At 45.6% G+C, this 121,896-nt stretch overlaps 2 protein-coding genes and 1 long non-coding RNA gene across 3 annotated transcripts; all 3 read right to left on the reverse strand.

Annotated features, from left to right (window-relative positions):
- Positions 1 to 15,360: 15,360 nt before the first annotated feature.
- On the reverse strand, positions 15,361 to 19,881 carry LOC130119387 (uncharacterized). Its single transcript, XR_008810838.1, has 2 exons — positions 19,624 to 19,881; positions 15,361 to 18,012 (listed from the first exon to the last, which is right to left on the reverse strand). It is a non-coding gene; the product is annotated as an uncharacterized LOC130119387 (long non-coding RNA).
- A 30,370-nt stretch (positions 19,882 to 50,251) lies between these two features.
- LOC130119767 (uncharacterized) lies at positions 50,252 to 113,652 on the reverse strand. The gene is made up of 5 exons (XM_056288369.1): positions 113,539 to 113,652; positions 87,086 to 87,932; positions 81,269 to 81,330; positions 58,969 to 59,643; positions 50,252 to 51,175 (listed from the first exon to the last, which is right to left on the reverse strand). The coding sequence occupies exons 1-5, from the start codon at positions 113,561 to 113,563 to the stop codon at positions 50,325 to 50,327; spliced, it is 2,460 nt and encodes an 819-aa protein (XP_056144344.1). The 5' UTR covers positions 113,564 to 113,652; the 3' UTR covers positions 50,252 to 50,324.
- LOC130119385 (E3 SUMO-protein ligase ZBED1-like) lies at positions 91,571 to 93,712 on the reverse strand. Its single transcript, XM_056287861.1, has 2 exons — positions 93,501 to 93,712; positions 91,571 to 92,227 (listed from the first exon to the last, which is right to left on the reverse strand). Exons 1-2 carry the CDS (start codon positions 93,680 to 93,682, stop codon positions 91,714 to 91,716), a joined length of 696 nt encoding a protein of 231 aa, XP_056143836.1. The 5' UTR covers positions 93,683 to 93,712; the 3' UTR covers positions 91,571 to 91,713.
- Positions 113,653 to 121,896: the final 8,244 nt, after the last annotated feature.

Here is a 121,896-nt window from a genome sequence, read left to right on the forward strand (position 1 = left end):
TCCTTTCCTTTGAGTCTTTGAGACAGTGCTTTCTATATTAATATATTATAAGGAAACCTTTTGTTAAAATTAACTTAGGAAACATTTCAAAATGATTGCATTTCCAAACTGAACATCAACAAGTCATTAAACAAGAATTAGTCCTACTCTAAGATGATCTGGGTAGACTGCCAGTCACCAGCACAGTTGCAGTGGATTATTCTGCCACTCAATATATACTGTGTACTATTCTGGAACAAAGTCTTTAACTCTTTCTGGGGGTCTAACAACTCGGCCACGAGATGTCATTTTCTCTTGGGCTTGTGGTACCTCTGCTGCAGCAGGCAGATCCTCGTGGGAAGCAGGTAGGTCTGACACGTTGTCATTGGCAGCAGGTGGGTGTGGTACATCGCTTTCAGGTTGTCCTTCAGATGGAACCGCGGCAGTGCTAGTGATTGGTTTCAGGTGACGTCGGTTTCGGTGAAGGACCCCTCTCTCCGTCTGTACAAGGTAAGACCTAGGTGTGTCACCTTGTCGTATGACTGTTGCATTTCTCACCCATCCCTGCTCATTGTCCAGCTTTACAGCTACTCTGGCACCCGGATGAAGTATTGGTAAGTTTCTGACATTGTTTCTCCTATTGTAGTTACGTCTGTAGCTTTGTTTTGCCCTTTCATCAGCTTGTCTCACCTGCTCGAAGTCTGGCCATGCCGGCTGTAGGTTTGACTTGAGTGTGGGGACCATTGTCTTGATTTGCCTGCCCAGCATGAGTTGTGCTGGGCTCACTCCAGTGACTTGAAGTGGTGTTGCTCTGTAGCTCATCAGAGCTGTGAAGGGGTCAGGCTGTTTCAGGATCTTTTTCGCTGTCTGCACCACCCTTTCTGCTTCTCCATTGGATTGAGCATAGTGGGGACTCGAGGTGATGTGCTGGAAATCAAAGTCAGTAGCAAACTGGTCAAAGGCTTTTCCAGTGAACTGTGGGCCGTTATCTGTTACAAGAACATCAGGCCATCCCCAGCGTGAAAACATGTTCTTTAAGCGTGCTCTGGTAGTCTCTCTTGACAGGTTCTGTAGGTAGGCTATTTTTATATATCTGGAAAAGTAATCTACAACTACCAAGTAATGTTTCTTGTCTACCTCACAAATGTCTGCAGCTACCCTCTCCCAGGGGCGGTTTGGTAATGGAGGGCAAGCACTACTGAGCTCCTCTACTCTTTTCACTAAGCCCATGGCGACTGCTACGTTCCTGCCTAGCAGATTGTTAACATTTGACCCTGTTATCACATATACTGTAAACATAAACTGACGGCCTTTTACTCTGGTTGTGACTGTGAACTGCCCTATGCACATCAGTTTGCCTCCTGGGCTCACTAGGTGGGTTGTAGCATTCTGCAGTTGGGGTTTGTGTTTTAGGCTTTGAAAGGTGCTTTCAGATATGACAGTCGCGTCAGCTCCCGTGTCTATTTTAAAGTTTACATTAGTCCCTTTTATTGGCAGCTTCACAGTCCATGCTTTGTCTGAGTCAGTTGTTTGGTTTATCTCTCCTAGAAAATGTCTCACTTCTACTTCCTCTTGCGGTGTAGTTACTTCATTGACCACACAGGTGAGACATACTGCAGCATAATGGCCTATCTTTCTACAGTTTCTACATTCTACATTTGTGGCAGGACAAAAGTCTGCTTTTCCATGAGGTCTGCCACATATGTTACACTTGTATCCATTTGTGTTACCTCTTGTTCCTTGTGCATTTGTGGCTCTTCTTTGTCCAGTCCTGTCGTAGCCTGCCGTTCTCCCTCTCTCACCACCACGGGGTGTGTATCTGCTGCTAGCCACTTCGTCTAGCTGTGTGCTACAGTTAGCTGCTGCTCCTTGCTCGCTAACATGACTCTTCACTTGCTCTGACTGCCTCACTAGCTCGACTGCTTTGTTTAGAGTCAAATCCGGCATCAACTGTAATTTCTCTGACAGCTCTCCGTCTAACATCCCTACGACCAGTCTGTCTCGGATATTCTCCTCCTTTAAAGGCGCGAATGAACATGTGGATGCCAGCTCATGCAAACTCCTAATATACTCTTCTGCAGACTCACCCTGCCTTTGCATCCGCTGGTGAAACATGGCGCGTTGGTGAATAACATTGACTTTGGGCACAAAATAATTTTCTAGTTTCTGTAACACCGTTTCATAATCATCCTCCTTTTCATCCGCTCCGAACGTGAACGTCTTGTAGACTTGTTCAGCCTCTTTGCCCAACGAATATAGCAATGTACTGACTTGTACTTCTCCGTCTTTCTTATGGAGCTCCGTTGCAGTCCTGTAACGTTGGAAGCGTTGGCGCCACTCCGCCCATTGTTCTGGGTGAGTGAAATCAAAGTTTTCTGGCGGTGAGAATTTCGCCATTTCGTGCGATTGTCTTCTGTGGCTGTGGGTACGTAGACTTCTGACACCATGTGTAGTAGGTTGCAGTATCACGAGGAGGCAAAATATAAGTTTACTGGTTTAATAGAGAATGACTGGTACATGGGTACACTACAATCAGATGCGCTGTCACTACACTGAATGCCCTCTAGCGGCAACGTAGCATTTATAGGCTACTGTATTAATGCGAACAATAAAGTAGTCCCACAACACAGTTTCCTCCAGACGTGACGTTTGGCATTCAGGCCAAAGAGTTCAATCTTGGTTTCATCAGACCAGAGAATCTTGTTTCTCATGGTCTGAGAGTCCGTTAGGTTCTTTCTGGCAAACTCCAAGTGGGCTGTCATGTGCCTCTTACTGAGCAGAGGCTTCCGCCTGGCCACTCTACCATAAAGGCCTGATTGGTGGAGTGCTGCAGAGATGGTTGTCCTTCTGGAAGGTTCTCCCATCTCCACAGAGGAACGCTGGAGCTCTGTCAGTGTGACCATCGGGTTCTTGGTCACCTCCCTGACCAAGGCCCTTCCCCGCCGATTGCTCAGTTTGGCTGGGCGGCCAGCGTCCTGGTGGATCCAAACTTCTTCCATTTACGAATGAAGGCGACCACTGTGCTCTTCGGGACCTTCGAAGCTGTAGAAATGTTTTTGTACCCTTCCCCAGTTCTGTGCCTCGGTGCAATCCTGTCTCGGAGGTCCACAGACAATTCTTTTGACTTCATGGCTTGGTTTCTGCTCTGACATGCACTGTCAACAGTGGGACCTTATATAGACAGGTGTGTGCCTTTCCAAATCATGCCCAATCAATTGAATTTACTACTGGTGGACTCCAATCAAGATGTATAAACATCTCAAGGATGATCAGTGGAAACGGGATGAGCCTGAGCTCAATTTTGAGTGTCATAGCAAAGGGTGTGAATACTTATGTACATGTATTATTTCAGTTTTTTATTTTTAATAAATTTGCAAAAATCTCTACAAAACCTTTCTCACTCTGTCATTATGGGGTACTGTGTGTAGATTGATGAGAAAAAAAGGAATTTAATCCATTTTGGAATAAGGCTGTAACATAACAAATGTGGGGAAAGTGAAGGGGTGTGAATACTTTCCGGATGCATTGTATATTTACAGGAACCCCATTTAAATGATAAGAAGCATGAAAAACTAAAGATAATGGGTTTTACCAATTTTTTATTTTCTTCATATAAATCAGCACATTCGAGAGGAGTTGCTTTTCTCATTTCAAGCCAGCTAAATTTGAAAAAAAAAAGTATTTGAAAAGAGAAATAAGGAGGGCAGATGTATTCTAGTAAGAGGGAATATAGATGGGAATCCAGTTACTCTATTGAATATATATGCACCCCCAGGAAGTGATATTAGTTTCTTCCAGAAAATCCCTAATATTAAAATAACGTAAACAGGAGGTCTTCTGATTTGTGGGGCAGATTTAAATTTACAATTACAACCAACGTTAGACTCATCCAGTAGAAAAAAATCCATGAAACAAAGTCCTTACATAAGAAAGTTAACACACGTTTTGATGACATGGGTTTAATTGATATAAAGAGAGACTTTTTCCCTAACAGAAGGGATTACACCTACTACTCTGCCCCCCACTCTGTATATACAAGAATAGACTATTTCATAACATCTGGAAAAGTTAAAAGACAAAATAAACACCTGTGGAATTGAGACAATATATTTAAGTGACCATGCAGCTGTATATTTATCTGTTAATTTTGACCTGCAACCAAAGAGTACTACATGGAAACTAAATGTGAGTATACTCATTAATCTCAATTTCAAGGAACAAATTAAAAAAGAAATTAGTTTCTATTTAGAATTCAATGATAATGGAGAGGTTTCACCTCCCATTCTATGGGATACTCTAAAGGCTGTCTTAAGAGGGAACATCATAATTTCTTCTTCTAAGAAATACGATAAGGAATAAAACATTAGAGGAATTACAAAACAAGATGAAGGAATTAGGAAAAAAACATAAATTGAGTTTGGCGCAGGATACATTGGAGGAAATTAGAAAAAATTATGAACGAAATTAATAGTTTGACTACACAAGAAATTAGGAAAAATCTAATGTTTTTGAAACAGACATTATGAAACTGGATCTAAATCTATGAAAATACTGGCATGGAAATTAAAAAAGAAGATAACAGAACAGAAAACACAATTCCTAGAATTAGGGCTCCAAGAACAAAAGTGATAAACAATAAATGAAGTGAGAGTCGGGAAGCTTTTGAAGTGTTTTACAAAACTGTGAACTAAAAACTGCAATTAGTAGGCTTAAATTAAACAAGTCACCATGATCACATGGCTATACGGCAGAGTGGTATAAATAATTTGAAAATGAGTTAACTGCTGTTATACTCCCCATGATGAACTGGGGTTAAAAAAAAAAGGCGCAAACGCCACCTAGCTGGAAGGAGGCGATAATCTCAGCTATACCAAAAGAAGGCAAGGATAAAATAGAATGTGGGTCTTTTAGACCAACATCTGTTCTTAATGTAGATGATAGAGTATTTACCTCCATCATGGCCAAACAATTAGAAGAGTTCCTACCCACACTGATTCATAATGATCAGACAGGTTTTATACAACAACGCCAAACACAAGACAATATACAAAGGACACTCCACATTATCGATAATATACAAAAATAAATAAAATTAAAGCAATAGTGATAAGTGTGGATGCTGAAAAGGCATTTGTCTCGGTTCACTTGAATTTTCTTTACAGAGTGCTACACAGATTTGGTTTCTATGACTCAATTATTAAAACTATACAGGCGCTATATGACAATCCCACTGCTAGGATTAAAATTAATGGATATTTATCAAACAATTTTACCCTAGAAGGGGGTTCCAGGCAGGGCTGCGCATGGTCACTGCTACTATTAGTATTATATTTGGAACCACTAGCTCAATACAGCAGATGAAATGAAGATATCAGGGGAATTATTATTCAAGGCGCAGAGCATAAATTGGCCTGTTACGCAGACAACATTTTGATCTATCTAGGGCAACCAATGTACTCTTTACCTACATTGATGCAATCATTTGAACAATATGGTCAATTGTCAGGATACAAGATCAACATAGATATAAAACCCAATTACTTTAATATAACTATAGCCCACCCAGAGAAATTGAAAGTAGATACCCTTTGACACGGCAGAGTCTTTCAAATATTTTGGCATCAACATGCCAAAAGATGTGACAAAACTATCAGAATACAATTATTGGCTGATAACTAAAAATAAATAAATACATAAATAAGGAAGACAACAAGATGGAACCCAGTTCCTATCTTTAGTCTCAGCTCAAGGATCGAATCCATTAAAATGAATATATTGTTCAGACTATTATATTTCTTTCAGACCCTACCAATAGAGATTGAACAAAACCAATGCAATGCATGAGACTAAATGTTATTAAGGTACATATGTAAAGGTAAAAGACCTAGGCTTCGTCTCAAAACTTTGCAGTGGGCCAAAGAAAATGTGGTGCCTACCTTCTATTAAATATTATTATTTTGCAGCAGAGATAAGAGCTATGATATGCTGGTGCAACCCATCATGTGATGCTCAATGGAAAAAAATTGGAGAGAGGATACCTTCCATCCCCATACAGGCAATCTTAGCTGATAACAATCTACAAAGCTATATAAATACTACGGATAACCCATGGGTGAAATGCACTCTCAAAACATGTAAAACTGTTATAAAAGAATATAAACTAGAGAGAGATATTGTAATTCTTATGTGGTGTACATTTAACTCACATTTTACACCAAATTAGCTAGATACTAGATTTAAGGACTGGACAGCTAAAGGAATAACGGCTCTATGTAATATAATGAAAGAATGATCATTGCTCAGTTTTGAAATGCTTAAAAAGAAACATTTGAAAAACAAGACTTTTATAGGTATCTGCAGATGCGACATTATGTTAATATGAAGATGAAAAATGTAACTGAGGCAAGTACTTGTCTGATAGAACTGTTTAGAAAAGCATATAATTCAGATGCTGATAGAATCATTTCATGCATATGTAAGGGTCTGTTAAATCTTAAAAATACATTCAACTTTAAACATTAAAACAAGATGGGAGAAGGGAGGAGGGACAATTATATCTGAGGAAGAATGGACAACAACATGGAGGCATCAATGGAGGTGCACTAGTTCGCAAAATTGAGGGAGTTTGGTTGGAAAAACCTGATAAGGTATTTTCTTACACCCTCTCAGAAATCACATTATGATAGTAACCTTCCTGCTTGCTTTAGAAACTGTGGAAACCAAAATGCAAACCACTACCATATTTTCTGGGATTGCCCTGTTATCAAAGACTATTGGAGAGCGATACACAATACCCTACAAGACATTTTAAAATGGGAAATACTCCTAAATAGCAGTAACGGACCGTGCATTTCAGACCTAGGCCTTCAGTGAGACGTCACCTCCTCATAATTACCCAAAGACAGCCGTCATATCGCCATGCTACAACGTTTAAGTCGCAAAAGTGGTAATCATCACAATCATCACCATCATGGAGTTATTTGATACTTTTTACTTTCACAACAGCGACATCGTGTGGCGAAATGGTGTAACATACATTCTTACTGGAGGTAATCCATCTGGGCATATTATGTTATCAAGAAACTCAGCAAACACGTCCCAGCCAGGCCGGGGGGCATAAAAACAATCAAACATTAACCTAGTAGCTAGCTAACTAAGCTAGTTAGAGCAACTAACGTTCGCCTACAGTACAGGGCTACTACATGAAGTCAAGATAAAAAATGCAAATATAAAGATGAACAATAAAGTTGAACAATAAAGATCGGAACAGATTCATTATTATATATATAGTATATGTAGAGCCGAAGGAACGGAGAAGACCGTAGGTTCACACTTTAGCCGTGTAGGCAACTTTCTTTAATCCACGGTAAATCAGAGAGACAACCAAACCACAGCTCGACTGAGCGGAGGTGGCAAGAATAACCAGAAAACTGGCTGGACAACCATAACTTAACCCTGCGTTAACCTGCCAGGGCAACCATGACTTAACCCTTAGTTCCTGGGTTGAATTCTGTCCCCAATACGTGTCCACCACATGAGCCCCCCCAGAATTCGCCCTAGTAATCGAAGTCAGGCAGGCGCGGGGGGACGACAGGCCGTCCGCGGCGGCTCCGGATAACAGGGGCCGGAGTGTCTCTGGGAGGCATTGACGCGGGCCTGTGGAGGTCGGCCTGAGGAGCAGAAGAGGCAGCTCGGGCCTCCACGGGGGGAGGAGGCGGAGCCGGGGGACGACCGCGACGAGGAGGTTGGGCTAACTCCAACGGCTGCGTCAAGTCCAGGTGTGCGGGTTTAACTCGGTCCACTGAAACATGCTCGGCCGTGCCCCCAAAATCCACCACCAGGTGCTTAGTTCCCCATTCCAGGACGCGGAAGGGGCAGTCATAAGGGGGTTGCAGAGGGGGGCGGTGTGCGTCGTGACGGATGAACACGTAGTCCGCTGACTGCAGACCTGGGGGCACCTGGGACACCGGAGCGCCGTGTTGGGCGGTAGGGACGGGTGTGAAAGCTCTGACCCCGTCCAGCAAGGAGGCTCGTCGGTCCACAGCTGACCAGGGACGCGTTGCATTGGGCATGAAATCGCCTGGGACTCGCAGCGGCGTGCCGTACACCAGCTCCGCAGAGGAGGCTTGTAGGTCTTCCTTCGGGGCGGTCCGCAGGCCCAGCATGACCCATGGGAGCTTGTCGACCCAGTTGCAGTCCTTGAGAGTAGCCCGAAGCGCAGCCTTCATGGACCGGTGGAAGCGCTCACATAGGCCGTTCGCCTGAGGGTGGTAGGCGGTAGTGCGATGAAGCTTGACGCCCAGAGCCTCACCCACAGCATTCCATAGCTCTGAGGTAAACTGTGGCCCGCGGTCAGATGAAAGGTCGGAAGGCGTACCGAAACGTGAGACCCACGACCCAATAAAAGCCCGGGCCACATCAGCAGACGTCGTGGATGCCAGGGGAACAGCTTCAGGCAAGCGCGTAGTCCTGTCCACCACAGTGAAGAGATAGGTGAACCCATGGGAGGGGGGTAGGGGACCAACCAGGTCGACGTGGACATGGTCAAATCGTCTCTCCGGCACTGCGAAGCGTTCCAGGGGCGCCTTAATGTGGCGGTGTATCTTAGCCCGCTGTCAGGCAACACACGAGTCGGCCCACGCTTTCACGTCTCTCTTAAGTCCCTCCCACACAAACTTAGCAGAGGTCAGGCGCACGGATGGCTTACCGCCTGGATGAGAGAGGCCGTGCACAGCTTCAAATACGGGGCGTCTCCAGCTGTGCGGGACGATGGGCCTGGGCTGTCCTGTGGAGACGTCACACAGGAGGGTGACACCTGTGTCGCTGAAAGGAACGTCCTGCAGGCGGAGCCCCGTGTCGGAGGCCCGGAGACGGAGGATGCTCGGGTCCGTGGCCTGGTAAGCAGCCATCTGTGCATAGTCAAGGCCTAGGTGGACCGCTCCAATCACTGCCCTAGAGAGGCAGTCAGCTACCTGGTTAGACTTACCAGCGACGTGCTGGATGTCGGTAGTGAATTCCGAAATGTAGGAGAGTTGTCGCTGCTGGCGAGCGGACCATGGCTCGGCCGTCTTGGACATGGCAAACGTGAGGGGCTTGTGGTCCACGTACGCAGTAAACTCGCGGCCCTCTAGCAGGAAACGGAAATGCCGGACGGCGAGCCAGAGACCGAGGAGTTCCCTGTCAAAAGTACTATACTTGCACTCTCGGGGTGTAAGCTGGCGACTGAAAAAGGCCAAAGGCTGCCAAGCCCCCCCCACCCACTGTTCGTGAACCGCACCAACAGCATAGTCCGATGCATCCGTGGTTATGGAAATAGGCGCTGTAGGTGAAGGATGCGCTAGCAGGGTAGCCTGGGAGAGCGCAGCTTTAGTCTCGGTGAACGCACGGTCCCGCTCTGCTGTCCAGTCGACCGCCTGGTTGGGGGACATGCCTTTCAGCGCCTCGTACAGTGGCCGGATGATAAAGGCGGCTCGGGGAATGAAGCGGTGGTAGAATGTCACCATCCCGATGAACTCCCTGAGCGCACGAGCTGTTTGGGGGCGCGGAAAGGCCGCCACCGCTTCCACCTTTGAGGGCAGGGGGACTGCCCCGTCCCCAGTGATGCGGTGCCCGAGGAAATCAATGGCTGTCAGCCCGAACCGGCACTTCGCCGGGTTGACGATCAGCCCATGCTGGCTGAGGCGTGTGAAGAGGGCATGAAGATGGGACAGGTGTTCTTCCTCGGAGGCGCTGGCGATGAGTATGTCGTCCAAATAGACGAAGATGAAAGGAAGGCCACGGAGCACTGAATCCATCAGCCGCTGAAAGGACTGGGCCGCGTTTTTGAGTCCAAATGGCATTCGTAGGAATTCAAATAGGCCGAATGGGGTAGTCACCGCTGTCTTGGGGATGTCTGAGGGGTGCACGGGAACTTGATGATAACCACGGACCAGGTCGACTTTTGAGAAGACGCATTTGCCAGACAGGTTTGCAGAAAAGTCCTGGATATGCGGGACAGGATAGCGGTCGGGCGTGGTGGCGTCATTTAGTCGGCGGTAGTCCCCGCATGGGCGCCAACCTCCATCAGGCTTAGCGACGATGTGGAGTGGGGACGCCCACGGGCTGTCAGAGCGGCGGATGATCCCCATGCGTTCCAGGTGCTCGAACTCAGACTTGGCAATGGCGAGTTTGGCGGGGTCGAGACGCCTGGCTCTGGCGTAGACCGGGGGCCCCTTCGTAGCAATGTGATGCTCCACCCCATGCTTAGCGGTGGGTGCAGAGAAGGTAGGCTGGGTGAGGTCAGGGAACTCAGCGAGGAGGCGGTTGAACTTGTCTGCCTCTGAGAGAGAGTTGGCTAGACCTGCATAGGCCGCTTCCCTCCGCGTACATGCGAAGGAGGAGAAGGTTAAGGCATCGACCAGACGGCTGTTCTGAATGTCCACTAGCAAACCGTAAGCGCACAAAAAATCAGCTCCGAGGAGGGGAAGCGTTACATTGGCCATGACGAACTCCCACGTGAAACGTTGTCCACCAAAACACAGTTCTACAGACCGCACGCCCTAGGTGTGGATAGGGCTGCCGTCAGCCGTCGCCAACTGGGGGCCCCGCTCCCCGCCCATGATGTCGACGTCAGTAGCAGGGAGCACGCTTCTCTGTGCGCCCGTGTCACAAAGAAATCGCCGACCGGAGATGGTGTCGAGGATGAAGAGTAGCCTGCTCGTATCGCCAACACTCATGGCCACTACTGAGTGTTGGCCCTCTCGTTTCCCGTCAGCCTGTAGTTGCAGGGGGAACGGCACCGTTTAGCTTTCGCACCAAATCGAGCGTGGTACATACAGAGTCCAGAGGGCTTGTAGCGGTCTGATGCTGTGGCGCCACCGTCGGGCCACGCCCGCGATGTCGGCGGGGGGCCAGTGAAGGTAGGAGCCAGCACCCCGGCATGGGAGGAACGTTGTGTAGCGACGAAGAATCGGTCAGCCTCCTTTGCCAGCTCACGGGGATCAGTGATGGTGGAGTTAGCGAGCGCAGTCTGGACGTGGGGCGGCATGTTGCGCAGAAACAGCTCCATAAACAGGAAACATGGCTTTTCTTGACCCAGTAGGTTTAACATCCTGCTCATTAGCTCCGATGGTTTGCCATCTCCCAAGCCCTGAATTGCGAAGAGGCGACGTGCTCTCTCCGTTGTTGACAGTTCAAAAGTTTCAAGGAGGAGATGTTTAAGTGCGGCGTATTTACCATCGGCCGGTGGGTTGGTTATGAAACCGCTTATCCTGGAAGCCGTAGCGCCCCCCAGCGCTGCCACTACGTAGTAGTACCTGGTCTCGTCTGCTGTTATGTCTCTGAGCGCGAACTGTGCCTCAGCCTGCGCGAACCATGTAGCCGCGGAAGACTCCCAAAACTCCGGCAGTTTAATTGCAACGGCGTTCGTAGCCATAATGTGTGTGGTTTCAGAAAACTTATCCGAAAACCGACGTCGGGGTCACCAGTGTAGAGCCGAAGGAACGGAGAAGACCGTAGGTTCACACTTTAGCCGTGTAGGCAACTTTCTTTAATCCACGGTAAATCAGAGAGACAATCAAACCACAGCTCGACTGAGCGGAGGTGGCAAGAATAACCAGAAAACTGGCTGGACAACCATAACTTAACCCTGCGTTAACCTGCCAGGGCAACCATGACTTAACCCTTAGTTCCTGGGTTGAATTCTGTCCCCAATACGTGTCCACCACATATATATATATATGGAAGAAGGACAGCTACAAACCAGAACCATCTTAAAAAGCGCCTTAAGCTTTGGTTAAAATCAGCACAAACGTGTAATCACAAATAAATATCCTCGCTTTGATACTTTGCACATACTTTACATTTCACTCAAGGTTTTTATTTTACTTTTTGTTCGGAGTAGTTACTATATTTTTCTTAGTCAGAAGCAGCCTAGGTTTCTGACTGGAACCAGCCCGGGTGTAGCATGACTGTAGACTGTTTGTCATTTATTTTATTTATTTTTTGCTATTGAATAGGCCAGATTGATTTTTATAGCTGTTGTCATAGTTTAGGTCAGATTGTTATTTATTGATGTTTCAGGTCATATTACTATTTATATTTATTGTTGCTGAATAGATGAAATCCACATGTATTATGTTGTTGTCATATAGGCCAGATTGCTATTTATAGCCACTGTTTTAAATACTAGATCAGATTGTATTTATAACTTTTGAGATTGGTTTTCTGATGTATTGTCATCTTTTTTATTTTGTCTTGATTGTTCTTTGTCTGCCTGTCCAATAGTTTTCTTATGTATTGTTATTTTTTTACTTCTGTATTAATTGTTTGTTTGCCTGCCCAGTGACTGCAGATGCAAATTAGCTGCCGGCTAACTCTGGTGCAGTTGTAAAATTGTGCGTTGTCCCTGTCAAATAAACAATAAACTAAACTAAACTAAACCAAGGAAGACAATTTTAGCCCCTGTAGTAACAAGTGGCCTATACGAGGTATGTTTGAGTGAAGCTAATTTCTCCGGTTACTATGCAATGCTATGTAGGTGCTATCTAGCTAACATGCTACCTGTTGTATAGCTATAGGAAATTAAGAATTGTGAAAACAAGACACATACATGGATTTCGTTTGTGGTGTTTTTATTTTTTTCTTCCAACCCAGTTCTCATGGGTTGATCTGTCCAAGAGTAAAGCCTCGTTTTTTAACCAAGACCTCGTGCCTTGTGTCTGTTACCGAGGGAGCCACACCTATAGTGGCCAACTTGTATATAGGAGGTATTGGAAAAGAGGGCTCTGGTGTCCTATCCAGAGACGCCATCTAGCCATTGGTTCAGATTTGTGGACGACACCTGGGTTAAAATTAAATCTCAGGACGTACCACATTTCAACAACCGCATTAACTCTGTGGACAAACACACCAAGTTCACCAGGGAGGATGTGAAAAATAACCATCCTCCATTTATATTTTAGTCTCCCTAATGCCTGCTCTGACACCACCCGCCCACGGCTTATTATTGAATTATACAGCTGGTGCTGCATGGTAAGAGCACCATTGTCGCTCTTTGGAGTAGCGATAAAAGGGTAGACTTGGCCAATGTAGGCATTATACCCGAGCGGTATGAACCTTCCCATTTTGTCTTTCCAGTTTTCAAAGAACTTTGATTTCCTCTGAATCTTTGCATCATGGATCTTACTCTGTGCTCTGACAACGATGTCATGGAACTCCCCCTCTCATCCACAATCCCCTGAAGGACTATGGAGTAAAAATATTTCTATTTAAGTAGTCCCCTCCTCTGATGTGTGGTCTCTGTATCTTGAAGTGGCATCCATCGATGGTACCAATAACTACTTCTCTGCCACACATTATTCTGAAGTCAGCAGAAGTAGCTGTCTTCTCACAAATGGTAAACCGAAAAGATGGCACCATGGTGCAAAAGGTTGTAAGCACTTCCACAATACACCTGTGTGCTGATGATTGTGACCCATTGAACTTGTCAGACATTTCTTGGAAGCTATTTTGATTGGCCATATACCAAAGGAAGAGTGCAACCTTTTGCCTGGTGGTTCTGATTTAGGCCCTGCTGTTTCAGTACATCTGTGAGATAATCAAACTGGGAACGGATCCGATGATATACCTGAAGAATATTAGGTATACCTTCGGATATACCTGACATTGAGTGCCAGTCTTGAGGATTGGAATTTGTGGCATTACAAATTGGGTAAGTACTGCATTTCATTACATTTGGAAATGGATGATCCGCTGTGGCGACCTCTAACGTTGAGCAGCCGCAAATAGTAGTAGTAGTAGTAGTAGTATTGCATTTCTGAAAGTAGAATGAGACCCACGTTTCAAACGGTGACTTAAATTAACAAAATGCTCATGATGAAATGAATACTGTTTAACTTAGAAAATATCCGAAACGTGACAGTACACTATTGTTTAATATACTAAAGTGATGTTTTATTTCTGTTACGTTAAGCCTTAGATTTATGTCTGTCTAAAGTTAATAATTGTCCTAAATTTATTTTATTTTACCTTTGTTTTCAACATCATGTAATTTCTTTCCTCTCTTGTACATTTCAAAGAATGGGGGGGGGTAGGGATGTATTTGTATACTACTTTATTTGTATTAGGCTAGTGAATGGTATTTTTAGATACATTTCTATGTATAAAACTGCTGTAAAATAAAATTTATCATGGCACCTGTTACCTCATGCGTCGTTTTCCCTCCTCTGTTTCGTTTATATATGCACGGAGGCTGTAGTACTGACAGTTCAATTGTCTATACCGGGGTGGCCAACCATGTGCCATGGAGAGCCATGTGTACGCAGGTTTTCCTTCCAGCCAGACTCCACACCAGGTGATTTCGCTTTAGAATGTATCAGTGAAATCACCTGGCGTGGAGTCGGTTTGGAATGAAAACCTGCATACACATGGCTCTCCATGGCACATGATTAGCCACCGCTGGTCTATGCACTTGCAAAAAAAAAAAAAAAAAAACTAAAACAAAAAAAACGTCTGTTTGTCACGGTCAGCTATATTTTTGTTTACGTTTGGCGCCATGCAACTGGAACGCTTCGAGGTCGGAAATTGGATATTTCAACTGGGAAATTCCCACCTCCAACTTTGAATGGAATGCAGCATACGTCTTATGTCTATGCATGGTCTACGGCATAGGTCAAGTGTACGGTGTGGGGTGGAGTCAAAATAAAGTAGAGCAGCATGCACTTTATTTCACAAGTTATGACAGGCGCGTTAGCGCCAATGATTCAGAGTGGGCCATACATTTGATTCTCGCGGGCCAGATTTGGCCCGCGGACCGCTTATTGGGGTCAGCAGAGCCTTATAAATAAACAGCATATAACGCTGCTCCCTTCTGTTTGTTAAGGAAGACCATTTATAAGTGTTTCGATCTGTATTTTTAGAGGTCCACTATTTAATTCAGTCATTTTTTTCAGCGGATTTAAAAGTCGGTATCCTAAAGTGAAGGGTGTTTGGGTTAAATGTATACATTTTCTGTTTTTTTTTTAGGTTTGCGTTGGTATACAGTGTTTTATTTGGAAAAGTCTTCGGATTTAGTGGTTTGGGATGGTGGTGTTAATGGTTGATGTGTTATTGGGTATAGTTACAATTGATTTTTTAAAATTTAATTTCTGCTTGCTCAGTGTCCCCAGAGGGTGTTGGTGGTGAGGCTCTGGTCACATATTTTTGTATTTCATGTGACTGTTATCCAACATTAAAGTTTGGGCTATGATCATTCAGCTTTTATTTATAACATATTTTTATAAAAACAAAACCTCAAAATTAACACATGAAGACGTCAAGTACTTAAAAACTGATGAAACCTGCAAACTATCATGAATACTGAACATGACTTCCAGCACATCTCTTGAATAACGAAGTTTCACGTTGCAAGTTTGTAGTTTTATTCATGGATGACACACATTATATATAAAAACTATCAATGGCAATGGATCTACATCTAAAAAAGGACTTCCTTTGTATGGAACCAATTGAATCCTGCCCATTTCTGGTTTCTATCAAAAATAAATAAAAATGAATTTATCTCAACAAATACAAATACAGTGGTTCCACTGCACACCCATAAAGGGGAGTGTTTTCCATTGCTGTAATACCTTAAGACTATCTGTATGCCTAAACATGCCAGCCTACATAGACGTGCTAAACGTCCATGTGGCCGGGGACTGAGGCTGCAAGTACAGATTTATTTTCAATGTTCACATGACACACGTGAACAATGAAAATAGTAAACTCTTCCGGGATCAATCAGTCCAAATGCAGTGGTGTGATGGACAATGTAAGTTTCATCAAATACCAGTGGTTTTTTTGAGTAATTACACACAACCAGATCCGAGTGTATGACGTGACAGAAAGCAACCCGCATCCTTACCGCCATCGACCCAATTTCATTATTATTAACATATGAGCAAAGGGAGCATCGACATAAATTCTTAAACCATTAAATAAGCAAACATGAATTAAACATTTGATAAACGCTAACAACTGTAGTAAACTTCACATATACACACTGCGTCATCTTGTGAAAAAAAGTGGATCACTGTTTGAATTTATTTCTGTTGCCTTTTATTCAAACACTTGGTTTACCTTGAACACCAGAACTGATAGGTCTGCATATGTGGGCTTAGTGGTTAGCAAGGTTACTTCATGGCAACAGGTTCCTGTGATGGAGCCAACTCCTTCTGAGAGTTTGAAAGTTTCTGTTGGTAGTTCTCTCTGGTGACTCGCAGTTTTCTCCCACAGTCCACTGATGTGCATGTAGGTTGAAGTGAATACTCTAAATTGCCCATTGGTGCAAATGGTGTGTAAGTGACTGTGTGTTGACCCTACAATGGATGAGCAGATGCCCAGAGTGTCTCTGCCCTCTGTTTAGCGCATACTGGGACAGGCTACAGCCTGCTGCAACCCACAACTTGATTCAACTAGTAAAGAGCACTTTTAACAAATGTGATGCACTTAAATAGAATCAAATTGTCAATCAATGTTTGCAAACATATATGCATTTCAATTGTTGAACCTTCCCCAAAGAATCTAGTTTAGTGGTGTCAAACTTGAATGATTGGGCAAAACATGCTTCCTATAGGACCGTCAGCGAAAGTATGGTTCCCTGATGGCTAGGTTTAAGGTACTAATTCATTCCTGTGCTTTTTAAACCAAAGTGTCTTGCCATAAATTCTACCTATCTATCTTCTCTTGAAATAAATGGAATCATTTTTGTCTTTTACAAATATTGTTGTCGTGTCTGCTAGAAGCAGTTAACTTTTCTTTCCATCAAAGAGTCCTCCAGCTACTCTTAGCCTGTTTAGCCTAGTGGTGTCTAAAGCAATGGCTGGTCCACACATCCATACTGTGCAGAACACCACGGGGCTGTCTATATCGCTTGGACCAGTTGTTTCCAGACGTCTTTGATCTGGGAGGATTCCCTAGATACCGTGGCTGTTCTGTCTCTTATCAACACTATTTTATTCACGAAATCTTTCACCTGCTGGACATTACACAAGCCATTGTTGTTAAAACACGAGATGGCAATACAAGTAACAGTATAATGTGCTCAGAATGCAGAAATGAATTATCTGTATTCCACCCACGTCACGTTTTGAAACATCAGTATTCTAATTGGTTACATTATACATTTTAGAATACTTTTAGAATACTGCCCCCCTATTTAGCATCGAAGTGTTCAGATTACACTGGCAGGCGAGCTCATGTGTAAATTAAAAACCAAATTTTGAGGATTATACATTGGAAGGAGATATTTCATCAGATATTAATGGTCTGATATTGAAGGCTGCCGTTTTGAGCCTGAGTACACCGCCTGAATACACCACATCTTCCACTGCTCCAAGGTCCAGTTCCGACGCTCGCGTGCCCATTGTAGGCGCTTCTGACGGTGAACAGGGGTCATCATGGGGACGCTAACCGGTCTGTGGCTACGCAGCCCCATACGCAGCAGGGTGCGATGCACTGTGTGTTGTGACACGTTCCTCCCATAACCATCATTAAAATTTTCTGTGACTTGTGCCACAGTAGACCTTCTGTCGGGTCGGACCATACGGGATAGCCTTCGTTGCCCTCGCTCATCGATGAGCCTTGGGCGTCCAACGCCCTGTCGCCGGTTTGTGATTTGTCCCTCCTCGGACCACTGTCGGTAGGTACTCACCACGGCGGACCGGGAGCACCCCACAAGCCTTGCTGTTTCAGAGATGCTCTGGCCCAGTCGTCTGGCCATAACAATTTGGCCCTTGTCAAAGTCACTCAGGTCTTTACTCCTGCCCATTTCTCCTGCATCCAACACGTTGACTACAAGAACTGTTTGTTCGTTTTACCATCTAATCTACCCAGACCTTGAGATGTGCTCACATATGGAGAGGATCAACATTATTCGGTTCACCTGGGAATGGTCATGTTTGGCTCATCAGTGTATATAGTAAACACAAATCACTGACAGTCGCAGATATTCTTGCACTGGATCACTTCACCATACTCTCCATAGTTGATTACTGTCCCATTGCAGGCACACCTCTGTTGGACAAAGAAAAGAAAAAAAACAAAGTCAAAAAGTGTAATTAAAAAATCACATGTCATTTCCTCCCTTCAAAAACTGGTTAAGTAGCTGGCAGATAAACAATCAGGCAATATGGTAGCATCACATCTTCAAATAGGTGTACTTAGGATGGTAACTACTCTTCAGCTGAGACTGACCAGCAGTGAGCAATAGCCGAAAAGACTTTGGGGAAAAGCAGAAACAGCAACACCCCCCCCCCACACACACACAAGAAAAACAGGACCAAAATTGCAATTTCAAAATAAACGCCACTAGTGGGCATTTTAGAAGAACATTTTATCTGATTAAAATGGACATTCCAAAAGACTAAGGCAACATTATTCCGTTTGAATAACTTCTGAAAAAGGAAAGGCATATTCATCTCTTCTTTCTAGAGGTCTATTTGTCCATACAGTTTGCTGGTCTGCCTTTACGAGGGGGGCGGGGCACACCAAGAAATTTGCATAAAGGACACCGTTCATATTTACTGGCGAAAGGCGGTCATACCAGTTAATGATACGAGTTGGACAACTATATCAACAAACGACTGTAACATCCATTTTGAGTTATCCAAATTCAGGCACGAAAGAGTGGGTCACAAAATATTCTGGTAGCACACCTCTAAATGGGGCCGGTACCATCAATAAACCACACATATTTTAAGCTAAACCACGAAAGCTAAACACAGGCCCACTAAGGATGTTCCTGCATTATGATAATGCCAGAGAGTTGTACATGCGGTCATCCTATGCTGCACACTGGCCATTACATTAAGATATGGATGGTCATATTTCCAGCTCTGGAGACCCCCAATTTCTTACTCATAGGCCTAGCGCTAACTGCGATGCTATGCAGACGCTTAGCTTGATAAAATGACCATGGTACGGTAAAATACATGCGTTTTAACTTTAACATTTTAGTACAAGGCCATTTGAAGAGGCTCAAGGCTGTAAAGCACGGAGATTAAAGTACATTTAATGCCAACTACCACCCTGGATAGCTCAAACTAGTGGTTAGCTTTGCTTGGTACTGAATAGCTGTGCTGTAGTTACCTGACGGCTGCCAAATCACTAAAATCACGTTTCAAATGAACGATTAGGCAGATGAGCTGCTGGCTAAAAACACAATTTATGTTCTCGCCCAATGTCCTCAGTAGGAAAAAAAACGGAACATCGGCCACCTCTTGTTTAGGGTCGAGTGGACAAATGACCACAAAAAAAAACAAGTTATTGAAGGGACACAGAACTCAGTCGGCTGTTATGAACGTCAGCGCCAACATACTTTCTACCGCCAGCTGATCCAGCATTTGGGACGCCGTTTCCATCAGAACATGCCAGCAGGATCACCGCGACAACGGGGCCTCGGTGTTCGCAAAGGCCCAACACAACATGATCATATCCGCTTATTTCCCAGAATCATTATTTTTCTATTGTGTTTGCACCTATGAGCTTCGGGAAAGCAAAATGTATCATCGCTACCACGTAGTCTAATTATTGTCATAATCTGTTTTTTTTAATCCAGCTACGATAAAAAAAGACTAATTGCCCTTTCCCCCACCTTGTTTGTCACCATAGGTGAAGACGGCTTACCAAGTTTTGAGGTTCCGGTTAGCGGACATACGATACGATTTAATTTGCTTTTGGATAATAACTCGGCAAGCAAGCGATTCGTTGGCTAGTCGTTCTCTGGAGCCCCTTTTTCACAGGACGCTGCTTGGTTTGGCTGAAACGCTGTCACAAAATGGAGAGTATGGAAGTTGCGAGCCTCGAAAACAACGATAAATAGCCCCTCCCCGAAACAAACGTCAGGACGTATATGACGTTCGAAACGTTGCGTCCCAGTACGTGGTTGCCCAGGTTCATCTATTCTTCCAGTGAACATATACACGAATGTTCTGGGATTGATGTAGCCAACTTTCTAAAAAAAAAAAAAAAGAGAGAGACTTAACATGAATATTTAAATAGATATGTGTGATGTAATGCTATATTTTTAGTAAAGACAAGCTTGGAAATAACATGCTGTATATCATACAACTGGTTATTATTTCTGGAAAATTCCATATTCATAAGAAAAAATGGTCAGGAACTAAGCAAAATTTCCCGCACTTTATTAATGAATTTAAACAATATAGCACCATTTTATTTAATCTTGAAAAACAAAAAAGCTATTAAGACCTTTAAATTACTAGGCGAATTTAATATACTGCATATGACATTGTAGAATGTCATCTTTTTTGTTTATTTTTGTCTCCTTTTTATTTTTGCTTTATATTGTCTGTGTCTTTGTTTGTACCGTTGTATATGAAAATGTGTTCAATAAATAATGGGGGGGGGGTCTGCGTAGGACCCCCCCGTTTTTTCCCCTCAAATTAAATGTGGATGACATTTCTTTCTGGGGATGAAAAATACAGCATCGTATTATTGGAAATTGGGGGATATATAATACAGTCACAAAGAGTTAAAACTCGGAGAGAAGAGGAATGAAAGTCAGTAGGAGCAAGAAGGAATACCTATGCGTGAATGAGAGGGAGGACAGTGGAATGGTGAGGATGCAAGGAGTAGAGGTGACGAAGGCATATAAGTTTAAATACTTGGGGCCACCTGTCCAAAGTAACGGGGAGCGCAGAAGAGAGGTGAAGAAGAGAGTGCAGGCAGGGTGGAGTGGGCGGAGAAGAGTGTCAGGTGTGATTTGCGACAGAAGGGTACCATCAAGAGTTAAAGGGAAGGTTTACGTGGTGTCCAACCCTGCTCCTGGAGAGCTTCCCTCCTTCCGGTTTTCACTCCAACCCTGATTTAACACATCTGATTCAATTAATGAAGGTCTTGGTCAGTAGGTAATCAGTAGAATCAGGTGTGTTAAATTAGGGTTGGAGTGAAAAATGGCAGGATGATAGCTCTCCAGGAGCAGGGTTGGGCACCACTGGAAGATGGTTGTGAGACCAGCCATGTTATGGTTTGGAGACAGTGGTACTGACGAAAAGACAGGAGGCGGAGCTGGAAGTGGCAGAGCTGAAGATGCTAAGATTTTCATTGGGAGGGAGGAAGAAGGACAGGATTAGGAACGAGTATATTAGAGGGACAGCTCAGGTTGGACGGTTTGAAGACAAAGCAAGAGAGGCAAGATTGAGATGGCTTGGACCCGTGTGGAGGAGAGATGCTGGGTATATTGGGAGAAGGATACTGAATATGGAGCTGCCAGTGAAGAGGAAAAGAGTAAGGCCAAAGAGGACAGGAAGAAATGGAAACGGATGATCCGCTCGGGCGACCCCTAATGGGAGCAGCCGAAAATAATAGTAACAGTAGTCATCTCATTGGGATCGGGATCTCTTTTTCAAGAGAGACGTGTACAAAAATAAGCATAGACGCACAGATATATTTTTTTTAGGTTTGCATTAGATTTAACATAAGAAATAGCAACAACTGTAGATCACTTCAAATATACACACCACATTATCTTGTGAAAATAGTCATCAAAAAAGTGGACCACAGTAATGGAGAGATACAAGCTTATACAGGTTCATCTGTAACCTTTGTACTGACACAAACAGAGCCACTTGTTTCTAGTTAGATGTCATGTACTAATGTTTCTGCATATGACTTATGTTTTGCCTACAACTGACCCTTCCGCTGCTGTCGGCACATCCCTGGTGCTGAGACAGTGGCTGCTTTCTCCCTGTTTACCTTAGTCTATAGAAGTGATCTTCTCCACAACAAAGACGGCTGGTACGTGGCCTTCTTATGACCGAAGGGGAAGTAGCTTGCACCTGACCTGCAGATGGAGGGGCTGCTCCCTTTGTCTGGTGTCAGCAGAACACCACAATCTACCCTGATATGCAAGTTGTTTGTCCGACCTTATGTAAAAAAAAAGTCATGTATCTAATGCTCTGGGCTCATTCTTGCCTTGCCGAAACTGAGACCACATACGTGCAATTTCCTGTGAATTAAACTTACTCAGAGACAAGACTGGCTATTTTCTTTTTATCACAAAGTTTGCCACCACAACCACACTGTTTTTGAGTTTATTTCTATTGCCTTTTATTCAACAGTTTTACCTTGAACACTAGAACTGATGGGTCTGCATATGTGGGCTTAGTGATTAGCAAGGTTACTTCTTGGCAACAATTTCCTGTGATGGAGCCAACTCCTTCTGAGAGTTGGAAAGTTTCTGTTGTTAGTTTTCTCTGGTGAATCCAGTTTTCTCCCACAGTCTACAGATGTGCACGTAGGTTGAAGTGAATACTTGAAAGTGTCCATTGCTGCAAATGTTGTGCAAGTGACTGCGTGTTGATCCTACAATGGATGAGCAGACTGCCCAGTTTCTCTGCCCTCTGTTTAATGCATACTGGGACAGGTTACAGCCTGCTGCAAACCACAACTGGATTCAGCTGGTAAAGGCCACCTTTAACAAATGTGATATACTTAACTAGAATCAACTTGTCAATCAATGCTTGCTAACATCTATGCATTTCAACTGTTGAACCTTCCCCAAAGATTATATAGTTTAGTGGGGTCAAACTTGAATGATTGGGCAAAACATGCTTACTATAGGACTGTCAGCCAAAGTACGGCTCCCTGGTCAATCATAAACATTTTATTTGACATTTCATTTCATATAAAATGCCATTTCCCCCCAGCCCACAGCAGTGCAGCACAAGGACAAAAACATATCCAAAAACTACAAGAACGCCACATATCCAAACTAACACATATATCCAAACTGAACAAAACAAATCACTGTCCAAGGAAACGAATGCCAGCCAGGACGACTTTCGGAACTGCTGGTCTGCATGGGCTAGCAGGTAGCTTAGCCTGCCCCACTTTCGGGTCCTGTTAGCCGTGATCCCTGGGCCCACCAGAGGAAGCAGACCAAGCGCTCCCAGCCAGACACCCTCGACACACCTCCCCGCACTCCACACGACGACATCAAAAGCACCACAGTCAACGCCAAGTGAGGCCGCCTCTAGACCGCCCTCGGTGTTATCGGAACTGCCGGTCTGCATGGGCTAGCAGTTAGCTTAGCCTGCCCCGCTTCCACGTCCTGTCAGGGCAAGGCTGTGGTCCCTGGGCCGACAGGATGCAGCAGACCAAGCTCTCCCAGCCATCAAACAAAACGTAGACACAGACGTGGACAAAGACACTGCATGGATGGTACTGGGTGAGGCTGCCGCAAACGTGAATTCGCGCTGCCGTCTTCCCACACCGAAAGCAGAACCGGATGGTGATGACTAGGTATTCATTCATTCCTGTGCTTTTTAAACCAAATTGTCTGTAATGAAATTCCATCTTTTCTTCTAGTAAATGGAATCAAACACTTTTGTAGTGTCTGCTAGAAGCAGTTAATTTTTCCTTCCATCAAAGATCCCTCCAGCTCCTCTTACGCAGCCCCATACGCAGCAGGGTGCGATGCACTGTGTGTTGTGACACATTCTTCCCGTAACCATCATTAAAATTTTCCGTGACTTGTGCCACAGTAGACCTTCTGTCGGGTTGGACCAGATGAGAAAGTCTACGTTGCCCTCGCGCATCGATGAGCCTTGGGCGCCCAACACCCTGTCGCCGGTTTGTGGTTTGTCCCTCCTTGGACCATTGTCGGTAGGTGCTCACCACTGCTGACCGGGAGCACCCCACAAGCCTTGCTGTTTCAGAGATGCTCTGACCCAGTCGTCTGGCCATAACAATTTGACCTTTGTCAAAGTCACTCAGGTCTTTACTCCTGCCCATTTCTCCTGCATCCAACACATTGACTATGAGAACTGTTTGTTCGTTTACCATCTAATCTACCCAGACCTTGGCATGTGCCCCTGTTTGGAGATGATCAACAGTATTCGGTTCCCCTTTGGGCAGTCAATGTTTTGGCTCTTCAGTGTATATAGTAAACACACATCGATAAAGTGGAAAGTGGCAGATATTCTTACGCTGGTCTCCCTGCAGCTGGATCACTTCACCATACTCTCTGTAGTCAATTACTGTTCCACTGCAGGCAAACCTCTGTTGGACAAAGAGAGAGAGAGAGAGAGAGAATTCAAAAAGTGTAATTAAAAATCACATGCAATTTTATTCCTTCAAAAACTAGTAGCTGGCAGAAAAAAAATTACAAACTAACAATATGGTAGCGTCACATCTTCAAATAGTTCTACCTAGGATGGTACCTATTCTCCAACTGAGACTAGCCAGGAGAGAGCAATAGCTGAAACAAAAAAGGGAACTTTAGGGAAAAGCAGAAAAGCAATCCTTCCATCAGGTTTCTTTATGCAATCTGAAGCCCAGTTTTCAAAACAAAAGAAAAAATGGGAACAAAAAGGTCCTTTCCAAATAAACACCACTATTGCGCATTTTTTTTTAGAAAAATATGTAATCTGATTATAATGGACATCCCAAAAGACTGCGGCAACAACGTTCTGTATGGATAACTTCTGAAAAAAGGAAACGCATAGTCATCTTACCTTCTTTCTGGAGGTTTATTTATATAAAGTATTCTGATTATTTCTCCATACATTTTGCTGGTCTGCCTTCAAGTGTGTGTGTGTGGGGGGGCGCGGGGCGCACAAGGGGACAGGGAATTTGCATAAAGGACGCCGTTCATATTTACTGGGAAAAGGCAGTCGTACGACATGATACGACTTGCAAAGCAATATCAACAAACGACTGAAACGTCCAGGTCGAGTTACTCCAATTCAGGCACGAAAGAGTGGGTCACAAAATATTCGGGTGGAAAACTTGTAAGTGGGACCATCTAAACAACAAACGTTTTAAGCTAAACCCCTAAAGCTAAACACAGGCCCGCGAAGGACGTTCCTGTGTTACGATAATGCCAGAGAGTTTGACATGCGGTCATCCTATCCTGCACACTGGCCATTACATTAAACAAAGGATGCTCATATTCCAGCTCTGGAGACGCCAGTTGCTTACTCATAGGGCCAAGTGCTAACTGCGATGCTATGCAGACACTTAGCTTGATAAAATGACCATGGTACGGTAAAATACACGCGTTTTACACAAACGATTTTAGTGCAAACGGCTTATCAGCGGCGTATGAAAAGATGTTCAAGGCTGTAAGGCACGGGGATAAAACATGATTTAACGCCAAATATCACCCTGGATAGCTCAAACCAGCAGTTAGCTTAACTTGGTACTGAATAGCTGTGCAGCAGTTACCTGACGGCTGCCAAAGCTTTCCCCCTCATCACGAAGATCACGTTTCAAATTAAGGATTACGCGGATGGGCTGTGGGCTCAAAATGCCACTTGTGTTCTCGCCAAATGTCCTCAGCGGGGGGGGGGGGGGGGACTTAACGCCGGCCACCTATTGTTTAGGGGCGTGTGAAGAATAACGACCAAAAAAAAAACATGGAAAAAGGAGAGAGCGAGAGGTTAGACTTGTGCTTTGTAATCAATAGGTCATAACCAAAAAAAAATGCCAAAGCACATTACTTTGCAACAAATTAAAAAGTAATAAGGGGGCTTAACGCCTTCCAACGCAGACTCGGTGCTCTCCAGGGCGTATAACCACAAGTGACCGCTCACAGATGAGCCACACGGCGCAGAATAGCGCCGAAGAAATGAAACAGGTGCAGTCAAGAAAGTGGGCGTGTACATAATTGGGTAAATTCTAACGAGGCAACGTCACAATAAATAATGACGATAATAATAACATCGATATATTTCATTTGTATAGCACTTTAAGGTACACGGTTTACATAAAGATGAAATTAACATAAAAGCAACACACCAAAAAACATGCGACACACAACAATGGTCATACATTAAAAGCGATTCTGAAAAGGGGAGTTTTGATTAATGGTTTGAACGTGGACAGATGAGTGGTATCGCTGATGTGTTTGGGGAGGGAGTTCCAGAGAGAGGGGGCAGCGGTGCATGGTCCTGTGTGGTGGAGACAGGATGTGGGCATCGGAGGAGAAAAGGCTGCGAGAACGAGGATGGTAGTGGAGTAGGGCTTTTCGAGTGAGAAGGGTATCTTTTAAAGGTTAGCAAACCCATCTTAAATAACCAGTAGCATCGACTATTCACAACCAGACATGTAGAAAATACCCCCCCCCCCACACACACACACACACACACACACACTCTCTCTACTACTACTACTTCCAGCTGCTCCCGCTAGGGGTCGCCACAGCGGATCACCCGTTTCCATCGCTTCCTGTCCTCTGCATCTTCCTTCGTCACGCCAGTCCCCTGCATGTCCTCCCTCCCCACATCCATAAACCTCCTCTCTTTGGCCTTCCTCTTTTCCTCTTCCCTGGCAGCTCCATATTCAGCATCCTTCTCCCAATATACCCAGCATCTCTCCTCCACACATGTCCAAACCATCTCAATCTTGCCTCGTCTCCAAACAATCCAACCTGAGCTGTCCATCTAATATACTCGTTTCTAATCATGTCCGTCACTCCGTCACTCCAAAGAAACATCTCAGCATCTTCCAAATCTGCCACCTCCAGTTCCACCTCCTGTCTTCAATCAGTGCCATTGTCTCCAAACCATAGCTGGTCTCACAAGCCATCCATCCACCCACACATTTCCCGAACCGTTTATCCTGCTCACAGGGTCGCGGAAGCCTATCCCAGCAGTCATTGGGCGCCAGGCCATCACACACACACACACACACACACACACACACACACACACACACACACACACACACACACACACACACACACACACCTAGGGACAATTTAGTACGGCCGATTCACCTGACCTACATGTCTTTGGATTGTGGAAGGAAACCGGAGTCCCGGGAGGAAACCCATGCAGACACGGGGACAACATGCAAACTCCACACAGGACGACCCGGGACAACCCCCAAGGTTGGACTACCCTGGGGCTCGAACCCAGGACATTCTTGACGTGAGGCGACCGCGCTAACGACTGCGCCACCATGCCGCCAGTCTCACAACCCTACTGTCGCAAATCACTCCTGACACTCTGCTCCACCCACTCCTGACGCAACCCTTCCCCATTTATCCGGGCTTAGGACCGGCACTAATGCAGTCGATTGTGCAGCCTTATTGGCTGGGTTACCGGTACAGTAGCCGATGCCAGTCGCCACATTCAGCAGACTATTGATATATTGACAGCCATGGCGGCGAGTGGAGGTAAATCCACATCGAAAGTCGGACAGCGCACGTCCCTGATATTGAACTCATTGAGGGCAGGGGCAAGATTAACCGGAATCCGTTTTATCAATCTCTGATTGACAGTCTCAAAGCGAATGCCAGAATCAGACCTTGTTCAGATGCTGGGACCTCTAGATGAACATTTTTGGCTACAGGACCGCAATGCATTGATCCTGTATGGAGAGAACTAGGTACGAGCACTTGCTAAAACACTTGGCGAACCAGCCAGAGAGGCGGTTGAAGAGCTCCACGACTGGAAGTTACAAGATAATGCACGAGGTAAAACGCTTGAGAAGCAAGCAGGACAGACCTCCCCACCTCATCTGAGTGTGAGAGGGAGTTTTCTGCACTTAATTAGTCATCTTATGCAGATCTCCGGTGTCCAGAAGTCTCACACCACAGCCTACCACCCTATGGGTTACAGTGTCACTGAACACTTCAATAGGACAATGGGCAATATGATAAGAGCATTCCCACCACGTTCAAAAAAGAACTGGCCTCAGATGCTTCACACTCTCACGTTCATATATATAACTGCACGGCTCATGAGACTACTGGCTTTCTACCATTCTATCTCATGTTTGCCAGGGTTCCCTGCATCCCTGTTGATGTTGTCTTTGGGAGTATTCTGAGAGACAGGGGATATATGTCTTATCCTAATTACATTGGATCTCTTCAGTAAGATTTGAAGGAGGCAATGGCCTTCGCTAAATCTCACATCGCGAAGGAGCAGAATCGTCAGGCAGAGAGCTACAACAAAAGAGCCAAAGGAACTACCATCAGAGTTGGAGACAAGGTGCTCATAGCCAACAAGGGGGGAACGTGGACTTTCTAAGCTTGCAAACAAGTGGGAGAGTGTAGAGTTCACCCTGACAGATTCCGACCCAGAGACCCACAACTACAGGGTTAATAAACACCCAGAGACAGGTGGGGAAAAAGTTGTCCATCACAACCTCTTGCTGTCTGTCAACATCCTACCTCTGGAATATGATGTACATGAGGAGAATGAAGTATTGAGTGTGTTGTCTGACATGGATTCAGACTCGATGGAGCAGTTAGACGGTGCCAAAGCGGGGCCGTGCCTATAGGACCCTTTCGAAAAAAAGGGTCCCATATTCCCCGTTTTCCCCTAAAAAGGTCCTATAATCCCGGTTGCAATAGACACCGGGAAACATAGAACCCTCTTTTGGAAAAAGGGTCCTATATTCCCCACTGCTTTCAGGGGAACATAGGACCTTTTTCCAAATAAAAGTTCCTACAGTGGGGAGAACAAATATTTGATACACTGCCGATTTTGCAGGTTTTCCCACTTACAAAGCATGTAGAGGTCTGTAATTTTTATCATAGGTACACTTCAACTGTGAGAGACGGAATCTAAAACAAAAATCCAGAAAATCACATTGTATGATTTTTAAGTAATTAATTTATTTTTTATATAACATAAGTATTTGATACATCAGAAAAACAGAACTTAATATTTGGTAAAGAAACCTTTGTTTGCAATTACAGAGATCAGACGTTTCCTATAGTTCTTGAACAGGTTTGCACACACTGCAGCAGGGATTTTGGCCCACTCCTCCATACAGATCTTCTCCAGATCCTTCAGATTTCGTGGCTGACGCTGGGCAACACGGACTTTCATCTCTCTCCAAAGATTTTCTATTGGGTTCAGGTCTGGAGACTGGCTAGGCCACTCCAGGACCTTGAGATGCTTCTTACAGAGCCACTTCTTAGTTGCCCTGGCTGTGTGTTTTGGGTCGTTGTCATGCTGGAAGACCCAGCCACGACCCATCTTCAATGCTCTTATTGAGGGAAGGAGGTTGTTGGCCAAGATCTCGTGATGCATGGCCCCATCCATCCTCCTCTCAATACGGTGCAGTCGTCCTGTCCCCTTTGCAGAAAAGCATCCCCAAAGAATGATGTTTCCACCTCCATGCTTCACGGTTGGGATGGTGTTCTTGGGGTTGTACTCATCCTTCTTCTTCCTCCAAACACGGAGAGTGGAGTTTATACCAAAAAGCTCTATTTTGGTCTCATCAGACCACATGACCTTCTCCCATTCCTCCTCTGGATCATCCAGAGGGTCATTGGCAAACTTCAGACGGGCCTGGAAATGCGCTGGCTTGAGCAGGGGGACCTTGCATGCGCTGCAGGATTTTAATCCATGACGGCGTCATGTGTTACTAATGGTTTTCTTTGAGACTGTGGTCCCAGCTCTTTTCAGGTCATTGACCAGGTCCTGCCGTGTAGTTCTGGGCTGATCCCTCACCTTTCTCATGATCATTGATGCCCCACGAGGTGAGATCTTGCATGGAGCCCCAGACCGAGGGCGATTGACCATCATCTTGAACTTCTTCCATTTTCTAATAATTGCGCCAACAGTTGTTGCCTTCTCACCAAGCTGCTTGCCTATTGTGCTGTAGCCCATCCCAGCCTTGTGCAGGTCTACAATTTTGTCCCTGACGTCCTTAGACAGCTCTCTGGTCTTGGCTATTGTGGGGAGGTTGGAGTCTGATTGACTGAGTGTGTGGACGGGTGTCTTTTATACAGGTAACGAGTTCAAACAGATGCAGTTAATACAGGTAATGAGTGGAGAACAGGAGGGCGTCTTAAAGAAAAACTAACAGGTCTGTGAGAGCCGGAATTCTTACTGGTTGGTAGGTGATCAAATACTTATTTCATGCAATAAACTTCAAATTAATTATTTAAAAATCATACAATGTGATTTTCTGGATTTTTGTTTTAGATTCCGTCTCTCACAGTTGAAGTGTACCTATGATAAAAATTACAGACCTCTACATGCTTTGTAAGTGGGAAAACCTGCAAAATCAGCAGCGTATCAAATACTTGTTCTCCCCACTGTATATTCCCCGCTATTGCCAATCGAGGAACAAACCGGGGAACTTTAGAACCCTTTTTGCAAATTATTTCCTTAACGGGTCCAAAATAATAAAAACTGGGGTCATGGCTGAGTTGTAGGCTACGACAATCTATTCCTCCGCTGATTAAATTAGGCCGTATTACCATTGTTGGCTGTTGTATATCGCAGGCCACCTTGAGTGCGTATCCAAATTCGGCCTAGAGGAGGCTGTAATTTGCTTTATTGTTATTTCTTACCAATATTTACTGCAGTAGGCCTAGTTAGTTGGCTCTCCGGCTCAGCATGGACAGTCGGCAATCAACGCAAGTTTGTCTTGCAGTAGGCCCGCCTACCAGTATAACCTAGCCATTTCCACCTTCGCTCAAAGTTCAATTTGCACAGCACTGGACACTTCAGCCACTTTCTTGTTACTTTGCAGTTCGTTTTCCATATTAAATCACTTGGCAGACTTTCTTTTAAAAAGACTTTAATGATGAACTTTTTAGGTAGAGAACTTAGACCAGGACTTGGAATTTAGGACCAGCACAAAGTATCCATCAACGGGGGCCGCCTACCTTACACAATAGGCTAATTGCCTAATAATAATAATATGTGCTTCTCAAAAAACTAAAGGCTTGTGGAGGTGCTAAACCAAAAACATGAATCAAAGACGAACATCAAAGGATGTAAGGTAACACTCACCAAATGGTAAAAAAATAACAGAGGCAGTCCTCTATTTCACCATTTTATTGTTTGGCATCAGTCATTAAGGTTTCTGAAGAAGACCACCCGGCCAAGTTAATGACTGATGCCAAACAATGAAATGGTAAAATAGAGAATTGTGTCTTTTTTTTCATTTGATGAGTGCTACCTTACATCCTTTGATGTTCTTCTTTAATATAATAATAATAATAATAATAATAGTAATAATATCAATAATAATAATAATAATAATAAATAATAATAACAACAGCCTAATAATAATAATAATGATGATAATAATGATAATAATAATAATAATAATAGCCTAATTATAAAAGAGGCATGATAACAAATAACAATTACAGGCATAATACTATCAATAGTAACACTGATAATAGCCTATTAATAACAAAATGCTTCTAGTAAAAGCTTGGCTGAAAAAGGGTTGGTCTATGGCAGAAGCCCCCCAGAAAAGGCATGGTCTAAAACAAAAATCTCCAAGGCCTAACTAGCCTAACGTTAAAGCTTTTTTCTTCTTCAAAAAAGCAAAATGAGTTGTCCTAGTCCATTAGGCTACTCAACAAAGAGGGGCTAAAACCCTGGATTTGACGTTGCCGACGCTGCAGGACCCTTTGCGCATTATAGATCCTTCTGATTGGGACTGTTGGCTCCCTCGCAACTTTTGCAATCACCCCCTGTCGGAATTCTGCACGGTGCACCATTTCTCCGTCAGGGGGATGCACGTGTTCCCCAACATCGTGCACAATAATGTTAGCATCCACGTCCTCCACTTCAAATCTATTTGTGATCAGTGGCACTCTACAGTTCCACCTCCAGCACCTCCATCTAATGGTGTCTTGATTGGTGCGGTGCTTCTGATATCTGAAGTTCTCATGTACCAACACTTTGCCCCCTCGATCACCATCCATAACTATCGCCATTGTTTGTCTTCTTGTAGGCTAGTAAGCACATGACAGTGAGTCCACCAGTTATCACCGATAACAACCGATTGTTGCAAATTGTTGCAAGTTGGCGGGCGGTTTAGACATTGGTGAATTTTGATAATGTGGTTTAGAACGCCAGGAAACTTGCGTGCAGATGACCACACATCCACGACAAGTTTTAAATATTTCCAAACTCGAAATCATGTGTGCATTTGGCCATTTATAAATGATTTTTCGAGCAATATGTGTTTTGTGATTCAGCTTTAGCGTTGTTGATTAGCCTTTCATTCATATTTTGTCAAAAAGGCGTATTCATTAGCCTAGGCCTATGTCCCGTTATTTCTGTAGCATACAGCATCTTAGAATCTTAAGAGACCATGCAGATATTGTTATTATTTTATTGTTATTACCATGCTATATTAGCCTACTTTATAATTATAAATATTTCAATTATCCAATTTTTAGCATTTCTAATATAAGGCTATATTGTTATTATTATTATTAATATTATTATTATTATTATTATTATCATTACAATTATGATGCTTAAAGGGCCTTACTGAGCATATGGTTTCTATCTAATATCTGTCAGATGCTTTTCCCAATAAGCTGGTGTGGTCATTATGGGAACGACTGCTTTCTAGGGAACATAGAAGAAGTGGGTCGGAATTGGCCTATTGTCGAAGCAGCCAGCTTTCCCAGGAGTCTATCCCTGGTACAATGCGCTAGACCTCTGGGAGATGGACTGCTGAGGACGGCACACAACACCTATCCTCAGCTCCCGGCACTTCTCGCACAATGTGCTACTCATACGCTGAGTTGGCGGCACCCGGGATCGAACTCACGACCTTGCGATCCATAGGCGAGAGCTCTACCGACAAGAGCTATGCCCGGGTACAATTGCCCAAGGAACATAGGCTTACTATATTACATTCAGACACAGATGAGCCAGCTCACCTACTTGGCGAGGTGCATTTTCCTCGATAAGTGACACATTTCACGCATAAATATCAGAGAACTACCAGGGTGGGTTATGCGCCCAAATATAGGCTATAGCCTAATAAGTTGAAATTGGTTTAGTGTCGAAAGTTTCCACATACTTTAGCCAACCTGGACTTTGTGAATTCGTTTTTGTGATATAAAAATAGAAATCGTATGATTCATTGTCTTCTTAATAATCTGCCCTAAATAATGCATTATTGAAAATGCACTTTTTGCGCCAAACAGCGTCAAACCTGCTGACCGGGGAACATAGGACCTTTCTTTATAAATAGGGTCCTATGTTCCCCGGGTGCCCTAGGGCAGTGTTTCTCAACCGGGGGTCCGCGGACCCCTAGTGGTCCGTGGTGTAATTGCAAGGGGTCCGTGAAAATAAAACATCTTTAAAAAAAGATCCTATTGTGGTGGACACGTATTGGGGACAGAATTCAACCCAGGAACTAAGGGTTAAGTCATGGTTGCCCTGGCAGGTTAACGCAGGGTTAAGTTATGGTTGTCCAGCCAGTTTTCTGATTATTCTTGCTTCCTCCACTCAGTCGAGCTGTGGTTTGGTTGCTCTCTGATTTACCGTGGATTAAAGAAAGTTGCCTACACGGCTAAAGTGTGAACCTACGGTCTTCTCCGTTCCTTCGGCTCTACACTGGTGACCCCGACGTCGGTTTTCGGATAAGTTTTCTGAAACCACACACATTATGGCTACGAACGCCGTTGCAATTAAACTGCCGGAGTTTTGGGAGTCTTCCGCGGCTACATGGTTCGCGCAGGCTGAGGCACAGTTCGCGCTCAGAGACATAACAGCAGACGAGACCAGGTACTACTACGTAGTGGCAGCGCTGGGGTGCGCTACGGCTTCCAGGATAAGCGGTTTCATAACCAACCCACCGGCCGATGGTAAATACGCCGCACTTAAACATCTCCTCCTTGAAACTTTTGAACTGTCAACAACGGAGAGAGCACGTCGCCTCTTCGCAATTCAGGGCTTGGGAGATGGCAAACCATCGGAGCTAATGAGCAGGATGTTAAACCTACTGGGTCAAGAAAAGCCATGTTTCCTGTTTATGGAGCTGTTTCTGCGCAACATGCCGCCCCACGCCCAGACTGCGCTCGCTAACTCCACCATCACTGATCCCCGTGAGCTGGCAAAGGAGGCTGACCGATTCTTCGTCGCTACACAACGTTCCTCCCATGCCGGGGTGCTGGCTCCTACCTTCACTGGCCCCCCGCCGACATCGCGGGCGTGGCCCGACGGTGGCGCCACAGCATCAGACCGCTACAAGCCCTCTGGACTCTGTATGTACCACGCTCGATTTGGTGCGAAAGCTAAACGGTGCCGTTCCCCCTGCAACTACAGGCCGACGGGAAACGAGAGGGCCAACACTCAGTAGTGGCCATGAGTGTTGGCGATACGAGCAGGCTACTCTTCATCCTCGACACCATCTCCGGTCGGCGATTTCTTTGTGACACGGGCGCACAGAGAAGCGTGCTCCCTGCTACTGACGTCGACATCATGGGCGGGGAGCGGGGCCCCCAGTTGGCGACGGCTGACGGCAGCCCTATCCACACCTACGGCGTGCGGTCTGTAGAACTGTGTTTTGGTGGACAACGTTTCACGTGGGAGTTCGTCATGGCCAATGTAACGCTTCCCCTCCTCGGAGCTGATTTTTTGTGCGCTTACGGTTTGCTAGTGGACATTCAGAACAGCCGTCTGGTCGATGCCTTAACCTTCTCCTCCTTCGCATGTACGCGGAGGGAAGCGGCCTATGCAGGTCTAGCCAACTCTCTCTCAGAGGCAGACAAGTTCAACCGCCTCCTCGCTGAGTTCCCTGACCTCACCCAGCCTACCTTCTCTGCACCCACCGCTAAGCATGGGGTGGAGCATCACATTGCTGGTCTACGCCAGAGCCAGGCGTCTCGACCCCGCCAAACTCGCCATTGCCAAGTCTGAGTTCGAGCACCTGGAACGCATGGGGATCATCCGCCGCTCTGACAGCCCGTGGGCGTCCCCACTCCACATCGTCGCTAAGCCTGATGGAGGTTGGCGCCCATGCGGGGACTACCGCCGACTAAATGACGCCACCACGCCCGACCGCTATCCTGTCCCGCATATCCAGGACTTTTCTGCAAACCTGTCTGGCAAATGCGTCTTCTCAAAAGTCGACCTGGTCCGTGGTTATCATCAAGTTCCCGTGCACCCCTCAGACATCCCCAAGACAGCGGTGACTACCCCATTCGGCCTATTTGAATTCCTACGAATGCCATTTGGACTCAAAAACGCGGCCCAGTCCTTTCAGCGGCTGATGGATTCAGTGCTCCGTGGCCTTCCTTTCCTCTTCGTCTATTTGGACGACATACTCATCGCCAGCGCCTCCGAGGAAGAACACCTGTCCCATCTTCATGCCCTCTTCACACGCCTCAGCCAGCATGGGCTGATCGTCAACCCGGCGAAGTGCCGGTTCGGGCTGACAGCCATTGATTTCCTCGGGCATCGCATCACTGGGGACGGGGCAGTCCCCCTGCCCTCAAAGGTGGAAGCGGTGGCGGCCTTTCCGCGCCCCCAAACAGCTCGTGCGCTCAGGGAGTTCATCGGGATGGTGACATTCTACCACCGCTTCATTCCCCGAGCCGCCTTTATCATCTGGCCACTGTACGAGGCGCTGAAAGGCATGTCCCCCAACCAGGCGGTTGACTGGACAGCAGAGCGGGACCGTGCGTTCACCGAGACTAAAGCTGCGCTCTCCCAGGCTACCCTGCTAGCGCATCCTTCACCTACAGCGCCTATTTCCATAACCACGGATGCATCGGACTATGCTGTTGGTGCGGTTCACGAACAGTGGGTGGGGGGGGCTTGGCAGCCTTTGGCCTTTTTCAGTCGCCAGCTTACACCCCGAGAGCGCAAGTATAGTACTTTTGACAGGGAACTCCTCGGTCTCTGGCTCGCTGTCCGGCATTTCCGTTTCCTGCTAGAGGGCCGCGAGTTTACTGCGTACGTGGACCACAAGCCCCTCACGTTTGCCATGTCCAAGACGGCCGAGCCATGGTCCGCTCGCCAGCAGCGACAACTCTCCTACATTTCGGAATTCACTACCGACATCCAGCACGTCGCTGGTAAGTCTAACCAGGTAGCTGACTGCCTCTCTAGGGCAGTGATTGGAGCGGTCCACCTAGGCCTTGACTATGCACAGATGGCTGCTGACCAGGCCACGGACCCGAGCATCCTCCGTCTCCGGGCCTCCGACACGGGGCTCCGCCTGCAGGACGTTCCTTTCAGCGACACAGGTGCCACCCTCCTGTGTGACGTCTCCACAGGACAGCCCAGGCCCATCGTCCCGCACAGCTGGAGACGCCCCGTATTTGAAGCTGTGCACGGCCTCTCTCATCCAGGCGGTAAGCCATCCGTGCGCCTGACTTCTGCTAAGTTTGTGTGGGAGGGACTTAAGAGAGACGTGAAAGCGTGGGCCGACTCGTGTGTTGCCTGACAGCGGGCTAAGATACACCGCCACATTAAGGCGCCCCTGGAACGCTTCGCAGTGCCGGAGAGACGATTTGACCATGTCCACGTCGACCTGGTTGGTCCCCTACCCCCCTCCCATGGGTTCACCTACCTCTTCACTGTGGTGGACAGGACTACGCGCTGGCCTGAAGCTGTTCCCCTGGCATCCACGACGTCTGCTGATGTGGCCCGGGCTTTTATTGGGTCGTGGGTCTCACGTTTCGGTACGCCTTCCGACCTTTCATCTGACCGCGGGCCACAGTTTACCTCAGAGCTATGGAGTGCTGTGGGTGAGGCTCTGGGCGTCAAGCTTCATCGCACTACCGCCTACCACCCTCAGGCGAACGGCCTATGTGAGCGCTTCCACCGGTCCATGAAGGCTGCGCTTCGGGCTACTCTCAAGGACTGCAACTGGGTCGACAAGCTCCCATGGGTCATGCTGGGCCTGCGGACCGCCCCGAAGGAAGACCTACAAGCCTCCTCTGCGGAGCTGGTGTACGGCACGCCGCTGCGAGTCCCAGGCGATTTCATGCCCAATGCAACGCGTCCCTGGTCAGCTGTGGACCAACGAGCCTCCTTGCTGGACGGGGTCAGAGCTTTCACACCCGTCCCTACCGCCCAACACGGCGCGCCGGTGTCCCAGGTGCCCCCAGGTCTGCAGTCAGCGGACTACGTGTTCATCCGTCACGACGCACACCGCCCCCCTCTGCAACCCCCTTATGACGGCCCCTTCCGCGTCCTGGAACGGGGAACTAAGCACCTGGTGGTGGATTTTGGGGGCACGGCCGAGCATGTTTCAGTGGACCGAGTTAAACCCGCACACCTGGACTTGACGCAGCCGTTGGAGTTAGCCCAACCTCCTCGTCGCGGTCGTCCCCGGGCTCCGCCTCCTCCCCCCGTGGAGGCCCGAGCTGCCTCTTCTGCTCCTCAGGCCGACCTTCACAGGCCCGCGTCAGTGCCTCCCAGAGACACTCCGGCCCCTGTTATCCGGAGCCGCCGCGGACGGCCTGTTGTCCCCCCGCGCCTGCCTGACTTCGATTACTAGGGCGAATTCTGGGGGGGCTCATGTGGTGGACACGTATTGGGGACAGAATTCAACCCAGGAACTAAGGGTTAAGTCATGGTTGCCCTGGCAGGTTAACGCAGGGTTAAGTTATGGTTGTCCAGCCAGTTTTCTGATTATTCTTGCCACCTCCGCTCAGTCGAGCTGTGGTTTGGTTGCTCTCTGATTTACCGTGGATTAAAGAAAGTTGCCTACACGGCTAAAGTGTGAACCTACGGTCTTCTCCGTTCCTTCGGCTCTACACTATGACATTTATAGAAATAGGATTATTTTACTCAAATGTGACTGAGACCTTTATCTACCTAAACTATAAAGGGTAACAGGACTTTTTTCTCTAATTACATCTGTTTCACAAGTGTAATTTATTGTATTTTAATAAGAGATCTCGCTCCCGTTTGCATTGTTAAAAGTTACTGCATAAAAATTCTGTTGTTACATATATCTGAAAGTTACTGAATACATATTCTGTTTTGTTACATATATCTGAAAGTTACTGCATAAGAATTCTGTTTTGTTAACTATATCTAAGTTACAACTGAAAGCTCTTATTTTTGCCCCAAAGAGTGAATAAATGCTATAATGCAATTTAAAATGCAGTTTCTACTGTTTCTATCAAATTGCAACCCCCCTCCCCCAAGATCAGATGGAGGGGTCCTCAGGGTAGATCAAAAATACGCAGGGGGTCCAGGACCCCAAAAAGGTTGAGAACCACTGCCCTAGGGGAACATAGGACCCTTTTTATAAGGAAAGGTCCTATGTTCCCCTGCACATACAAAACGGGGAACATAGGACCCTTTTGGGGAAAAGTGGGGAATATAGGGCCCTCTGTATACAAAAAGGTCCGATATTCCCCGGTCTCATACAAAGCGGGGAACATAGGACCCGGGGACTATAGGACCCAGGGACTATAGGGAGGACCCCGCCAAAGCAGATTCGGGGAGAATGTTTCTTTAGAGCCAGATGCTTCAATGACCGGTAGTGGTCAAGATGAAGCTGGATCTCAGGAAGTGTTGGAAGATGTGCTCTTGCCCACAGTAAGCCCATATGGGCCCCATGTGGGTCAGCCCATGCGGAGCCCACAGCAGTTTTGCCCTTTGAGGCCCCCATGAGGGTTTTCTGTGGGCAACCCAATGTGGTCTTGCCAACAGTAAGCCCACATGGGCCCTCTGTGGGTTAGCCCATGTGGGGCCCACAGCAGTTTTGACCTTTGAGGTCAACCCCCTGTTGACAGTACAGTTAAAACATTTCAAGATTATAACTGCTTTAGGGTAAGCGGTACTCAAACTTTTTATTTACCACCCATGCCCAATGCTGCATATAGTCAGACCTCTGCAAAAATGACAGTAAAACGTAAACAAGTTGTTCAAGGTATAACCGGTCCATCCCATACTTAACTAAAATTGCCCATCCAACAAGACAAGTACCGTCTCAACTTTTTGGTTTGTCGCAGCTGTTTCATAATATAGTTAAGAGAAAGAACACTAGTTTTTTTGTTAATTTTTTGTCCCTTAAATGTTCCCATAGAGCAGCTCATGCTGTTTTTTTAACCAACTTAATTACAGATTAACTATTACTCATAACTTAACAATTTTAATAATTTTGAACCGTCAGAAATTTAGCGAACATACACACACAGCAGTTTACTGTAGTCTCATATAGTCTGCAATACATCTGACATGTTGTGCATGTGTGCAGTATTAAACTTGACACACTCCATCACTCTAGCAGTACACAAGTAAATATAGCCTACAGCCCTGGTTCAGTTTGGGCTTGGTCACGAGGTGGTGCCAATCCTCATTACTTTAAATACTCCAAGAAGTTGGATTTGGGTAGTTTAATTTGAATTTTGCCCCGCCTGAGTCCACGGAACAATCAAAGTGTCAGTTTACCTAAATAAAAAAAAAACACGGTCACATTGTGGTGATACACAATTGAGGGTAGATTCACCAGGGGCTGCTGCTCCTTTAAGGCAGACGTTCAGAGTGCTGACGTAACACTGCTTAGAGTTTCCGGGGTGGAGCCATGTTTGCGGCAGCCTAGCGGTTAGCTGGTTGCCACGAGAGATTGTGCTGTATCGGTGTAGTTTTGTGTGGCGAGTAAACGGAATTGACTCGACTCGATCTCTCCGTCTCCTCATTCCTGCACTCACACAACGTACAGATAATTTTGGCTTTACTTGCCCAGGTTTCGAGACATCTCTGTTCAAGATTTGCCTCTACCCCAACAGGTGAATGGAATTTCATTTGTGATACTCACAGCAATGAACATCTGTTAATCCATCTGTACATATTAGTTCGAGTGAAACCAGCACATAGTGAGGTCTATGGATGCTGTGACAAAAAGCAGCCGGGCCACACCTTCCGAGGCGGAAGCTGCCATCAAAATGTGGCTCAGAAATGCCAGGGATAGACACGTAAGGAGCAGAAGGAGCAAAAAATAAATAGATTTAATGTTTGTTTTTTGTTTTTTAGATTTAATGTTCTTATTGTGTTCAAATGTGGTTCTATGTTTGTTGTTCTGTTTTATAAAAGCTTTTAATTTGGTATATAGTTTTGTTTTTCAATTCCAGTCTCCAAATTTCAATAAATTCTTTCTTTGTATAATTTATATTTTCTTCATTTTTTTGTTTGAGCTGGCTGTCAATAAATTTCACTAGCATACCAGGTACACATGTGGCACTATGGGCCTGTGTGGGACCACTGCTCCCAGCCCAAAGTGTGGGCATACTATGGGCATGCCCACAATGGGTCCCACTGAGGGCCCACTCTGCTTAGTGTGGGCTGCCCACTGGGGCCCCATCAGGGGCCTTTAGTGTGGGGCCCATACGTGCCCCGCATTTCATGCCGGTAACGGGGCCTGTCCACAGTGGGCCCTCTGTTCCTGCCCACAGTGGCCCCACATGGGCCCCAAAGAGGCGTATTTGCTGGGTTGAGTCCTATAAAATGTGAAATGTAAAAAAACAACAACTGACAATAGACATTGAAACAGTCCCAAACAACGACCGGAACTTAAAACACTGCTAGAATGACCGTGGGCAGTCATTTTGACCGCCACGGTTTTTAAACTCTTCATCCGGTCAATATAAACACCCAGTTGAGTCATTAATGGATTAAATATGTTAGTATGTCTGTTAAGAATATAACTTGCACCAAAATTAACACTTTAACAACTTTTAATACTATTTTTTAAACAATTTAAAATGGCTGATGTCCAACACCTGTAACTACTGCAACGCCTCGGTGGTAGTCATGGTGCATCTGAAACGGCGTCTGTAACCAGACGTGGGTAATAACCAAAACTCAAGTTTATACTATTTCTCTGCACTGGAGAACCCTAGTTGTTGCCCCCCCCCACACACACACACAGGGCAGAACAATTAACTTCGCGAAGGAAATGATGCGACCAAAACACGTCATAAATAGTGACATGACGCGAACGATTGCGCAAATGACCAGCGGCCATGATCGTTTTAGGTAGATATTATCATACATTTTTGTGCAATTAATCTAAAACTCATTTTAAACGCAAATATATGGAATTTTAGGGGAATTCGGGGAGCGGCATGTCTGCTAGCTATCTTTCTTTCCACAAAGTTATTAAACTTTCAAAATCCAACACGGTCACCGTGTTAGAGTTTGTGGAAGACCCCAAGCGCACGACACCAGACAGAGATGGGGTTAGCCGAAAACTGGCGTACTTTATTCAAACATAGGAAGGCAATGAGCGACAAGGAAAAAACGGAAAGTCCAAGGGGGAAAAAAACTCGCGGGTAATCCAAACGGGAACAAGTCAGGTTACTTCCACGGGGAAACCTTGCAAGGGAAAAACATGAACCAAGGGCTGGGATGAGTTCGTAGAGAAAAGGACCGTGCGAGGAGAGTCGCGCTACTGCGGGGAGGTTACGACACGAACTGACAACGGGCACGTGGGAGGCCACCAAACTTAAGCCCAGCCCTGATGACTAAGCCCGGCCCTGACGAACAGATTGGCTGCCGGCGTGGGGTGGGCGGGCCACGGCGCGGGGTGACCGAGCCATAACACACCGTTTTCGAATGCGGTTTGCATTCTCAAAGATAGGCCTATGTTTATTTAATATAGGCTATTTATTTTAGATAATTTTTCATTTACATGTTGCTGTATTGCGCAGCTGTATATTTTAAACCAGGGAAGGAAACCCTGTCTTTGCATTTTATTTTGATCTGTTTGATTTGTTTTAATAAAAACTGCTTGTGACATCTCACATGTGGCTTTGACTTACAACTGAACATTTAGCTCACTTCGTGTAAAATACCGAGATATATATCGTGCATTGCCTAGAAATACCGGGATATAATTTTTGGCCCATATCGCTCAGCTCTGGTTTGATGGGGTCACTGACTGGTTGTTATATTATGTTGCTATTGTTGAATTCATGATTCAATTTAGCCAAATACTATACTACATGCCTGACAGAGCGCATTCCTAACAAGATGGCGCCCCCGTCGCAACGTACAATGCGGGTGATGTACCTTCACATTCCCTACTATCAGATAGGATCTTGCCACAGAATAGGTTTGAATCCCGCAAGAGATGTGAAACTAAAAGTGATGATATCCCTTGCAATAAGTGCGGAAGTGTGTGAAAACAATGTTAAAAAGATAAATGAGTAGAGAAGAAATGGATATATTGTATGTTTTTTCCTTCTTTTTCATCCCCCCCCCTTTCCTTTCTTTTTTCTTCTCCCCCCCACCCCCCCAGCAGTCCCTTTTGCCCCATTTTCAAAAGAAAATGGGGCAAAAGGGACTGCTGGGGGGGAGGGGGGTGGAGAGGGACAAAGAAAAGGAGGAAAAAGAAGGAAATAACATACAATATATCCATTTATCTTTTTAACATTGTTTTCACACACTTCCTTACTTATTGCAAAGGATATCATCACTTTTATTTTCACATCTCTTGCGGGATTCAAACCTATTCTGTGGCAAGATCCTAATGTACCACCTTGCACACTCCTATAGCCTACTGTAGGTGGCAGCATGCACCAAAGCAATGAATTAACTGCGTAATGAAATCATGAACGATGAAATGAAATGCGTTTGATTAGTTTATTAAACATGAAGGTAAAAAGTTATAAAGAGCAACTTAACTTATGAAATTTTTAAAGGTTTCAATATTAGACTTCTGTAAACATTTTTAGAGATTAGGTCGCACAAAATTATACCTCTACATACATGAAAATAATAATATGTACATTATCTAGCTGCTAGCAAGCTAAAGTCTGACTATAGCTAACGCGATCAGTAGAGACTAGCTAACTGTTAAGTTTACAGACACCAAAGTATTACAAAGCAACGTTGATTTAAATCGCTTGTCAGTAATATAAATAACAGTAGAGCTGATGAGGATTATGTCCACAAAAGCAATGCAGTGTCTTTGAAAACAGCACATATAGCCAGAGGTGGGAGATATGTGTCTGTCCAACTCGCGCTGTTGTAGTGTGAGGTGAAATGACGTCTCTTGACAAGCAAAAAACCTCACGTTAATGCACGAGCGCTCACCGGCCACCTTTCATAGTAACCACCCTAGCAACGCTGCCACTGAAAATTCTAACCCGTACCGAATGCTACCGAACAGCTGATTAGAAGGCATTGTCGCGTCATCCGGAACTTTTTCCCCGGCCGGAACAAATTAACTGTGACAGCAGTAAATTTGTTCCGGGCTTTTTCGCGGGCATGACGTTGTCTATATGACGTGACTTGTTCGGAGCGCTGTTCGGACCTTGTTAGGATCTGAATGTTAGGCTGTTAGGACCTCGGAGGCAGTCCAGAAACAAAATTGCCCGGCCGTTTAGTGTCTTGACTGCCTCCGAGTTCCTAACGTCCTAACATCCAGATCCTAACAATGTCTGAACAGCACTCCGAACAACTCACGTGATATAAACAACGTCATGCCCGCGAAAAAACTCGGTACAAATTTCCTGGGAACAAATTTGTTCCGGCCGGGGAAAAGTTCCGGATGACGCGACAATGGCCCTCTAATCAGCTGTTCGGTAGCGTTCGGTATGGGTTAGAATTTTCAGTGGCAGCGAAGCAAGTTGGCCTACGTGCTTGCAGCTAAAAATGTTTCTTTGCAACAAGAGTCACAATCAGCCCTATATTTGACGCACAAAAGCGCCCCCCCACCGGAAAAAAGAAAAAAGTGAGCGCCCCCGAAAGCCATGGTATAGTTCGCACACTGGTTACTAACACATAATCATCCTTTGTCTTTTAGAGAATTTATTCACTTACACTGAGCATTAACATGGAGCTGAGTAACTGAGTAATAAGCGTTACTCCTCCCCTGACCGGAAATCTACTCACAAGGCACGCCACACAACATATCAATGCGCGCCGCGCTCTTATAAACAGTGCCACTACAACACATTAACAATAGGCCTTTATTTGTTTAAATGGAGAAGACACTTCATAAGACTACCTTTGTTCTGTTACACATAAACCTTAAGCATCTATCTAAGCAATATAGTCTAAAGTTAAACATTGTATAGATCATACATGGACAAAGATTAAAAGTAAGCAAACATCATATATGAATTGTCCTCACAATACCCCCTTTTTGATTACTTTTAATCAATAACAAATTAAAAGTCTTTAGTGATGCTCAGGTTGAATCAGTTCATCTGGATACAACGTTTATTGACAGATACATTTCATCACTCATCTAAGTGACAGCTACGGTCTAAACTGACTGCAGGTAGCTCCACCCTTATAAATAATACAGTTGCATAACGACCGAAACCAGCGACCAGCTTCATATGCAAATATGGGAGTGACCATTAACTGCGGTTTCAATGGCCATGCATACCAGTCACAGAGGATTTTGGGAATGTTTGCAATCACGGCATTATAAAATGGCGACAGATGTACTTGAAGAGAGGAGAAGGACAACAGCTGCGTAAGCCAGTGGTGATTCCTTGAGTGGCGTGAGTGTCGGAAAAGTTGAGAAGCGTATTTTCAAAACCCCGGACTCAGTTGCTTTCAAACCCCAAAACACGCTGAGCCGGTAGCTGGTACAATATAGTGTACGCTGTTAAGTGCCAGGAGGATTGCCGTGACTTGTACGCTGGGGAAACTAAAGACGCTGGCCATGATGAGAATGGCACAGCACAGGAGAGCTAACGCGCCAGGCCAGGACTCCGCAGTGTACACCCATCCACAGGCCAGTGGCTACCAGTGGCGGCTGTGCTAACGGTTTTTTTTGGGGGGGGGTTGCGAGGTGGGGGCTCAATTTACCTTGGCGCAGCACACCTAACAGCTGCTTTAATGTCCACACAGTCACAGAGTTATTAAGAAGGACCATGTAGCCTGTAGATTTTATTAGAGGAACCCTGATAAAATATATAGGCTACGTTGTACTTGACTACATTGGCTTTGGCTACATTGGCCTACAGTACGCCAAGGTAAATTGCCCCCCCCCCAAAAAAAACCCAAAACAAATAAAAGCAAACAAAATCAAATTGTTAACATCAGCCGCCACTGGTTACTCTTTCAAGGATAAGGATGTGCACATTCTTGATGAGGAGGAACGCTGGTTTGAACGGGGTGTCAAAGAGGCAATCTATATTAAGAGGGAACGACCATCACTGAACCGAAGTGTGTGTGTGGGGGGGGGGGCTAAGAGTACATTTGTCGCCATCTTACAATGTTGTGATTGCAAACATTCCAAATCCTCTGTGTACACATGGCCACCGAAACTGCAGTTAATAGTCACACCCGTGAGCAGCTCTGATGGCCGAGCGGAATAAACCGCCGTTCTTGCAGTCCGCTCGTCATGTGGCTGGGAGGTTCGTATCCCAGACTCGCCGTAACCGGTCACGGCCAGAGCGTCCACGGGGTAAGGCATTCATTAGGCCACCCTTACCCGAGGGATAGTGGGTGTAGATCGGTGTAGTATTCGAGAACTCGTCGTTCTCCAGCGACCCCTCTGGCCCATCCGGGCGTCTGCCGCCAAGCAACCGAACGCGTTCTCCCTACGCCTCCTTCGCGGCCTGAGGGTAATGCAATCCATGCGAGGCTTCAGCGTGTAAAATAGTGAGAGCAGCCGACACGAGTTTGAAGGAAACTGTTGTTACGACTATCTCCTTCCTGTGGAAACGTGAGCCAGGGGAGTTATTCGGCAAGAGTTCCGGCCATATGCCATAGGGTTAATCGGGTGGGATAATGGGGAAAAACTAGAAATAAAATTAAAAAATATATATATATATAGTCACACCCGTACTTGCATATGAAAGCAGTCGTTGGTTTCAGTCGTTAAGCAACTGTATTGTTTATAATGGGTGGGGATACCAGCAGTCAGTTTAGACTGAAGAGGTCACTTAGATGAGGGATGAAACGTATCTGTCAATAAACGTTGTATCCAGATGAACTGCTTCAACTTTCTTTGATGTCTAGATAAAACATCAAATGAAAACATGACAATGGGTATACATCCTGGGGAACGTCTTACCTCACACAGGAAAACTGCTAGGCCTGTCCATCAGTTGCAAGCCAACTGAAATTTATACAATATACAACAACACACTCCATATAAACTCACCAGTCAGACAGAAGTCTCACTCCACTCTTGACTAGAAATGAGTAAAAGACTTGAGAATTTATCTACACTAATCTGAGCAGACACGTTTGCGAAAAACCCAGTGTTGACAGTTGGGAAAAACCTATGTGAATGCTCAAAATTCAGCTAAAAACACAACATAGTCCCCAGTAATATTAATCAATGATTAAAATGATGAAACAGTAAATTGAGATATATTCATAACACAGACACGTAAATTGGTTACAGATGATCTAAGTAAGCAACATAAGGAAAATGAAAAGACACCAATAACTCCAAATAAAAAGAAATGATTTGGGGGAACTACTCTATCAAGTGAGGTCACTGCAGATGCTTGCTAAAATCCTTGTCATCATCATCACCATCATTATCGTCACCATCGCAATCGTATGGTGTCACCCAGGGATCAGGAGAATATTTGACTTGTACAGCATTCAGTGGCGCCCCCAAGGGGTGGCCAGGGGTGGCCACGGCCACCCTGATACTATCCCTGCCCCCCCCGCTGGCCCCCCCAGCCACGAGTCGCATATGCAGAATATGCTTCTGATTATGCATAATATGCTTCTATCTGATATCTTACATTAGGTGCTGTTCATTTAAATCAATAATGTATATTTTTCTTAACTCTCATATTGACAGTTTTCAACTAGCCTATACAGTATACTACAACAGCAGCATAGAATTCCCGAAATTCAGTCATGGCTTTTGGTTTTGGTGTGCCACCCCAAGATTTTCAGTGGCCCCATTTGGCCACCCCGATGAAAGATTTCTGGGGGCGCCACTGACAGCATTAAGTACAGTCTTAATACAATATTTATGGATCAAACCAATTATGTAAGTAATGATTAAAACAATAACAAGAAGCAGAATAATGCCCACGATTGGTGTATGAATGAATGGCACACCAACAGATGCCAAGGGGCCAAACACTTCTGAAAGGGGACCCCACCCATGAACAGTAATTAAATTCTTTATCCCTTGTTTAGTAGCATGTTTCAATTTGGATATTTCATCATCATTACTAGTAATGTACGCACAGCATTCAGTGGAGATCACTTTACATACACCACCCTGTGAGGCTAACAGAAGATCCAACGCCATCCTATTTTCAGCTGCTATGTGTCCAACATCATCTGAGCATCTCGCCGTGGCTGCAATGGCGACTGTAGAGATGTTCATGTGACGTTCTAACACAGTAGAGAGTAACTTTATCTCTTCTTGGGTGCATATACACCTTTCAAGGTTCAAGACTCAAGATTCTTTATTTGTTACGTCTCATTATAAAAGTATAAGAGAGTAAAATTCTTGAGTTTCAGCTCCTCAACATTGCAGCAACAATAGCAATAAAATGACAACAAAACAGAACGAAAAAGCAGTGATAATAGTAAATACTGTGCGGTGTATGTAAGGTGATGTGTATGTGTGTGTGTGGGCCCAGCCTTAATAAATGTGCATATATGTGTGTAGTTGTTTGTATATTTGTGTGTGTTTGTGTATGTCAAGCTACTTCTGTGTGTGTGTGTGTGTGTGTGTGTGTGTGTGTGTGTGTGTGTGTGTGTGTGTGTGTGTGTGTGTGTGTGTGTGTGTGTGTGTGTGTGTGTGTGTGTGTGTGTGTAAACTGATGATCTGCTGAAGACCATAGGTCAGTACCATCAGTCCGGCACCAGGCTTAGTGTCTTTAATGTTCTTTGTTTAAAAGCCTGGTTGCTTGGTGGAAAAAGCTGTTCTGGAGCTTGCTGGTCTGGGCTTTGAGGCTGTGGTACCGCTTGCCTGATGGTAGCAGTTGGAACAGTCCATAGTTGGGGTGACTGGGGTCTTTGATAATTCTACGGGCTTTGCTGACACAACATCCATTGTATATGTCCTGGATGGAGGGAAACTCGCATCCACTGATGTCCTGGGCCGTCTGCACAACCCTCCGCAGTGTTTTGCAGTTGTGGGCAGTACAGTTCCCATTCCAGGCGGTGATGCATCCTGTCAGGATGCTCTCGGTTGTGCCTCTGTAGAAGGCCATAGAAGCCTGGGCCCCATGCTGAACTTCTTCAGTCACCTGTGGGGAAAGAGGCATTGCTCTACCTATTTCACCACATGGTTGGTGTTCATCCCAGGTGATGTCCTCGGTAATGTGGACACAGATGAACTTGACGCTCTTGACCCTCTCTATAGCAGTCCCATTGATGGTGATGGGGTCCAGCCTCCCTCCTCTCTTCCTGTAGTCCACAGTCAGCTCCTTGGTTCTGTCAGCATTGAGAGAGAGAGAGGTTATTCTCCTAGCACCACTTTGTTAGATTGTTGACCTCTCTCCTGTACGCTGTCTCGTCATCGTCGGTGATCAGGCCCATCATTGTTGTGTTGTCAGCAAACTTTATCACCAAGTTAGAGCTATGTGTGGCCATGCAGTCACGGGTGAAGAGGGAGTAGAGGAGGGGACTCAGGACGCAGCCCTGGGGGCTCCTGTGTTGAAGGGCAGAGGGGCAGAGTTGTTGGAGCCCATCCTTACCACCTGGCGTCAGCTCGACAGCAAGTTTAGGATCCAGCTGCACAGGCTGGGGTTGAGTCCCAAGTCCCTGGGCTTGTTGCAGAGTCTGGGGCGGATTATGGTGTTGAATACTGAGCTGTAGTCTACAAACAGCATTCTCACATAGGAGTTAATTTCCTTCAGGTGGGTGAGGGCGGTGTGGCGTGTAGTGGCCATTGTGTCATCAGTGGATCTATTTTGTCGGTAGGCAAATTGGTGGGGGTCAAGGGTGGGCAGTAACATGCTACAGACCAGTCCCTTAACAAGCCTCTCAAAGCATTTACTCACTATGGGAGTGAGAGCAACAGGACGCCAATCATTCAAGTGTGTTACCTTGGTCTTCTTCGGCACCGGTACAGCGACTGGTGATTTCAAGCAGGAGGGGACGACACACAGGGGAAGGGAGAGGCTGAACATATCCGTGAAGACACCTGCCAGCTGCGGGTGCTCATGCTCTGATCACCCGGCCTGGAACGCCGTCCGGGCTGGCTGCTTTGCGGGTGATCACGTGCATGAATGACCTGCGCACGTCAGACTCAAATTGAACGAAACAACTATAAAGCTCGTCCACGAGGGAGGCAGCGGCGTTGGCTAAGCTGCTGGGTCTCCCTCTGAAGTCCCATTATTGTGTGTGTGACCCCTGCCACATGCTACGTGGGCTGTTAGCACTTAGTTGTTCCTCAGTTTTCTTGCTGTAGTCTTGTTTGGCTACTTTGATCGCCTTACGAGGGTATCATTGAGCAGTTGAGGGTATCAATGAGCAGTTGATAAGGCACGGTTAGCTTTGCCATGGAGTGATGATAATTCTGATATGGACACCTGTCTCATTAAGGGCACGAAAAATGCAAAGTAACACTGACTGTGAGTTTCTCTCGGGAAGCAACTATATATAAGCCTAATCGCCGCAAATTAAATAGACTTTTTCAGGCAGTGCGGGTTGCTCACTGAATGTTATCTTACTGTCCTACTTCAGCGAGTAGTGTCTGCTGTGATTTCATAACTGGGGTCCCGTACACACAACGAAACACCAGGCAGGGCATGCACACGTAGAATAGGCCAAGTAAGTGAACAGTTGCAAGTCAAAGACTTAGGCCTAGAGCAATTATATACAGTAAAGCCAGCTATATTTGAATTTCCATGGGGCTGAATACACCCGGGCTACTATACGATAGGTATATTCTGGTTCAGTCATAAGCTTACTGTCGTTACTGCAGTTAGCAGGCATGGCCAGAAACGCTACACGATATTGAATCATTGCGTTTATCATTGTTTCAAATTTAGATACCTTCCATAATACTGCGAAGTCCAACTCTTGTGGCCTGTAAACTTTATTGAATTCAGACAAGGCAAATAAGATTATTTCTATGATTATTTCTAATTATGATCTACACTATCGGGTAGATTGTAATTGAATAAGCCCCGAGACAAAGCAGACTGAGGAGGTGTCAAATAGGTTAATATTGAATATCTTAAGTTCCACTGTAGGCAACGGTACTGGAACTACCATAGGGGATTGAGACGATGCAAATCCAACAATTAGTAAAGTTACGAGAGGTGGCCCATTCTTTCATCATAGTTATAGCCAGATTTCCCCTATAGGTGTCAAAGCGACTTACATTCATTAGAGGGGTTTCAAAAGTCTAGGTGGCTACTGTGGGGTTAGCAATATCTTTATATATTTGCGATAGATGCCCTGGTGGCCAATCTGCATCTATACAGCATGTGGGTTTTCCATCTTTTTGGCACCAGACCACGGACTTTCAAGCCCTTCCACAAGTAATAGCATGATAGTGATTGCATTAAATAATTTTTTTAGTTTGGAAGTTCAACCAACCAATCAATCAATCAATCAATCAATCAATCACTCAATCAATCAATCAATCAATCAAGTTGCATTAATGTATTTAGACAAATGTGTATATTCCATGCTGCAGTTTATTTTTTGAGAAGATGGCTCATCATCAAAGCACATCGACATGAATTTGTAACACTGAACATTTTACTGTAAAATGCATCGTCCCACGTATGTGACAGCACTTCTTGCTATTGCTATAAGTGAAAGAATACGAACCAGCATCTGAATGATGGAATAAGCATTTTCAGCTATTTGTCTTACTATTTGCATTGGCATCATAGGATTTCGCGTCTTTAGGATTTGCATTTCCTTTTTTATGGCCCTTTCGGCTCTCAGGAATGTGTCATTGGTGTAATGACTTCCTCCATTTCTCTGCACCATGCTTTTGATCTTCCACAGCAGCTCATCAACCTGAGATGGATCCCTGTCCCTGTTGTCAAAGACATGGTACCCGCCTTTGCACTGCTGGACAAACTGGCTAAGGTCTTCATTATCATTGATCAGTTTCTCTATTGGAACCCCTTCGGCTTTCAGGTCATCACCATGAGTGAACAGAACCATAGTGTAACGTCCTGTGTCTTCTCCAAAAAACGTCTTGAGGAGTTTCACCGTTTCCTGCTCCTCTGGTGTGAATCTGCCAATCTGGAAAACAACCAGGAACACATGAGGACCAGGCGCAGACAAAGAGATGCACCTAGCAATCTCAGAAAGCGTATGCACGTTTGCGTCAGATACACCAGGTATTTTGAATGTCTCGTTTGATGGTTCTCCGTCAGGTATTTTGGTGGAAAACAGACCAGGAGTATCAACAACAGCCAGGGACTGCCCTCCAAACTCTCCAGTTTCCTTTTGACACTTCATTGTCAATGAGGAAGAGGACAGCCCAGACTGAAATGCTTTATCCCCCAGGATGGTGTTTCCTGTAGTGCTCTTCCCAACTCCGGTCTTTCCAACAAGCACAATCCGCAGCTGTTGTTCCCCTGATTGCGGTTTCCCTGTTGGATAATTTCAAACAGGATATTAATGTACAGGGTGTTTAAATATACTTCCCTAAAACATGCATCACACATCATCTCTGCTGAAATACCAATCTCTCTTTTTTTGTTTGTGTGTGACCCCCCCCCCTTTTCTCCCCAATTGTACTTGGCCAATTACTCCACTCTTTCGAGCCGTCCTGGTCGCTGCTCCACCCCCCCTGCCGAGCCGGGGAGGGCTGCAGACTACCACATGCCACTTGTGATACACGTGGAGTCGCCAGCCGCTTCTTTTCACCTGACATGGAGGAGTTTCGCCAGGGGGACGTAGCACGTGGGAGGATCACGCTATTCCCCCCAGTTTCCCCCAGGCGCCCCGACCGACCAGAGGAGGTGCAAGTGCAGCGACCATGACACATACCCACATCTGGGTTTCCACCCACAGACATGGCCAATTGTGTCTGTAGGGATGTCCGACCAAACCGAAGGTAATACGGGGATTCGAACCGGCGGTCCCCGTGTTGATATAGGCAACGGAATAGACTGCTACGCTACCTGGACACCCTGAACGACCCATCTCTGACCATAAAGCTGAGTTACTCAAAACCAACACCAACCTACTCGGTAAATCAAGGGTGCACTGTACTATTTCATACCGCAACATTAGACATGTTAATACAGATTATCTCAGCATCTTGAACGCCATTCCTGCTCCCACCCCCTCACTCCCTGATTTTATGGATTACTACAATGATAGCGTATCTTCTTCACTCGATACTTCAGCTCCTCTGAAAACTCGGGTTGTATCATTTGCCCATACTGTTCCCTGATACTTACCAGAACTACATCAACTCAAGGCTAAAGGTAGAGTCCTTGAACGGCTTTGTTAGAATAGAATAGAATAGAAATAACATTTGTTTGAAGAATAGCATAAGATAATTGGTCTGCACTTAACAGAATGACCAAGATGGTCATTATGACCGTTTTGGATTTTCAAAGTTTAATAACTTTGTAAAAAAAAAGAAAGAAAAAGAAACGATGGAGACGTGCCGCTCTCTGAATGCTCCTAAAATTGCATATATTTCCATTAAAATGAGTTTTAGAGCAATCGCACAAAAAAAAGTTATGATAAGACTACCTAAAACGACCATGGGCGATCAAAATGACTGCGATTTTTAAACTCTATATTCTGAGTTCAAGATAAATACCCAGTTGAGATATTAATGTATTGCATATGTTAGTATGTCTATTAGGAAACGACTGACACCAAAATTAACATTTTATCAACTATTCTTAAAAAATTAAACTTCAGAGAGACATGGTCGAACTTGAATAGCAAAACTGAACAAGTGAAAATAGTACCTGAAAAACAAAACGGAAACAATAAAACATATTGCTAATCTAACAAACGAAACAAGGCATATAAAACGTGAAATGTAATAAAATAATGATAATTTAAAAAAACAAACTTAAAATAACAATTTAAGCAGTCCCAAACAACGACCGGAACTTTCAAAACTCCAAGAAGGACCAGGGTGGTCATTTTGACCGTCTTGGATTTTCAAAGTTTAATATTGTGTGTGTGTGTGTGGGTGTGGGGGGGGGGTGCAGACATACCGCTCCCTAAAACTGCACATATTTGCATTAAAACGAGTTTTAGCTCAATTGCACAAAATAAGTTATGATAAGATCTACCTAAAATGACCATGAGTGGTCAAAATGACTGCACGTACTTTGCGCGTCATAAGGTAAGATAAGATAAGATAAGATAACATATTTTATTGTCATTATGGCACACAACAAAATTTCGTTTGGTGACTTCCAGACCAGCAACACTAGACAAGGTAAATGATAAAAAAAACAAAAACAAAAAAAAACAAGGACAAACAACATTTAGTATAGGTAAGTGAGATAGTAAAAATAAGTGAGGTAGCAAAAATGATAATAAGACCATAAATGATACCAGCGGCTTTTAAAGCTAAAAATAGTGCATGGGATCATTACGCATAGTTGTCACTGTGCGCATCATGTCACGTGTGTTGTTGGCATCATTTCCTTCGCGACGTTCAGTTCTTTTTTTTTTTACATTTCACATTTTATAGGCCTTGTTACGTTTGTTAGATTAGCAAAATGTGTCTCAGAACCTTAGATAGAAAAGACCATTTGGAGATTGGCCTGTAGTTACAAAGGGACAGGGGATCTAAATTAGGTTTCTTCAGCAATGGGTGAACAATGGCATTCTTGAAATTAGCTGAAAAAGACCCGGAGGCCAGAGGAGTATTAAGAATTTGCAAAATAACGGGGCTGATAGTAGAAAATACCTCCTTGAGCAGCTTAGTGGGAACTATGTCTAGGATGCAGGAGGAGGAGGAGCTCATATTGGAGACTGTACTCTCCAACACTGAAATTGTAATTGGTTGACACTGGGTGAAAGAGGCAGATTTACTATGGCAAATGAAACGAAAAGAGTCTGGCTGGTTTTGGGACCAAATATTATCCACTTTAGTTACAAAAAATTGTTCGGACAACTCAACATCTGGTTCAAAAAGAGAAGTGGAGGGACAATTAATAACAGAATCAGTTACCCTGAACAGAACTTTAGGATTGTGGTTATTTCTCAACATTAGTTCAGAGAGCTACGCTGATCTCGCATCCTTAACTGTCTTCTGGTAAATTAACATTTGTTTTTAAAGAGTGTTATATATGTGCTAATTTGGACTTGTTAACCTTCCGTTGTCGCTCTGTTTTTCTACAGAGTCTGCTAATGGCACGAGTGTAATCATCAAGCCAGGGGAGGTTATTTGATTTTTGTTTCATAGTTTTAAACGGTGCGATTTGGTCAATGATGGATAGGCTTTGATCACTGAATGAATTTAATGGTACATCTGGATTGAGGGGGGATAAAGAGGGATTAAAGGATGATGAATTAAAAGCATGACAGAATTTAACTGCAGAGCCAGTGTTGAGAATGCAAGAGCGTGTTTTAAGATAGTACCTAGGAGTAGCAAGCTGTAGTGGCACTTTGAAAATTACAGCTTTATAGTCAGATACAGGTATATCCACCAGACTGACACATTCGAGAGAGAAACCAGACTGACACATTCGAGAGATAAACCAGATTAGAGTACAAGGTCTAAGATGTGGCCTTTATACTGCCCCTTGGCTAGGTCATTCAAAATCATCATGTGCTCTACCATTTTTATGCTGACGACACTCAGTTATACATGCCACTAAAACCCACAGATCATAGCGCCCTAGCAAATCTCACAATTTGCCTCTCTGACATTAAATCCTGTATGTCCAAAACTTTTCTCAAATTTAATGATGATGAGTCTGAGGTCATTCTGTTCGGTCCCCAAAATTCCATCAGTCCTTTTGTTACTAAACTTGGTGGTCTGTCAGGTAGTCTTAAGCAGGCTGATAATCAAATCAAACATGTTGTTCAGCCATGCTTTCTCCAGCTCAAGTTACTACTTCTACAAACTACTACTACTGCTACTACTTCTACAAGCTACTACTACTGCTACTACTACTACTACTACTACTACTACTACTACTTTCGGCTGCTCCCGTTGGGGGTCGCCACAGCGGATCTTCCGTTTCCATTTCTTCCTGTCTCCTGCATCTTCCTCTGTCACACCAGCCACCTGCATGTCCTCCCTCAGCATATCCATAAACCTCCTCTTTGGCCTTCCCCTTTTCCTCTTCCTTGGCAGCTCCATATTCAGCATACCTCTCCCAATATACCCAGAATCTCTCCTCCTAATCTCCAAAATTAGGCCATTTATAGCAATTGCTGATCTACAAAAAGTTGTACATACTTTTATCTATTCTTGGCTTCCTTATTGCAACACATTTTACTTGGGTATCAGCAAGGGCTTCTGCAGTTAGCACAAAACAATGCTGCTCGGCTCATTACCAAAAGTAAGAGGTATGACCATATATCTGTCATGGTTGTGTGGTCTGGGTCATCAAGGCTCATCTGTCCCCCATTACACGAATGGCTTGCCATGTACGTATATCCCTGCACCTGCGTTGCTCTCACGATCCCCACTCCCTTATTTGGCTTGCTATTTCTGTTGCTGGCCCTGCTTTACTCACGTGTTCCCCATTCCCTGATTGGCGTGCCTGTTCCGGCTCACCTGCGCCCAATTTCCTTGATTGGCTCCCCAACAGTATATGTTCCCCCGGGTTGGGCCCAGGTTGTCACAGATTAATCTGGGTAGCCGGATACAGCATGTCACGTTCCGAGCCGTCCTTGGTGTCTGTAGCTTCTGTTTGTGTGAGTCCGTTTGTGTTAATAAATCTTTGCTCTATAGCCTAGCCTGTCTCCGCTGTCTGCATTTGGGTCCTCTTCCTGCTCCCGTCGTGACAATACCACTCCTGTGCTTGCTTCGCTACTCTGAATCCCTGTTATATTTTGAATTAATTTAAAAATGTTTTGCTCACTTTTAAGGATTTTTAAATTGTCTTACTCCTACATACAATTCTGATTTATTGACCTGGTATATGGCCCCTCGACCATTAAGATCAGTAGATGGAGCGCTACTGGTTATTCCCAGGTCTCGGTTCGTTACAAACGGTGATCGGGCTGTTACTGTTAGAGCCCTCAAACTATAGAACGAGCTTCCTGTTGAACTAAGACAAAGTCTCTATCGTCTTTTAAATCTCGTCTTAAAACTTTTTTTATGAAAGCTTTTATAAATGTTTATTTTTACACTTATTAGGTCTTACTTATTTTTGCCTTGTCTGGTTTTATTTCTTTGTAACGTTTTAGACGAGTGCTATACAGTTATTACTCACTGCAGGTGAGCGTTGTATCATAAAGCACACAGCTGCTTCTTCATAAATGATCAGATATAGCTAAGTTGGCCTACTGCACTTTCTCCATTATTTACCAGGGCACATGGTAATTGTTGGAGCCAGAAAATCTAAATTTTGAAAATGGGGCGGAGCTGGGTTTGGACCTCGGTGCTACACAGGTTGACACACCTGTTAATCAAGGCAGAGATGTCCACAACATGACTCTTTTTATCTTTTTTTTAAATCCCTAATATCGTAAGAGAATAATCATTTTCAAAATAAAAACGCCAACAGTGTGCCAGGCTTTAAATGAATGGTTGAGATCCCTACATTTTTTTGTCCAAAAAATTCGCCAATTTAAATTGTCAATCCATGTGCATATATCTGACGATTGTTGTCATTCTGTTGAGTACACTGAGAGCCAGGAAACGGACTTAAACTCTATGTGTATGCAAACATGGCATGGCCAATAAACGTGATTCTGAAGTAGAACTTGAGAATTTTCTTATTGACTAACATTGGACATGTTTTTTAGAACCAACCACCTAATGTCCATGGTGGATCTGCACCTTAGGGTACTTCTGCTTTCACTTGGCTTCAACTTCCTTCCCTTGGGGTGCCGCTGGGGGGGGGGGGGAATTCCTAGCCATACTCAAGACATCACATACCATTTCTCTTTGTTAGGCTAACAAACAACGCATCCTGCAATATTTCAAGCTTTGAGCTAGCCCCATTTATGACCTTTTCGTAACCTGTTACTCTGAGATGTGGGCACTTACCATAAATGGATATGAAGAATAAATCATAGTCACTTTAACTCTTTTCAATCAAGTATTGCATCTTTGAGGTTATGCTCATGTTCCCAACGGCCTCTGCAGATCTAGCGGGAGGGGGGACATGGTAAAATATTTAGTCCAGGTGAAACAAATGTTTAACTCGCATATTTTAATGGCCTTTGATTTTGAGTCGAAGATGGCTCTTTCTGCAAAATGGCGCTTCTTTGAACTGTTACCATTACCGTTATCTGGGGCTTGCTTATAGTATGTAAGCGACACTGCTGCTTAAGAATGGCATTATCAAGAGTCCTAAGGTTAGAATTTTGTAATATTTATTATGAGACACTTGATTAAAATTAAAATCAAACTTTAATCAAATTATTTTATGGGGGGGGGTAACCCGTCTTCATCATGGGGGAGGAGGGGGGTAATGCAGCTTCATAAATTGGCAATGAAAAAAAAAAGTAAACGATATATTAAGAATATTTAAGAAATGACAAGCCAAGGAAATGAGCGTATCATGTTCCCTGTAACTACGACTACTCCACTAGGGGTCACCACAGCGAATCATCTGTTTCCATCTCTTCCTGTTCTCTGTATCTTCCTCTGTCAGGCCAGCCACCTGCATGTCATCCATAAACCTCCTCTTTGGTTTTCCTCTTACCTGGCAGCTCCATATTCAGCATCCTTCTCCCAATATACCCAGCATCTCTCCTCCACATGTCCAAACAATCTCAATCTCGCCTCTCTTAAATTGTCTTCAAACCATCCAACCTGAGCCGTCCCTCCAACGTACTCATTCCTAATCCCGTCCTCCTTTGTCACTTCCAGTGAAACTCTTCAGCTGTGCCGCCTCCAGCTCCACTTCCTGTCTTTTTTGTTAGTACCACCATCTCCAAACCATAAAATATAGCTGGTTTCACTACCATCTTGTAAACCTTCCCTTTAAGTCTTGCTGGTGCCCTTCTGTCGCAAATCACTCCTGACACTCTTCTCCACCCACTCCTCCCTGCTTGCACTCTTCTTCACCTCTCTCCTGCACTTCCCGTTACTTGAACAGTTGACGTCAGGTATTTAAACTCATCCCCCTTTGTCACCTCTACTCCTTGTATCCTCACCATCCGGCTGCCCACTGACTCATTTACGCATACGTATTCTGTCTTGCTATTAACCTTTATTCCTCTTCTCTCCAGTACATACCCCCACCTCTCCAGGCTCTCCTCAACCTGTTTTCTACTCTCACTACAGATCACAATGTCATCCGCGAACATCATAGTCCATGCAGACCCCAGCCTGATCTTGTCTGTCAACCTGTTCATCAACATTGCAAAAAAGAAAGGGCTCAGAGCCGATCCTTGATGAAATCCCACCTCCACCTTGACCTGTCCGTCATGCCTACCTCACACCTTTTCCTTGTAAATGATCCAGTGATTTCCTTTGCCAAGATAATGACAGTGGAATATGCCAATAATGTGTAACTTATCAGAAAATATAAGTCTGGGATGTTTTCGGTGAGCAGCAAGAAATACTGTGTAGATTTTTGAGTGTTTTTTCATTATGCATCATTCCCCTAAGTTTCATCAAATTTAGACCAGAGGAGACTTGTATATCATATGTAATGGAAGAACAGACAGACATCGGCCCATCTTCCAACTTCTACAGCCCCATCTGTTAGTTAAAAAACAAACAAAAAAACCTATATACTCATACGCAATACATATTTGGTAAATATAACAATCAGTAAAATGAAAAGTGATCCACACTTTTTGATGTTATTTGTATGACTTTTATTCAAAAACGTCATTTATTTAAACAAGTTCTAATCAGTGACATACTTTAGTATGTCATAAACTAAAATACAATTGTCACTCAAACCTTGTGAACATTGAAACATTTCAACTCTACATTTCCCTAAAGGGTCTATATCTGTGTATGTTTGAGTACATATGTTACATAAGGATGTAGGTTATATTAAGGTTTCTCATATACTCATTCATTCCTGTATATTTGTAAGCCCAAGACTTTCATGAAATCACTTCTGTCTTGTAATGAAATAAATGGAACCCAACACTGTAACAGTTCCTGCTAGAAGCAGTAAACCTTTCCTTCCAACAAAGACCCTTCCAGCTCATCTAACCCATTCCCAGATAATTTCCTCCACCTCCTCTCTGACTCTGTATTATCTGGTGGTGTCCTGATACCCAAAGCAATGGCTGGTCTCCTAAATATCCGTACTTTCCAGAAAACAAAAACTCTCCATATCACTTGGATCAGTTGTTTCATCCTGAAGATCAGTCCAGACTTCTTCTGATCTGGAAGAATTCTTTAGATACCGTAGCTGTCCTTGCTCTGTCATGGCATCTATTTTGTCCAGGAGTTCTTTCACCTGTTGAATGTTTCCTGCATCACGGTTGTTAAACACATGATATCGCCAACCGCATTTCTGAACTAATTTCTCCAGGTTCTTGTCCTCCCTGATGAAATGCGTCATGTCAGTGTCACCCAGTCGGTCTCCATAAGTGAAGAGCACCAAAGTGTGGTCACTAATGGAGGGACACATCATTTTCTCTAACGTTTCCATCACTTTCTTCTCTTGTTCGGAGAGGCGTCCCAGTTGTAGGACGAGTAAGAAGGCATGGGGGCCTGGGGAGCTCAGCCGCAAGGCCTCCTCAAACTCTGCATCCACCTCACTTTTAGAGAGCTCACTGTTGAAGAGTCCAGGGGTGTCCACCACGTTCAGCCTCTTGTCACACACAACGCCTTCTCCCTTCAGGCATTTCAGAGTCACGGGTCTGAAACTTAGCTTGGATTCAAACGCCGGTCTTCCCAGGATTGTGTTCCCTGCTGCGCTCTTACCCACTCTCTCCTGTCCTACAAGGACCATTGTCAGCTCAGAGCCGAGGCTTGACCCTGGAAACAAATCAGGTTATATTGGAATGAGTCAGAAAACTACAATTAAAAGCATAAGCCATAAGCAACAGCTATTGGTACAATAAACCTGACATCTCTTAAAAAATGTTTCTTTTGATGATGTGCTTCAAATTACATTTTAAAAGGAATAAACATGACACAATATTTTGTGGGATAATAGTATTTATTAACACACTGAATATTAAAAACATGAAGTTAACTAATATTCTGGCCTAGTGTTTATGGGGAGTAAGATTAACAAAAATAATTAACACTGAATTGATGAAATAACTGTCAAATCAAGTGGTGGATTAGATAAAAGGGTATATTAAATGTTTCATCAATAAAATCAATAAATTCAAATGTCAAATAAAGTGCACTTGTGAAGATAATTTATTTGTTGAGAAGAGACTATTAGCCTTACTTAAAATCCCAATGCCCCAGTGCAGTGGCAGGGACACTGTGCTGTAGGAGATGCCATCCTTCAAAGTTGTTAAAACCGAGGTCCTGACTCAGTGTGGTCATTAAAGGTCCCATGGCACTTATCACACAGAGTAGGGGGTCCACCGGTGTCATGGCAAAATTTCCATTCTGGCGCTGTCCATCCGGCCACCTAATCATCGCCCTGTGTAATTTGCTGAATGATTGCACCCTCTCCAACTCAAGCTGGTATGTGGTGAGCGTTCTGGCACAAAATGTCTGCCGTGCAAAACCCAGGTGGGTGCTACACATTGGTTGCAGTTGAAGTGAGTTCCCCCCTTCTTTTTGAAGCATTTTGTGTGTCTAGATAAAGCGCTATAGAAATGTAACCCATTATTAATATTACAGCTGAACACAAAGAGCGGTGATTGAAGATTTTTTTCCTCTGCATTTTCCAATTTTCCAGGAGCAGCCAGGAACAGTAGGCAGCCCTTTTCTTCAGTGCCTGGTGAGCAACTCCAGATGAATGTCAATGTCATGGTCAGGGTCAGGACAGGCCAGGAGAGCCGTTTGCATGTTTTTTTTTTAGGTTATTTTTTTTATATTGGGGGAAACCCATGTGAGCACATGCAAACTCCACACTGAAAGGCTCCTAGTCGAGAGATAGCACACCGGATCACGGGGATAATATGCCGAGTACACATTGCACACTGAAAGGCATGTGAAGAACATGCAAACTCCCCCAATGCCAACCCCAATTGAGTTGAACCTAACATATTCTTGTTGTGAGCCACTGAGCTACACAAATGTTAAAGTGGCAGTAGACAACTTTTTTTTGTTGTTGTTGCTTTAACTTATGAAGTAAATGTTGATTTGCACAGTGTAATGGCTATAGAATAATGACACCATTGGCATTCAGATTGGTTCCTTTCAGGCTTATATGGAACCATTTTCTCTCTGCCACTGGGTATGATCTCACAGTAAAATTAAAGCTCAATTTACAGCACAAAGGAAGTACATCAATCATTGTGCAATCAAAAAAGGAAGAGGATAGTGCTTTTGTCTTCCCTGGTGGCTATTGGTAGCTATCCCCAATAACAGAAATGGTGGACAGTGGAACAACCAAAGTGACAGTGGAAACTCTACCTGGCGAGAGAAAAAGAACCCCGTTGATGTAGAAAGCAAAGAAGGTGAAGAGAGAGAGAATGATAGAAACCGCTGTACAAGAGAGAACCTCGGAAAGGCATTCACTCGATGGGGCGAGCTCTGTTTTTTTTTTATTGAACTCATAATGCTTAGGGTTACGCTGAGGTTAGGTTAAGGTCTATCAAGCGTCCTGGTGTTGTATCGAACTCTGGCATCAGATCTCGACAGGGAAACAGAGTTCAATACAACACCCGGGTCTTGACAGGGTTCCAAAAATATATTCAGTTAACATTCTTTCTACCGGATCAGTAAGTAATTCAACCTGCCTACCTATGAATACTGCAGGTTATTTTACTCTGCCTTTATCATAGCACTGAGATCGGGGTTTCTAGTTCAAATTGGGATTCTTACGGTTGTCTCTTGCGTTGGACAGTAGCCAGGTTGCTAATAAACAGGAGGTGATCTGGTTGTCTTTGCGACAGCAGTGCAAACAATGATATCACTTGGAAAGACGGGGGGGGGGGGTGAGAAGTTTTCTACAGCCGACTTAAATATTTAAGTGTGAAAACACTACCACCTTAAATGGTTGCAAAATAGTGAAACTAAACTAGAAAATTTCTGGAGAAATGTTGAGTATACCTGCTGGTTGTTGCCCCCAAAGCTCAAAAAGAACAAGTCATACTGACAAAATATTTTCATAATGAGCATCACAAGGCTTCAGTGAACACGCTAATGTATTATATGTGCACCTACTGTTTACGATACAGGAGCTGTTGCAGTTTAAAAACTGCCATCATCTCTGTTTTTGACAAGAAATTCAGAGCTCCGATTAACATGACAGAGTATGGGAGTTTTGGTCAGCACTCTCTGTACTTGGAGGCGATTCATGCAAAAAAAATGCAAGTCATGTCACAATGAGTCACACTGGGTGAAAGAGGAAAATGTTCTTTACATGTTGATAATACTAATTGTCCCTGACATTGAGGGAGTTAAAAGAGGTTTTTTGGGGGGGAAATTTCCCTGACTGAACATTCCCACCAATACATGCCCATTATAAAAACTGAAACTGTCAAAGAAAAGCACTGCAATTTCACAAAAGCCATCCTAGATCCCAAAATATCCATTTAGCGCAACAAAGGGCTAAAGTCTTTAGGAGTTCCGTCTTCGTGAATTTTTTGCAGCTGAGCTGCTGCCTGCAATCTGCTCGTTGCTGTCTCCAGTCTGCTCGTCTGACGTTTTTCTCTTCGAAAACTTCTCCATTATTTTAAGCTAGCACCAGCTAACTAGCTAAATTCCACGGCCACAGAAAAAAGCTAACGTTAGCTCGCTAGCACAAGCAGCAGTCATAAGCAAACTTGTGATTTGATTAACACGCTTGGGCAGCAGTTAGCAGCTACACGTAATGCTTTGACTGACAGGAAGATGGTTATTTATTGGCTGCGATTGAAAGAAGGGTGTATCAAAGACCTCATTTTGGTATGAAAGGATTTATAACAATTGATATTTTATTTTAAACCGGCACAATAATCTTATGAATTGAATTTGAATTGAAATTTATTTTTTGATATATTTATTTTTATTTTATTATTTTTTTAACTGCATTTTTCATTTTCCTCTCCCGGACCCACTAGCGCCTCCTGGCGGCCCCCACTTTGAAAACCCGGGCTTTAGTCGACTGGTTAACGTTGTCGTTAACCAGTCGACTAAAGGGTTGTTGTTAGCCAAGGGCTAGCGCATGTATTTATTTGTGCACGTTACAATACGTTAGCTATCTTAGCTATCAATAATAGCTAGTAGCAAGCTTAGCTTGGAGCAGACAGATATTTTTGTTGATTTTGGATGGATTAAGCTGGCCATGGGGTCTGCTGAGAAATCCATTGCCGCCATTGCGCTTCTTGCGTTCTGGGTTTCGGGAAGGGAAAGAAAATTACACCCCCTCCAAACTTTTCAGATATCTAGTATCCGATTTGCAGATCCCATAGACACACCGTTTCAGCATTTTGCTGTCTGTTTGAAAGCTTGACGGACCTCCTTCACATAGAAACCGTTGCTAAGGTAGGATTGGACAAGCACCGTTCTGGGATGGTACTTTGCAAAAGGTCAGTTGTATAAAAAGTCCTTTGTTGACCAACATTTATCTAATCTATTTTTAAAAGAATTAGCTGAAGGAGCCTGCACCACATCCCCTGGAAGTTCGCTCCATGCTCTTACAGCACAAATTGTGAAGCAGTTTTTTTTCTCTTTTCAGAGTGACACTTTAATGGGAATAGTTTTAAGGAGTTCCCTCTTACCTCACACCTATTACTCCAAAAATAGGTAACAAGCCCAGCTGTGAAATCATATAATTTGTGGACAAGCTTATAGACTTCAATCATGTCTCCTCTATGTCTCCTGCATACTAGAGCTGATAGCTGTAAATGTCTTACCCTCTCTTCATATGACATCTTTCAGACCTTGGAGTAGCTCTTCTCTGAACCTTCTCAATTTTTTCCCCCTATATATTTTACTTTATAAGGACACCAGACCTAGCTTGCAAATTCAAGATGAGATCGCACCAAGGACTTATATAATGGTAAAGCTGTTTCCTTACACACATTTAGGAAAGTTCTTCTAATTATCTCGAGCATAGAGTTTGCTTTTTTTTAAAAAAAGTCAGAACTGTGCGTGTGAAATTCAATTGAACTATTGAGCACGACATCTGTAGGAAGTTTTGTAACACTGAGCTTGATTGAAATTTCAAAAAGTATTTTCAATTCAGTAAAATTGACAGTTTGCTGCTATCAAGTGTGTTCCACTACAGTTGGTGTTTTAACGAAAATATTACATTTGCATGTGGATGCAGGATTTTAGTGAAATTGATTTCTTTAAAGAGCAAAGTGTCAAATAATACCCAAATAATACTGGGAAATGTAATATTAACTTGGAATTTTCTCTAACATCTTCTCAGTGTTGAATATTTGCTATAATTACAGAAAGGTTCCTATAAACTCATCACCTATCAGGCATTGGAGGGAGTAGGGCTATGACATTGGTGTGACCTGCCTTAGATAAGAATTTGTATACGTACTTGCAAATTCCAACACACACACACACACACACGCACATATATATAATATTTTGTATATCTTAATATTCCGCTCCTCATTTGTTGCGCACTTTTATCAACACCATTGACGGTTTCCGAAAAAAAACTATGTATGTACAATTGACCATTTTAGATATTTAAATTAACAATTTTTGAGAGGGAGAGAGAGAGAGAGAGAGAGAGAGAGAGAGAGAGAGAGAGAGAGAGAGAGAGAGAGAGAGAGAGAGAGAGAGAGTCTACGTGTTACTTGGGGTAAATTGCCGTGCATTGTTGCCCCATGCCTTTGCACTGTGCGTAGCTGGTCTGTTGCAATAAGGGGAAACAGCGAGTGTGCTCGAGCAACGACGGAGTTTGTGTTCTCGCGTGATTGTGAAGGCCGCGCGCGTGTCCGCTCTGTTCCACGTCTTTACACTGGGAATCAACCAGTGTCCGTCATCAATGTGCACTGCCCTGTCTGCCATGACCGCGACGACTTGACATGTAATGTCGCATGTTCCTGAGGTCTGTCGTCTCTCATCTCTTGGTGTTTGGCGGTAGAGATCCCGTTAAAACAGCAACACGCTGACATACCGTGCAACGCAGTCAAACTCAAAACCCACGTCTTGTAACGGTCATCGCTGATAAGCGACGACTGCAAAGTTACATTTATTATTCTAATATTTATTATTGTAATATTTCCTCTGAATAGTAAATCAAATATACTTACGAGGGAGGAGGTCTTTGCTGGCCATGTTTTTCGTCGTAAAGGGAGGCGACCTCTTTCCTTGCAGATCCCGTCAGTGGAAACGTTTTGAAGTTAAGTTTCATTTTCTCTTCCTGTGGCTAGCCTCCCTCGGGACCCCTCTAGCCCCTCCCCCACTTACCTAACCAAATAAGGACACTTGTGAACTGGAAAAACAACTTTGCAGGATATTATTATCCCACATAACTCGCCTTTTAATATTGACCAAAGGCGGACATTAGCTTTTTTTGCGGGTTTTTTGGCCAGTGGGAAAATTAATATTACGAAACACTATGTATAGCCACTCAACACATATGCATTGTTTAAAATATAATAAACATATTTAACTAACATTAACAACTGCTGCTATTGTCAGTTGAAAAATATCCATCAGTAACACATATGAACTCTCATCTTCACGAATATTTCTACAGTAGAGGTGAACATGGTGGGCTTTGCCTCTCTGCAGTTTAAAGGTAACCCCCCCCCCCCCCAAAAAATAGGCTGTAGGAGGTAGGGATCCATTATTCTTGTAAAGACGAATTTAGATCGACACTATGTTGATACAGAATGCATTTACCAACTCATGTCAACAAGAGCCGGAAATGTGGGCGTCACTCTTATCTATTTTGTCCAGGATTGATGCTGCCTTATCTTCGTGCATGCATTGTCCTTCTGCATGTTAACGACAATCAACTTTGGCTCACATGCTCGTCTGTAATATGCAGTGCAAACGTATTGCCTTGTTGCTTATCTATCAATATGGTAATAATTCCTGGTTCTCAGTCTTACTGGAGGCCTAAAATTAAAAAAAAGAGAAAAGGTTTTTGACAACGCAACTGGAATTGTGTAAGATGTGGAGTTAGAAAACAACGAGACAGGAGATGTGAGAGTAGACGTAGTCGAGGTAGTTTACTAGCTCCAACTTTGCATGTCATACATTCGACAACGACACTGAACTCTGTACCGGAAGCGGAAGCGCATTATCTCTTAGGTGAATGTCTCTAGTTATATAGATGTGGGCCACCACACAGGCCCCCCCAGAATTCACCTACACAAAACAATGCAGAACAGCAAAAGCGCAAGTCATGAACATAAAAATAGACTCTACAACAGAACAGTCAATTACATAGTGCAAAGTCACGGGGAAAACAAGTGACGAGTCGGGGGGCGGACCCTGCGGCCATAACGGCTGCGCTTCACAGGAGGGGAAACAGATGGGGCCGAAACCCGGGCCATAGGCGGGGCCGAAGCAGGAACAGAGGCAGGTGCCGGGGCCGACCTAGGAGGGCGTCCCCGCCGCGGGGGTAGGGCCAATTGCATTGGCTCCCCAATGTCCAAGTGAGCGGGCTTGAGACGGTCTATAGCGACCCGCTCCGGCCTGCCCCCCATGTCCACCACAAAGTTCTTATCCCCCGCCTCCAGGACGCGGAAGGGCCCGTCGTATGGGGGCTGCAGCGGGGACCGATGGCTGTCGTGCCTAATGAAGACGTACCTCGCCGATGGCAGATCCTTGGAGACGTAGGACCGGGGGAGGCAGTGTTGAGACATCGGAACGGGAGCGAAGGCACCGGCAGCGCTCCGGGACGCACTGAGGTGAGAGGCGGCTGACCAGGGAGCCGTAGCATCCGGAAGAAACTCCCCCGGAACTCGCAGGGGCTGGCCATACACCAGCTCAGCGGAGGAGGTCTGGAGGTCTTCCTTCAGGGCCGAACGCAGGCCGAGCATGACCCATGGGAGCCGGTCCATCCAGTCGCAGCCAGTGAGGCTTGCCTGCAGAGCGGCTTTCATGTCCCGATGGAACCGCTCACAAAGTTCGTTGCTCTGCGGGTTGTACGCCGTAGTGCGGTGGATCTTCATCCCCAGGTGCTCAGCGACCGCCGTCCAGAGCTCCGAGGTAAACTGGGAGCCCCGGTCGCTCATGATGTCACCCGGCGTGCCGAAACGGGCCACCCAGCAGCCGATGAACGCCCGTGCTACCTCTGCTGCCGTCGTGGAGGACAAGGGAATAGCCTCTGGCCACCTGGTGGCCCTGTCCACAATAGTGAGGAGGAACGTATAACCACGGGAGGGGGGCAGGGGACCCACCAGGTCAACATTGACGTTGTCAAACCGCCTCTCTGGAACCACAAACGGCGCCAAAGGGGCCTTGGTATGGCGGTGCACCTTGGCGCGTTGGCACGCCACACACGAGCCGGCCCAGGCTCTAACATCCTTACGGAGCCCAGGCCAAACAAACTTGACGCTCAACAGCTTGGTCGAGGCCTTCCCTCCCGGGTGGGAAAGGCCGTGGACGGTGTCGAAAACTCGGCGCCGCCAGGAAGTAGGCACCAGGGGGCGCGGTTGACCGGTGGAGATGTCACAGAGGAGGGTTGTGTTGGCCGCGTCGAACGTCACGTCCTCCAGCCGTAGCGCCGTAGGGGTCGACCGGTAGTCTTGAACGGTCGCGTCCTTGGCTTGGTCCGCTGCCATAGCGGCGTAGTCGAGTCCCAAGTGAACGGCGTTAACAACCGCCCGTGAAAGGCAGTCGGCGACGGAGTTATCCTTGCCCGACACGTGTTGTATGTCCGTGGTGAACTCGGAAACCGCCGCGAGATGGCGCTGCTGACGCCCAGACCACGGTTCTGAGGTTTTGGCCATACAGAACGTCAGCGGTTTGTGGTCCACGAAAGCGGTGAACTGTCGGCCCTCCAATAGGAACCTAAAGTGTCTGGTTGCGAGGAAGAGACCCAGTAGTTCCCTATCAAAGGTGCTGTATTTGCGCTCGCTCTCACAGAGTTCTTTACTGAAGAACGCCAACGGCTGCCAGCCCCCCCCCCACCCACTGCTCACACACGGCCCCCACGGCGTAGTCAGAGGCATCCGTTGTAAGGGCTATGGGGGCGGCAGGCGACGGGTGAGCTAGCAGCGCAGCGTTGGCCAGCGCGGTCTTGGTGGCCACAAAAGCCTCGTCCATCCCCGAAGACCAGTCCAGCTCGTCCTTAGACTTCTTACCCTGCAGGGCCTCATACAGGGGACGCATGATGTGGGCGGCACGGGGCAGGAAACGGTTATAAAAGTTCACCATGCCCAGGAATTCCTGCAGCGACTGTACAGTGCAGAGGCGGGGGAACATGGTGACAGCCTCAACCCTGGCAGGGAGGGGAACGGCCCCCTGTGGAGTGATGTGGTGCCCGAGGAAGGTGATGGACGACTCCCCGAACTGACACTTAGCAGGGTTGATGATGAGGCCGTGTTCGCTGAGCCTGTCAAACAGCTGTCTGAGGTGCGTCATGTGGTCCTCCGCCGACGCGCTGGCCACGAGGATGTCGTCTAAGTACACAAACAAAAATGGCATGTCGCGGAGCACAGAATCCATAAGGCGCTGAACCGTCTGTGCCGCCCCTTTAAGGCCGAAAGGCATACGTAAAAACTCAAAGAGCCCAAAGGGTGTGATGACAGCCGTTTTTGGGACATCCAGTGGGTGGACCGGCACTTGGTGATACCCCCGCACTAAGTCGATTTTGGAATAGATGGCAGCGCCCGCCAGGTGGGTAGAGAAATCTTGTATGTGCGGTATGGGGTACCGGTCGGGGGTCGTGGCATTGTTTAGGCGACGGTAGTCCCCGCACGGGCGCCAACCCCCGTTGGCCTTAGTAACCATGTGAGGAGGGGAAGCCCACGGGCTGTCAGAACGGCGGACAATGCCGAGGCGCTCCATAGTCGAAAACTCCTCCCTGGCTATTGCGAGCTTGGCCGAGTCGAGGCGTCGGGCCCGGGCGTAAACTAGGGGGCCCACTGTGGTGATATGATGTTCCACGCCGTGCTTGGCCACCGCCGAGGAGAAGGTGGGTGTGGTGAGCTCGGGGAAATTTGCGAGGGGTTGGTATGGATCCCCGGTGGAGAGTGTGTTAGCGAGGCACAGCGCTCCAGCACCCCCAAGCGTGCAGGGGTATGACGCAAAAGAGACGGCATCAATCACGCGAAAGTTTTTAACATCCACCAGCAGGTTGAAAGCACAGAGGAAATCCGCACCTAGGAGCGGGGTGGATACAGCCGCCATCACAAAGTCCCAGCCGAAACGTCGGCCGCCAAAACACACGTCCACATGTCTGATACCGTACGTCCGAATGGACGTGCCGTTGGCGACGTCCATCTGGGGGCCGTGACTGTCGGTCATCGTGTCCACGGAACGGGAGTGAAGGCACCGGCAGCGCTCCGGGACGCACTGAGGTGAGAGGCGGCTGACCAGGGAGCCGTAGCATCCGGATGTCAACCAGCAGCCGCCGGCCCGACAAGGAGTCTCTGATGAACAACAGCTTGCAGTCACGGCCGGCGCCCATAGCCGTTAACGAGCGCCGGCCTTGGCGTTTCCCTGAACCCTGTAACTGCAGGGTTTGCGACACCGTTTTGCTTTTGCCCCAAACCTGGCATGGTAATAACAGAGCCCGTCGTCAGGTTGGCGGCGGGCTGTCACCGCAGCCGCGGTGTCCATATAGTCGTACACAGGTGGTGGTGGGGCGGTCTGGTGGGGTAGCAGGGCATGCACAAACTGTTGCCGGTTGGCCAGGAAAACCCTGTCTGCTTCAGCAGCCAGAGAACGGTAGTCCTTGGAGGCGGCGAGAGGAGAACTGGCCAGTGCTGTGCGTACAGGTGCGGGAGCTGCCTCAGAAAAATGTGTGTGAAAAGAAAGGCCGGATCAGCCGATCCCAGCACAGACAGTATTTTTTCCATTAACTCAGACGGTTTGCCGTCGCCGAGGCCATTCGGGGACAGTAAACGGTCTGCCTTCTCCAGCTCCGACAGTTCAAATAGTTTCAGGAGGAATGTCTTTATAGCATCGTACTTGCCAGCAGCTGGCGGAGCTTCCAACAGTGTCATTGCTCGCGCCGTTGTCGATGCGTCTAACGCCGCCACTACGTGGAAGTACTGCGTTGCATCCTGCGTTGTCCCTCTCAGCTGGAACTGGGCTTCCACATGTTGAAACCACGGCCGTGGATTATGCTGCCAAAAGTCGGGTAGCTTCACAGTAGCGGTGTAAATGCTAGCGTTAGCAATAGCCATGTTGTTAGCACCGGCGTCGTCGTTGTCAGACATACCCGTATTAGTAGTTCGATCACGTCGGGGTCACCAATGTGGAGTTAGAAAACAACGAGACAGGAGACGTGAGAGTAGACGTAGTCGAGGTAGTTTACTAGCTCCAACTTTGCATGTCATACAGTCGACAACGACACTGAACTCTGTACCGGAAGCGGAAGTGCATTATCTCTTAGGTGAATGTCTCTAGTTATATAGATGTGGGTCACCACAAAGGCGGACTTTACACGGTGAAGCTGCCACATAACTTAACTTGGTTGAAATTTAACTGACACTAAGCTGCACTTGAGTTGAATGGTGTAAAGCCTTCTGCGAGACGCTTGAAACTTGTTTTAAATTCAGTTGCATACATTCAAGCTTTGTGAAACTAGGTTCCTGCAACAACCAATTAAACCTCCGACTACGGTGATTTCATTGATGACAGTTGATGTAATCTCAAATTAGTGATTTTAACTTGGATTACCATCAACAAAAACTGTGCCAAATTGAACATACCGTATGCGACTTTGGTTATTTTCAAATTGTGTTGCGGAACTGTAGGGCGGCACGATGGCGCAGTGGTTAGCGCCGTCGCATCACAGCAAGAAGGTTCTGGGTGTGTGGAGTTTGCATGTTCTCCCCGTGTCTGCGTGGGTTTCCAGCGGGGGCTCCGGTTTCCTCCCACAGTCCAAAGACATGTAGGTCATGTGCATCTGCCGTACTGAAATGTCCCAAGGGGTGTGTGTGTGTGTGTGTGTGTGTGTGTGTGTACATGTTTAACTATATCCTAATGTGGACCAAATGTCCTCATTAGGATAGAAAAACCAGAAACCACCTACCTTGTGCGGACATTTTATAGGTCCTCACAAGTAAAAGGGTCTGTTTTAGGGTTAGGACTTGGTTTTAGGGTTTAGGTTAGAATTAGGGTTATGTTAGGGTTAGGGTAAGGTTTAGCGTTAGGCATGTAGTTTGCGTGGTTAAGGTTAGGTTTAGGAAATGAATGTAGTCAATGAGGGGTCCTCATAGGATAGTGAAAGGAGTGTGTGTGTGTGTGTGTGTGTGTGTGTGTGTGCGCGTGTGCGTGTGCGTGTGCGTGTGTGTGTGTGTGTGTGTGTGTGTGTGTGTGTGTGATGGCCTGGCGGCCTGTGTCTCCTCGCCTGTCGCCCAATGACTCCTGGGATAGGCTCCAGCATCCCCGCAACCCTGAGAGCAGGATAAGCAGTTCGGATAACGGATGGATGGATTGGGTAACTGCGGAGTTACCTGATAATTTGGCTAGGCTGCACACAACTTGCAACCTGCAAGTAGCTGAATGAACGTTTCACCGTGTAAAGCTAGCCTGAGACTTCCAAACTACTCTTTCCTCTGATTTACCCTGAAAAGGTATGTAAAGGTTACATTGTGGCGGACACTAGGGGCTATGCCTCTCACCCAGCAGGACTGTGAGCTGGGGGCGTGGTTTGCGTTCCCGGGCTCGCTGGTGCAGGGTTGTTCCTGCTGCAGTTTGTTTTTTGGAGTTGAGGAATAAACATCAAACTCGCCTTCGTCTCCTGTGTTTTTCCTCATCCTGCCACATTGGTGACCCCGAATTGAACATGTTTGGAGCAGAAGAAGAGTGTGAATCCACTTCGGCCACGCCGCCCCAACTCTCACAGCCGGCCGTTCTCGCCGCGGCTGTGAAACTCCCAGAGTTCTGGCAGAGCGACCCGGCTTCGTGGTTCCAGCATGTCGAGGCGCTGTTCCACCTGCGTGGAATCTCCGCGGACGACTCCAGATACTATTTGGTCGTCGCTGCGCTGGACCAGCAGTCCACACGCCGGGCCATGCAGCTGTTGCGCGCCCCTCCGCAACACGGTAAATACGTCGCCCTCAAACATCTTCTGCTCCGGAGGTACAGCCTATCTGCCGCAGAGAGGGCAGATAGGATCCTTTCCCTATCCGGTTTGGGCGACGGGACGGCTGTGGATCTCATGGACAATACGCTGTCGCTGCTAGGCTCGGACGAAGGCGGATTCCTTTTCCCGCACGTTTTCCTGCGCCAGCTCCCGTCTCCTGTGCGCGCGGATTTGGCTAACTCCCCGTGTCTGGCCGCTGGTGACTGCCGAGGTTTGGCTGAGGAGGCCGATCGGGTCCTGCTGGCTACCAGACGGTTCTCTGTAAAGAGTGTGGCATCGGAGCCTCTGCAACCGGCGTCGGAGGACGCGGACCCGGCAATGGTGGCTGGAGTGACTGCCCGGAGACGGCGCGGGAGCGGCCTCTGTTTTTTCCACCAGCGGCTCGGCGGCAAAGCGAGGCGCTGCGTCCCGGCTCCGTGCACGTTTGAGGCGGCGGGAAACTCCAGGGCCAGCGCTCAGTAGCAGCTGTGGGCGCTGGCGGACGTAGTGAGCAGCTCTTCATTACGGACTCGATGTCAGGAAGACGGTTTCTGGTGGACTCAGGCTCGCAAAAGAGCCCACTCCCTCCTGCTAAGACAGACAGGTCGGCCGAAGGCGGCGGCCCACAGTTGAGTGCGGCTAACGGTTCGTCCATTGCGACGTTTGGCACAAGGTTGGTGACTGTTTGCTTCCACGGGCGCCATTTTGAGTGGGACTTTGTAGTCGCCGCCATTACTGTTCCTATTATCGGCGCGGATTTTCTGTGTGCTAATGGTCTGCTGGTTAATGTTGCAAACCGCCGTTTAATTGATGCTGTGTCTTTCGCCACTGTTCCGTGCGAGACAGGGGGAGCCGGGCCGTTAACACACGCTAACTTTTTAGCATTTGGGGATGTTTTTCAGCGTTTGCTGACGGATTTTCCATCGGTGACTACGCCTGCCTTTTTCTACCGCGGTTACTAAACACGGGGTACAACATTTCATTCCCACTCTGGGACCGCCAGTTTTTGCGCGCGCGCGGCGCCTCGACGCGGTAAAATTGGCTACAGCTAAGGAGGAGTTCGCCATCATGGAGCGTCTGGGTATAGTGAGGCGTTCCAACAGCCCGTGGGCCTCGCCGCTTCACATGGTGCCCAAGGCGGATGGGTCGTGGCGGCCTTGCGGCGACTTTCGCCGCCTGAACAACGTCACCGCCAATGACCGCTAGCCCATCCCACACATACAGGACTTATCCATACGCCTGGCAGGTGCCACTATTTTCTCTAAGGTGGACCTGGTGCGCGGCTATCATCAGGTTCCCGTGCGCGCAGAGGACGTGCCCAAGACCGCAGTGATCACCCCATTTGGGCTTTTTGAGTTCGTGCGCATGCCATTTGGCTTGAAGGGGGCAGCGCAAACCTTTCAGAGGCTGATGGACTCGGTGTTGCGTGACTTTGCTTTCGTGTTCGTTTATCTCGACGACACATTAGTGGCCAGTCCGTCAGCTGAAGAGCACCTGGCGCACCTGAAACAGGTTTTCCGTCGTCTGGACGAACTCGGCCTGATAGTCAACCCGGCCAAATGTCAGTTTGGACTGCCGGTGATTGACTTCTTGGGTCACCGCATTTCGCCGCAAGGCGCGGTCCCGTTGCCTTCTAAGGTGCAAGCGGTGGCGGAATTTCCCCGCCCAGTCTCTGTTAAGGCATTGCAGGAATTCTTAGGCATGGTGAATTTCTATAACCGTTTCCTCCCTCGCGCTGCCCACCTCCTTCAGCCACGTTACGAAGCCCTGCGGCTTAAGAAGGCTAACGACCCTGTCGACTGGACTCCCGAACGGGTCCAGGCCTTTGACGGAGCTAAGTGCGCCCTGGCTAACGCTGCCCTCCTCGCCCATCCCACACCCACGGCGTCCATAGCTTTAACAACCGATGCGTCTGACATAGCCGTGGGGGCTGTGGTTGAACAGCGTGTGGCGAATGCGTGGCAGCCACTCGCATTTTTTAGCCGCAAACTGCGAGATAGCGAGCGCAAGTACAGCGTTTTTGACCGGGAGTTGCTGGCACTGTACCTTGCAACCCGTCATTTCCGCTTCCTGCTGGAGGGTCGCTTATGCACGGCTTATGTGGATCATAAACCACTGACTTTCGCCATGGCCAAAGTGACTGAGCCGTGGTCTGCTCGTCAGCAGCGCCACCTAGCGGCCATCTCCGAGTTCACAACAGACATTCAGCATGTGGCCGGGAAGTCCAACCCTGTTTCTGATTGTCTGTCGCGTGTGCTTGTGTGTCCTGTGCACCTCGGTGTGGATTTCTCCGCTATGGCTGCCGACCAGCTCAGCGACCTGGACGTCCTTAGCCTTAGGTCAACGCGTACCGGTCTCAAGCTAGAGGATGCTGTGATGCAGGAAGGCAGTCCTGCCCTCCTCTGCGATGTCTCCACCGGCCGTCCCCGCCCCGTTGTTCCAGTGGCCTGGCGCCGTCGAGTTTTCGACTCGATTCACTCCCTCTCGCACCCTGGAGTTCGGGCGTCGGTGAAGTTGGTCGGTTCTAAGTTCGTCTGGCCTGGCCTCCGCAAGGACGTCAAGGGGTGGGCGGCTGCATGTGTGGCGTGCCAGCGCGCCAAGGTCCACCAGCACACTAAATCGCCCCTCGAACCGTTTCCGATCCCGGCCAGACGTTTCGACCACGTGCATGTGGACCTGGTGGGCCCTCTACCTTTTTCACAGGGTTTTACGCACCTGGTCACGATGGTAGATCGGACCACCTTGTGGCCAGAGGCTGTCCCTCTGTCCTCCACAACATCCGCGGACGTTGCACGCGCGTTTCTTTCCTCCTGGGTCGCCCGTTTCGGCCCTCCGTCAGATATCACTATTGTATTTAGAAATCACGTCAGGACACAGCGCTGTCGCTCGACACAACCTCTCCGTGGCATTCTTTATTTAGACTGACACAGCATCAAAGGCAGACCCGATCAAACAACCCAGAGCCCGCAGGCATCACCAATCGATCCCAGCACAATAGAACAGCACCAAATCAAATGCAGCACTGTCGATGTGTGCATACATAACATTTCCCCCCCCCCCGGCAGGATTTCAAACATGAAAGGTTGACACAAAGTCCTCTAGGTGGCCAGGGCGTAAACGTGTGCGAACAGGTCGCGGGGCGGCCTGAGGCTGGGCAGGCCGAGGTGGGGAGGGAGATGGCAGGGGAAGCTGAGGCCCAGAAATGTCTGGGGCCCGTGTAGGAGCTGCATGAAGCCCCGGGGCGTCTCGCCATGCTGAGGGAATGGCTATGGTTGTGTCACCAGCTGTGTGTGGCGGAGCTGACACCTTCCGTAGACGACTGGAGTGCCACCGAGTGCCATCGCTGAGGAGGTAAGTGGCTGGGCCCAGCTGACGGGTCACTTGGAGAGGAGATGACCAGTATGAAGCCATTTTATTGTCCCTGTGGGGCCTGCGGACCCTGACCCAGTCTGACACATTGATGTCTGGCACCCTGGTTCGTTTTGACTGGTCAAACCGTTGCTTCATCCGCGTCTGCTGACGAGTGACTGAGGCTCTGACCCCAGAGGGAGGTGCCTGAGGTGTGGAGGGGCGGAGCCTGTCAAGGGGCATGCACAGTTCCCGGCCTAGCATGAGAGAGGCTGGGGAGACGCCTGTGGTCGAGTGCTGTGTGGCCCGATAGTGTAGCAGAGTGTGACGGATGGCCTGCGTGAAAGAGCACCCTTGGGCCATGTGTGCTCTGAGGCCGTTCTTCAGTGACTGGTGAAAACGTTCAACGCCGCCATTGGCCTGGGGGTGGTAGTACGCAGTGCGTATATGACGGATGCCCTTGCTTTCGAGATAAGCAGTGAACTCAGCAGAGACCAGCTGAGGGCCGTTGTCAGTGGTGATGGCCTTTGGGAGGCCCCAGCGAGAGAAAAGAGAGTCCAGGAAGTCGATGATGATCTGTGAGGTCACAGTGCCGGAAGTGGTGAGTTCAGGCCATTTTGAGTGTAGATCGTAGGCGACCACCATGAAGCGTTGGTGGTGGGGAACTCCATGGATCTCACCACAAATGTCCAACTGCAGGTGTTCCCAGGGCTGAGAGGGCCAGGCGAGAGGTTGCAGGGGTGGGGGAGCCTGGTGGCCAGTCTTGCCACTCACAAGGCAGGCAGAACAGTCCTTCACCAGAGCCTCAATATCTCTGTCTATCCCCGGCCACCACACAAGGTCTCGGCAGCGCTGTTTCAGTTTCACAATGCCCAGGTGGCCTTCATGCGCCGTATTCAAAACACGTGCACGGAGAGCAGCTGGGACCACTGTGCAAAACCCACGTGCCACGCAGGTGTCGTTCCAGCAGGAGAGCTCCTGTCTGACTCGGGCGAACGCAGCCAGCTCCTCTGGGACCTTGTGAGGCCAGCCGTTCTGGATGTAGGTGCGGAGCTGGGAGAGGACAGGGTCCTGTTCGGAGGCTGCCCTCAGCTCCTGCAGAGAGACAGTGGCCTGGAGGGGTGTGTGTAGCATTTGGACAATGTCCTTTTCCACACAGTCAGTGTCCGTCTGTGGAGCTGGGGTGGAGACAGAGCGAGAGAGCAGGTCGGCGACAACATTGTCTCTGCCTGGGGTGAACTGCAGGCTGAAGTTGTACTGGCGGAGGCGGTCAGACCAGCGGTGCAGCCTCAGGGGTTTGTGGCCTGTCCCAGATGTGGACAGCAGCGCTGTCAGGGCCTGGTGATCTGTCCTGAGGGTGAAGGAGCGGCCATAGAGGTAGAGGTGCCACCTTTCACAAGCCCAGATACAGGCTAATGCCTCACGCTCACCCACGGAGTACCGCTGCTCGGTCAGGTTGAGGGCACGGGAGGCGAAGGCAATGGGCTTCTCCACACCGTTCTGGGTTTGAGACAGCACGGCCCCTATCGCTGTGGCTGATGCGTCACAGGTCACAAAGGTGGAGCTGGAGATGTTGAAGTGAGCCAACACTGGTGGTGAAGTCAGTTGAGTCTTGAGATCACGCACAGCGTCACTGCATGCCTTTGACCACACCCATGGCTCGTCCTTACGCAGCAGCTGGCGCAGGGGGGCTGTGGTCGCAGAGTACTGGGGAAGAAACCTCAGGTAGTAACTTGTCATACCCAGGAAGGAGGCGACCTGGGCGGCCGAGCTGGGCTCAGGGATGGCCTGAATGGCGTCCACGTTGGATTGTAGTGGAGTTACACCGCTCGCTGACAGCCGGAACCCCACGAAGTCGATGGCTGGCACAGAGAGGACACATTTCTCAGCATTGAGAGTTAGCTTGTGCTTGGACAGGGCTGCGAAGACCATGTTAAGGCGCTTGTCGTGGATTTCACTGGTGGGCCCGTGTACCACTATATCGTCCAGATAAATGGCCACGCCCAGTATGCCAGCCAGCACGGAGACCATGATTTTCTGGAAGCAGCTAGGGGCGGAGCTGAGACCGAAAGGCATCCTGGTGTAGCGAAACACTCCTGCATGTGTCACAAAGGCTGTGAGGTTTCGGCTGCTGGGGTGGAGGGGCACCTGTAAGTACCCCTGTCTGAGGTCGAGCTTGGAGAACACCTCAGAGCCATAGAACTGAGCAGTGAGTTCTTCTGAGGTGGGCAGTGGATACTTATCAGGGACCACTGCCTTATTTACTGCACGTAGATCGACGCAGACACGCAGGCCCCCCGACTTCTTCTTAGCCACCACGAGGTTTGAGACCCAAGGTGACGCGTCCACCGGTTCAATGATGCCAGCTTCCAGCAGTTGTTGCAGCTCGGCGGAGACCCCATCACGGAGAGCCAACGGGATGCGGCGCAGTGGTTGGATGACAGATTTCACAGCAGGGTTGAGGAGAGGTTGATGGGTGAAGGCGGAGAGGCAGCCCAGCCCCATAAACAGCGATGGCCACTTCTGCTGCCAAGGTGTGGCGACAGTCAGGATTGCTGCCCCCCTTGTGTCTAAGAGGGAGAACCCCAGAGCGGAGAACAGGTCCAGGCCCATCAGGTTGGCCCCACGGCGTGCCACATGAAAAACTGCATTAGGCACCAGCTTGGTTCCATAGCGGACAGTCAGTTGGAGAGAGCCAACCAGATCGATTTTGCAGTCACCATACCCACAGAGGACAGCTGAGGGTGCGGACAGTGGCAGTGAACCGAAAAATTGACTGTAGGTATCAACATTCAGGAGAGACACACTTGCACCGGTGTCCAACAGCAGGGGAATGCACACATCATTAATGTTGACTGTGCATGATTTGAATGACACTGGCGCAGAGCTCACCTTGTGAATGACGGCGGTTGAAGACTGGGGGGTGTGGCCCTCTGACCCAGCCGGGGAAGATCGACAGACGTTGGCAATGTGATTGTGCTTACCGCAGCTACGGCATGTCTGGCCACGGGCAGGGCAGTTCTGAGCCCTTGAAACATGAGACCGAGACCCACAGTTACCACAGGACTGTTGAGGGCGGGGCCGAGAACGCCGTCGTTGCAGTTGCAAGACGTCCCCAGTGGAGTCGGCGCCCGCCTCGCTCTGGCTGGGTTGCGTCCCGAGGGGCAGCCGTGAGTAGAGGGAGGAGTCGTTGGCAGCTTGACTGGAGGTGGCCACTTGCTGTGTATTTAGCATAGCAGCACACTCAGCTGCTCCCTCAACCTGTAGTGCGATGGTAATTGCTCTGGACAGCAGCAGATCATCTTTTTCCAGCAGGAGAGTCTCACGCACCTTTGCGTTGTTGGTGTGTTCGATTAGCTGGTCGCGAACCATCTCGTCCTGAAGCGGGCCAAACTTGCATGAGCTAGCTAGCCCTCGCAAATTAGCTACGTACTGCCGCACAGACTCACCAGGCAGTTGGTGTCGCTGACGGAATATAAATCGCCGAAGGAGGGCACTCTGTGGAGCAGCGAAATGGGTGCTCATAAGTCCCACAGCTTCGGCAAAGCTTGTGACGTTCCCCAGAGACCCGAGCACACGATGACCCTCTGCTCCCAAGCAGTGAAGCAACAGAGCCGTCTTCCTAGTCTGGCTCACGTCGTCGAGCCCTGAGGCGATGATGTAATTTTCAAAACTATGTAGCCAGCGAGTCCATGGTACCGGAGGCTCGCCAGGTAATGCCAGGAAGGGGGCAGGTGGTGGGAGGGAGATATCAGCCATCCTCGTCGCCAATATTGTATTTAGAAATCACGTCAGGACACAGCGCTGTCGCTCGACACAACCTCTCCGTGGCATTCTTTATTTAGACTGACACAGCATCAAAGGCAGACCCGATCAAACAACCCAGAGCCCGCAGGCATCACCAATCGATCCCAGCACAATAGAACAGCACCAAATCAAATGCAGCACTGTCGATGTGTGCATACATAACAATCACCTCAGACAGGGGCCCCCAGCTCGTGTCAGAGCTCTGGTCGGCACTTGCGCGATCCTTGGGTGTGCAAGTACACCGCACTACCGTGTACCACCCTTAGGCTAACGGCTTGTGTGAACGTTTTCACCGGTCGCTCAAGGCAGCGCTGTGCGCTGCGCTCTCGGATGGTAACTGGATGGATCGTTTACCTTGGATTATGCTCGGGTTGCGTTCGGCTCCTAAGGAGGACCTCGACGCTTCGCCCGCTGAGCTGGTGCTCGGTCAGCCGCTCCGCGTCCCTGGGGAATTTTTGCCTGGGAGTTCCGCTCCTCGACCCCGTCCGGCCGTTTATCCTTTTTTGTCCGACAGCACTCGGGTTCCAGGCCCCGTTCACCACTGTTTTCCGCGGTCGTCCGTGCCTGCGGAGCTCATGTCGGCTCGTTTTGTTTTTGTACGGCATGATGCTCACCGCTCGCCCCTCCAACCCCCATACGATGGCCCATTTCGGGTTCTTGAGACGGGTCCTAAGGGTTTTGTGCTGGATATGGGTGGGCGTAGGGAGCGTGTCACGCTTGATAGGCTTAAACCGGCGCACAGGGTGGCAGGCGAAGTTGTGTTTCCGGCCCAGGTTCCCCGTCGGGGTCGCCCTCCTTCCAGGACCCCGGCAGTGTCTTCACGGGTTCAGCGTTCTGCTTCTCAGCCGGCATTGGACTGTGTTTCACCTACTGTTTCGGCTGAGGGACGGCGCAGCCGTTATGGCAGGCTGCTTACTGCAGTGAGAAACTGATTTTCTTTCCAGGAGTCCCTTCTGGGTGTTCGGGGGGGGGGGGCTGTGTGGCGGACACTGGGGGCTATGCCTGTCACCCAGCAGGGCTGTGGGCTGGGGGCGTGGTTTGCGTTCCCGGGCTCGCTGGTGCAGGGTTGTTCCTGCTGTAGTTTGGTTTTTGGAGTTGAGGAATGAACATCAAACTCGCCTTCGTCTCCTGTGTTTTTCCTCATCTTGCCACAACATTTTTTTCACTTAATTATTTAAACATATCCGCCAAAGCCAAAAAAAAACACCACTCAAAGACGTGTTTCCAATTTTGAACATTAGCTGATTATATTTGCATGTCTAACTAAGCTGCTGAACACATAATGAAAGAATTAGCAGTCGGGATCGGGGGGGGGGGTGGCTTTGGAGATCATCTTGTCCTTGGCACGAGCAAGACCACCTAACCCCCCCCCACACACACACACACACACACACAAACACACACACAGTGTTGTACTTGAACGCATTGAACGTGCGCATGTTTTTGGTGAACCGTGAACTGAACCAATCCGTGTGCAACTAATGAACGTGAACCTGAGCGTCGTGTTTTACGGCCCCCGACATGCTGGCATGGCTCGTGCAGCTGGCAATTCAGACGCTGTTTCCGGTATATTTGAAGGAGTTTTATGAACAAATCAGAACAGATTCCGGGGGATCACGTGATGCGCCGATCTGAGCGGACGTAAAAATCTCGCCTCCCCGCTGGATTGCTGCAAATTTCCTTTTTGCCAGCGAAAAGCCGCCCAGGGTGCACATTACACCAACAATGTCAGTAGAAAACTTTCTCACGCATCGCGGATCAAATAAGAAGATAAATGGACGTAAAAAGGGAGGTAAAAGGCAATACTACCCATCCATCATCGTAACGGCTTATCCTGCTCTCAGGGTCGCGGGAGCCTATTCCAGCAGTCATTGGGCGGCAGGCGGAGAGACACCCTGGACAGGCCGCCAGGCCATCACAGGGCAGATACACATTTATTTCCAGGGACATTTTAGTACAGCCAATTCACCTGACTTACATGTTTTTGGACAGTGGGAGGAAACCGGAGCCCCTGGAGGAAACCCACGCAGACCATGCAAATTCCACACAGAGGACGACCTGGGACGACCCAAGGTTGGACTACCCCGGGGCTCGAACCCAGGACCTTCTTTCTGTGAAGCGACTGCGCTAACCAGTGCGCCACCGTGCCGCCCCTAATACTACCCCTACTAGCCAAATCAATGAGCTTAGGTCGGAGGGTGACGCAACGGACGCTGACAACGAAGCGCTGGCTACAAAGTGCATACCGAGGCAAATTAATTGTGGAGAGTTTTACCAGGGGTGTAGCACAACATTCTGGGCCCTATAGAGGAATTATTTGTTATCAAATTCTGGGGATGCGCGCACAGCTTGGCTGCAGGAAGAACGTTACTCGATTGTTGATTACCGTCTAGTTTTAAAATGTTTTCCCCAACTAACACAGCTTGTCACCCAGTGGTAAGACCAGTTATGCTACGAAATTAACCTTGGTGAATGGGATACGTCTTGGGAGATCCACATGCTTTAGGCGCAGGTCAGTGGATTAATGACGAGACAAAATGGCCCTGTCTTCAGTGGCCAAATATTCACGAATATCTCATCGACACACCAAGTCTTTATTCCCGGGAGAACTTGAAAGCGTACACATCTCTGGGTGCATACAACTGTTACTAGCGGTCATGTCCAGGCTATATTTCATGATTATGTAGAGGGTGGGAAAACAGCCTCTATTGAAACTTAAATAAAAACGCCCCCCCCCCTTATTTTATTTTTTGTAAATCTAAAACATGTAAATCGCCAGCTCCTTTATAAATAGTCTTCTTTCTATACGTCAATTCATTTAAATGTTATCGTCTGGTGACAGCAGGTGTCACTGTAATACCGGGTACAGTAGGGAAACACCCAACTCAAGCCGTGTTGGTTACGTCAGGGGCAGAATAAATATGGCGCTTGAGTTTATAGCGCACTACCAGAAATGGCCTTATGGGATATTTCCTTTCACCACAAACTTCTCAGCAAACACCCCCATCGAAACACAACAGACGACAAACATTTGAACTTACCTGAAAAGATTTATGCCACATTTGTCCCGTTCAGTCAAGATGCCATGTGCAAGTCCACTTGCCACACGGTTCACGTAAGCAATGGAATGACGTTTCCTTTTACTCCCACATATGCTCATCGCCTGCTTTTGGATCTAGTAAATAAATGTACTAGAGTTTACTCGATTCATTTACATTCAGTTTATACTGTAGTGTTTCATTATTTGAATGAATATAGTATATTTCAGTTTTGTTTTACTTAAAAGTATTGCTTCATGTTATGAGGGTCAAGAACAATTTATAGACTTCTTCATTCTACCTTTTGTATCTAATTTACGATCGGTCATTCAAGATAATAACCATGTTCTTAATAAACTTGCTAATACCCACTTTCGCCGTGGGAAGATTGCGGCGCGGACTCACGTTTTCAGCAGCCTCACCCAGTACTGATTATGCAGTGGCTTTGTCCATGTCTACGTCTAAGTTTGTGTCATCATATGACATTTTTATTTTGATCGTCGATTTCGCTTGGCTAGGAGAGTTGGATTTGGATCGGCTGAGAGAGCTTGGTCTGCTGCATCATGTGTGCTCGAGGAGGAGGCAAGCGGGGCAGGCTAAGCTAACTGCTAGCCAACGGCCCTGTCCGAGAGTAAACACCGAGGCGGTCTGGCGGCGGCCTCGCCTAGCGTCAAATGTGATGGGGTTTTTTGTCTACGTATGCATTTGTGTCATCGTGTGGAGTGTGGGGGAGGTGTGTCGAAATGTCAGGCTGGAGAGTTACCACTGGATCGACTGAGGGAGCCTGGTCTGCAACATTCGATGAGCCCAAGGACCACAGCTCTGCCCGGAGCTGTGCCTCAACAGGAAACATCGAGGGCAGTCTGACACGACGCGGAAGTGAGACAGGTTAAGCTAACTGCTAGCTCATGCTGGCGTTCGTTCTCTGAACTGTGGATTTTTTGGACTGTGTTGTACTGGGTGGACTGTGTTGTTGGCTGTTTTTGCTTTGTTCTCTCTGTTTTTGTATGTTTTTGGTGGTGTTTTTAGAGGTTTTTGGATATGTGTTTTTGTATTTTGTGTTGCACTGCTGTGGGCTGGGGGAAACTTCGTTTCTTTTGTGTGCGTATTAGTACATTAAATGAAATGACAAATAAATTGTTCCCGATTCCTGAATATAGATGAGGTCACACCCTGGTTCCTGGTCACGGTGAATTTGAAACCTTATATACCAGCATAGTCCACAAAGAAATAATACAAGCACTATCATTATCTGAATAGACGCCCCACAGGAAGAATACCACCTTCACAGGTGCAGAGGACAGCTTCATCTTGCCTTCAATATGCCGTAGGTCATGGACAATGATTGGCAGGTATCATGCTTGAAGAGGCCATATTTGATATTACTAAATTCTGCATCAACGCTGACAGAACTTGCTGTAAGGTTTTCACTTTTAAAGTGAGACATCATTATGTCTGTCCAAATAGGCAGGTAGCAGGCCATTTGTGTGATATTAGGGGCAAGCTCAGGGAGAGAGCTTAAATTGTCCCGATCACCATCATCCACTGCAAGCTTTTTGCTGTCATGATGGATCTCCATCACCCAATGCTTCAGATCTGTTTGGCGCATGAACAGCTTCTTTGATATTGATCTCTTCCATGTCATTGCCTTTTATGGATGGAAGTGGCACACATCCTTCTGAAATTATTTTCTTGAGTTGCATCTTGCAAGTCTCAGAGGTTACTGGCATGCCTTTGTCATCATTCCTCTCAGATTCACTAAAGGAATCAACGACAATTTAATGTATATCAGCTCCTTTGCACTGATTGTATACATTGTGCCATGCACCTGAGGTAAAAGTCCCTCACTCGATTGCCCTTTTTCCAGAGACAGTTCCACTGACTAATCAATGGAACTGACTAATCAGTTCCACTGACTAATCACTCATCCTCAACCTCCGGGTTGAGGAGGAGTTGTTTCCTCAAGTAAAGGAGTTCAATTATCTTGGGGTCTTGTTCACAAGTGAGGCTAAGATGGAGCGGGAGATTGACAGGCGGATTGGTGTAGCATCAGCAGTAATACGGACATTGTACCGGACCGTTGAGGTGACGAGGAAGCTGAGCCGGAAGGCAAAAGTCTCAATTTACCAGTCAATCTCCGTTCCAACCCTGAGCTATGGTGAGATCGCGGATACAAGTGGTTGAAATGAGTTTCCTCCGTAGGGTGTCTCGGCTCAGCCTTATAGATAGGGTGAGGAGCTCGAACATCCGGAGGGAGCTCAGAATTGAGTCGCTGCTCCTTCGCGTCGAAAGGAGCCAGTTGAGGTGGTTCGGGCATCTGATTAGGATGCCTCCTGGAAGCCTTCCTTTGGAGGTTTACCGGACACGGTCAACTGGGAGGAGACCCCAGGGTAGACCCAGAACTCGGTGGAGGGACTACATGTCCAATCTGGCCTGGGAACGCCTTGGGATCCCCCAGGAGGAACTGGAGGGCGTTGCTGGGGAGAGGGACGTCTGAAGTGCCTAGCTTGCTGCCACCGCGACCCGACCCCGGAGAAGCGGCTGAAGATGAATAAATGAATGAATATATACAGTGCCTCTGGAAAGTATTCACACCCCTTCACTTTCCCCACATTTTGTTATGTTACAGCCTTATTCCAAAATGGATTAAATTCCTTTTTTCCCTCATCAATCTACACACAATACCCCATAATGACAAAGTGAAAAAGGTTTTGTAGAAATTTTTGCAAATTTATTAAAAATAAAAAACTGAAATATTGCATGTACATAAGTATTCACACCCTTTGCTATGACACTCAAAATTGAGCTCAGGTTCATCCTGTTTCCACTGATCATCCTTGAGATGTTTCTACATCTTGATTGGAGTCCACCTGTAGTAAATTCAATAGATTGGACATGATTTGGAAAGGCACACACCTGTCTAGAAAGGTCCCACTGTTGACAGTGCATGTCAGAGCAGAAACCAAGCCATGGAGTCAAAGGAATTGTCTGTGGACCTCCGAGACAGGATTGTATCGAGGCACAGATCTGGGGAAGGGCACAAAAAAAATGTCTACAGCTTTGGAGGTCCCGAAGAGCACAGTGGTCTCTATCATTCGTAAATGGAAGAAGTTTGGGTCCACCAGGACTCTTCGTAGAGCTGTCCGCCCAGCCAAACTGAGCAATCAGGGGAGAAGGGCCTTGGTCAGGGAGGTGACCAAGAAGTCGATGGTCACTCTGACAGAGCTCCAGCATTCCTCCGTGGAGATGGGAGAACCTTCCAGAAGGATAACCGTCTCTGCAGCACTCCACCAATCAGGCCTTTATGGTAGAGTGGCCAGACGGAAGCCTATGCTCAGTAAAAGGCACATGACAGCCCGCTTGGAGTTTGCCAGAAAACACCTAAAGGACTCTCAGACCTTGAGAAACAAGATTCTCTGGTCTGATGAAACCAAGATTGAACTCTTTGGCCTGAATGCCAAACGTCACGTCTGGAGGAAACCAGGCACCGCTCATCACCTTGCTAATACCATCCCTACAGTGAAGCATGGTGGTGGCAGCATCATGCAGTGGGGATGTTTTTCAGCGGCAGGAACTGGGATACTAGTCAGGATCGAGGGAAAGATGAATGGAGCAAAGACTGGGGTGAAGGTTTACCTTTCAACACGACAAGGACCCTAAGCACACAGCCAAGACAACGAAGGAGTGGCTTCGGGACAAGTCTGTGAATGCACTTGAGTGGCCCAGCCAGAGCCCAGACTTGAACCCCATTGAACATCTCAGGAAAGACCTGAAAATAGCTGTCCAGCGACGCTCCCCATCTAACCTTACAGAGCTTGAGAGGATCTGCAGAGAAGAATGGGAGAAATACCCCAAATATAGGTGTGCCAAGCTTGTACCTCATACCCAAGAAGACTTGAGGCTGTAATTGCTGCCAAGGGTGCCTCAACCAAGTACTGAGTAAAGGGTGTGAATACTGATGTACATGCATTATTTCAGTTTTTTATTTTTAATAAATTTGCAAACATTTCTACAAAACCTTTTTCGGTTTGTCATTATTGATGTATTGTATGTAGATTGATGAGGGAAAAAAAGGAATTTAATCCATTTTAGAATAAGGCTGTAACATAACAAAATGTGGGGAAAGTGAAGGGGTGTGAATACTTTCCGGATGCACTGTATATAGTCAAATTGATTTTTATTTGAAAGTTAATGTATTTAGATAAATGTCTACATTTCATGCTGGACTTTATTATTTGAGAAGGTGGCTTTTGGAGCCCAAGTAGTCTTTCTGTAGAATATTGGAATATACAAGATATGCAATAAATAATATTTTGAGTGATGAACAAGAGTACCATGCTTTATATCATGGACTTAATTTATCAACAAAATAAAAAAATGTAATGCTCCAAATCCTCATTTTTAGTATAGTATAGTATAGTATATTTGTTTATTTCGAAACGTTAAAAAAATAAAATTAACGTATAATAAAAGAAAACAAAAGAGGAAAAAATCAAAACAAGCAAGCGGTATCATCAAACATTCGTTTCAAAACTCGGCAGTTCGAAAAGGAGTAGGCATAAGTTTAAAAAAAAATTCTAGTCCTACCCCCTTTTTCTATTTTAGTATTTCAACATTTTTATGGCATTTTTGAACAATCACAGTTATAATGAAATTTAACTGTTAATCTTGAAATTTTGCGTATCATTGAATGTCCATTTTCTAACTGTCTATCACTGGCAAGACTTTCCATGAGAAAATCTCAAGCTACACATAGGAATTAACATATTTTACTTCAGTCACCAGTGGCTGGTCCATCACACATGATAAAGCAGAAGCATCAAGAATGTCAACTCGTAAAAGATGGTAATTTATTGGTCTGTGGAATTCTTCGAGATTGACACATTAGATAAGGTAATATATTTGTCTTATCAACTAAGAGCATCAGCTGGAATTCTGAAACACTTACTGTAAAATGCATCGTCCCACTTTTGCAGCAACACCTCCTGCTATTACTAAAACTGAAAGAAGACCACCCACTATCTTAATGATGAGATCAGTATTTTCAGCTATTTTTCTTGCTACTTCCTCTGTCATTGTTGGACTTTTTTTAATTAGGCTTTGCATTTCATTTTTTATGGCTTTCTCGGCGTTCAGGTACATCTCATTTGTGTAATGACTTCCTCCATTTCCCTGAACCATGCTTTTTATCTTCTGCAGCAGCTCGTCAACCTGAGATGGATCCTTGTCCCTGTTGTCAAAGACATGGTACCCACCTTTGGACTGCTTGACAAATTTGCTAAGGTGTTCATTATCATTGATCAGTTTCTCTATTGAATCCCCTTCGGCTTTCAAGTCATCACCATGAGTGAACAGAACCATAGTGTAATTTTCTGCCTCTTCTCCAAAGAGCATCTTGATGAGTTTCACCGTTTCCTGTTCCTCTGGTGTAAATCTGCCAATCTGGAGAACAGCCAGAAACACATGAGGACCAGGAGCAGAAAAAGAGATGCACCTAGCAATCTCATGAAGCATCTTCGTGTTTGTGTCAGATACACCAGGTATTTTGAGTGTCTCTTTTAATGGTTCTCCGTCTGGTGCTTTGGTGGAAAACAGACCAGGAGTATCAACAATAGCCAGATGCTGCCCTTTAAAAGTTCCAGTTTCCTTTTTACATGTCATTGTCAATGAAGAAGAGGACAGTCCAGACTGAAATGCTTTTTTCCCAAGGATGGTGTTTCCTGTAGTGCTCTTCCCAACTCCAGTCTTCCCAACAAGCACAATCCGCAGCTGTTGTTCCTCTGATTGGAGTTTACCTGTTAGAGAATTTCAAACAGGACATTAATGTTTGTGTACAGGGTGGTTAAACTTGATATACTTGACTAAAACATGCATCACACCATATAACATCACCTCTGCTGAACTACCCATCTCTGACCATAAAGCTGTGTTATTCAACACCAACACCAACCTACTCAGTGAATCAAGGGTGTATCGTTCCATTTCATTCTGCAACATTACACAAGTTAATCCAAATTATCTCAGCAGTTTAATTACCTCGAACTCCACTTCCTGCTCCCACCTCCTGACTCCCTGATCTTATGGACTATTACAATGATAGTTTATCTTCTGCACTTGATACTTTAGCCCCTCTGAAAACATGGGTTGTCTCATTTGCCCATAATGCTCCCTGGTACACACCTGAACTACATCAACTCAAGGCTATAGGTAGGCATGTTGAGTGGCTTTGTACCAAGACTGGACTTACTGTTCATAAACAAATGTACTCTGATCATATATACTCCTTTACAAAAATGCTTTTCCAACAGCCAAAACATTCTATTATGCAAATATCTTCAGCACATGTGAAGAGAATTACTAGAACTCTCTTCTCCATCATGAAAAGGTTACTCAAACCACCTGAAACCAGTATGAACATAGCCTTTGTAATGAACAATGCGCTGCTTTTTTAAAGTTTTTCCAAGTCCAAAATTAGTACAATTCATGAGCAGCTGTCCTCTGCTAATATCATGCAGACTGATTTACTGTCAGCAAGCATGACAGTATGAAAATTAAAGCATGAAACTTTCCCCATCCACTGTTCTATCTGACTTTAATCTTCAAACTGAAAATCACACTTTTGAACTTATTACTAAGTCCAACTATTGTATTTAGAAATCACGTCAGGACACAGCGCTGTCGCTCGACACAACCGCTACGTTGCGTTCTTTATTTAGACTGACACAGCATTACAGGCAGACCCGATCAAACAACCCAGAGCCCGCGGGCATCACCAATCGATCCCAGCACAATAGAACAGCACCAAATCAAATGCAGCACTGTCGATGTGTGCAGACATAACATTCCGCCCCCCCGGCAGGATTTCAAACATGAAAGGTTGACACAAAGTCTTCTAGGTGGCCAGGGCGTAAACGTGTGCGAACCGGTCACGGGGCGGCCTGAGGCTGGGCAGGCCGAGGTGGGGAGGGAGAAGGCAGGGGAAGCTGAGGCCCAGGAATGTCTGGGACCCATGTATTATGCCCATTCCTTGGGCCTAGGGTTAGAATGAGGTAGAAGTCTATTTGATGGATAGTGCCTTTCTTAGGATATGAGATGTTTCAAGTAGTGCGATCTTTTGTAGTTCTTGTATTCTGATGTTACCCGGGATCCGTTGGGTGTATCACTCCATCCTTCTTTTTTTTTCTTTTTACAAGTCCCAGGGCCCCTATCACTGCTGGTATTGTTGTGGTTTCCATTCCCCACATTCGTTCAATCTCGATTTCAAGGCTTTTATATTTCGACAGTTTTTCAGTTACTTTTTACTAAGGTGCTCCTTTCAGTCGGGATGGACATGTCGATGAGTAGGCAGCTTTTTCTTTCTTGTTCTTGATGATGATGTCTGGTCTGTTGGCCTTCATCTCACGATCTGTCTGTATTGGCATGTCCCATAAGATTGTGACGTAATCCTTTTCTGTTACTGTTTGGGGCTCGTGCTCGTACCATCTTTCTTTCGTGTTGATATTGAATTATTTGCAGATGTTCCAGTGCAGGTATGTTGCAGCCAGTGTTGTAGTCGAGTCACTAAACCTCGAGTCCGAGTCGAGTCTCGAGTCCCCAGTGTTCGAGTCCGAGTCCAAGTCCGAGTCACCAAAGAAAAGTCGAGTCGAGTCCGAGTCGAGTCCCCATTACCTGAGTCCGAGTCGAGTCCCTATTACCCTAGTCCGAGTCCGAGTCATCAAGGTTGAGTCTGAGTCGAGTTCCAAGATGGCTCCAGTGATCCACTCGGGCACAGTCAAAGATCTGACATACAAATAAAAAAGGTCTACATTAAACAAAAATGACACAGCTGTCACCATTACAAAGGGAGTTTATTTACTTTGTGACACGATAGCCAAACAAATGCACACCCACACACTCGCACACATGCACGCGCAAGCATGCGCGCACACACACATTTTTAGAACAGTCTGAATTTCTTTGACATTTTGAACATTGGATGTGCTTCAAAACACATTGATAGCTGTAAATAGCATGATATTAGCAAATGGTGGAAACAGTATACAGAAGTAAGTTCCACAGCATACAATACATTCATAAAAACAAGTCAAAAGACATTGTCTCTCAGGAATAGTTAGGAACAAAAGGCTGGTGGCACTAGTTTTAAGCATACACGTTGCATTTCAAAAACATAAGATCTGACAGCATGGAACTACTCAACCTTGCACGGTGAGGCCTCATCAAAATGCCTCCATGACTAAATACCCTTTCAATGGGCGCACTGGAGGCAGGGATAGAGAATACCTGTGTGGCAATCTGATAGAGGGTAGGGAATTTTGATTCGTTTTGCTGCCAAAACCTGAGGCACGGGACTGAGTCAGAGTCCTGCTCAGCAATCAAGTTGAGGTATGCAGTCAACTGAGCCTGGCCAGACGGCTTCTTCTCGGTGGAGGAGGGAGTCCTCCTATAGTGGGAGAACATTCTCAACTGCTTCTCAGGAGGAGACTCTGAAAGTTCACCTTCCCCTGGTCCTGTTGCTTCCGCTGCATCTGCTGTTGATACCGCTTGCTTGTCACCCTCTGCCTTTATATACTCTGAAATGAGAGGGGGGCATGGAGGACTCATTACAAATATGTTATTGACTAGGCCTTCATGACAAATGACACGTCTATGTGCTTTATTGTAGCACCTTCAATGATATAAACATCACAACAATCAAATAGTTAATCATGTTCTAGCCACTGGAAGCCAAATGCTGGGTCCAACACAGATGCTATGAAGTAGGCATTGGTGAAAGGAAATTTGGTAGGGCCTCTTCCTTCAGCTGGCTCACATCCTGGTATCTTGACTGCACTGAAAACCTCTGCAAACCTTGTTTTCAAGGAGCTCTCCAGAGCTCTCACCAGAGGCCCACAATATCTGGCTTTTTCTCTTATTTCCTGCAGGTGACAGCGCAGAGTGAGGACACAGGGCACAATCACACTGATGGTGACAGTAGTCTCACCCTGAGTTAGGTTGGTTGCCACTAAGAACGGATCAAGAACTTCGATCAGTTCTTTAAGCTGAGCATACTCTCGCGGGGATAAGATAAGGCTTTTGTGCCCCTCTGATTCCAACACACTGGACAGCTTTTGCATGTCTAAATGCACATAAGCCTTCACCTGCTTCAGAGTGGAATTCCATCGTGTGGCATTCGCTGTTGGAATTGTTGCATCACCAAAACACGCTTCAAAGCAGTCTTTAAACGAGGTGCCACTGTGGAGGAGGTTGGCTGCACGGGATAGCTTTGCTAGGGTGCTTGACAGCCCACTGGTGTCTTTCAGACCATCTTTTATGACCAACTGCAGTGAATGTGTGAAGCATGATAGTCTCTGCATCTTACAGTTCTCAGCCAAAGTGTCATTGACTGTCTGTTGATCTTCTGGCATCAGGTCTTGCCATATTTCATCATCCTCCTCAAATGTGCTGGGATCATGAGCTTCAGCATCACAAGGATCCTCTAGGGGAAAGCTGGCCTGGAAAGCTTTTCTCATGTTGGATGCATTGTCAGTTATGACAAAGTTGATCTTGTCCTTAATCAGGTATTCTTCAGCACAGCATTCAAACATCATTGCAATCTTCTCTCCTGAGTGTTTCCCATGCACTCTTTTGCAGGAAAGAAGATATGACTGAAGGCTGAGTTCCTGTTTTTTTTTTATCCATTGCCACTGTGTGTGCTGTCACTCCAAGGAATGACCGCATCTTTCGATCACTCCAAATGTCTGTGGTAACAGCAACACTCGATGCTTCTGCCAGCTGGTTCTTTATCTGTTCTTTCTTGACTTCCACCATTCCTGGAATGGTCACAGAGGAAATTGTGGATCTTGCTATGGGCCGGTACTGAGGGTCCAGGACATGCAGGAAGTGCTTGAAGTCCTCGTTGTCAACGATGGAGAGTGGCAAGCAGCACTTAATGATTAGATCTTTTACAAGGGCATCACTTATAGCCTTCTGACGTGGATGTTTGAGGTCGTACATCCTTTGCTGTCCATCATTTAAAAATGATGTGATAGTCTTCTGACCTGAAGCAGCTGGCATCACATCTGAAGCAGTGGAGGCACGGTATTCTTGAAACCTAGGGGAAGATAGGATACACACTTTAGCTTGCTGATGCCAAACTGTTTCAAGTAATCTTTCTCACAGCAAAAAATGTGTAACGTTATAGCTATAACAATATGCAATAACAATACAAATGTTACACATTATACACATAGTTGTTTGAACCATATCCAGTTAAGTTACATATTTAGTTATCTATATAACTAACATTACCATATTAGTAGATTAACTAATGTAAGCTAGCTGGATAAATGAAAAGTATGAGAAAAGATACATAATTTATGAGACAAACAGGACAGGGATTAATTAGCAAAACCCAGTCATTTAATTATTGATTTAAGTATGTTACATGCTACCTAGCTGAGCTTTAACTCTCTATCCTCCGTGAGTCTGTATGTTTATTCTGTATGGGTCAGGGAGGGTGTGACTTTGTTAGAAGACAGAGCCAGTTCATAGTACTGTTCAAAAGCTACGTCGCGCGTGTCTATTTTTAGAATTTGGCACACCCAATGCTGCATATATGCAAAGAAAAATATCCCCATATCTACAGTAGCCTATGCCGTGTCACCAATCGTGATACGGTTCGGTAGTTTTCGGTACATCGGGGGGGGGGGGGGTGCCACATCCGTCAAATCTTGTACCGTCTCCAGCTCTCAAGAAAACCAATGGCGGCATCCACATTAGCTTTCTTCAATTAGTCCATTTGGCGAGTAATAGCCTACAATTATTTTTATTTGCATTGTAAAGTTGTGCACATTTTATCAACATTATGTGTGGATGCATATAGGCTAGACTTCTTCCTTCTCCGCACGTGGAGAATATTCATGGCGGAGACCTGCCATGTGCAGATTTGTTATTGCTAGTTAAGATTAATGCTAACACGGTAGTTCAGAGTGGTGTGTTTTTTTCTGTTAAGTGTATGCTACTTGGTAATTAGCTAAATGATAAATAGGAGAAATCAGTTTTAATCTCCCTATAACACGAAGACGCTGCGTGTTACTTACCAACTCATCATTAGTGAGATGGATGGCACGCTCGTACCGAAAGCGAACCGTACTGTGACTTTTCTGTGCAATGTTGCATTAGCACTCTAACAGTAACGTTACTTAACTTACTTATACAATCTCACTTGGTTCTAGTGATATGATATACCCGCCACACGACCTAACCGAACATCTTGGACCAGTGGTTGAGTTACTTCAGAGGCTATTGTTACCGTAGCTAGATAGCTAGCTAGCTAACGGTAACTGATCACCAACCATATCATCAACTGACTGCATATCACTTACTTTTCTGGGTGCATCCTTGACAGATGTCTGTTGAAGTTTGAGGTTGTCCCGGTCTTCTCCTCAATGGTTCGTTTACATATCGAACATCTAGCAGTGATCTTGCTGGAATTTGTTGTAAAATCTGTGTAAGCAAAGCGCACAATTCGGGGCGTCTCTTTCGGCATCTTCGCGCTACTGAACATGACGGTATGCACGCCACGTGAATCCGCATGTAGGTGGAACACACGTGCCTGCCCTTACACGAAATTGAATAATGTTACAGTACTAATATAGCTATCAATATATTTTAATAGGGCCTATTATTAAAAAAAATCTAACAAAAACAGCCTTTATCAATTAAAAAGTCAGAGTCCGGGTCTCCAACTTCCGAGTCCGAATGCAGTAAATTCGCGAGTCCGAGTCCAAGTCCGAGTCATCAGTGCTCAAGTCCAAGTCGAGTCACGAGTCATGAAAATCAGGACTCGAGTCGGACTCGAGTCCGAGTCCTGGACTCGAGTACTACAACACTGGTTGCAGCCTTGTTGTGTCTTTGTAGGTATTCCGTTTTGGCCAGCTCAGGGCACCCTGCCACGATATGGTCAGTCAGTCATGGTTTCCTGGAATTGACCACATATCTTGCACGCTGGGTCTGTGCCATCTTTTAGGATTTTGCTCCGGTAGTAATTGATCTTGATGGCCCGGTCTTGGGCAGCGATGATAAAGCCCTCTGTTTGGGATTTCAGCCCAGCTGTTTTGAGCCATTGGTTGGTCATATGTTGGTCTACATCTTTCTCACCTACTCTTTTTGGGTATTGCCCATGCATTTGTTTCCCTTCCCATTTTTGTTTCATTTGTTCTTGGGAGTGACACTCTGCTTTTTGTTTGACTTTTCGGGCGTGGGTGGTTGGAGCTTCATTATTATTATTATTATTATTATTATTAAGACTTGGCTAATTATTTAGACTTTTTTAAACAATTAATTATAAGTTTACATCCAAAGAACTATGTATACCCATGACAAAACTGGCCAGCAAGAATGTCAATACTTTGATTTGGATATGCAATGGCTCAAATATGAAATATAAAGGAAATAAACAAGCTAAGACAATCTTATACTGTAGTAATCACTTGAAACATATTTTTTCAAACATTTAAGAAACAGTTATGACTGCAAATATGACAGCGGTACGTAATTTGATAATGCTAAAACCAAACAGCCGCTCCTCTAATTCACAAGACCTTGTAAGTTCATCTATATTTCCTTTTTCCTTCCCTCAAATTCTTAAATATGCATGTATAAGGAGTACCAATTTTGATCTACAAAGGTGCCTTTATAGCTGTCAACACATCATTCAAAATCTCCAATCACACCAAGTTATCAATGTTTCCTTCTGTTTTGAAGCCAACAGGCATTTCATCCTGCTAGGGACTACAAAATGATGCCAAAAGAGACATTTCTTTATAGACTGCCATTTTAATCTAAGGCTGTGAAACTTCATCATTACAATATTTCTGGTTTCTATTCAGCGTCTAAAACCAAGAAGATTTTGCTATTAAAAGAAACAGCCCTCCAGCGAATAGTCCTCTAGTAACACTAGAGAGCAGATTCCCGCCAGGTGTACGTATCTCCCCTTCTCCAGTGTTGAAACTTGACGACAAACCACCCCTTTTTCACCTATACCGGGAGAGGGAAATACACGCGCAGGGCCAGAAAACCAGTGTATTTCTTCCCATGTTGCGCAGCGCCCAAGTCAAATGAGCGGGGAATACGGAAATAAAGAGTCGTTAATATGCAGCGCACAAGCTAAAATTCTACCTAATAAAAACGTTTTGCCTGCCAGTCTGTAGATGCGCAGCCTCCTAAGTGGACCCTCGCACAAAACGACCAAGTCTAATATGAAATGACAGAGATCAGCTTATCATAATTTCAAAGTCCTTATTAAAAGAGTTCATATCTGTTTAACTGTCACTGTTTCCATGATATAAAATGAATCAAGGCGAATGGCTGCTCTGCTGATTGACTTTCATTCATAAAACAAAAATAAGAAAACATAGCTCAGCCATGGGGAATATTTTATTGTAGCTACTGAGATGCTTAAACCTACTCTTTAAATTACATTTTTATAGCATAGATTTAACATTGGAGACCATGGCACTTCCGTGTGGCGACGGGCTGAATAAATAAATTTTTGGTTCATCCAGTGTTCCTCCAGTTCCCCTGAGCTGAGATTTGCAAGCAAAAGCAAATCAATCAAATTTTCATTTATATAGCACGTTTAAAAGCACAGTTACATAGTGTTTTACACTCCATACAAAAAATACGAATAAATACATAAAATAAATTGAATGAATATAAAAACATGGCATCGGGAGTAACAGACCAAGCTAAAAATGAAACAAAACGGAAGTCAGTGGTGGGAATAAAAAGGTGAATGATTTGCACAAAAAAATGTAGGTTGTAGATTTCGCTAAAAAAAAGTGACTTCCAGGCATGCCAATAGAAACGAATTCGACCACTCACTCTAGGTTTTAATACGATTTGTGTGATTCACACAACCCAACTAATTAATTTCTCCCTCAGTTTTCCTGTGGATGCGCGTCGATACTCCGTTATAGTTGTATTGGCAAGCTGCTGCAGCCGAGTAACATTTATAGAAACATTACCAAACAGCGATAGTGTACAGAAACTGTCAGATTACCGTATTAAGAAGCTTCTACAGGACTAAGTGGAACGTATATGAGCTCACTGCATGCATTTGTCTGAAGTGTGAAATTTATTTTAAACCAGTGAAAGTAAAGAGCATAATTAGAAGTGTCTGGAAAATTGACCAACCCAGAAACAAGAGAGCTTTTGTAGCGAGCCACATGGGCTGAGAGGTTTGAATTGCCTCTGGTGATGGGTGGGCACTTCATTGGCCGATCAGTGACTGTCAGGAACTGTGGGCCTATTGCAAGGAGAGGAACGGTGGCAGAGGGCGGGACTTCTTTGGCTACGGGGAGAAGAACAAGTCGGCTAACTAAGGAAGACGATGAAAGTTTGAATGAGGATGGGAAGTTATCTGCAACACGGGGTTGTGCTCGGGCAGGCTGTCGAAACGCAAGGAAACGGACGACGGCTGCCGTGTTTGAGGTGAACGGACAGTGCGTGCTCCAGTAGGAGCAGCATCATCAGCGAATCTGTTCGGCAAGTTTAGCCGTTTCTCCCTCCCTTTTCTCCCACACCCCTCCTGTGATTATTCCCTGCCACTTGGTTTTGTCCACTTTAGCACTGGGCTTAATGAGGAATTCGTCTTTGGAACAAGGTGTTTGGCTATTGTTCGGCGAGGCGCTGCGCTGTCGTTCTTCATCCAGCGGAGCGGACACTGTTGACGGTTTAAATGAGTGAAATTTACGAACATAATACTGTAGCGAATTCGGGGGCAGCTCGGGACGCCGCATCCGGGAAGCAAACCCGTGGCTCCCACGCCGCAAACGACAACCAGTCGACTAAAGGGTCCGACTCTTTAATCAAGGACCAACTGTCTACTTATCCATGCACGCTACAATATTTGTAGTTTCTTTTTGGTTATTTTTTCTTCTTCTGGAAACTATCTGCTGCGGTAAGTTAAATAAATATATTATTGTTCCAGTTCATTCCACCAAGTCTGTCTACTAGCGGGAGAGAGGGTGAGAAGCTGTGAGGTTGAGTACACATTAATTTAGGCATATACTAGCACACAAAATGTGGCGAGCGTTATGGGACTTTTTTTAGCCAAGTGGCTAAGAAACAAAAAAAACTGGCTTGTAGAGGATTGAATTTCGTCTGGTGATGGATTGGCACTTCATTGACTGATCAGTGACTGCCAGGAACTGTGAGCTACCTAATGTCCATGGTGGAACTGCAACTTAGGGTACTTCTTCCGCGTTCACTTGGCTTCAACTTCCTTCCCTTGGGGTGCCGCTGGGGGGAAAAAATCCCTAGCCATACTCAAGACATCACCTACCATTTTTTTCTCAGGTTAACAAAGCATCCTGCAATATTTCAGGCTTTCAGCCAGCCCCATTTATGGCCTTATCTTTTCGTAACCTGTTTCTCTGAGACGTGGTCATGCAGCGGGTGGGGAAATAGCCTCTATTGAAAGTTAAATAAAAACTGACACCCCCCTTTATTTTTTTGTAAATCTGAAACATGTAAATCGCCAGCTCCTTTATAATTCATTTAAATGTTATCTTCTGGTGACAGCAGGTGTCACTGTAATACCGGGTACAGTAGGGAAACACCCAACTCAAGCCGTGTTGGTTACGTCAGGGGCAGAATAAATATGGCGCTTGAGTTGATAGCATACTAAACCCGTGTCCGTTCCTTACTGCTCCACAGGTACGTAAAATATGGTGTAAAACAACTAAGAACGGGTTGACATAAAACCCAAGTGTCAGATAAGCATTCGGCTAGCGTTGTGGACGATATAAGTGTTCCAAGACTGAGTTTGAATCTTGTTTTGATGTCGAGTGTAGTTGCTAGCGAATATTAGCATCTAGCCTATTGTTTCACTGTGTAGCTCATCTCGAAATTACTATGTGAAAAGACATGAGGTATGAAAGAATGCTTGTTTGTTGTTTTATCCATATTCTGAAGGTAACAACATACAGAGGAGTATTGATCAGTTCCTCGAGTGAGGGAAAAGTATCTCGTTTTGTGCTCAGGATTTATAAATGAAATTAGTGTATGGTAGTTGGAGACGGAAGTGGTTCTCTGAAGAATGGAAATATATGTAGAAACGTTTGTATTGTTATTGACTAGTTTTCATTATTTTCATGCATTTGACATGCAATTTCATGTTATTTGATCATTTTTATTACCTTTGCCATTGCAGTTATGCTGTTGTATTTCACATACATGAAAGTATTGTCGTTGCTAAGGTTCTGGTAGTTGAAACAACTTATTTTCAGTAAGGAGAACACTAAGCCAACCATATTGACTTGTGAAGGTCAGGTTGAATGTATGTGATTGAAATATGATCGTAATCCAAAGCAACTACTGAAGATAGTAGCATTTAAAGGGCATGTATGTTTATTTTGGTTTGTTTGGTTTATTTTATTGTTTGAAATTGAATATGATTGTGATAAGGCAGAATAAATATGGCGTTTGAGTTGATAGCATACTGAACCTGTGTCTGTCCTTACTGCTCCACAGCCATTTCAGGACTGTGCAGCAACTTTAGCTACTGGCTCAGGCACCCTTAGACCTGAGGCCGGTAACAGTCACATAAACGTATCATGGATGGATATGAAGAATAAATCATAAAGTCACTTTATTAACTCTTTTCAATCAACTATTGCATCTTTGAGGTTATACTCATGTTCCCAGCGGTCTCTGCAGATCTACCGGTGGGGTAAAATATTTAGTCCAGGTGAAACAAATATTTAAGTCACATAATTTAATGGCCTGTGCTTTCGATTTTGAGTCGAAGACTCCTGCGAAATTGCACTTCTTTGAACTATTACCATTAACAACACAAAAAGATGAGGTCACATATGAGGCTAGTATGCCAGCGACAATGCTGCTCAAGAATGACATTATCAAGAGGCCAAAGGTGAGAATTTTCTAAAACTTTACTTATTATTAGACAATTGATTAAAATGAAAAACAATACAAAACTTCAATCAATGTATTTTATGGGAGTAACCCATCTTTATCATGGGGGTAATGCATCTTCATAAATCAGCAATGAAAAAGTAAACATGATGTATTAAGGATATTTAAGAAATTACAAGCCAAGGAAATGAGAATATCCATTCCGTCGTAAATACTCCTACTACTACTACCACTACCTCTGGCTGCTCCCGTTGGGGGTCACCACAGTAGATCATCCATTTTCATAAATTCCTGTCCTCTCGATCTTCTTTTGTCATGCCAGCCACCTGTATATCCTCCCTCGCCACATCCTCTTTGGTTTTCCTCCTTTCCTCTTGCCTGACAGCTTCATATTCAGCATCCTTCCCCCAATATACCCAGCATCTCTCCTCTGCACGTGTTCAAGCCATCTCAATCTTGCCACTCTTGCTTTGTCTCCAAAGAGTCCAACCTGAGCTGCCCCTCTAACATACTCATTACTAATCATGTCCTTCTTCGTCACTCCCAATGAAAATCTTAACATCTCCAACTCTGCCACCTCCAGCTCCACCTCCTGTCTTTATGTCAGTACCACCATCTCCAAACCATACAACATAGCTAATCTCACTACCATCTTGTAAACCTTCCCTTTAACTCTTGCTTGTATCCAGAACTACTACCCAGTTACTTGAAGAACTACTACCCTATTACTTGCTCGTAGCACTTATTGTATTCACTCATTAAAAAAAAAAAATCTGTTTCTCGTGCTTTTACTTTAGCACTGGTTTTGCTCTTAGATGCTTGTATAGAGAGAAGATGCACTTATGACCTCTGATGACTAGTAGTTCTGCTGATTTTCTACGTTAAATGCACTTATTGTAAGTCGCTTTGGATAAAAGCGTCGGCTAAATGAATGTAATGTAATGTAAATCCACCTTTGTCACCTCTACTGCTTGCATCCTCACCATACCGCTGTCCTTCAACTCGTTCACACATATGTGTTCCGTCTTGCTCCTACTAACCTTCATTCCTCTTCTCTCCAGTGCATATCTCCACCTCTCTAGGCTCTCCTCAACCTGCTCTCTACTCTCATTACAGATCACAATGTCATCCATGAACATCATAGTCCATGGAGACTCCTGCCTGATCTCACACCTTTTCCATGTAAAGTATCCAGTGATTTCCTTTACCAATATAATGACAGTGGAATATGTCAATAACATGTAACTTATCATAAAATGTAAGTCGGCTGAGCTTAATGCTCCAAGGTGCTGTAATGTTCAGGTGGAAAAATGCATCTGTGTATCAAATTTCAAGACTCTCGCTTTCATGGTGAGAAAGTTGTGGCTGTTTAAAGTCTGGGATCTTTTTGGCGAGCAGCGGGAAATACTTTGTAAATTTCTGAGTGTTTTTTCATTATGTATCGTTCCTCTAAGTTTCATCAAAGTTGGACTGGTGGAGTCTTGCATATCATATGTGATGGAAGAACAGACAGATATCAGTCCATCTTTGTTGGTTACAAAAAATTTTTTACTCATACACAATACATATTTGTGAAATATAGCAGTCAGTAAGTTAAAAGTGAGCCACACTGTTTTTGATGTTATTTGTATGAATTTTATTCAAACACCTCAAATTTATTTAAACAAATTCTAATCAGTGACATATTCTACGAAGTCGTAAATTAAAATACAATTGTCACTCAAAGCTTGTGAGCACTGAAACATTTCAACTCTCTACACTTCTCTAAAGGATCTATAATCTACGTCTGTTTTGTTTGAGTACATAGGATACCTTAGGATGTAGGTTACATTACGGTTTCTCATATAGTCATTCATTCTTTTATATTTTTAAGCCCAAGACTCTTTCATGAAATCCCTTCTATCTTATCATCAAGTAAATGGTACCCAAGACTGTTACAGTTCCTGCAAGAAGCAGTAAACCTTTCACTGTCGATATCACTTGGACCAGTTGTTTCATCCTGGAGATCAGTCCAGACTTCTTTGATCTGCAAGAATTCCTCAGATACCGTAGCTGTCCTCGCTCTGTCATGTCATCTATTTTGTCCAGGAGTTCTTTCACCTGTTGGATGTTTCCTGCATCATGGTTGTTAAACACATGATATCGCCAACTGCATTTCTGAACTAATTTCTCCAGGTTCTTGTCCTCCTTGATGAAATGTTCCATGTCAGTGTCACCCAGTCTGTCTCCATAAGTGAAGAGCACCAAAGTGTGGTCCCAAATGGAGGGACACATCATTTTCTCTAGCGTTTCCATCCCTTTCTTCTCTTGTTCGGAGAGGCGTCCCAGTTGTAGGACAAGTAAGAAGGCATGGGGCCCTGGGGAGCTCAGCCGCAAAGCCTCTTCAAATTCTGCGTCCACCTCACTTTTAGAGAGCTCACTGTTGAAGAGTCCAGGGGTGTCCACCACTTTCAGCCTCTTGTCACACACAACACCTTCTCCCTTCAGGCATTTCAGAGTCACAGGTCTGAAACTTAGCTTGGATGCAAACTCTGGTCTTCCCAGGATGGTGTTCCCTGATGCGCTCTTACCCACTCTCTCCTGTCCTACAAGGACCATTGTCAGCTCAGAGCTGAGGCTAGACCCTGGAAACAAATCAGGTTATATTGGAATGAGTCAGAAAACTACAATTAAAAGCATAAGCCACTAGCAACAGCTATTGGTACAATAAACCTTAAATCTCTTAATTTTTTTTGTTTTTTGTTTTGATGATGTGCTTAAAATTGTTTTAAAATGAATAAACATGACAATATTTTGTGGGATAATAGTATTTATTAACATTGTGAATATAAAAACATGAATTTAATTAATATTCTGGCCTAGTGTTTATGGGGAGTAAGATTAACAAAAATAATTAACACTGAATTGATTACATAACTGTCAAATCAAGTGGTGGATTAGATAAAATGTTATTAAATGTTTCGTCAAATAAAATCAATACTTTTAAATGTCAAAGTGCACTTTTGAAGAGATTTTATTTGTTGAGAAGAGACTGTATTAGTTTTATTTAAAATGCCAATGTCCCAATGCAGTGGCAGGGACACTGTGCTGTAGGAGATGCCATCCTTCAGATGAGATGTTAAAACCGAGGTCCTCACTGTGGTCATTAAAGATCCCATGGCACTTATCGCAAAGAGTAGCATGTCCCCCGGTGTCCTGGCAAAATTCCCAACCTGGCACTCTCCGTCTGGCCACCTAATCATCCCCCCATGTAATCCGCTCAATGATTACACCCTGTCCAACTCGAGATGATGTGTGGTGAGCGTTCTGCCACAAAATGGCTGCTGTGCAAAACCCAGGTGAGTGCTACACATTGTTGGTGGTTGAAGTTAGTTTCCCCCCTTCTCTGAAGTACTTTGGGTGTCTAGATAAAGTATATAAATGTGATCCATTATCATTATTACAGCTGAACACAAAGAGTGGTGGCTGAAGAAAAATTTCCTCTGCATTTCCCATTTCCAGGGGCAGCCAGGAGCAGTGAGCAGCCCTTTACTTCAGTGCCACTTTATTTGAGTTAGCAACTGTTCTGAGATCTAAATCAAATGGTTCTGTCCATGCCCTCAATGCATATTACAATAATGGTGACCTTTTATCAACCAACAAAAATAAAACAATTTGCATAGTTTGATCAGCTCAAATATCAAAAGACATTCATTGTAAATTGCATTTCTCTAAAGTCTTACGAATACATACATCAGCAACATAAATTGTCACTTTCTGCCATAAATCTCATCACATCCGCTAAATCTGCTATTTGTGGAACTGCTGCTTTCCCTACCACGTCTTTCCCTTTATTCTACACTTTAGAACATACTCCTGAGCCTATCAGTTTAGCAAGTTTTCAGCACCGAAGTTTCAATAAAGGGGTTGTTTTTCTCAATTGCTTTTCTTGCTTCTTCCTTTGACATTGTTGGATTTTCCTTCATTAGGTTTTGCATCTCCTCTTCTATAGCTTTCTCAGTCCCCAGTAAAATGTCGTTTGTGTAATGACTCCCTCCATTTCTCTGTACCATAATGGTGATCTTGTCTGGTAGTTCGGGGACTTGAGATGAATCCTTGTTCCTGTTGTCAAAGGCATGGTGTCCCCCATGGCACTGCCTAACAAAGTCTCGAAGAGCTTCGTTATCACAGATCAGTTTGTCTACAGAAACTTCTTCAGCTTTTAGGTCCTCACAGTGGGTAAACAGAGCTATAGTGTAAGATTCTGCCTCTTTTTCAAAGAATATCTTGATGAGTTTCACAATTTCCTGTTCCTGCGAATCTGCCCACCTGGAGACCTCAGGAACACATGAGGACCAGGAGCAGAGACCATACACTTAGCAAAATCTCGAAATATCGTCTTGTTTGTTTCAGATAAACCTGGTATTTTGTCTGTCGTTTTCGATGGAGACACAATTGGTTTGTCAGAAGGAGTTTCAGTTGAAAATAAACCAGGAGCATCAACAACAGCTAGAGACTGCCCATTAAACGCTCGTTTCCTTTTGACACTTCATTGTCAATGAGGAAGAGGACATCCCCGTAGGATTTTTTTTTTGCTTCCCCTTAGGATGGTGTTTCCTGTAGTGCTCTTCCCAAATCTAGTCTTCCCAACAAGCACAATCTGAAGCTGTGGTTCTTCTGATTGTGGTTTTTCTGTTGGCAATATTCAAAATTGACATTCAGTTGTTGCAGTGTTTAATTGTTAACATACTTGCTTCTTGATTTGGCTAGTTATTTTTTATATATATATATATATCTATCACTGTGAGCCATAAGCTTATATCTACTTTTTTTGCGAATTTGTGCCATCTGAATAACTCATAATTCTCACATTAAAACATTTGCTATCTTAATTACTGAACAACAAAATAATAATAATAATAATATAATCTCACCTGGAGCAGCTTCTTGAGTAGCTGCAGGCGTTCTGCCCATCCATCTGTCCCTTATCCAAATTGTTTGTCCTGCTCAGGGTTGCGGGAATGCTGGAGCCTATCCCAGCAGTCTTTGGGCGGCAGGAGGGGAAACAGGCTGCCAGGGCGCGCGCGCGCGCGCACACACACACACAACACACCTAGGGACAATTTAGTATGGCCGATTCACCTGGCCCAATGCAGCGCATTAGGGTGTATGCCCGGGAACCGCCACAGCCGGGACGCGAACCCGTATCTCCTGTACCACGGGCGACAACGCTAACCAGTTGACTAAAGGGTCCGACCCGTTAGCCAAGGGCTAACGAGTCTTCTTATCCGTGCATGTTACAGTATATCAAATTAAACCAAGATTCTATCAGCTAGTATTCCAAGTCTATAACGTTTTACAACCTGAACCCAACAAGAATCAATCAGAAATTCAAAACACGCTTATTTTCTGTTATAACAACAGTGTTTTTAATGAGATAGCCGTAACAAATTATTATTAGGCTTTTTTTAGGCCCATAGGCTAATTGCCTTAGCCCCAGATGTTCCTACATACTTCTTATGTTTTATTTTAACTATTCGGATCATCCATCCATCCATTATCCGAACCGCTTATCCTGCTCTCAGGGTTGCGGGGATGCTGGAGCATATCCCAACAGTCATTGGGCGGCAGGCAGGGAGGCACCCTTGACAGACCGCCAGGCCATCACAGATCAGTTGCAACTATTTTCCAAGCAAGTAAAGTGCATGTTTTTATCATGTGTAACGTTACTGTTTAAACGGCGGATAAAAGCAGCTAGATAATGGCGACTGGAAAACAGACATGCGCTAAGCTAAGTTTGCTAGCTAGTATATAGTCTCGCTTTTTTACACCGTATAGGAATAGCCTACTGCTTACAGCATTCAGGTGATTTATCATGCTTGTTGTGCCACCATGTTAGGCCAGTTTCACATTGCCTATTTGGCACACTGCCTTGCCATAGCTAAGTTTAAGTGTCGCCACACAATTGAGGTTTTCGGCATTTTGTTTTCCTTTTTTCCCCCACTGTCTTTTTATTAGAAGCGAGTATTACAATAACAAACATTGAGACAAAAACAGAACACATTAAGGCATCATTATAAAGTAAGGATAATATAACAAAGTCTGACTCCATTCTCAGCGTGACATTACAATCAAAAAGCTTTAAAGACATAGGGTAAATGTAACATAACGAAATAAATGAAGACAATAACATTTTTAAACAGATGTATGCATAAAATTCAAGTTTCTTCAAAAAAAATTATTGTAGCATACTAACCATATGAACACATTTCTTATTATTTATAAGTTGAATAGACTCAAAATGCTTTCTGAATTCTGTCCTGAAATTTTGTTTTCCCTTTAATGTCCAAGGTGAACTGAAACGTGATGTCACCGCTGTGCCAGGAGGGATGTCAGGTGCCACAGCTGATACCAGCCCCGGCTCCAGGGCAAAATTGTTAGAGGGGCATTGTGAATCTTGCTGTCTTGCTGTCAAGTCCGTTTCAAAAGACAACTGCACCAAGTGCGCCTTCCGTTCATGGAACATGGTTAGCCTTTTGTCTGTAAAGACGTTTTCAACGCTGAGAACGAGTTTTCACACATGGCGGTTCATGCACTAAGGTGAGTGCATGTTTGAATGCAATAACACAACTTGGCATTGTGGTAGGTGAGGAGACTGGGAGATGGTCCAGTTATCATCACTGCTGACGTTGCCTCTTAGAAACTGGCGAGCAACCTCAAACTCGGATTCTAGAGCATCAGTTCCAGATAAAGCCAAGATCGGCTGTACCTGTGTGGCATCCAGAAAATATTCACTGCATGGGTCAAGTACTGATATAGTTTTAATCATTTCACGATTCCTCACACTGAAAGAACCTCCTCAGTTCATTATCTTGATGCTCTTCATCATCAATTTCTCTCTGTCCGACTCCTGCCTCAACCCCGAAGCTCTAGATATTTGTTCTGCATCCTTCTCCGTTTTTGTGGCCTTTCAGTATCGCACGCGTGGCACTGTTCCAGAATGGTGGTGATTTCACTCTCACAGTGAAGCTTTGCCACACATTCTGCCGCACTTTGGATGAATCCAAGACCAGAGAGAAGACCGGTGTTCTCTGCTTGTAAGAGTTGGTTGGGAGGATCACACAACAAAAGGATGTTTTTGCAGCATTCGTGCATATGAACTCAAATCTGCGGTCAGTAATGACCTTAATTAAACCCGTTGCCTCAAAGCGCAAATTAGCTCCCTGTTTGTAGCTGCTGTCAATTTCAGTCAATAAGGAACAAATTTACCAGGGGCTCGGAGTACAGCGATTACTGTGGCCAAATGTCCTGTCCAACGCTGTTCGAGAAGTCGTTTCCGTTTTTCCACCTTTGAAGTGAACTGCTACAGTGGGTTTCTTAAGGAACTCTTACAGTGTGCCACACACCACCAGAAAATGTTTGATTTATTTTTCATTTGACATAGCGTTGGTGACTACTAAATGTAGCTGGTGGTTGTAACAGTGGACGTATGGTATCTCTCTGTCCAACTTGTCCTGCAGAACCTGCTGCACACCACCGTGCTGTCCTGACATCACCGACACACCGTCATAGACTTGGCTAAGTATCTTAGATGGACCGAGTCCAACTCTCTGTAACTCAGACAGGATTGTGTTTGCTAGCGTCTGTGCATCACTAGTCTCTGCACTGGCTATGGTCAACAGCCGTTCCCTCACCTCATAATTTTCTGCTACAAATCGCAGAACAATGAAAATATTCTCAACCCCAGTTGGGTCCCGTGTGCCGTCCTCTTTAATAATATACCAGGACTCACCAATTATATCAACAATTTTCTCCGTCAATATATCACTCATTATGCGAATCAGATCGCTTTGTATGGTGTGATATATCATGCATTTTCAGGTATCATCATCAACATTTTCTGTAATTCTGGATCTTTCCTTAGAGTGTATTCAAATGAAGAGAGAAGCATGCCACAAATGCCCTCCTCTCTTGACTGAAACGCATCTTTGCTGCCCTGAAAAGCTAACTGGTTTGATGCCAGAAATTCTATCATATTGTAGCGAATTCAAGGGGCAGCCGCGGGAACCGCCACAGCCGGGACGCGAACCCGTATTTCCTGCACCGCGGGCGACAACGTTAACCAGTCGATTAAAGGGCCCGACTCGTTAGCCAAGGGCTAACGTGTCTACTTATTCTTGTACGTTACACTACCCCCCTCCTTCGGGAAACGCTTCCGATGGCCTCACGGTCCTTCACGATCTCACCATCCCACTTCTGACACCAATGTAGCAAATTAGGGGGGGCGCCCGGGAACGCCACGAGTCTCCCGCACCGCGGGCGACTACGTTAACCAGTCGACTAAAGGGTCCGATTCGTTAGCCAAGGGCTACCGAGCCTATTCATCCGTGATTGTTATATTGCCCCCTTCTTTCAAGATTCACGTTTCCGCGAATCGCCACAGCCAGGACGCGAACCCGGGCCTCCCGCACCACAAGCGACAACACCTCTCCATCCCCAGAGCGACGGACTGGTGGAAAGGTTCAGTCGAACGCTCACAACACAACTTGCTATTGTCACCTCACGGCACCAGCGAAACTGGGACTGTCATCTACCCCTGGTCCTGTGGGCGTACCGGTCGGTCGGCAGTACAAGAAAGTACTGGGTGTACACCGGCCGCATTCATGTTTGGGAGAGAACTTCGGACCACTGTGAACTTAGTCTTTGGCACGCCCCCTGGCACTGACCTTCCCAAGATACCCGGCTTCAATTACCTGCGGGACCTCCAACAACGTCTGGCCGAGGCACACGAGTTTGCTCTGCAGCATCAGGAACAGGCAGGTGCGAAACAAAAGCAGGCGTATGACGCTCGTTGTCAGGGCCGCTCCTTCACCCCGGGAGCGAAGGTGTGGGTCTTCAACCCAACTCGGAAGAGAGGAGTCTCCCCCAAGCTCGCCAGCCAGTGGGTGGGGCCCTGTGAGGTGTTGGAGCAGCTTTCGGATGTTGTGTACCGGGTGAAACTGTGTGTCCGGAGGAGGGTGGTAGTTCTGCACCGGGACCGTTTGGCACCTTACCGCCCCTTGGCTGAAGAACCTGCAGATCAGTTTAGCCCAGCGGGGACGGTCCCTCCTACACCCACAAGCCCTACCAACCGGACGGACAGTGGGGAACAGGGACCCGTGCCTCCGCGGCGGCGGACACGACTTCCAGGGACTTTGTTGTCGGCTGAGGACAGGCGACACGCTGGAGGGCGTAATGTAGCAAGGAGGCTACCCTGTTAGAATTGTGCCCTCCTGTTTTACCTATCAGGCACTGCGTTCAGATTGTTAGTGATGTCATTAAATGTTTTGCAAGTGTTTTATGTGGTTTTATGCGTTCATGTGATTACTATTTAATGTGGTATAATTGTAGTTATCATTCTGTTATGTTGTGTAACTTTGGTACTGAAACCATGATCAACATTGTTGTTCAGGTAGATCACGCCCATGTATTTTTTCGCATTTCTTTGAAGTTCCCATCTCTGCGTTAGTTCAATCAAGGAGACTGAAAGGTTACCTTTATCATTACTTCCACGTTCGCCACAATATCAGTGATAGTAGAGAGATAATAATGATTTCTCGCTAACTGCTCTGTGTTGACCATTGTTGATACCTTTTTGCCAGCGTTTGCTCGTCTCTCCCTCGCTTTCCATCCTGTCATATTCTCCATGTGTTCTATTGATGCAGCATGTTTGTTCAGGCCTCTGTCTCACTCGATCGCGTGCTTCCAGTGAGAGAATCCCATTTTGGTTAACACAGAGTCAACTGCGAACTTTCGGCAAGCGGAACAAAATGCTGCATCAGCTTTGACACTGTATTCAAACCACTCCCTGTGGTCACACCACTGGCTTACGAAAGATCGTTTCTGACCCTTAAACAAACGAACTGTGAATTTGCTAAAGGTGGGCTGGCAACCCAGTATCACACCAAAGCGTGTAATACACCCGCCGGTCCAACGTGTCAGTGTCACGGTTTGCCTCGTGCAGGCATGAAAAGTACACGCGTGTATGAAGGTGTATTGCCAGCAGGCGGCGATGATTAAGCGGTGAAGGCAGGTTAGGGTTAGGATTAAGGTTAGGGTTAGGATTAGGGGAGGGATTTTGGAAAGTTCTATATGCTTATTTTCCTCCGTAGGGAGTTGCTGGCATTCAGTTAATCATCACCCCCTGCTGGCAGTGCACCTTCATACACGCGTGTACTTTTCATGCCCGAGCGAGGCAAACCGTGACACTGACACGTTGGACCGGCGGGTGTATTACACGCTTGGCGTATTAACTCCCAAATCGTCCGGTACGAAGCTGCCAGTTGGAGAGCTACTGTAAGGATTGTTTGATGGAACGTTGCTACTTTTCTGACTGTTAGCCAAGGCTAATGATGGCTGTTGCTCCCCTCTCCATGCTTCGGAAGCAGTTCCCTGTTGCTCCTCGCTCTGTGGACTAGCCTCAGTAACTCCAGGTGTGGTTCCCTCTCCTTATTCGCTTCAATCATTTTGAGTTGGTAATTTGCTTTTGTCTACTTTGAAGACTCTTCTTATATCCATTTCGACTTTTGGTCAATTTGTGCGCAGCAAAACAGTGTACCGACTGAGCATACCTTGCCCTACTGAAACTTGCGAGACAGCTGCTGACGCAACAGGTGAAGGAAATAGGCAAAACAGATATGATTTGGATAAATTGAATTAAAAATTATAATTTGGTAAATAGCGCACCAACATGAAATAATGCAATAACGATTTTGATTTACTTAGAGAATTTAAACATCTTGAAATAATTTGCGTGGTGGGCATTGAATGTCGCTTGGGGGGGGGGGGCTAAGCCTCACTACAGTGCCCCCTGGAGCCGAGCTTGGCTGGTACAGTATACATTGCCACATTTTAACAATGCAGTTAAAAGGTATAAATATGGACGTCCGGGTAGCGTAGCGGTCTATTCCATTGCCTACCATCACGGGAATTGCCGGTTCGATTCCCCGTGTTACCTCCGGCTTGGTCGAGCGTCCCTACAGACACAAACGGCTCTGTGCATTACTCCATGACTTCCTTGCAGCGGTCATACCAGTTTCCTCTTTGTTGGCGTGTGCTATTTGTAGTGAGCAGGTTTTGATATGTAATGAGCGCGCATGCGCGAGTGTTGAGACTTGAAGATATGCCTAGTAAAAGGTCAATGTTATGCCTTGGTCTCCGGTCTATTCATTACTAATATAAGTACTATAAAGTACAAGACACTATTGACAATGGCATATTTTTCGCGATGCCTGCAAGATTTACCATGGATAAATGTCAACGACATACACAGAACTGTCGACAAACTTTCACCTGCAACTACCAGCAAACGGGTGAAACGTTTCAAGTTGTACATATTAAGTTACGTCCGTCCGACCGCCCAGTTCATCTGGACACAACGTTTATTGACATACGTTTCGTCACTAATCTAAGTGACCTCTTCAGTCTTAATTTATCTGCAGGTATCCCCACCCTTATAAACAACACTGCACAATCACAGCATTGTGTCGCCATCTCACAATGCTGTGATTGCAACATTCTACAGTCCTCTGTGAATAGTTGCATTGCTCCAGTAGGAGGTGACATTTAAATAAATTTTACATTTTCAAAACATTGAAGGCCATAGACAATACCTTTATATGAAATGTTACATAGTTTTAAGATGTTTGATGTCAATACTCCTTTTGTAGCTGTTTCACATTCAACTTTCATGCAATGTAGCTCCCACCAATGAATACACCTTCTGTTATGTAGGAAGTTTTGTAGTGTTGACCTTGACTAAAATTTCAAGAAATATTTTAAATTCAGTAAAATTTAAAGTTTGCTGTTATCAATACGTTCCACTCTAGTTTGGTGATTTAATGGTGATATTACATTTGCATGTGAATGCAGGATTTGAGTGAACCTGATTTCTTTAAAGAGCAAAGTCGCAAATAATACCCAAATAATACTGGGAAATATAATATTAAATGGTTTCATCAGAGAAACGATGTTTGCTGCCATTATAGTTTCAGTTTTCTTTAATATCTTCTCAGTGTTGAATATTTGCTGTAATTACAAAAATGTTCCTATAAACTCATCACCTATTACTCTAGGCATTGGAGGTAGTAGGGCTATGATATTGGTTTGACCTGCCTTAGAAAGGAATTTGTATACATACTTTTACATATATATATGTGTGTGTGTGTATGTATGTACGTATGTATGTGTGTGTGTGTGTGTGTGTGTGTGTGTGTGTGTGTGTGTGTGTGTGTGTGTATATATACACTCACTGGCCACTTTATTAGGCACACCTGTCCAACTGCTCGTTAACGCAAATTTCTAATCAGCCAATCACATGGCAGCAACTCAATGCATTTAGGCATGTAGACATGGTCAAGACGATCTGCTGCAGTTCAAACCGAGCATCAGAATGGGGAAGAAAGGTGATTTAAGTGACTTTGAACGTGGCATGGTAGTTGGTGCCAGACGGGCTGGTCTGAGTATTTCAGAAACTGCTGATCTACTGGGATTTTCACGCACAACCATCTCTAGGGTTTACAGAGAATGGTCCGAAAAAGAGAAAATATCCAGTGAGCGGCAGTTCTGTGGGCGAAAATGCCTCGTTGGTGCCAGAGGTCAGAGGAGAATGGCCAGACTGGTTCGAGCTGATAGAAAGGCAACAGTAACTCAAATAACCACTCATTACAACCGAGGTATGCAGAAGAGCATCTCTGAACGCACAACACGTCGAACCACGAGGCAGATGGGCTACAGCAGCAGAAGACCACACCGGGTGCCACTCATGTCAGCTAAGAACAGGAAACTGAGGCTACAATTCGCACAGGCTCACCAAAATTGGACAATAGAAGATTGGAAAAACGTTGCCTGGTCTGATGAGTCTCGATTTCTGCTGCGACATTCGGATGGTAGGGTCAGAATTTGGCATCAACAACATGAAAGCATGGATCCATCCTGCCTTGTATCAACGGTTCAGGCTGGTGGTGGTGGTGTAATGGTGTGGGGGATATTTTCTTGGCACACTTTGGGCCCCTTAGTACCAATTGCGCATCGTGTCAACGCCACAGCCTACCTGAGTATTGTTGCTGACTATGTCCATCCCTTTATGACCACAGTGTTCCCGTCTTCTGATGGCTACTTCCAGCAGGATAACGCGCCATGTCATAAAGCTCGAATCATCTCAGACTGGTTTCTTGAACATGACAATGAGTTCACTGTACTCAAATGGCCTCCACAGTCACCAGATCTCAATCCAATAGAGTACCTTTGGGATGTGGTGGACCGGGAGATTCGCATCATGGATGTGCAGCCAACAAATCTGCAGCAACTGCGTGATGCTATCATGTCAATATGGACCAAACTCTCTGAGGAATGTTTCCAGTACCTTGCTGAATCTATGCCACGAAGGATTAAGGCAGTTCTGAAGGCAAAAGGGGGTCCAACCCGGTACTAGCAAGGTGTACCTAATAAAGTGGCCAGTGAGTGTATATATATATATATATATACATACACACACACACAAACACACACACACTCCAGGACATACATGCATACATGCATACATACATACATACATACATACATACATACATACATACATACATACATACATACATACATAACTTTGTTAAAAGAAACACTCAACGGTAGGGAAAGTTCTCTACAAATACGGGGCAAAATAATCCAGTGAGTCAACTTTTTTTTAATTTTTATGAGACAGTTCACACCTGTTTCATGCTTATGATTGCTTACAGCATGAAACAGGCGTGTACTGTCTCATAAAGAATTTACTTGACTCACTGGATTATTTTATATATATATATATATATATATATATATATATATATATATATATATATATATATATATATGTGTGTGTGTGTGTGTGTGTGTGTGTGTGTCTGTGTGTGTGTAAAACCATTTATTGAGCGAAAGGGGGAGAGAGCGAGAGAGCGAGAGCGGGAGAGAGAGAGAGAGAGAGAGAGAGAGAGAGAGAGAGAGTGTGTGTCTACGTGTGTCTACGTGTTACTTGGGGTAAATTGCCGTGCATTGTTGCCCCATACTTTGCACTGTGCGTAGCTGGTCTGTTGCAATAAGGGGAAACAGCGAGTGTGCTCGAGCAACGACGGAGTTTGTGTTCTCGCGTGATTGTGAAGGACGCGCGCGTGTCCGCTCTGTTCCACGTCTTTACACTGGGAATCAACCAGTGTCCGTCATCAATGTGCACTGCCCTGTCTGCCGTGACCGCGACGACTTAACATGTAATGTCGCATGTTCCTGAGGTCTGTCGTCTCTCATCTCTTGGTGTTTGGCGGTAGAGATCCCGTTAAAACAGCAACACGCTGACATACCGTGCAACGCAGTCAAACTCAAAACCCACGTCTAGTAACGATCATCGCTGATATGCGACGACTGCAAAGTTATATTAATTATTATAATATTTATTATTATGATATTTCCTCTGAATAGTAAATTAAATATACTTACGTGGGGGAAAATGTTTGCTGGCCATGTTTTTCGTCGTAAAGGGAGGCGACCTCTTTCCTTGCAGATCCCGTCAGTGGAAACGTTTTGAAGATAAGTTTCATTTTCTCGATAGCCTCCTTCCGGCTTCTCTAGTCCCCTCCCCCACTTACCTAACCAAATAAGGACACTCGTGAACTTGACTGACAACTTTGCAGGCTATTTAATTATAATACCATGTATTTCCACTCAACACCCAACATTAATAGTCCATGGGCCAGACGATATTTCGGTACACTCAAGGTGGCAAAACTTACTTATAATTTTTGAAAGGATCCATGTCTGTAGATGATATTTTGGTATGATAACCATTCCTGAGTGGCAGCTGTATCACAGTTATCAGCTCATGAAGTTAACCACCCGCTAAACTAAATTGCATTTTAGACGCTGGTGCATATCCTGGTTTAGCCTCATGGTCAGGACATTGTTCAATGTTCTATAATATTGTCTTTGGTATTATTTTAAAGGGGACCTTCTTAGCTTTCATTCAAGCCCTGTTGTGGATATTTCTCACAAATATAGAGGTCACTTGAGCTCTTCAACCCGTCAATAACACACATCTTTCTGCAATTTTCGCCTAAACTATATACTTTCTTTTAGCCCTGTGGCATCTAGGAATATCAGGGACACAAAACACAAAAACTGGAATACTCACAGGACTGTAAAGATTCAGAAAATGTATAATATACCCATACTATTTCATTGTGTGAGGTGATTGTGAGCCTTAAATGAGAACTAGACCAAAGCCAGTTAGGTCACAAACTGGTCTCTATACATTTGTTTAAATACACAATCAAAATACATGATAAAAAGGAATACCATAGTGAGGTAATGAACTATTTTAATATTTTAAACAACATTGACATTTACATATACTTAGTCAATGATACATGTAATCCCATATCATTAGTGGGTATATGTAATGGTAATGGGTAGGGTAATGGGTATATGTGAATATGGTTACATTATTGTTATCAAGCTCTGGGTAACCAAGTCCAGAATCAACATCCTGTGCATCAATAGACTACTACCACAGTAATACCATCAGAATCATCACACTGTCATTCATCAAACTGCTTGTTTCTCTCATCATCTGACTCCCCAAGTTCAAAGTCCAGTTCTGGACCATCCTGCTGTTTTTGGTTACTGCAGGTCTGTAACCTGCACATGTCTGTGCATGGAAGTCCATTTGACAGGCACATGCAGCTTGGCATTTTGCATGAATGCAAACACTTGCATGTTAGCATTTCCAAGACCACATCTGGTGCAGGTGGGGAGCGCATCCAGTAAATGGCCAGCTTGCCTTCATCGTCTGTCCATCCATACTCAGTAGGGCTTGGCACCACAGGGTTAGCCTGCAGACAGCACTTCCATATTGCTGCCTGATAGTTGGCTCGTTGAACATGCATAAAGAGACAGTCTCTACATGGGGGCAGCTGGCTGGACTCAACCTCTCCCCTTTTGGTGCAGAAGAGCTGGTAACGCAGTTTGTTCACCTCAGCAGTGCTGCTATTAGCAACATACATCCGACAGGTGAACTGCTCAATTTTCTGGAACAGCTCATCACTCACATTCCATGTCTGTCCCAGTTGACTAAAAGTCTCTTGGCAGGAAGTGTGCTTTCTCACTATCTTCAGGGCATTCAGCTTCCCTCGACCAGCGAATGCACTGACAGTGTCGCAGCCTGTGAAGGCATGTAAGCCAATTAGGCTGTCACAGATGCTGTCTCCAAGTGAACTTGCCAGTTTGGTGATGTCGACAAACCGTGTGCGGTTCTGAGTCCCACACTTCTGGTAGATGGACAGGTGATGTCCTTCTGGAAGCCAAGACAAAGCACCATGACATCAGTGTCCTCAGCTGTGATGATAACTGACTTTGAGCCCGCATTTGCTGCATGCAATGCATGCAGGAGCAGACGGGTGTCAGCTTCTTCATGTGTGGAGTGCAGTTCTGCTGCTTCCTCACACCCATCTTCTGTCAACTTGTAGCAGGTTTCCTCACAGGTCATGTACAACACCTTGCCATGCAGCATAGCTCTGTATCGTGGGAGTTTCCACTCTTCCACCAGAAACTTGATGAGACTGGTCTTGTTGGAGGAACTGCACAGAAATTTTCTCCACTGCTGGACGTGGTGTCCCCCTGCAGGATTCTTGTACTGGAGAGTGATGTCTCCACCCCGGTTCAGTCGTTCAGCATCTTTGATCGAAGTCTGGTGATAGACATCAAAAACAACATCAATCCTCCCACTCTGTGCTCCCTCATGGAGGACCTGGGTCAAGGCTGACTCTGCCACCTGTGCAAAGGTTTTGTTGTTGCCATTCATTTTTTGGACCAGGCTCATCCCATCAAGGAGGGAAGTAGATGGGATTGGGATGTCTTCTGCAGGAGATACATTCTTTTCAAGCTCTCTGGCAAGTGCAGCCTTGTTTGTTTTTCGTAAGGACCCATCAGCATTTGCCAGTGCCCATGGTAGTGGGCCCAGTGGGTAGGCAAGGACATCCTTCAGATTCACCTTCCTGCTTTCAGCCACCAGGATCATGTGACTGAAAAGGTTTCTATCTGCCTTCAGAACCACATCCTGTGCTTTCTTTCCATGAGCTTGTTTTGTGCTGACATTGGAGAATGTTTTCAGACTTTGCTTGGTCATCTTGTCGTGGAATTTCACAGGTGGTGGGTCTGCATCTAACCTTGTTTGCTGGAATGCTTGGTAGGCCTCTTCTCCTTTCTCAAGAGCTCTCAAGAGATCTATGGTCACATCAGGTGGAGCCATGTTGCCAGTGGAGAGGCTAACCAAATCAATCTCATCAGGGGACATAGGATTGAGCCAGTTATTCTCCATAAGATCCATGAGAGACTGGACATCTGCTTCATCTCTCTTGATCCTTGGACTCTGTAGATCTGGATGAGACCATTTGCACCTGCCTTGACCTGTCAGGTCTCTCAGCTGTCTGAGGTACATGCTTCTATACTCAGCTGTGAGATAATATTTGGTCACAGCTCCTGGCTTCAAGCTGAATCCCTTTGTCCCTCCAGCTGTTTGGGTGTCTTTGTTCACCGTTTCTTCTATAGCTTGGTCAACAGGGATTCGGCCAAAGGGATTGGTGGAGCCCAGTTGGACTGAGAAGCCTCCTTCCATGAATTCTGTGTACACATCTGGGTGTGTGATGGGCAGCTCAGACATCTGGGCGTAGTAGTAGGGGAGGTAGCGTGCACAATTCATCCTGTCATAAGCAAAGCACCATGGGATCATTGCTCGAATGCTAGCCAAGTGTAGCATCCAGTCTCCCTCTCTGGATGCTCGGATGAGCCCCAACAAGATTTCAACCATGTCCAAATAGGACATCCAGAAGTTCGAGAGGCTGCCATTTCCACCTCTAAGGAACTCACGGTAGACTTCAAATAGATCCATGATGCGTGTACAAGAGCTGTTCTCGAGGACCTCCTTCAAAGCATGTTGTGAGACTTCTTTCCCAAGGCTGTCAATGGTCTTCAGTGTCTCATTCAGGTGAACCATGTCATTCCTGTGAGTTTCTTCCAACCAGGACAGGAAACCATTCAAGGTCAGTCGCATGAGAGCCTCATACAGGAGCTTGTGTAGTCGCACTGCCCTGTTGTACTTGCGGCCATCCATAACACCAGCAATTGAGCCTTCTGCAATCATGCCAGACTCAATGCAGAGGTCTTTGAGTCCAGCATCTTGGAAACGCTTTCCTATTATTGCCAGCAGTGTGCAGATGGTGTGGAATACCCCAAGCCTAACGATAATATCATGGAACTTGTCATGGTGTTTCCATGTGATCTCGACAGCCTTCGCATACAGGGCTTGGTCAAAGACACAGACAATCTTCCTCAGGCCTAAGCACTGCATGATGCTCAGTGACTGGTTAAGCACCTCGTTGACAGTAGACATTTGTGTCGCTGGAGCATTGATAGTAGGCAGATAGCCTATATTGTCGGGGATGACCGTCATCTCTCCTCGAGTCAGGATGTTGAAGCCTGTCCAGCTGCTGACTGACTGTTCTTCTTGTTGTGACATGCGTGCTAGGACCCAAAGAAGGTTTTTCTCTCTGGCAAGCTTAGTATTGGCTGCAGTATCGGCATCTGACTTTTTGCTTTGTGGTGGCCCTACCCGTTGTCCAGCATTGTAAGTTGGTAACATTGGTGGGGGTCCATCAATGCTTCTCTTCTTTGTTTTGGGAACAGTGGGCATGGGTTGGACAGGAAGTGGGTTGACTGGCTTTGCTTGCACAGCAATCCCATTGACTCTGTGAGATGTTCCCTCACCACTGACAGTTTCTTCAAGACGGTCGCTATTGTCCCAGGCTAAAGTTGTGAATATGCCAGGATGGATGTTAGCTGGAAGGGCAATGCCACTCCCTGATGATGAGAGTTTCTGGAGACACAGGGCAGTGTTGATCTCTTCCATCTGTGAATAGGACACACTGTGACTAAGTCGGTTGAGGATGTTTATCAACTCTACATTTCCTGTCAACGATTTGACACTGAATGGCAGAACAATGTGCTTGGAAGGCTTGGTATTTCCACATGTCACTGCATATACTATGTCATGGCCAAATGACTGCAGAAGGCACTGCACTCTCTGGGATGCACGATCAGGATCTTTGAGCCTGTGAGTAGAGAGTACAGGAAGATAATGAGCGACTCTGGAATGGTAGGACATTCTGCTTCTGGTTTGACTTCAGGTGGCCAGGTTTGAGGAACATCTTGACTTTTAATGTCTGCTCTCAATTTGATGGCTGCTTTGGCTATAACATCTTGTGCACTGACACTTTTCAGGGTCTGCAGCTCCCTTTTGAGAGACTGATTTTCTTTGGCAAGTTCCCTCATGGACAAGTTATCGGGATAGAGGAGGAATTTTCCTTTCTCATCAGGGAATATCTGCAAGGCTCCAGCAAACTCACTCTCCAGGTTTCGCCTTATGTGCTTCTTGGTTGATTCCTTGACTTGGGCAATGCCTTGGGAGTTCATTGAAGCTACCAGTCTAGAAGAGAGATCAGTCATTGTCATCACTTGAGGATTGCCAAAAAGCTCCATCCTGATGAAGAGGAACAGCTCATTGTATGCCTTATTCACAGCAGCTTCATACTGGGCTGCAGCATCATCATCTTCATTGCTGGCAACCTCTCCTTTGGAAACCTCTTCTTTGGTGTAAAGTCTATAGCATGACCTGTGGTAGTGCCCTTCAGCTGCTACAAGGTCTCTACTCACAATGGCAAGGATTCTGCTGTCCCTTTTCTTTGTGGCTGCACTCCTGATCTTTGCATCAGCTCGCAGTTCTCGACACTGCACCAGTACTTCTCTCGTATTCTGTCTCTTGGAATATTTGCTGTTTTTCTGACAAAATATGCGCTCTGCAACATAAGTCCTAGATGTACTTGGAGCATGTCGAGCTACTCTCTTAGATTGTTTCTCTTCAGCAGAGAGACAACTTTTCTTTTCTTTTGCAAGGAGGCCATCAAGAATTTGCTTCATAGTGAAGATACTGCGACACTTTCTGTGGTAGTAGATTGCTGGAATCTGTCCCTCAGGAATGTCTTTTGCCAGTTTCAAAACTGGTGCATGATTTCGTATCTGAGCTGCCCTGAGCAGAGTTCTCCATGAGTCGACACTTTGTAGTGAAACCAGCTTATCTGTATCATCAGAACAGTGGATAATGCACTCCACCCGTGGGCGCTTTGGTATTGGGTAAAAACTTGCTTGTTCACCAGTGGCCATATTCAGTCAGTTTTCACCTGCCACATACAAACAAATACATGTAACTTAGGTGTATGAACACTACTAAAACAAAGTTTACTTTGCTTCACCAGCGTCATATTACCATTATTTATCTTACATAGCCACAAATAGATACATTACCTAGTTGCTATGCAACAGCTGTATTTTGTCCACATGAGGCCGCTAAAATCAACACAAGATGAAAGTTCCTCGTAGCCACTTTAACTAATCATATTAACATATACATTAAAAGAACATGCTAACATTATGGGAAATTAGCTTACAATCTTCTCCAGAGTGAGACAAGAAGATAGATACCAGTTTCCTCTATATGTGTTTAGTAGAAAGCTATCTGGCTGCACGTTAGCCTAGCTTAGCACAATGAATGGAAGTACACAGTACTGGTTATCCTTGGTTGTTGGCCAACTAAGAACTGTCCCAGAGTTTAAGCTAGGCTAATCAGTACCAGGGGTGTTGAAATGCTATATTTGTAAAAATCTGGGCAAATACACAATCGTGAGAGGCACAGAAACAGGTTTCCTGAAAGAAAAATGAAATAGCTGCTCATTTGGAAAGGTTATCATGTATTATTTTACTTCTGTTAGTGTACCAAATAAAATGGCACCAGTGAAGTTGTGTCACCTTGGGTGATATCGATATCTGGTCTGACCCATGGACTAACTGGCTTTGGTCTAGTTAGTTTCTTAGTAATAATGCCCTTCTAATTTAAGGTTCACAATCACCTCACACAATGAAATAGTATGGGTATATTATACATTTCCTGAATCTTTACAGTCCTGTGAGTATTCCAGTTTTTGTGTTTTGTGTCCCTGATATTCCTAGATGCCACAGGGCTAAAAGAAAGTATATAGTTTAGGCGAACATTGCAGAAAGATGTGTGTTATTGACGGGTTGAAGAGCTCAAGTGACCTCTATATTTGTGAGAAATATCCACAACAGGGCTTGAATGAAAGCTAAGAAGGTCCCCTTTAAAATGATACCAAAGACAATATTATAGAACATTGAAAAATGTCCTGACCATGAGGCTAAACCAGGATATGCACCAGCGTCTAAAATGCAATTTACTTTAGGGGGTGGTTAACTTCATGAGCTGATAACTGTGATACAGCTGCCACTCAGGAATGGTTATCATACCAAAATATCATCTACAGACATGGATCCTTTCAAAAATTATAAGTAAGTTTTGCCACCTTGAGTGTACCGAAATAGGAAATTTTGGGCTCTGGCCCATGGACTATAACAACTGTTGCTATTGTCCGTTTAAAAATATCCATCAGTAACACACATGCTCTTGCAGTTTTACGTTCATGAACTCTTCCAGAATGATATTTCTACAGTAGAGGTGAACATGGGGTGGGGTTTGCTTCTCTGCAGTTAAACGATAATTTCTCCAAAAAACAAAAAAAAAAGGCTGTAGGCGGATCCATGTATTTATTCTTATAAACATGAATTTAGACCGATGTAACGGGACACTGTTGATACCAACTCAGGTCAGCAAGAGCCAAAGCGAGGACTCACGCTTCTGCATTCCCTCAAATCCCACATGCCACCGGCACAGATCATACACTTACACCCTTTTAGATCACGCCTTCTATATAAGATATAGTCCACCTGTGTGCACTTTCCTCCACTCTTGTACGTCACCCTGTGTTCCTCCCTCTTCTTGAAATATGTATTCACCACAGCCATTTCCATCCTTTTCGCAAAATCCACCACCATCTGTCCTTCCACATTTCTCTCCGCGACACCATACCTACCCATCACCTCCTCATCACCTCTGTTCCCTTCACCAACATGTCCATTGAAGTCCGCTCTAATCACCACTCCCTCCTCCTTGGGTACCCTCTCCACCACGTCATCCAACTCACTCCAGAATTCTTCTTTCTCTTCCATCTCACCCCCAGCTTGCGGGCATATGAGCTGATAACATTCAGCAATACACCTTCGATTTCCAGCTTCATACTCATCACTCTGTCTGACACTTTCTTCACCTCCAGCACCCTCTTGGCATTCTCTTCCTTCAGAATTACCCCTATCCCATTACTCCTCCGATTCGAACCATGGTAGAAGAGTTTGAACCCACCTCCGATACTCCTGGCCTTACTCCCCTTCCAACTGGTCTGTGACACACGCAGTATGCCTACCTTTCTTCTTTCCATCATATCAGCTAGCTCGCTCCCCTTACCAGTCATAGTGCCAACATTCAAAGTTCCGACTCTCACCTCCACACTCCTACTCTTTCTCCTCTCTCGCTGCCTTTGGACATGCCTTCCCCCTCTCCTTCTCCCAACAGTAGCATAGTTTCCTGCTGGTTAACAGTACCGGGGGCTGTCATTGGTAACCCGGGCCTCGACCGATCCGGTTTGGAAATCTTATTTATGATCCGCATATTTGATTTGGCAAATATTTTATGCCGGATGCCCTTCCTGACGCAACCCTACCCATTTATCTGGGCTTGGGACCGGTACGAAGAATGCACTGGCCTGTGCATCCTCAGTGGTTGGGATATATGTGAGAAAGCTAATAAAACCTGCTCTGCCTCAACCGCCATCAGGACTCCTGTCT

This window comes from Lampris incognitus, chromosome 10 (assembly GCF_029633865.1).
Source record: "Lampris incognitus isolate fLamInc1 chromosome 10, fLamInc1.hap2, whole genome shotgun sequence".
Taxonomy (NCBI): domain Eukaryota; kingdom Metazoa; phylum Chordata; class Actinopteri; order Lampriformes; family Lampridae; genus Lampris; species Lampris incognitus.

Bases quoted from the DNA above. Each gene is read 5' to 3' on its own strand.
- LOC130119767 (XM_056288369.1), bottom strand. From the start codon at position 113,563: ATGGCCAGCAAACATTTTCCCCCAC. The intron at 81,331-87,085 runs GTAAGTGTTTCA...TGCACTTTGTAG, and splicing joins GTGGGACGATGCATTTTACA to CCAGCGCTTCGTTGTCAGCG. The intron at 59,644-81,268 runs GTAGGGGTAGTA...ATTTGTTTCCAG, and splicing joins TAAGCTCATTGATTTGGCTA to GGTCAAGCCTCGGCTCTGAG.
- LOC130119385 (XM_056287861.1), bottom strand. From the start codon at position 93,682: ATGTTCAGTAGCGCGAAGATGCCGAAAGAGACGCCCCGAATTGTGCGC. The intron at 92,228-93,500 runs GTAAGTGATATG...ATCTTCCCCTAG, and splicing joins TCAAGGATGCACCCAGAAAA to GTTTCAAGAATACCGTGCCT.